This window comes from Cololabis saira, chromosome 12 (assembly GCF_033807715.1).
Source record: "Cololabis saira isolate AMF1-May2022 chromosome 12, fColSai1.1, whole genome shotgun sequence".
Lineage (NCBI taxonomy): Eukaryota > Metazoa > Chordata > Actinopteri > Beloniformes > Belonidae > Cololabis > Cololabis saira.
The window spans coordinates 21,050,690-21,194,868 of record NC_084598.1 but is presented as its reverse complement, the minus strand read 5'-3'; the positions used below and the strand labels follow the sequence as shown (position 1 = coordinate 21,194,868).

Sequence of the window (144,179 nt, the reverse complement as noted above, 5' to 3'; positions counted from 1 at the left end):
GGCATCCTAGATCCTCCCCTGTCCAACAGTCTCCCCCTAGTTGGCGCTTGCAAGTGAGGTGGCTTCAAAACCCAGAATTTGTTAAATACATAGAAGATAAGATTGATGACTACTTCTCAGATCAATACTACTCAAGCCAACGCATGCATTAGGTGGGAAGCCTTTAAGGCGTATATTAGAGGGGAAATCATTAGTTTTACAAGTACTAAAAATAAGAAACAAAAAGCAGAAATTAATAAATTGGAGAAACAAATCAAATCTTTGGAAATTGATATAAATAACAAAGATGACCTAGAAAAATGAAAACAATTAAAGCTGCAAGCAGCGATGAACGGGCCCTCGAGCGTGCAATTTTCACCAATAAAAGTCAAGGACTCAAAACTAAGTCTGATGACACCCACCCACCCACGACTCTCTATGTCAAACCATTCAAAAGTTATGGCAGAAAATAGGGACTATCAAATATTGACCAATCAGAAGAAGAGGCGGGGCTAATTTGCACCAATTATGGTCAAGGAGTCAAAACCATGTCCAATGACACCACCCACCAGTCTTTATGTCAAACCATTCAAAGGTAATTGCAGAAAATAGGAACTATCACATATCGACCAATCAGAAGAAGGGGCGGGGCTAATTCATGCCAATGAAGGTCAAGTACTCAAAACTGAGTCCGATGACACCACCCACGACTCTTTATGTCAAACCATTCAAAAATGATGGCAGAAAGTAGGAACTATCAAATATGGACCAATCAGATGAAGGGGGGGTGTGCTTTTTGGCATCTAGCGTCGCCACGGTAACACTTTTGACTGAGAAAAGTAATGCGCATCGCCGCAGGATCTAGACACACATTTTGATGTATAACACACCTGGGTGCATGTTACGGTTTGGGCGAAGAAACGGCCGAAGAAATGGAATAAATTGCGCCAAAATGACACGATTAATTCAAAATGGCCGACTTCCTGTTCAGGCCATGGCGCCAAGAGACTTTTCTTTAAGTTGCGACATGATACAGGTGTGTACTGATTTTCGTGCATGTACGTCAAACCGTATTGTGGGGCTTCAGGCACAAAGTTTTCTAGGGGGTGCTGTTGAGCCATTAGGCCACGCTCATTAATGCAAACCATTAAATGACTTTTGGGGCACGTTTAGGGGGGCAAAAAGGCCCTCACTTCGTCGAAAGAAAAACAAGAAAAACAAAAACATTTCCTACAGATACAATAGGGCCTTCGCACTGTCAGTGCTCGGGCCCTAATTATTAATCTTAAAAACAGAATACAATAAATGTAACAGCTGATATAGCAGCAAAACGTTTATTGTGGTTGAACCTGGCTTTTTATGATCAGGGAGAAAAGGCTGGTAAATTGTTAGCTTGGAGAATCAAAAAAATACAATCTGAAACAGCCATTAATGGCCTAATTACACAAACAGGAGCGATGTGGAATGACCCTCAAGATATTAATTATACATTTAAGGAATATTATCTATCATTGTACAGGTCAGAATGCTCTTCCTCTCCTGCCCATAGGGATACCTTTCTTAATAATCTCCAGTTTGAAATGCTTACAGAGGAGGTTAAAGAGGACCTGGACAGTGACATAACAGTGGAAGAGATATTGCAGGCTATTAAAAGTGTCAACTCAGGCAAAGCTCCAGGGCCAGATGGCCTGCCAATAGAGTTCTATAAAACCTTCCAGAAGCTGTTGTTGATCCCACTTTTGAATATGTTTAAGGAATCACTTAATAATGGTATCCTTCCACCAACTTTAAGACTCGCTACAATAATCCTTATCTTAAAACCCGGGAAAACACAGACTAACTGCTCCTCATACAGACCTATTAACCTTATGGGAGTTGACACCAAAATATTGTGTAAAGTTCTTGCTAAAAGGCTAGACCCATACATTCCTTCTTTGGTACACAGCAATCAGGCTGGGTTTGTAATGGGTCACCAGGGATTTCATAACATTAGGCAAGGCAACTTTATTTATATAGCACAATTCAACACAAGGTGATTCAAAGTGCTTTACATCGACATTAAAAGCAGCAAGACATAATTGTACAGTAAATAAAATTATGAGAAAAGGAGGTAAAATAATAAATAAAATGATAAGAAAAGAAGTAAAATAATAAAAAGCACAAGCTGTTAAAAATAAAAATAAGGGCAGTAGAGTACAGCAGGTAAGTATTTAATTTAAGGGTACGCTTCAGTAAACAGTAATGTTTTTAGGCCTGATTTAAAGGAGCTGACAGTTGGAGCAGACCTCAGGTCTACAGGAAGTTTGTTCCACCGGTGAGGAGCAGAATAACTGAACGCTGCCTCACCTTGCTTGGTTCTGGTTCTTGGGAACCACAACAAACCAGATCCAGATGAACCTCAGGGGTCGGGGAGCTTCATAGGGAACTAACAAATCCAGAATGCATTTTGGTCCAAGGATAAGGATACTCAATTAGTAAATTAGCAGACATTTTCAATTCAATTCAATTTTATTTATATAGCGTCTAATACAACAGAGTTGTCTCTAGACGCTTTACAGAGACCCATACCCAGAACATGACCCCCGAGCAGATATTACATAAACAATGGCAGGTAAAAAACTCCCCTAGTGGGAGAAAAACCTTAAGCCAAACAGTGGCAAGGAAAAACTCCCCTTTAGGAGGGAAGAAACCTTGAGCAGGACCAGGCTCATCAGGGGGGACCCTCCTGCCGAGGGCCAGACTGGTGGGTCAGGGACGGCAACAGCACAGCAGGCAGGTGGAAGCAGCAACGGGATGACCGGGGGTGGGGACCGCAGGCCAGCACACAGCTCCCGAAGCTCCGGCCCAATCAGCAAGTCCCAGGTTGGGGTGCAGGGTCAGGAAAAGACTTGTGCTCCGTAATGCAAGCTACAAGCCACCCATGGCCACCTGCAGGACAAAAGAGAGAAAAGGGAGGAGAAGGGGGGGGCAGCAACGGGATGACCAGGGGTGGGGACCGCAGGCCAGCACACAGCTCCCGAAGCTCCGGCCCAATCAGCAAGTCCCAGGTTGGGGTGCAGGGTCAGGGAAAGACTTGTGCTCCGTAATGCAAGCTACAAGCCACCCACGACCACCTGCAGGTTCCGGTGTCCGGCAAAGGATGCTGCAACATGGACAAAAGAGAGAAAAGGGAGGAGAAGGGGGGGCCAGCACAAGAAACTACAGGAGCGACTCTGACACACTAAAGTTTACACTACCTAGAGATTTACCAACACCAGCTAGAGGTTTACTAAACACTAACTATAGGCTTTACTAAACAGAAAGGTTTTAAGTTTAGTTTTAAAGGTGGAGGTGGAGTCAGCCTCCTTAACCCAGATTGGAAGTTGGTTCCAAAGTAATGGTGCCTGATAGCAGAACGCCCGCCCTCCAAATCTACATTTAGATACTCTAGGAACTACGAGTAAACCTGCACTCTGAGAACGGAGAGCTCTGACAGGAACATAAGGCACTATCAGGTCTTGCAAATAATGCGGAGCTAAGCCGTTTTGGGCTTTATACGCAAGTAATAAAATTTTAAATTGGATTCTGAATTTTACGGGTAACCAATGGAGCGACGCTAACACTGGAGAGACGTGGTCTCTCCTGCTAATTCCTGTCAGTACTCGTGCTGCTGCATTTTGGATCAGCTGGAGCCTATTCAGCAAATTACTTGGACATCCTGCTAACAACACATTACAGTAATCTAGTCTAGAAGATACAAACGCATGAACTAGTTTTTCTGCATCACTCTGTGAGAGGATTTTCCTAATCTTTGCAATATTACGGAGATGGAAAAAGGCTATTTTACAAACCTGATTGACATATGGTTTAAACGACAAATCCTGATCGAAAATAACACCAAGATTTCTCACAGTTGCACTGGAAGCCATTGCAACACCATCTAATCCCTTCCTAAGATGCTCTGGACCAAGAATGATAACCTCTGTTTTATCTGAATTTAGAAGCAGGAAATTTCTGGACATCCAGTCCTTGATGTCCCTAAGACATGCCTGAAGTTTAACTAACGGTTCTGTTTCATCCGGCTTCATAGACAAATAGAGCTGCGTATCATCAGCATAACAATGAAAGTGTATGCCGTGATTCTGGATTATACTTCCCAACGGCTGCATGTATAAACTGAACAAGATTGGCCCTAGCACTGAACCCTGCGGAACACCATAACAGACCCTTGACTGTTCTGAAGAAACCTCATGTACATGAACAAACTGGAACCTGTCAGATAGGTATGATTTAAACCAACATAGAGCTGTCCCTTTAATCCCAACAACATGCTCTAACCTGTGCAGTAAAATGCCATGATCTATAGTGTCAAAAGCAGCACTGAGGTCCAGTAGAACCAGTATGGACACTAATCCCTTATCTGAGGCCATAAGGAGGTCATTCGTGACTCGAACAAGTGCTGTCTCTGTGCTATGATGCATTCTGAACCCTGACTGAAAGACTTCAAACAGATCATTTCTATACAAATAGTCACATAACTGGCTTGAAACTGCCTTTTCCAGAATTTTAGACACAAATGGAAGGTTGGAAATTGGTCTATAATTAGCTAAGGTGTCTGGGTCAAGAGAAGGTTTTTTAAGTAAAGGTTTAATTACTGCGACTTTGAAAACCTGTGGTACATATCCTAAACTTAGGGATAGGTTAATTTGGTCCAGTATTGTCGTACCAATAAGAGAAAAAACATGTTTGAATAGACGAGTCGGGATGGGGTCTAACATACATGTGGTTGACTTAGCTCTATTAACGAGTGAAGTCAGCTCAGGGAGGTCTATAGGATCAAAACAGTCTAGAGACAAGTCAGAGCCTAGGGAAGTCGCTAAAGCTGAAGAAACACCTACAACCGGCTGGTTGATTTCTTCTCTAATTCTCGCGATTTTACTGTTGAAGAAGCCCATAAAGTCCTCACTACTGAGAGCTGCAGGAATGCACGGCTCAACAGAGTTGTGACTCTTTGTCAGCCTGGCTACAGTGCTGAACAGAAAACGTGGGTTACTTTTGTTATCCTCTATCAGCGTTGAATAATAAGCTGTTCTGGCTTTGCGAATGGCTTTTTTATATACTATTAGAATATCTTTCCATTCACGATGAGAGTCTACAGACCTACAAGAGTACCACTTCCTTTCCATTTTACGCACGTTTTGTTTCAACATGCGGATATCTGAATTGTACCAGGGAGTTAAGCTCCTGTGGCTAGAAACCCTCCTTTTCAAAGGAGCAACTTCATCTAAAGCTGAATGCAACAAATCAGCAGTGTTACTAGCAAGGAAATCAACATCTGCAGAGGTAGAACCCAGGTCACTGGCCTCGACTACATCACTATTTCGCACTGTCGTAAGATAAGCAATGGCCTCCCTAAATTTAACAATAACTTCATCAGACAAACATCTGCTAAAATAATACCTCCTATTTTGCACTTCAACATCAACAAAATTAAATTCAAACGTTATTAAGTAATGGTCGGATAAAAGGGAGTTTACAGGTGACACCAACAGACCATCAGTTTCAACACCGTAGGTGAGAACGAGATCGAGAGTATGATTAAAACAGTGCGTCGGTTTATCCACTTTTTGTGAGATACCCATTGATTCTAGAAGAGAATCGAAGGCTAATTTAAGATTATCGCTTTCAACATCCATATGAATGTTAAAATCACCCACTATGATGAATTTATCTGTGCTGATCAATAATCCAGAAAGGAAATCTGAAAATTCAGACAAAAACTCCAGATACGCACCAGCAGGGGGCCGGTACACTACCACTAACACAACTGGCTTCTCTGATTTCCGGCTCGGAAATTTCAGACCAAGCATGAGGCTTTCAAATGTATTATAGTTGCACTTGGGTTCAATTTTTGTTTGGAGACCGGAGTTATAAATTGCTGCGACTCCTCCGCCTCGGCCCGTGCTTCTAGGAATGTGATGATTAAAGTAGCCGGGCGGAGTTGATTCATTCAAACTAACATACTCTTCCTCCTGTAACCATGTTTCTGTTAAGCAGAAAATATCACTCCTGCTCTCTGTAATTATATCATTTACTAACAGAGACTTAGAGCTTAATGATCGTATATTTAGTAGTCCGCATCTAATTTTTCGGTCTGTAATTGGTACCAAATGTGCATTGGTTTTAATTTTTACAAGGTTATCTTGGTTAACGCCTCTATAACGCTGCACCTGGTGAACTTTTGGAGGGCGGGGAACTGCAACCACTTCTATTTTGCTAGGCACCTGGCCAGAGTCGCCAATATCATGTAATCCTACAGTTTTAGAGTCGCTAATTACATAATGCAATCCTACAGTTTTGTTGGCAGGCGTTGGTCCTTGAGAAGCAACAGATGTGTCGCTGAGCCCTTTAAGACTACCCTTCCTCCGAACCGTCACCCAGCTGCCCTGCCTGGCCGGCTGCCGGGGAGCTGCAGGGGAGCGGTTACGCTCAGCTGCTACGGGCCGGTCCGCAGAGGATTCTATCGGACTATGGTCTAGTTGGCCAAACCGGACCTCTAACTGACTAAGCCTCGCCTCCAGCCCTGTTAAACTACAGCTCTGCATCCTGGCCTGGACCCTGCATTGTCAGGGGGAGTGTCTAATAACATTGGCCAGATTTCTAGACATAAGAGCTGCACCATCCCGGGTGGGATGAATGCCGTCCCTTCTAATCAGACCGGGCTTTCCCCAGAATGTCTCCCAGTTGTCAATAAAGTCCACGTCGTTTTCTGAACACCACTGAGACAACCAGCGGCGGAGCGAGAGCATGCGACTAAACATGTCATCGCTGGTCAGATTGGGGAGGGGGCCAGAAAAACCTACGGAGTCTGACATGGTTTTGGCGAAGTTACACACCGAGACAATATTCATTCTGGTTACTTCCGACTGGCGAAGACGGGAGTCATTAGCTCCGACATTGATGATAACTTTACCATATTTACGATTACCCTTTGCCAGTAGCTTCAAATTTGCTTCTATGTCGCCCGCTCTGGCCCCCGGGATGCACCTAACTAAGGTCTCTGGAGTCGGCTTCACATGTCTGACTATGGAGTCTCCAATCACCAGGGTCGGTTTCTCAACAGATGTGTCGCTAAGTGGGGAAAATCTGTTAGACACATGAAGCGGGTGGTGGTGTTCCGTGAGCCCTTTAAGACTAGTCTTCCTCCGAACCGTCACCCAGCTGCCCTGCCTGGCCGGCTGCTCGGGAGCTGCAGGGGAGCGGTTACGCTCAGCTGCTACGGGCCGGTCCGCCGCTAGCTTAGCCTGGTTAGCTGAGGAGGCTCTCGGACTATGGTTTAGTTGGCCGAACCGGACCTCTAACTGACTGAGCCTCGCCTCCAGCCCTGCAAATAAACTACACTTTAAGCACTTACCGTCTTCACTAAAGGAGGCAGAGGAATAACTAAACATTTCACACACTGAGCAGGAAAGAGGTGAAGCGGTGGGAGCCGGAGCGGCCATGCTAAGATGCTAACGGAGGCTAACGGACAGAAAATGTATCGGTGATTGGTGACAGTGAAAGTTACGGAAGAGAAAATGAGCGAGTGTTGAAATAAAGACAGTAATGTACCAGATATAGTGCTATTTTACCAGAAAACAGTCTAAGTTTTAGATAAAAAGTCGGGAGAGATCTGAGCCTGCAACGCCGTGAAACGGCAGCAGCACAGACCGCAAACACCAGGAAGTGACGCGATGCGTGACGCAATACGTTACCCAATCAGCAAACACCAGGAACGATTTTGAATAATTGGTGTGACAAGCTATAAAAGACAGCTGTGGCAGGACGACCCGTAGGGAAAATACAAGTACCATGGCTTATCTCGCACTGTTGGATTAGGAGGACTGTGCGCTCCGCAGGGAGCGCGTTTTCAAAAAGCGTGCTGATCTGTTCAGTGAGAGCATGGAGTGGCTTCTCAGCAGGTACCGCTTCCCAAAAAATATTTTGATGGATCTATGCCACGAATTACAACCAATGTTGGAGCGAGAGACAAAACGCACCAACGCCATCCCAGTGCCACCGGAACATTTCAGAGAGAGATTGGAGACATAAGCAAAATCATGCCGGCAGTGTTGGATGCAATAATCTCTCTGGCCCCAATTTACATCCAGTTCCCATACACACATCACCAACAAGCCGAAATTAAACGAGGATTTCACGCCATCGCCGGATTCCCAAACATAATTGGAGCTATAGATTGCACCCACATCGCCATAAAAGCACCATCACACAATGAATTCAGTTACGTCAACAGGAAAGGATTTCATTCAATCAATGCACAAATAATCTGCAATGCAACTATGTCTCTGACAAACGTTGTTGTCCGGTGGCCTGGAGGAAAGCACGGCTCATTTATTCTGCAGCCAAGCTCTGTTGGTTTGAACCTCCAAGCAGGAGCTGTTGAGGATGACTGGCTTATTGGTGAGTGTTACAACATTTCGAAATTATTTTCTGGGCTTCGTATGGCTAATTATAACATCTCTATAGGTGATCGCGGATATCCACTAAAGCCATGGCTGATGACCCCCGTACCCAACCCGAGGACCCCGCAGGAGCAGCACTACAACCGGGCCCATGCACGCTCAAGAACAGTGGTTGAACGCACAATAGGCCAGCTAAAAGGCCGATGGCTGTGCCTGTCCAGCGCGGGGGGGACACTTCAGTATAAGCCTGAAAAAGTCTGCCACATCATCTTGCTTGCTCTGTGCTTCACAACTTAGCCATCAGACAAGGTGTCCCTCTGCAGGAACCCCCCAGAGCAGAGGAGCCCATGCCCAACGCAGAGCCTTTCCCACCCCCTGATGCCGCTGCCATTCAAACAAGAGAGAGGATCATACAGGGATATTAGGTAGGTTTGTATGGAGCCAAATCAAGGACAAAAGTTTTGTGATTGAAAAACTAAGATTTGAACCTGAAAATTCAAGTTTTGATCATGAACTTATTTTTTTTTTCAGTTTTTTTCAGTATCAGATCTTTTTTTCAGTTTCAGATCAAAAAGTGAAATACGGAGAAATTCCTCTTCTTCGCCCTCTTTGCCATGATTTCGGTAAGGGGGAAGGAATCCATTCACGCATTATCAAAGGGAGTGTTGCTACCATATATGGTCAATTGGAGGCGTTTCTGAATGCAAATGACCGTAACCATGCACGAGCACGGCAGTTAAGAACAGGTGGGATTTATCATCACTGATCATTTACTAGTGTGCGTACGACCGGTGTCCGCATGTTTGATAAATTCATATTTTTTTGTACTTACACACATTCTAAATTTCATTCCTACAATGGAATTTAGAACTTTTTCTACGAACGGTTGATAAATGAGGCCCCTGGTGTTTGTAAGGAGTCTGGCGGCAGCGTTCTGGATCAGCTGCACCTGCCTGATTGATTTCTTGTTCAGGCCTGTAAAGATGCCATTGCAATAATCCAACCTACTGAAAATGAATGCATGAAGAAGTTTTTCCATGTCTTGTTTAGACAGAATCCCCTTAATTCTAGCAATGTTTTTTAGGTGGTAGTAGGCAGATTTAGTGATAAACTTTAGATGGCTATTAAAGTTCAGGTCTGAGTCAATAATTACACCAAGATTTCTGGCTTGATTTGTAGCCGTCAATGACATGGAACCAAGGTGAGCGTTGATCTTTTCCCTTTCATTTTTAGGGCCAAAAATTATCACCTCTGTCTTTTCTGCATTAAGCTGGAGAATATTCCAGCACATCCACTCGTGATTTGGTGAATACAGTTACTCAATGAGATTAGGGGACTGTAGTCATGTGGTGACACTGAAATATAGAGTTGTGTGTCATCGGCATACATATGGTAGGAAATGTTGTGATGTTCCATAATCTGAGCTAGCGGTTGCATATAGATGTTGAATAGAAGCAGTCCGAGAATGGACCCTTGAGGAACCCCACATGTGATCTTGATTCTCTTAGACTCATGGTTTCCAATTGACACAAACAGGCCCTATCTTGGAAGTAAGATTTGAACCATTGAAGCACAGTGCCGGTAGGTCCCACCCACTTTTCCAATCAGCTGAGTAGAACGTTATGATCAATTGTGTCAAATGCAGCACTGAGATCCAGTAATGATCCAGTAATACCAGAACAGAGGATTTGCCTGCATTAGAAGGGTCCTCAACATAATTCATTCTCAAAATAATGCCAAGGATCCAGCGCTGCTATCTTTAGATGCTAGAGAGGCATTTGATCGAATCGAGTTGCCTTATTTGTTCAGTGTGTTACCAAGATATGGAATTGGGTGACATTTTATGAGATGGATAGAATTATTGTACACCAAACCTACAGCACGTGTTATGACGAATACTAATTTATCAAGTCCAATAATTTTAGAGAGGTCAACCTGTCAGGCCTGCCCTCTCTCCCCATTATTGTTTATTTTGGCCATTGAGCCCTTAGCAATGTCTATTAGAGCTGAAGCCAATCTGTATAACAATTGGAGGCCATGAGCACAGAATATCTTTGTACACAGACGACGTGATCCTTTTCTTGTCCAACTTATCAAAAAGTGTCCAAACGTTATTACACTTAATTACTAAATTTGGTCAGTTTTCTGGATACAGTATTAATAATGCAAAATCTTCCATACTCTTTTTGAATAAGGACGAAAGAATTAATTATATAAACACCTTTTTCCAGTGCGAGAGAGGGTTTTACCTACCTGGGAATTAGGTTTACCCCCCAAATTAATACAGTGGTCAAAGCAAATTATGACCCGCTGATGAGAGAGGTAAGAGACTCGCTCGAAAAATAGACAACAATGCCAATTTCATTAATTGGGAGGATCAATTTAATTAAAATGGCTATCTTGCTGAAATTCTTGTACTTGTTCACTTCCAATATTTTTGCCAAAATCCTTTTTTAAAGAAATTAATAGGGAATTTTGTAGGTTTATTTGGAACAACAGAAAACCTAGACTCAGACTCTTGTTATTGTATTTACCATACGATAGGGGTGGATTACAGATTCCCAATGTACAATGGTACTACTGGGCCGCTCAGCTACGCAGCATTATGTGTTATTTTGTCACACAATCTCCTCCAGCATGGGTCTATATTGAACAGGCGTCAATACCCAAGTTGCCATTAAGCATGTATTTGTATTCAGCAGATTTTAAAACCCTAAAAAAAACATCAACAAACACCTTCCTTAGAAATTCTATTGATGTATGGTTTAAATCTCACAGGCATATTGGTGATACACCCTCCGTCTCCCAATTTTCACCGATTTGGGGTAATGCGCAGTTCACTCCTGGCAGAGCAGACGTTCCAGATCTGGGCCAACAGAGGGGTGCAAAAAATTGGAGACCTATATGATGAGGGAACTTTACTAACATTTAACGAACTCTGTCTGAAATATTCAATTCCAGGGAAACAATTTTTTAAATATTTACAATTGAAGCACTTCATCTCATCAAAACATCATCAGGCCTCATATGAGCCGCCGCTGTCCTGCCTTGAGAGTGTGGTGTTAAAACATATGCATGGGAAACAGCAAATTTCCATAATGTATATGACAAGACATGGACAAGGAATCTAGTCATGATAGGAGGGCGTGGAGTTTAGACATTAACGAAGATATAGAAGAAGCTGAGTGGATGACAGCTATTAATACTCAAATGAAACTACTGCAGCACAAATGGCTGATGAGGACATACATAACCCCTGAAAAACTTAATAAATGGTCCCCTGACATTCCGGATACATGTGTGAAATGTTTGACTGAGAAAGGTAGCTACCTTAATCCATTATGTATGGGAATGCCCCAAGTTGGTAGCTTTTTGGAAAACGGTTGTCCGTATTCTAAGCAGAATCACAGGTATCCAGGTACCCTGTTCAGCAAAACTTTGTATTTTAGGGATATATCCAGACAATTTCTCTTTCAACTCTAAGCATAAGACTCTGATCAACTTTGGCCTCCTGCAGGCCAGAAGGAAGATTGCTTTTTCCTGGAGAGAGACTGAGGAATCCTCTACACAGTCCTGGATTAGAGAGATGGCAATGTGCGTTACATTAGAAAAGCTAACTTATGTAATTAGAGGTAAAGCACAAGAATTCGAAGAAGTATGGACACCTTTAATGGATTTTATCAAGCAACAATAGAATATATTTCTGTAAAACAAGTAAGAGTGACAATTTTTGTTTGTTTGTGAAGCTATTGAGTGTTTTTTTTAATTAATTAATTAATTAATTAATTAATTTATTTATTTATTTCCTTTCTTTATTTGTTCTATCTTGTTTTGTTTTTGTCTGTGTACACAGCAAAACCTGCTTGCATTTTATTGTGCAATTAATGTCTAGGCGAAGAAGGAGCAACACGTTCTCATGCGTCCCACACGTCCTGTGGCCCTTCAGGAGCTTGAGGCCACAAGCATCTATTCAACAGTTCTGTGCAAACCTTCAAAGTTTAATAGTCGTACACCTTGAGAAATAATCACACAGCCAGCAGCCAGTGTTGAAGTACCTTTGAATGCCAATCACAAGTAGGTCCGACCAAGAGCAAGGAGGGTAAACACGCAGCAGAAATCTAATAACACCTAACTGCCAAGCTAGTATAAATGGGAGTCCTGCTGAAGAGTATTCAGCTCTTTCCGTGCGGTTGTGCGAGGAGTGTGCAGAGAAAAGAGCCTTTGTGGCTGTGCAGGAACAAATACATTCCTCACAAATCTGTGCTTTGACTTGTTGTTTGACATGGTTTTTACCATAAACCTACTTGGTTATTGCAAAATAATATTTGATTAGGTTTAAGTTTGACTGCAATAGCTTTAATGTATACTGCACTCACTTACAAAACAACAGTATAGGTCACAATAGGTAAGAACATCTTTCAAAATCAAGCAGAGACAAGGTCGTGCAAAACAGATCACTTTTGGCTGGCATGAGAGATGAAATTTACTTCACAACGCCTCCTCTTCTTGTTGGCCTCCGCACTCTCGCATCAGGTGCTCTCTGCGATGACCTACTGCAGGGTCACCGTTGAAAGCTCTCTTCTCTCAGGGCCTTATCACAATATCATGACCTGACTCTCAGGGTATGACTCTGGAAAAAAAAATAAAAAATTCAATGAAATGTCCATAGCTAACCCACCTAGTCCTTTTATCTAATTTCCACCAAGATGTTATCCATAAGTCTGTATCACATATTATTGATTTCTCTTATTGCTACCACTGGTTTGATGGTGCTTTGTGCTAAGTCCTCAATTCACCTCTGCAAACACACACGCTACTGTACGTTCAGGGTTTCAGCTGTATCAACTATCAAGTCAGCACGCGCTCATCTGCTCATGAAAAAGACGTGCAAACAAGTTCACATTTGTACTTATGGCCATGTTTCAGTCAAGGATCTGTTTGTCTGCAGTTTATTGGAGGGTCAGTGCTCACAATAGGCCAAATAATTCGAACAACATGTCACTGTTGCACTCATTGCTTTTCGATGTTGCCTCCAAAGGGCATCGTTGCCTTTAGTTTGCAGAGCTATTACTGTAAGATAAGATTCAAGTTCAACCCAGTTGGCTTCATGTGCTCCAGTTCCCCGTCTGCGAGAAAATAATTTTTTGATTTGATGTTGTCAGATGCCCTCCATGCACTACAGCAGTAAGTGTCTCCAAAACACAATGGTAGGTGAATGTTGAACTAGCACCCCTCAGTCACGGCATGATCTATTTTTTCCTGCAATATGATTGCATTGCATTGTGTGTGTGTGTGTGTGTGTGTGTGTGTGTGTGTGTGTGTGTGTGTGTGTGTGTGTGTGTGTGTGTGTGTGTGTGTGTGTGTGTGTGTGTGTGTGTGTGTGTGTGCCTGTGTGCGTGTACCCTGCGTTTATGCTGAAATCCAAATCCCCAGCTTCAAATCTCCCAAAGCTCCACTGCCAATCAAACAACACAGTTTTCCTTTGGTCATCTCAGCCCCCTGACTGCAGCTAGACTCCTCCACATCCTGTGCTTTTATGCTAGTACTTACAACCAGGGCTTGTCTTTAAGAGCATTACAGACAATATTATGGCTTAACACTCCCTATACAATCCACAAAGTTCAAAACATGCCTCTAAAATGCACTTTTTTTGGTTATAACACACCAAAAAAATAAGATAATTATTATGATTTATGTATTTTTATCATTGTTCCATGCTGTTTGGATGCTGTCTTGCTTAAGGGATTTCCTGTGGGCAATTCTGTCAGTTTCTAACATTTGTTATGATGAATAACCATGACATCGGGTAAGTTGTTTACATGAGGGAGCAATTGAGCTTTCCATGGACCGATTAAAACCACAAATACACATGAATATAATAGGAGATCATGAGGATGTAAAGCTGAGAAAACAGAGTGAAATTAAAATATTATTTCCTCAGAGGGCATGGGTAATGCTGCTGAGGACACCAGAATATCAGAAATGCAGCATCCCTAGTTTCACAGAGACATTCGCAGCAGAGATGGAAGGGTAAAGTTTGATGCTGAGAAGACAGTATTAACCACCACAACCCTGTGGTACCTGTTTTTGGGTTCATAAAATAAAGTTTTTTCCTTCTTATTTCCTTATTTTCTTTTAAAGCCGCTCTATGTCACAATACACTTCTCACCACACAACCACCACAGGAAGGTTCAATAACAGGAAAACCTTCTGAGTGCCACAAAATTAAATTGCAAAACATGCAAGACTGTCTGCACTCATTCGCACCATGTTAATGTTTATTTATTTTATTTTTTTTTATTATTATGATTGTTTTGATGGCTTATTTTGTGTCTACTGTATGTTTTATGTAGTGCTTTCTTTGCCTTTCAATTGTTCCCAGGGGACAAATAAAGTATTTTTGAATCGAACTGAACTCAGTTGAACTAACTTAACTAAACAAAACTACACTAAACTGAACTGAACTGAACTAAACTGAACAAAAAGCACAGTAGTTTAGTCCCGGCTGGAGTCTTACTGTGGAGTTTGCGTGTTCTCCTCGGGTTTGCATCGATTTTGTCCTGGTACTCCAGTTTCTTCCCACAGTCCAAAAAACACATGTTAGGTTGAATGATGATTCTGAATTGCTCATAGGTTTGCCTCTGTGGTTGTTTGAAGAATTGTTATCAGCGCTGTTTCCCCTCATGTGGTCAGAAGTAGTATTGCTGCACATAGTGGCTTTAAAATTTACTGTAACATAAACTATTATTTGTGTTAATAATCCTTATGGAAGCAAATCTGTACCATCATTCAAATTAAAATGGATTAATATAAAATGTTGTTATAGCTGCATTGTTTGTCTCATAAATAAAATGATTAATAAATGATCAAAACTGCTTTTTCATTTTCTTCTTCAACACAGCTCATTCTGTGCCCTGATTAAAACGATAAAGAAAACATTACCTTTTCGTTATCATGCCCGCCCCCCAAAAAGTGTTCCATAATTCAAATGGAATTTGCAATCCCAAGCAGCGCAGGAGATTGACACTGGTGGTCCGTCTTCTTTAGGCCCCAGTCTGACCGTGTTACACATCCAATGCATTCAGTTTTTCTTTTTTAATAAATTTGCAAAAATGTCTATATTTCTGTTTTTCTCTGTCAAGATGAGGTGCTGAGTGTACATTAATGAGAAATAAGATGACCTTTTTGAATTTTAGCAAATGGCTGCACTGAAACAAAGAGGGAAGAATTTAAAGGGGTCTGAATACTTTCCGCCCTTTGACTGTCATTTTTGAAGATAATATTGTGGTGGCCCCGATGCAACAAGCACACAATATGTGTCATGTGCTGTAAGCAGTACTCGAGTTGTAAAAAGAAATCAGGGGGGTGGTGGATTTTATCATATGGGGACAGATAATTTGTGCTGATTACAAATGATATAATATATTACAAATAATAGCAGTGACCAAAACACCTTCAGAAATACTGCAGGAATGACATAGCAGCAGTTAAATGCAGCCTTCTGTAAGCTTTAAATATCCACTGGGCTTACATCAAGTACATCGAAACACAAAAATAAAAAACAGTTTTCTGAACTCATCAATATGACTCTGTCCTTCACAGGATAAGTAAAATGGATCACTGCAAAAACTCACAATCTTAACAAGAATATTTGTATTATTTCTAGTTAAAATGTCTCATTTTAGTAAAGAAATCTCATTACACTTAAAACAAGACTCATCACTGGAAAAAACAACAATTTTCACCTGTTTCAAGTAGATTTTCACTTAAAATAAGTAGAAAAATCTGCCAGTGGAACAAGATTTTTTTGCTTGTAATGAGAAAATAAATCTTGTCCTACTGGCAGATTTTTCTACTTATTTCAAGTGAAAATTTTACTTGAAACAGGTAAAAATAGTCAAATAAGTTATTTTTCTGGTGTTATTTTTCTGGTGATGACTCTAAATGTTGAAATAGCAGTAATACCACATTCATTGATGAAATGACATAAGGGATGGAAAGGGGGGATGGCAGTTTTATAGGGGGGATGATTTGGACCGTTTTTATTTCAGGGGGGGATGCCATCCCCCCTCATCCCCCCTCAACTCCAGTACTGGCTGTAAGGATGTAATTTACAATGAATTGGCCCAGCAACTGTTTGCATGTTTGCATTTTGGTCTCATTCGTTTGATTTCACACCCATGAGAACTCTGGGGGGGGGGGGGGTGAATTTTTTTTGTACCATGCCAGGAGAGTTTATATAAAGCAGTACATTTAGCCAATGGCTAGCCCTCATCAATTCGGCATCTGTAATCAGTGGCGACTGGTGTAGTTTTCTCTAGGGGGGCTATAGCAAACTGCAAAATGGACATATACCAAAAAATCAAGCAAATAATGTACTAAATTATCACATTAGTGTATTTGAATATATGCAATTGTAGCAGTGTAGCACTGATCAGCTGCTTGGTGAAGGAGAACTGGTTTTGTGCACGGCCCAAGATGGTGTGACAAACCTAAAACATGAATGCATCAATTTAATAGAATATGGAGATGGGTAGAAGCCAGCTTTACAATATATATGATCTAATTTATAAAAACAAATTATTTTATGTATTATGTTCCTTTAATTTAAGGGAAAATGCAAATCAACATATCACTTCTATAAAAGTAGACTATTATATTATACTGTCCATGTTCTATTCTAAGGTGTGTTCCCCACTTTTCTGCCCAATGCACCACTACGATTAAAAACATTGTAAAAGACCAACACCACATATTTAGCTTCTATCTCACCTCTGCAGCTCCCCTCTGAATGTCACCTGGCCAGTGTAGGTGTGTCTTCAGCTGAGATACACTGACACTGTTCTCCAGAGAAAGTAGGGAGGGAACATGTGAACAGGACCAGAAGAGAAAAGTTAAGCTTTACTTTCCAAGTAAAACAACAAAATTCAACAACAAATTCAAGCATCACAGAGAATAACACAATATCAGAAATATTAAATAACGCACATTAATTTACCTGACATTTTGTATGTTGTCTGAACTGCTGCATGATTCCTGGACAAAGACTGAGTCGATGGTCGATTGACAGCCATGTCCGGATCAAGTCCAAGCTGTTTACCGACGAGCTTCTCTCAAATGGCCTTGTTATAAGTGACCAGTGATGGGCAGTAACGCGTTAGAAGTAACGCGTTACTGTAATCCGATTAAGTAGGCTCTGCGTTGGTGCGCGGAACCATAAATCAGCCTTCAGTGGTAAACCAGAGACGACATGGAGTGCGAGAGAGAGCAGGAGCATGCGGCGTTTAACGCCTGGAATTACAGACATTATTTTGAGTTTGACTCGGTCAAAAGTGATAAAAACATTCTCGTCCACTGTAAAGTCTGTGTGGGAGGATCCTCCTCCCCCACTGCTGCAGCGCCGGCTGCCTCATCAGACTCCAGCGGGAGAACTGGTGGCCCCTCCGCTGCTAAACAGGTGAAACTAGATGTAAGACCAACGGGACTTAGTGCAGCTGAATTGAAGAAGCTTGTCGCAGGTTATATTGTAGTTCAAGTCAGAAAGAGCTGTATTTTGCCCGACGCAATGTGCATAAATTTAAGACTGAAAATAAACAAGTTTAAAAATAGACCGTTTCATTTACTTATTGTCATTTAATTTTATATGGTGGAATATGCACAAAGAATAGAATTAAACTGAAAGTTCTATTGTTTTATATTGTTCCAGTACAGTGTATTCAGGTTGTGCATCATGTTTTTGAAAAGTAACTAAGTAAAGTAACTAGTAACTAATTACTTTTGAAAATAAGTAATCAGTAAGGTAACGGGATTACTTTTTTGGTTCAGTAATCAGTAATCAGTAACTAATTACTTTTTCAAAGTAACTTGACCAACACTGTAAGTGACTTCACAAAATTTTATGTCTATTTCTCCATTTTGCTTCTTCCTACATTGTCAGTTTCCAACTCCCACTCAAATTCAAACTCACTCTGCTGCACCTTGTGACAGACGGACGTGACGTAGCGTAGCTTTGGGCGCAGCAAGACTGCGGCCCGCACATCCTCCTATCTCTTGTATTGAAGAGAAGCAACTTCGCATTTACAACCCAGATCGAGAGTCTATGGACAAAGATTCTTGCGCCCCAGGGAGGAAACATGTGACCAATCAGTAACTTTAGACAACATAGATGAACATAAAAAGCTTCACTCACTAACGATATACTATTTATCTTGCTCATCTAAAACAATTAAAAACACATATTTCGAAGTATTTTATTTTATTTTATTCTTCTGGTGAGTGGTGTGGCAACGCCCTAGCGCCCTCTATTGGCCAGCCGCCACTGTCTGTAATCTACATGCTACTGCGCTCAGCGGGGCAACCAGCTGCTTTTATGAACCCAGCACCAGCTAAACACGACAGTCATTTTTGATTTCGTTTTGCCTTCGAGTCATCTTGTTGCCGCTCTGACCGTCCAGCCCATATTCGGTGCACACTCACTCCAAAATTTACAAAACTAGGTAATTTACAAATCTTACAAATCATGTACAAACCTTACAAATCTTGCTTAGAAAGCTAAGATTCTTGTGATTCCAGCAACATGAACCATTTCAGGTTATAATCATAGCAGCTGGTACATATCGACACAACAAACAAACAAAGAAAGATTTGCGCAGATGACGCAACTTACCCTTTGAGGCTTCTGGAACAGTCCAGGCAGAATTCCCACAAAAAATCGATTCACTCATCTGCAGAGATCTGATTACAAAACAAATTTCCGTCTGAAATAAAAACCTTCTATTTCAGTGTGTTCAAACTGAGATTACTGAATAATAGTAGTAGTTACATTGATTCTGACAGTTGGGGGAAGAACTTCAGAGTGTTACCTTTCAAAAGATACCAGAACCATCCATGTACTTCAAACGGTTCAAGAACAGCTTTCAATTTACTTTGGGTATGCCTTGGATAGGCGTTTTGGGTGACTTTTACAGGAGTGGGAACGGTACATCCCGCTGCAAATGTCTGACGGCAGCTCTGCAGATATTTCGATGGGGTTCAGATGAAGGAGCTGGGAGCAAAGATAGCTTTGATTGACATGCAGTTGGCGGCTTTCTGTTGGCTTGCTGAGCAACATGTCTGTGCTCTGCCCGAAGGAAAACAGGCTTCAAAACCATTCTTCAGAAACCAGTAACTGAATGCTTCGTCCATTGTCATATACAATCTGTGGGTGGGAGTATGGTCACATCCATTTTGCCGTTCATGGGCAGCTGTGGCCTCCCACAGCAGCTCTTGCGCAGATTTCTCCAAGCTGGATTTTCCACTCTGAGAAAATGTCCCAACCTCTATGGTTCACACTTTTCTCTTGTCTTACTTTTACTCTCTTGCTCCAGCATCAAATATGCACAGCAACCCCTAATATACTGGATGTGTAGCACAGTCAGGGTGGGGACTGAAGAAGAACGACCACTGACGTCACTCTCCTGCACCGCTTGGGATAACCAATTCCATCTGAATTATGGAACACTTTTTATGGGGCAGGCATGGAAAACGAAAAAGCAATATCGTTTTCATTATCAATATAATTAAGTCACAGAATGAGCAGTCTTAAAGAAGAAAATGAAAATGCAATTTGGATGATTTTATTATTACATTTTTTTATGAGTCAAACAATGCAGTTGATTCTGAAAATGAAACAGCATTACAGCTAATGCATTTTAATTTTCAAATTTGACATTTCAAATTGAATTTTGGTAACTATTTGCCAGAGGAATTTTTGAAAACTAAATCTTAAGTCAGAAAGAGCAATGTTAAAGAAGAAAATGAAAAACCAGCTCAAATGATTTATTCATTTTATTTATGAGTCAGAAAATGCAGCTGTATTCTGAACATAAAAAAAGGATTTTTGTTAATCCATTAATTTGAATTATGTTACAGAGTTGCTCCCATAAATTATCATATAACTCAAAACAAGTTCTCATTCTCATTCTCACTCCTGGTTTGAGATGTTATTGTTTCCACTGATTTCAAGTGTGGATTTTTGAAACACTGCCATTTTCTAAATGTTTTAGAGTTCCAGCTATTATCTGCTTATAACTTAAAAAAATAAAAAATAAAATAAGTACTGACACAACTGAGACAACCTGTATAAACATGATTTGACATTATATGTGCTCTGATACAAAGACTGTGTACTGCAATCCTTTCCTTTTTTGGTACGAACAACAGATAAGCCGGTAATAAATGTGTGCTAACTCGTTTCTCCTAGAGAATTCATATCAACAATACAGATATGTAAAGCAAGTATTCTGAAGGAACACCCCAAAAGACGATAAGCAAACATCCCAACATGTCAACTTTTGATTTTAAATTGTTGAGTTGCAAGATGACAACTTCCCCACATATGTATGAGTGGGGGACATTGTCTTTTGTTAATTGTCTGCTGTGGTTTGGCTGCTATTAGGCAGTTTCTCCCACTCCTGCGTTCCCTTCAATACACAACAGAATGATTTCTCAAGACAACCAGGAAAAATAACTTTTTGGAGAAGCAAGGAAGAAAGAAACGGATGGCAAAGGGAATAAAGAACCTGCAACATCAGGCTGCTGGCTTTGTGAAGAAGAAAAGAAGAGCTGATGGAGACAGGGAAGAGTTTCAAATGTCTGAGTCAGGAGATGTTAATCAGCAAGATTCCTTCATCAGTGTTAGCGCCAACTATAAAATCCATCCCACATGCACATTCATGAATGATCTGCACTTGTGTGAAATCAGCAACCATCCGTGTGCTATTCTAAGGCATGACCTGCAGAAACCGAGATGTTTGCTGCATTCTCTCATGCATCCGTATAACATTAATTCATTCGCTAGTTGGCGGAGGATGTAGGATGATTCACCCGCTGACTTGTTCTTAATCTTTCATCTAATCTCCCACAAAAACAAAAATACCCTCTGAGTTGTAAAACAACATGACTGATTATACTCTATGCCTTCTCTCCAGACAGAGCATTTCTTTCAAGTGAAGGAAAGATGAATAAGATCACAGATAAAGATAAGTGGAGGGGAAGAGTCACAAGAACATGATCAAATGTGGTTACAGATGCGTCACTGAGGCACGGAGAACACAACCAAGCAACAAAAAAAAAACAAGACAGGCTGATGGGGGGGGTATATTTAAGTCAAATTCCTCAGGACAGCATTAATGAAAAGAATCACTTCATTAGCTGCCTTATTATATGCTTATAATCAATTTTTTTAAAGCTGTAAATGCATGCAGGCGAAATATTCAGTATAATTGACATATCCCTTCCCTCTCGGCCCACCATCACTGTGTATGTGTGATTGCATAATGAATCCCAAACAATTCAGGACCATCGTCTGCTGTTATCTGTTGTCAGTAATGTCTTCAATGGATCGACGGTGGGTTAAGACCTCCCCCTGCTGGCCGTCAGTTGGTATTACAAGTAGTAGACTGGCGCTGTTCTGGGGTTTGACTCGATCGTCTATTGAAGTCACTGCACAAACTGAACTCTGAACTGAATGTTTCCATCTCAATTCAAATGTATTCAGTCAGCTACATACGGGGTTCATATTCTGTAACAACAGGCAATTTCCTCCCGTGGAAGCCAGCAGTGTCCATAAATGGCCAATGCGCTGCCTAAAAGTTTCAACCAGTCCTCCAACCGTGAACAATCATGCGCGATCATGCTCTGGCCTGAGATATATCTCAACCCGGCAGCAGCAGTAATTACACAGCTGTCTAGGAGAATGTGACATGATTTCTTGCTCCACTTTAACACCGGCGCCGTCTCATCAATACGACTAATGAGATCCCAGAACAGGTCTCGAGGGTCTGAGAGTCTGGTGTTCCACAGGGCCCTTGCACGGGAACCCTGACTGTGGGTTGCAGGACATTTTCTCCAGCAGGACTCTGCATTAACCTTTCCTCATGAATGCTAATTACACCGAGGACTGGTGGGAGCCAGATGCATTATAATCTCCCTCTTACTCTTAATATAGTCTTGAGCTAATTAATTCAGGCATTTTATGAAATGGAAAGTGATTGGGAAGCCCACTAGATGAATGATCACTGAAAATATGTTAGTGAAACTCATGGAAAAAATGGCTTAAATGTTATATTAAGTCATATGGAAAGGACTTTATGCATTCAGGTTGGACCTTTACACAGGCAGTTCTCTTTGTTCGAGATATCAATAAACAGGAGTGTTCAGTGTCTGCATTTTATTTTATAGTCAATTTCTCCACAATCTGGCACATATTTAGGTTTGTTTATGGAAAATACACTTTGAAGATACTCTTTAAAGCCCTGTTAAGGAGAAAAGAAAACAAAACTGAATGTGTAAGATTTCAAGATGATTTATTATATATTTTTTAAGCTTGTACAAAAACCCAGAAACAACATATGTCATAAATAAATATGAATAAAAGACCCACATTCATTTGTGCCCATCTTTACAATAAATCTGTGGTGAAACTTGCACAGGGAACATTTCAAGGCTCACTTGAGACAGTGTGGAAGCAAAAGCCTCACCAGAAAGTGAAAATAAACATCCTTCCTTGGAAAATGTAAGCAATTTTCCAATTGCCGAGACATAATTGTTCTCTTGCAATTGAGCTTTTAATGTCTTGAAAGTTATTAACTTTCCCAAACACTTTTTTTAAACTCTCTAGGGGTGTAGCTGTAGCTCATTGTTCACTTGTATTCCATCTTTATAACATTTGTATGAATATTTATTTATTTTAAATAAATTAATTCACAGTCATTAAAGCATGTAAACGTGGAGGCAAAGAGACAATTAAATCTAGTTAGAAAGGTATGTAAACTTGAGGCCTATTACAAGTCCCACTAATAAAATCTCGCCTGTAGCAGCATTGTTCTTATATCCTCGTAACATGAAAATAAAACTTCAGACAGAACTTGAATGATCTTAAGCCACATAGCAATGAAACACAAATATAAAGAGAACAAGAGAAAAGGTGCTCTATTAGTGATTTACATAGAAAATGACAAGTACATTTCTCTTCTGCTTTCATTTTGAACCAAAACCGTGATAAAAGAAACAGAAAAAGTCCCAGTGTGTTAAGAAGGTCAGTGGATTACACAATATGGGATTCAGAACAAAAAGTTATATTTTCTTTCCTCATCCAGTGTCACAGTTTTCAAATCCCATCTCAATTTCACACAGACCAGCATTTGTGAGAACCCAACGCAGGCACTGAATAAGATCCTTCTGACCAAGAAGCAGCTGAAGAACGAAGACCTGCATGTTGCCGACAGTGATATGGATGCTCGGCTTCACGGAGGGACGCGTCCACAGGCCAGGACCCGTCACGTCCAGGCGCTGTTTTCATATGAGCTAAAAATGCTCACAGAAGTTCTGCTTCATCCTCGTCATCTTCGGAGCCCGACGGTCCCTGGCGAACCTCCTCGTACCACTTGTTGGTCAGAGTCTTCATCTGGATCCGGCCGTGTAGCAGGTCCTGCCAAACACATGGAACATTAGCAGGATTTTCAGGAAAATACAAAAGGTAACCTCATGAAAAAGAAGACCCAGTGAACCTTTAGAACTTAATAGAACCTTGGAAGTAACTTGCCAAGATTCCTAATACTCTTTTTTTGTAAATATTTTACAAAGGTCTCACTTAATGGAAATTATTTCTTTGCAGTCATACATTTAGAAAATGTTGGGGCGGTCAACATTATTTTGCGCTGCAGGCCTCTACGGAAGATTAAAATACATGAACAAATGAGATTATGTTGAAAAAGAAAAACATTTTACCACGCTTGAAAAGTCTCCCATTGCTAATTTGCATACTTTTACACTATGTTTGTGGCGGTACTCTGAAATCATCATTAAGGAGCTTCCAACTAAACTGTGTGATATTCTGCATCACATATGTCCAGTTCTACAAAAGAAGACAATAGAATCCTCATTTTACAGGTGAATTTTTCAGTCAACTTCCAAACAAATGTTCCGTTTTTCAAAGGACATATATATTCACGCCTGATCAGGAAAGAATGGAAAGCCGTGTTCCAACAGTGATTTAAGCAGGTGATTTACGTGGATTAAAGATGGAAATTAGACTATGCAGCTTCTCATCAAGTGTGCTTGAAGATATGCGACGGACTACTGCAAGTAAACTTAAAACGCAATACTGGATAATTTTAGTGGGATTTAAGAATAGGTAGAATAGCTACAAGAGAGGTGACAGGCCTGTCACGGTAACTACATTTGTTTCCCCTTTCATTTAATTGTCACAAAATAGTTGCCAGAAATGCCATTATTGTCATTTTACTTGCTGCAACAATGTTAATGTAATCACATAATAATGCAGGTACCCACTTGCTGGGCAACGTACCTAGATGAAGATTAAACAGCACATATGAATAAATAAATCACTTCTTTGCTTGCGAGCTTGTATTTGATTGTCTCAAGTGACTCCTGCTTCAAACACTCCAACATTACATAATCCTAGCACCATTTCCAGAGAGGAGTTTTAACAAGCTCTGAGTTAAAGTACAAACTTAGAGTTTCACATCAGGGGTTTAGAGTTGGTTCTGTCAACTCTGAGATAAATGTGTGCACTGCAGTTATAAAAAGGCATCATCAATAAAGCTTCACGATTCCCATGGTAATGGAGAGTAAACAGAAAAGATGTTCTTGCTTTTTATTGTGAGTATTAGAGCTTTTATGCAAAATAAAGTGGATTTTTTTTAAAATTAATAATATTTTATAAAATAAAGTGGATTTGAAGACATGTTTCAGTGGAAAAGTAATGAAAGCGCAGTTCAAATATTCAATGACTCTTATATGATGGCATGAATGAAAGGTGGTGGGGTGTAGGTTATTATAGTCATCCTAAGATTTATTGTTATGAAGAAATGTCATTAACAAATAAAAAAACAACCCAAAGAATTTGGTGTACAGAAAAGGAATACGCTAGCTGACATTTGTGATGCTTGGATGGATAAGATCACATAAAAAGCTATACAAGCAGACAAATGGTAACAATGTTCAACAAAATTGCCTTCACTGTGTGGCAGCTGTACTTGGACTGAGAGGAAGCCAGTATCATTTTACACACAATGAAGTGTTGGGGCTTACAAGCAACATTATGTGACACAGAGGATTTGCGTCTCAGCCTCTCTTACCTCTTGGGTGAGTCTGCGAGTGAAGAATGGGTTAAGGTACTTAGCATCAAGCCACATGAAGCCCTTCAGATCTTGTCTCTGGTAGATATGAGCCTCGTACTCCTCTTCCGTTAGCTCTGATAGATGCTCTGATTCGATGGTGTTACCCTGGATAGAAAACATGAGCAGAGGAAAAATTGAGTTAGATAAAAAGAAGAACAAAAACAGAGAGAGAGATGGGAACCAACGTGGGGCTGCGGTGAAAGAAATGCAGGAAGGGACGGGATGACGAGGCACTGGCAGCAGTGAGGGTGGGAGGTCAAGACCACACAAACCGGCTCGCGCGGCTCGATGCGGCTCCACCGGTGTGTTTTTCCACAGCCAGGGGAGAAGTGGGCAGGTTGGGGTGAAGCTGCTGTGACGTACTCGATTGCGCAGCACCTTTGTTTGTGTCGGCGCAGATGAGAAATCAGCTAGAGCCGCGAGCGGCTGAGAAAAAAACAGCCCGTCTACATCCCTTTTTTAATTTTCTCGACAGCCACCAGGTTTATGAACATCTGCACCTCAGAGTTGGATCACCAAACAGACGTTTGTGCTGTATAATAAAATCGCTGCAAGCCGCGAGTCGCCTCGCGCTGACTCCCGCTTCCTGATTCAAACGTCTGACGGCCCCGCCCCCCGACCAATCAGAGGCGCGGAGGGTGGTGACGTCGGAAATAGTCCCGGCTCAGCCCGTTTAGAACCTTGCTAGAATGGTTACAGAAAAATGTATCGGCTTGGAGCGGCTCTACCCGTCTCAGCCCCGAGTGCAAAAGGGCAAAACGGGGCCGTGGCGGGTAGAACCGAGGTAAAGCGAGACTAGTGCAAAAGGGCCAAGAGAGACAGCAAAGGGACCATAAAGAGTCAAAAGGAAAAGGGCAGGTTTGGTAGATCGAGCTGCTGGTCTCGTGCACCTCACACTTTACGTGCTACCGCGACTGCCAGTGACCCTGACGGTAAGATGCACTTCAAAAGAACGCCCCATTATCTTACATCAGAGCTAGCAGGATTAACAAAATATCAAACACAATAGCCTGTTTTTTTAGTTTTTGGCAATTTGCATCAATGCCAGCTCCTCGGAGAGTGCATCCGTGTGACGAGAAGGATCCTCTCCCTGCTGACTCAGTGTCCTTCACATAAACCACAAACAAACCTTTGATGTTTCTCTCTGAGGAGAGCAGTAAAAGCCTGATGGCAGAAGAGAGGATGTCACAGCTGGTAGCAGTGCAGACAACAAATGCTGCGTGTGTGTGTGTGTGTGTGTGTGTGTGTGTGTGTGTGTGTGTGTGTGTGTGTGTGTGTGTGTGTGTGTGTGTGTTGCACTACAGGCTTTCATCCATTACCATTTTCTGTGTCTTGCTGAGATTGATGTCTTTCTTGTTCTTACGCCGCGACTGGCTTTCTTCGATGTCCATGATGCGGATGAGCGGCATGGTCCCACCGCCGAGGAACAGGATGGTAAACAGCACAATGATGATGGTGGTGGTGCCGATCAGCTGTCGCTTCTCGATGGGCTCCAGCCCCAAATGAAGGCTCAAAGCGTAGGGGATGGCACCTCTCAAGCCTGGCAGAAAGTCACGGAAAATGGAAAAACGAAGATTTACAACCTGACGCCCTCTTTAGGAAGAAAAAATCCGTACATGTGTGTGCTTTAACTTTTGCCTGTTTTTTAAAACATGGAGCTAAACATTCATTTATTATTATACCAATCAGCAGCTGATGTCTTTTAAATATCATGAAACATTATTATGATTAGAAAGTACTATATTTCAAAACCCATTTAGAATATCTATGATAACAGACTGCTCATCATTATAACTGTAGTATGACATATATCGGTATTTATATAGAGTTGGCCAGAACCAAACACGGGCATAAACGAGTTCATATCAATGACTTAATAATAACAGTATCTCAGTAACCCAGCAATGCAGTTTGCACAGTGGTCTGGCAACGAAAACAACAACAACAGCACGCTCTCATTGCCTCCTCATTCTCACAGCAAATGAAAAACTGTCAAAAGTCACCTCACCACTAAACCACATGATGAACATCATTTTCGGTGTAATCTTGTGGTCTCTAAAAAAGTTGAGCAGGAACGATAAAGGGAAGATGTTCACTGCTCTGCCAAGAAGAACCAGCACCTGGAGAGAGAACGACAGCTGTCATCTGATCATCACAGGGATGAACATGGACACTTAAAAACTGAGGTTGATATTGATTTAGAAGAAGAAGAAAAAAAAAAGCACTCACAATGCACCAAATGACGAAAGATATTTCAAAGTTATGTGGAAAGCTGAAGATGGAGAGGCCGAGGAAGGCAAACACACATGTCTCTGTTGATAGAAGTTAAAAATAGCGGTGAAAACAAATGAAATGAAAACAAAGCAGAACGTGTGAAAGGCTCTGCAGGAGTTAATTTACCACACATGAAGGCAACTGTGCGCAGCGTCTGCTGCATCAGGATCTGGGTGACAGGAGAGAGGTTGTGATGGGTGTAGTGAGACATCACAATCCCTGAAAACAGGATGGACATTATTCCTGTGGGCAGAGAGCATCAGAAGGGAAGTGAAACTCGGTGGTTAACATTGACATAGTAAATTCTTGCTCGTTTTGTGGGACAATGTGCACCCACCAGAGAACTTGATTCCCTCTGCCAAACCGTAGGGAAGGTATGCAAAGATTATCATCATGCCAAACTCCAGGGATGGTGTCTTTCTCAGGTCGAAGTGTTTCAGAAACTAATTAGGGAGTTAGGGAATTAACGGCCCGGCCAGAAACACACATGTATATAGAGTACACAAAAATTAACTTTCAGGAAATGGATACAAGAGCTGAAATGAGTCCGGTTAGGGTCCCGAGGGCGGCTGAGCCGAAGAACATTTTAAGGAAATACCCAAGCGCTTGAATAAAAGTCTCCCAGCCTGTTACCATCGAGTTGTCAGAGCGGGAAAAAAAGCCTTCGGCTGTGCTGAAAGACAAAAAAGAAAAAACAAGAAGACAAATGGTGAGAAAACCAGCCAGAGTTGTAATACCGCTACCAGACGCTAGAGGGCAGAAGCACTCCACCGCTGACAGCACCAGCGACTGTTTGAAATATTGATCACGAAACAGAAGTGTGGCTCATACTTCCTCAGAGAGCAAAAAACAGAGATCGATAGAAATAAAAAGACATTAGATCAAATAGGTTTTTTCTAATATCTGAACCCCAGTATTGTGGATTTATAAGAAAAATGATAGATATTCCAGAAAAATCATATTTAGAACCAAAATGAAGTAAATAATAAACATTAATGTCACACTAATGGTCAAAAATGACTCACCACTGAAACAACTCCAAATATAAAACTTTAAACATCAATACCCAATAAACAAAATCCCACCTGCCTGATGCATTCATAGGACTTTTAATAAACTGAGAATTATTTATCACTTTGTTATGTCCAGGGAAATTGCACATTGGAAGCCGTTTAATTATTAACAAATAAGGATTACAGACATTTTATATCTTGTTTATCGTTACAATGATCCACACAAACAGCCACACAACACAGTACACTTATCCACTGCGACTGTAATGTTTACTTTTAAAGTTCCCACGTAAAACCATTAGCTGCTTTGCCTAATACCAACAAGGGCGAGTAGAAAAGTGACTTTCTAAGAAAAGCGTTCTTTGAGGCGCTAACAACAAATACACTGCCAGACCAGTTCAGTTTATTTATTATTCATGCTCTCGTTTACTCTACAGGAGCATGGAGACATTTGAGATGCCTTCACACATTTAACTGGCAGTGAGAGATAAGGCAGCGGCATAGTTAGCACCACGATGGAGGAAAGAATGACAGTTCTACGCAGAAACTGTGAACAACAACACCTGTGTTCCCCTGTGTTTCCTGAAGCATGCATCTACTGCATATCTACAGTCATCAAGTTACTGGAAAGTTTCTGTTGTGGCACAGATCCTCATCTGCGTCCATCGTGTTAACATTCCAGTTATCGGACTTGGACGATGTGCACAAAACTGGGGCTTTATCTGGGAACTTTACATTCACACCTATAAAGATAAAGGTGCTATTCCTGTAGTGTAATGTGTTATCCATAAAAAAGCAAACAGATCAGTCATCTGACGAGATTACAGCCGATACCTGAATACCTGAACCATGACGATTACTGTTTACAACATGAGTACTGTACTGTTAATCAGTACATATCAGTACTTCTATATTTCATAGTTAAAAGTTTAATGAGTTAACAATACATTAGTTTAGCAAACTCACGGCAGAGCTGATAGACAAGTAAGAGACAGAAGCATCACAAAATGAGACTTGCAATCAGCGTCATGACTTGACTGCCTGGCACCTGTGCTGCCACCTGAGAGGTTGAACTTTCCATCGAACGCGAGACTAGAAAAGCAACAGACTCAAAATTCAAATTCAGCAGCAAAAACCACAACCAAACTCCAAGTGAGAGAGAAGCTAGACCACTTAAAGGCAAAGTAAGCAGCTTCTGAATAACTTAACATTTGTTACTTGACAACAAAACATTACAAAACAAAAAAAACAGAGAGCTACTTCCCTCCCTCTCTCCTGTACTTCCAAAGAAAACACACCCTATCGTGGACTTCCCCAACGCAGCTACATAGAGGTTTTTGTTTATGGCACAAATGTACCGGGTGCTGCAGAGTGCTGCAGAGTGCTTCGTGTCAATGCTTTGTGAAAAAAAATACAAGTAAAACACACTGCCGCTTACGTCAGTGCTGATGACAGAGCTAACAGAAGGCTTGCAGCTTTCACAGTGATAAAAATAAACATGCATACATGTTGCAATCACATCAGCAGTTTTCTGTGTTTGTTGTAATAATTTCTGTCTGGAAAATCACTGAGGTAAACTCAGGGCGCTTTTTTCTTGGGATTTCTGTCCACATTACAGGCCTGAGAAGTGATGACAAGGACAACACCAGGAACCACCCTTCCTGGCTGGTTCAAAGCTCACCAGCTCAGTGTAAAGTCTTCAGGGGTTTGTGCTTCCTCTTTAAGCACAGCCTTGTAGCTGCATACACTCCAGTGACTCAGAACTACTACAAAAAATAGTAAATGGTGCTATGAAAAAAAAAACCTATGAACACAAAACCTGACAGTTCATTATTTACCTTCTTTCATTAAAGATTATATGGAAGTATCAATCCCGTACATGTGGACCTCAATATAGAGATCGCCATCAGAGTACCAACAACTGACATGCTCTGCAAGTAATATTTTGGCACCAGAGATTCTTTAGATCCGAGTTTTTCATCACACAAACACTCTTTTTTGCTGCTGCTGGTGAAAGCCCATGTTAACATCATGTGAGGACTAAAGGAAGTGGACGACAACTCTTACTTGGTGAGGACGATGGAGACTGCGTCGTTGAGGATGCTCTCACCAAACACCAACATGTTGAGTACCGGGTCCACATTGAGCGCATTAAATATGGCAATCGTAGCTACGGGATCCACAGCGGAGATTAGAGAGCCAAAGGCAAAGCTGCAGAGTGAGAAAAAGGTAAACATAATTTAACACTAACACCTCGAGGGCATAAACAATTAAAATATCCACACACGGGCAGGACAGGGGCAAAACAGAGACACAGCCCTCAGAAACTAGATAGCCATCAGACAACCTGGAAGAACTCAGAGCACGAAGACGGCACAAAACATTCACTTGTTGATTGAGAAGAGGTCCGATTTGTTGGAATAAAAGATCAAATATATTATGTTCCTTTAACACTGGGAAGAAAGTCTTATAAAGTTTACATTCAGTTATTTTGGCTGAAGGAGTGGCTCAAATAGTTTTGTCAAACTATAAAAATTAACAGAGATATGTGCAAGGATAAGATTTTCCTGCAAGAACCTAATCTTTTTCAACCCAGGTTTTGAAATCTACCACAAATTAAATTAAAATACATTGCGCAAGTTATGAAAAATCCCACCAAAGCATATATAGATAAGGCAGATAACATATATAGAAAAGGCAGATAAATGCTGTCGAGGTGCATGAAAGTTTAAACACATTTCACAAGCCCTTGCACAAGATAACAACCCTAATTCATTTATTTATTTCTATAGCACAACTCAACAACATGGTGATTCAATTTGCTTTACAGAGACATTGAAACATCACATTAATAAAAACATGATTTAAATTTCTACACAAAAATAAACAAAAGAAAAGAACAGCAGATTAAAATAGTTGCTAAAATAAACAGGTAAGTGTTCAACTTGGACTTAAATAACCAGAGTGTTTCAGCTGATCAGATGCTTTCTGGGAGTTTGTTTCAGACACGTGGCACATATAAACTGAATGCAGCTTCTTCATGTCTAGTTCTGACTCTTGGGACTGATAAAAAAACCCAGAGGGATCTGGAAGGTTCATACTGAGTCAGGAGGTCACGTATCTATTTTGGTCCTGGACCATTCAGAGCTTTATAGACCAGTCTATCCTCTGACGGACAGGCAGCCAGTGTAAAGACCTCAGAGCTGGACTGATGTGGGCCACTTTTTTAGTTTTCATGAGGACTTGAGCAGCAGAATACTTAAATACTCAAATTCATTCAAATACACCTGAATGAAAAGAAACAAACACATCTGGACTCATTTGTTGGTACCCGTCAATTGCAGATTATGTAACTCCCTGGATCTCTTTAACAGAAACTCTTTAGTTACAGAAAGCTCAGTTAACAGATTGTCAACGACTATGGTATATGAGTATTAGTAATGGATGGACTGGGAGACCAACACTTACCTGTCCGTCATGCTCATCTTATAGATCACATCAGCCTGAGAGAAACACAAGAAAAATCAAAAAAACATACCATGAAGAGCTGAAACTGGCGTCTTGCAATGGCAACATTCATAGGGCAATAAAAATGAGCTCTAGTGATGGAAGTACCGGTAATGCTATTAAATTAAAATCCTTTGAATTAGCGCATTGTTTCAGGAAGTCTATATAAGATATTCTATTATTTTCAGCATTTATTCTTCTCACCTGACCAAGGAAATAGATACCTCCTCCAACTATGAAGGCAGAGATAGCGGTACCAATAACGGCAAACAGGCAGATGGAGCCGATGTTCTGGAAGAAGTTACCCTGAACACACAGAGATGTTGCAGAGCACAAGGTCAAGTAGCACAGTGACATAACACATTGCCTGCAATGATTTAAAAAAAAAAAAAAAAAAAAAAAAAAAAAAAGTGCATGATTTTACTTTGAGCACCATAGAAGACAGAAAAAGACTGAGGCTGAGGCTCTCACACATTCTGCCATACCTTGTGCAGAGAGTAACCAGATTCAAAGATGATGGGCGGAAGAATCAGAAGGAAGAACATGTTGGGTCGGAACATTTCCTCCTCCTTCAAGAAAATGACAAAGACAAAATCGCATCAGACAGATGAATAACATCTATATCTTAAACACCTTCAGACTTTTTTTTTTTTAAGGATTAAATATTATTTTAAGCCTGGTTTCTTCTGCATTTCAGTCGTGAGCTGGATAAAAGATAGATGAGGCAAAGAAAGTTTAATAAATTGTAAAACAGTTCTCGCCAGAGTATCTGAACTGTAGGGCTGGGCACAGCAGTCCAAACCAGGAAGTGTGTTCAGTCAGCACACGTTAAACGTACACATTTCTGTGAGATACAGGTGTAAAATGAAGGACCAACTTTTTATTTCTTTACTTTGATTAACTGCTGAGATTAAAGGTTGTATTCAGTAACAACTATTCAAGCACATCATGAATCACCTGCAACAGCCAGATGACAGACTAACTTTGGTCAGGAGTTGCAGTCTGGTTAAAAGAAACAAATGGATGAACTATGAGGGAAAACAGCAAGCTGCACTAATGTGCAGTTTGGACAACTATGAGGCAAGCCTTCCTAGAAATCTATGGCAGGCAAACATGCAAAGTTCTGAGCCTCTCATTCATAAACCTACATTCACAGTGTTCCAATGACCCTAGTTCTGCGGCTATTTCAGCAATATAATGAAGCCATTGTTGCTTCTCAGCTAAATGGGCCAGGCCCTCAGATCAGGCACTGGCATCATGTGCCAATGCGTTCGGCTCAGACTGCGTGTGATGCACCGCGGGTTAATGCAGTGGGTGCACGAGTGTGTGTGCTCTGCACATAATTGATTTAGCAGTGTAGAACTCTATACATACTATGCATTAGCAAATGTTTATTTAGAACGTTTATTTCTGGTAGGCACTTCAGCCGCTTCAGTCAGAAAGCTCAGGGAAGGCAGAGGCGTATGTACTCAGCTCGCTCAATAAGCTTGCTCTTTGTATTATGAAAGCGTATTTTGACAGCTGGTAGAACCTGAATCTTAACCTGAAGAGCCCCGCGAGTGGCCAGGAATGGAAAGAATTACTTCTACATTTCCTAAAGAGCACCAAAACAGTTGAACAATACAAGAGGATAATGTACTTACTAGGCATAAATACAATTCAAAACAACAATGATCAACTATTTGACATGATATTTGTTGTGAAGGCAGCTCATCTAACCAAGACCAGCTTTGAAGTAGCTTATGAATTCATCAGTCATGTTTATTTGTCTACACGACTACTCCCATGTAACCACTCCCTTGTGTCGACTTGCAAGACAACACTACTGATCAAAGCCCTCCTACGTACAGACCGTTTACCGTAAAAGTCCTAATTTTACATTTTCAGTAACAACCAACAGTGTTTTGGCTAAAAGCTGTTAGAAGCAGGCCACACATGAAGGACAGCTTATAAAGGATGTATGCTGAGCTAAAAGGCTGTGCTGTAGCATACTTTGACTCATTTCAGGAAAAGCAGGCCAAGTAATGCTTCCGTGTTACTAAAGTTGTCACCACCAACTTGATATTCAGCATGAGCAGAACTCCACCTTTCAGTCCAGCTCAACATTGCAGATGCAAACAAGTTTGTCGTGCATGCACAGTAATCTGACAACAGCTGTACTCTCGACTTGCACATGCCTGCACATGTTTCCATGCCACACATTACATTGTCTGCTGAAGTGATGGAACAAACACACAAAGCAGTCTCAAACACAATCTAAGCTGATACAGGTAAATACCAGTCAGGATTCATTATTTCAGAATAAAAATAGCTTCTAGAGTAAAATCACTGAATCTTTCACTTACCTTTTACATTAACTGGATATTTGTTGTATAAATATTGGTGCGAACGTTATTTTAAAACTGTCTTTCAGTTTTAAATGTCTTTCAGTCTTTTTAGATCATTTCTAGATTCTAGATTTTAGATCATTTCTAGATTCAGATTTTCAAACTTAAAGTGACAGAATTATTATAGCAGAAGCCTTTATATGTTCAATGTTTAACCAAACGAAATAAAAAAAAATGCCTCTTTGCCACCTGCCACCTGGGTAAGTGTGTACCTGTCCGTGTTGACTTTTCGAGCAACAAAGAAGAATTGGGTTTTTGTCTTTAAAGGTTATGTGGTGCCAGATGGCACATGGATGGTAATATTTGCATATTACCCTGATACCCTTATTTTCAGTAGAGTCTATGAGCATTGCTGCGATTTGAACAACCCTAAATGATTGGTATTTTGTGATTCCTCACTCATTTCTCTTGACGTCATTTTTATCGATAGATTAAACCCATGAGACTTCGGGTCAAAACGCACTGGACTCATCTCTGGAAAAAAAAGAAGAAGAAAATGCAGACTGAACAGTGATAATGAGATTTCAGTTACACTGATATATTAATAGACAGCAGGAAAACGTGTGCTTTAAGAGGAGAAAGATGAAATGGATAAATCCAGAGAGCAGAGGATTTGTATATTCTTTAGAAGTGCTGAAACAGAGGATGAATGCCAAAGATGAAGGGAACACAGTTAAAAGAGAAGTGAGAGATAACAGAACAAAAAAAAGAAAATATGAGTGGGGCCGTTGGAGAGAACATCGTTCAGAGTGCAAGCTCCCTGGAGGCTCGGCTTTGACAGCCAGTGACATCACCACATGGGAAAAAGGCCCCTGAAACCACAATTAAAACTTTTCTCTGCTTGTCAGTCTCTCTCTCTCCCCCTCTGTGGCGTGGGAGACATCTATTAAAAAGTATGTGCTGCCCTTTGGGGCTTAAAACACACCATTACAGGCAGTGAGGGGGAAAAAAAAGAAAAAAAAAAGCTCAAATATTACAGTAAAGACCGGAGCGCTTTAACTGAGAGAACACAAAATTGTTATCTGGAGTGTAAATATATCCACCTGTTTATCTCTGTGCTTTGCCTAAGAGACACATTACTGCTAGTGTGTTACTTCCTACCAGCAAGCTATTTCTTTTTCAATCTGTGTCAGAGCACAGGGGAGAAATGGGCAGATGAGAGAAAAGCAGCAAAAAGTACCAGAAAAAGCACATAACGGAAAAGCCTCTGTTCATGTTTCGGATCGCGGGGAAAGACGAGTAAAGGAAAGGTTGATAACAGAGCCTGGGCGAGGCTTATTTTGCAATTTTCTTGCGGAAAATATTTCAAAGCCACATTTTTGTGAGTTTCTTCATGTCTATTTAACTATTTTACTATCAAATTACTCTTCAAAACTGAACCATGTTACAGGACCTTCTGTTCGACTTATTTTAAAACAAAACAAAAAAAAATACATTCATACATTTTTATTGGACAAAGCTTTCTCCCACAAATAAAATCCCTCTGAATGTCTTGCTTGCAATTTGCAGTTGGAATCTGTGCACTCCCAGCTGCACACACACCCAGCTGCATGCAAAAAGCAATGTTCAGAAAATTTAAATACAGCTCATTTTCTACCTTATGGGTTGGAAAGAGGTGTCCAAAGACCAGAGAATTTCACTCTTTTAAGAAAGGCTCCCTTGTTGTTTTTGATCAGTTCATGAAAATCTATTTTGTGCACATATGAAGAGGAAAAAAAGGAAAGTTATGTGTCATCGCAATGCAAAGCGAAGACTACCCAGCCAAAGGGCACGCTGATGAATATTCATGTGATTGTGAGTGTGAGTGTGAGTGTGAGTGTGAGTGTGAGTGTGAGTGTGAGTGTGTGTGTGTGTGTGTGTGTGTGTGTGTGTGTGTGTGTGTGTGTGTGTGTGTGTGTGTGTGTGTGTGTGTGTGTGTGTGTGTGTGTGTGTCTACTGCTATGCAGCACGAGGGAAGCCATATGTCTGAGATGATCAGCAGGTCAGTCACCGTTCATGAAGGCTCGAGTCAGTAACTGGCCCACTGACTGGAGCCATGTCAAAAGCATTTGTATGGTATTTCAGCTGATATACTACTCTTAATGAATATGTGCATACAGCACTTCATAGTCATGCTGAAAGGGGTAACTGATGTCACTGTTTACTACATTATCAGAAATGCAGTTCACAAACTGGTACTTTGTAGTCACACACTGAAGAAGTCACCTGACTTAACACTGTCCTATTGGGTCCTAAATGATAAACTAAATGATACAACATTTTTGTACAGTACATATCACAAAGATGTGAAGAAATCATAATGTATAGCTTGACTAATAAATAGGTTGGACGCTATCTGGTAGCTAAAAAGGAAAAAAAAACAGCAGATTGGTGGTGGAAAAACAGAATCCAGCAATAACAGGATGCCACTGGCTTCAGGGTTTGTACACCCTTGATGGTTTATAGGACAGACCTGAAGGCTAAATTGGCCAAGTGGCCCAGCTTCAGAAACATTCTAGTTGGACAAGATGGTGCTGGCATTAAATATACATACAAACATGGGGCTGTACATTATTTCTGGCTTATGCATAGGAAACACTGACACACACACACACTAAATAGAGTCCCACTCGATCAAGGAGAACACGGTTCAATTTGCCAAGATGGTGCCATGAAGAAAGAATATAGACATACTGAAAGAAAACGCATTAGCTGAAGAAATATAAAGATAAAATACAGACATAATGTTGATTTTGTCACTGGACAGCTTGTATGACCAAAATGTACAAACATAGACCTAGGATTTCCACAAAACAAGCAATCCATTCATCTGCTTTATGATTAGTTTTTTCCTCAAAAGTCTACATTTCATAGTGCAACTTTGAGTGTTTTTAATCAACATTCATCAATAACATGTTAATAAGCCCCTTGTTCATGCAGCATGTATGGACAGCTGAGCAGTCCTTCTTGCTGAAAGTTAAACATGGAGTCATCTAGGGATTCACAAGATGGGGCAATGTGGGAGAGAAGCCGTGGGGGCTCTTGTTACTTGTGTCGATGACTCAGCAGAGGCTGGGGCTCCGAGCTAAACAACAATGGGCCCCTGTGTGCAAAAAACATTGACACAACCTGTCTTCTTCTCCTCCCTCCCCGCTTACTTTAGAGCTCTCTATCTACCTCACTTGTTCATTCGTTCTTTCACTTACTGACAGAGAACAAGGAATGTTAATTGAAGGCTGTGAGAACCAGGAAGAAAAAAGGAAAGGCTCATCATGATACAGAAGGGGGAGATGGCGAAGAAAGATGTGTGTCACACTGAGGCGATACAGTAGAAATGTGAGATGAGACTGGTGACAAAATGATCAGCAACTGAATGATGGAGCAGGATAGATGGAAAAACTGCAGCTAAGGGAAAACAAAAGGTTATCGGGTGTAGGTGAATGGAGGGTTTCCCAGAAATAACCAGGGGGATAAACAAATAAACAGTATCGTAAAACTGGGAAAAGTAATTAGTATATTTTCACTGATTAAAAAAACTGAATTAATCAAAAAGCTTATAACAGCCAGGGGTGTAATAAACAGAAACAAATAAAAGGCCGGACCACTGGTGTATGCTTGCCGTCATGATTACCGTCAGTTTACACTTTTAACTAAAGAAATGATGAAGCAGTCAATCCGTTTAACCTTATGATGTATTTGGATTAAGCATTTGCCGGAGTAATATACGATCACCCTGCAACCCTTTAATCAAAGTTTGAAACAATTTTTTCTGGTTTAGTCTGTAGCATGCTTATCACAGAAATTCTGAATAAAAGCTCCCTTTTCAATCATGTTGTAGCAGGGCGAGTGCTACGGGCCCGACCGAAGGATGGAGAGGACACGGAGTTTCGTGCAGACCCTTTTATTTCAGCTTTTTCACCAACACCAGACACAGTGCACAAGCACAGCTTCCCTCAGCAGCTCCTCCGCACCAGCTGCAGTCTCTCAGTCCTCCTTATCAAGGCTGGCAGGGTGGAAAGGCTGATGGGACACACCTGTGTCCCGTCAGCCTGAGTGGTTGCAGCTACTCCACCCTGCCACACACCCCCAACGCCAACCTCGAGCCGGGGTCCATCCGGCCGAGCATACTCCCCGCCCCCTCGGAGCGGGAGAGGAAGCCCAGAACCCCCCGGGCCTTCCTGGTCGGGGGGTCGTCCCCGGCGTCGGCCCGCCCGCCGTGGAAGATGCGCTCGGGGCCGGGCCCATGGTGGCCTCGGGCCAAACGGTGCGCGCACGACCGCCTCCTTCACCTCCGCGACGCAGCCCTGCGCGGGCTGCTGGTCCGCCTCCAGGACCGCCTCTTCCCTCACACTCTGCTCTGGCCGCAGGTCCGGCCCGGTCTCCGCGGGACCCGCCGTCGCTGGCGGCTGCGCCTCCCCCGCCAACTCTGCTCCCGCCTCCGCCTCCGTCCAAGGAGCTGTCGCCTGGCGGCCCGCAGCTTCTGCCTCACGGCCTCCCAGCTGCGGCGCCACCAGCGCTGCCGCGGTGAACCTCAGACGGGGTGCAGGGGTGGGTCGCTCCGCAGGTCCCGCCGCCTCGGGAGTCGTCGCTTGGCGGCCCGCAGCTTCTGCCTCCCGGCCTCTCAGCTGCGGCGCTGCCAGCTCCTCCTGCGCTGCTGCGGCGACCCTCCGGCATGGCACAGGGGTGGGTCTCCCGCCGCCACTAGCGCTCCCATGGCGGCGAGCTGCCGCTTGCCCTGGTCGCAGAACACGGCCGTCAGGTCCACCATGGCCTGGGCGAGCGCCTCCAGGGCCCGCTCCGTGCCCCCCTTCTCCATCCAATCGGGCCCCACGTTGGGCGCCAGATGTAGCAGGGCGAGTGCTACGGGCCCGACCGAAGGATGAAGAGGACACGGAGTTTCGTGCAGACCCTTTTATTTCAGCTTTTTCACCAACACCAGACACAGTGCACAAGCACAGCTTCCCTCAGCAGCTCCTCCGCACCAGCTGCAGTCTCTCAGTCCTCCTTATCAAGGCTGGCAGGGTGGAGAGGCTGATGGGACACACCTGTGTCCCGTCAGCCTGAGTGGTTGCAGCTACTCCACCCTGCCACACATGTATTTACTGCTATCTTCAGAAGAGTGGAGTCAGACACCACTCCACTCAACCCATCTATTCTGTGGGGCGTGCCTCTTTTAAAATTGCAGTTAAAGATGTACTTCACTTTCAAGGAACAGCAAATGCAACAAGATGGGACATTGGGAGTGCTGAACAAATATAATCTGATATGGGTATGATATGGGTCTGTGATGTCAAAAAGCGCATTTCCAGTAATGGCAGTTCCAGGTAGATTTTTTGCAATCGCAACCACCGCGGTATAAGTTTAAAATAAAAAAGTCTTATGCATTGTTTACTTGTTACATTTTCTCTTTATTATTCTGTTGCATTCTTCTTTTAGTGTTCTCTGGCCGTTTACAAACAGCAAAAAATTTGCATTACTGCCAGCTTGTGGTTGGCTGTGCTAATTTTTCAGTCAAATATTATTGTGTGGCGCTACAGTGTAATAGAGACACACCGGTTGAAGGGGACGAAGAGACAGACGGCCCTGTTAGAGGTTCCTGTCTGGCAGATTTGCCCTGAACTCCTGCTAGTGAAAATTCGCCTATACTCTCTTGCAGATCTGTATGGCTTACTAAAATAGAAATTTTCACACACATGCCACCCACAGTGACATGGCTTTGTTATATCAGAATTTTCAAAGCTGATAGTAATTTCGCAAACCCTAAAACGTAGACTCAATTACAGAGAGGTATCATTTTTAATGGGATTGTCATTGTCACTGTCACTGTGGGCAATAACAGTGATACCTGGAGGGGTGTGATTGGGAGGAACGGCCTCCCTAATCTGAACCCGAGTGGTGCTCTGTTATTGGACTTCTGTGCCAGTCACAGTTTCTCCATAACGAACACCATGTTCAAGAATAAGGGTGTCCATCAGTGCACGTGGCACCAGGACACCCTAGACCGGAGGTCCATGATTGACTTTGTTGTTGTTTCATCTGATCTTCGGCAGTATGTCTTGGACACTCGGGGAAAAGGAGGGGCTGAGCTGTCAACTGATCACCACCTGGTGGTGAATTGGATACACTGGCGAAAGAGGACAGAACGGGCAGACCCAAATGTATTCTGGATGTCATAGGGCTGTCTTGGTTGACACACTTCTGCGACATTGCATGGAAGAAGGGGACAGTGCCGCTGGCGTGGCAAACCGGGGTGGTGGTCCATCTTCTTAAAAAGGGTAGCCGGAGAGTGTGTTCCAACTATAGGGGGATCACACTTCTCAGCCTCCCCGGGAAAGTCTACGCCAGGGTACTGGAGAGGAGAATACGGCCGATAGTCGAACCTCGGATTCAAGAAGACCAATGCGGTTTTCGTCCCGGCCGTGGAACAGTGGACCAGCTCTATACCCTCTGCAGGGTGCTTGAGGGTTCATGGGAATTTGACCAACCAGTCCACATGTGCCTTGTGGATCTGAGAAGGCATTTGACCGTGTCCCTCGTGCCATTCTGTGAGGGGCGCTCAGTGTATGGGGTTCGGGGCCCTCTGTTAATGGCTGTTCGATCTCTATATGATCGAAACAGGAGTTTGGTTCGCATTGCCGGCAGTAAGTCAGATTTGTTTCCAGTGCATGTTGGACTCCGGCAGGGCTGCCCTTTGTCACCCGTTCTGTTCATAATTTTTATGGACAAGATTTCTAGATTTCTAGAAGCCAGGGGCCAGAGGGGATCCAGTTTGGGAACCACAGATGGTAATCTCTGCTTTTTGCGGATGACGTTGTCCTGTTGGCTTCATCGGACCAGGACCTTCAGCATGTGCTGGGGCGGTTTAAAGCCGAGTGCAACGCGGCGGGGATGAGAATCAGCACAACCCGAGGCCACGGTTTTCCACCGGGAAAAGGTGGCGTGCTTTCTCCGGGTGGGTGTGGAGTTCCTGCCTCAGGTGGAGGAGTTCAAGTACCTCGGGGTCTTGTTCACGAGTGAGGGAACGATGGAGCGTGAGATTGACAGACGGATCGGTGCAGCATCCGCGGTTATACGGTCGGTGTACCGGACCGTAGTGGTGAAGAAGGAGCTGAGTAGAAAGGCGAAGCTCTCGATTTACTGGTCGGTCTACGCTACCACCCTCACCTGTGGTCATGAACTTTGGGAAATGACCGAAAGGACAAGATTGCGGATACAAGCCATAATGAGTTTCCTCCGCAGGTTGGCTGGACGCTCCCTTAGAGACATGGTGAGAAGCTCAGTCACTCCTGAGGAGCTCAGAGTCGAACCACTGCTCCTTCACATTGAAAGGAGTCAGCTGAGTTGACTTGGGCATCTGTATCGGATGCCTCCTGGACGGCCTCCCTAGCGAAGTGTTCCAGGCATGTCCCACTGGGAGGAGACCCCGGGGAAGACCCAGGACACGCTGGAGAAACTATGTCTCTCGGCTGGCCTGGGAATGTCTTGGACTCCCCTCGGAAGAGCTGGAGGAAGTGTCTAGGCCTACTGTAGGGTGAGGGAAGTCTGGGCATCTCTGTTGAGACTGCTGCCCCCGCGACCCGGTAACGGATGAGCTGAAGAAAATGGATGGATGGATGGATGGATGGATATAATTTTTTTAAATAGTATGCAGAAACAAGGCTTCTTTCCACATCTTAGCAGTTCCATATTTTATACAGGGTACGTTTCATTAGCTAAATTTAATGAGCTTCGACCATTGGTGCATCTCTATTACCAGGAACAGCCTTACAATGAGAATTTTCAGGACTTGTACAGATCAAGTGGGTGGAGATGATTTTGTTCATCTCCACCCACCCAGAGGGCATTTAGATGTGCCATCTAAATGCCCTCTATGAGTACGGACCCATTACAGTGTCTGTAAACAGAAACAGAAATGCATAACATATCTAAACTCTTTGAACGTTGATCCAGTTTGTTTTTCATCTTCCCGTTATCATACGGGGAAGCAGTGCACTACCACATTCAGGCGGTATCAGAGTGGTAGTTCGCCAAGTCAGTGGAGCCTACCAGGTCCATCAGAGGAGGTCTTCAGCCCTGTTACATTTCCAGCCTCTTTTACACCAAGCCCCAAATATTGGAAACCCATCAGTTCTATAGTAAATTATACTTGTGTTAAAACTGCAGCATTGTCTTTTATTTTATTCTTTGTCATTGGATGCAGCAAGGTCAATGACTAACATTTTTAGTTTTCCTATTCAGTTTAATGGAGTATGTACTCACAATCAATCACCGCAGCAGTAAGCGATTTTAAGAGGGTGTTTGGCCTGGTGCATAGTAAGTTTTGAGAAAGATGCAGATAAAAGGTTTATGAACCAATAATCATGAACTCTTTTACAAAGCTGTACATGACTTCAATACAGGTTAACAAAATCTGACTGTGTAAAGGTTTCACTTCAGTGTGCTCAAAACTTAGTGATCAGTTGGACTGATTTGTTAACGTGTTCACTACTTTGTTTACTCAACGTCCCTTGAAATAGCATGTTCTTGCTGCAAAATCCACCACAACAGTTTACATGTGCAATTCACTCAAAACCAATTGTGAATGGGGGGGAAAAATAGATCCAACTAATGATAATAAGAACTTAGAAAAGGCTCGACAACTTATAAAGGAATGATGACCTAACCGGTTCAATAAATAAGGGCTGCTGCCTGTTTAAAGGAAAATGCTGTATATAGACACGGGGTTCCTGGCCTCTGTACAACTGCTAAAAATGTGACACTCCATTTAATATCTTTTTTAAAAGCATAGTATGGTTAAGCTTTGTACATGTTTCAAACATGCAAACTGACAGGGTTACTGCACACAGCTATACAGTTTAAAGAATAATGTGTTGTGGCTCAGCTGCTGCTGCACCCAAGCTCTCTATGCACGGGCATAGCGAGGTCTGGATAAGGCGCCATGATTTTCCTACAAAATCTCGCTGCAAAACAAGTGTCATTGTTGTTCTTTTGTTCCTTATATTCTTTGTCTGGTGTGTGTTTTTCCATCTTAAATAGCAATTATGCGTTGAGTGCAGACAGGAAACAAGAAAGGGAGTTCTGGATCAGGTTATTTACATGAAATCAAACTATACCTTCCAGTTGGCCAGTTCCTGGAACTCAATGATCTTAATGAAGCCTCCCATTAGAATTCCTGGAAATAATTAGTAAACACAAACAAATCACATCACTAATAACATCTTTTGCTCTTTTAACACACCAGCATCAAAAATCGCATTTGACAGGATGAAATAAATGGAAGCCTAGCAAATGTCTAGTCCCATATTTAAGGGATATAATAGATACAAAGATAAAAAATTCCTACGGTCTTATTTCTAGTCCACACCCCACCACCCCTCACCCCCCTTCAACTCTTCTGCCACAGATCCCTGAACATTCATCAGCAGAGAAACACAAAGCTCTGTGAAATATAAGCAGTGAGGACAGAAAAAAAGATATTGTGAAATGGAAAGGGGCTGCAATGAAACAAGAAAGCGGAAATGATGAGGAAGGAAGACTAGAGACTTATCTCTTCACCACAGCATCTCCTGATACAAGTAGTGATACATGCTTCCTGTCATTTGCAGGATGCAGGCTGTGCAAGAGTAAAAGGCCATTGGTGTCAATCAGGATGTGTGGCAGTGTGTATACATCCACAAGGACGTAAAGTGGATGTCCTAATTTTGACTAAGATTACAATTTACATCATGGCGCTAAGATTTACTCAGCCACAAAGACGTGTGTTTAATTTATTGTGTTTATTGTGAGAAATTTGTTAGGATAATGTTCATACAAAGATTAAGAATTGTATTAAATCCCAATAACAAAAGTAGAATAGTTAGAATTACTTAGACTAGCTGTCGCTTTAACCATTTAAAACCTGACATATGAAATAACTTTTTTTTTTAAATCCAAGATTCAAGTGTTAATTATATATTGGAATCAAAACACTTGAAAAACTATTTAAATATTTTTTTTTACTTTTAATTATGAATAAATTAAGTAAATTTCTGTATTTTGTATTTCGTTTTTTAAGTATTTTTTTAAGTTTTTAAATCATTGTTTATTGTTTGTATGAAAAACTTTCTTTTTCCTTTTTTGATTAAAAAGATGCTACAAGGGTCTTAGTAATTCATGTATCAAATATGACACATCTGGCATTATAGGGTAAAGATATCCCCCAATCCCTGTATTTAGCCTCAACCCCTTTCAAACAGAACATAAGGCATGCAAAGTGTGAAGCTGTGAAACAGCCTGACATCCTTGAGAGCTTAATCCGAACACTGCATACTGCATGAAGAAACATATTCATCAAGTAAAAACTCACCAAGAGACACCACCGCCACACTCTCGGGAAGAAAATGCAGCTTGAACTTGATAAGCAGGTGCACCAATATGATGCAAATACCTGGTTAAAGTGGAGAAGACAGCTGAATTAATATTTAGGACAAATACATCCATGTTCAGCAAATCATGTCGTATCTGCTCAAATCAGTCCCAAAACACCCCTTACTATACTTTTCTGCCTTCTTTTCTTCAGATAACTAGAGACAGAACAGGGATGATGAAACTATATACAAATTTAAAAAACTGCTTGACATAAAAATTACATTTCTCAGACTACAAATTCAGAGATTAATGTCACCACTTAAAGCATTGAATCTGTTTGTATCATACATTTGTAAAATCCATGTGTATGCATTATGCACAATTAATAATACAGTCCCCAGTAAGAGTGAGACACACAGCAATTTTTACATGAGATAAAAACTTAACAAAAGAAAATTAAAAGGTGTAGCCACTGTATGCTAAAGCCAGTAAGAGCTTGCAGATAACTTCTTGATTGTTGTCAAGGGAGAGATGTTCAATTGTTGCCAAATGAAGACAGGCAAAACCATGAAAGACATGGTACATGAAGTCAATTTGAACTATAGCCTAATGTGAGGTTTCTAGACTGCACTCGACATGGTTTGTCAATTATCGATCTACAACCACTAAGAGGTTGATATGAGCATTATACAAATGACTTAGGTTTATGGACATACAGACTTGTAAAGCAAACCAAACTTAAATTTAGAGTTGGAGCAAAAAAATAATGTAATATTTCCAAAAAGACAGTATGACTTCTTAATACCATTAAGTTCTACATCTACATGCTACATCTCTGGCCTTTACTCTAACTGTGGTAAACTGAACTAGTCTACATAATGGGGCACATGTCTGAAGAATCGCTTCATTACTTTACGAAATGAAACCACATCCTTTCCTTTATCCACTTGATCATCTTTCAGTCACCATCCACAAATGGGATTCAATAAAACTGTAGAGTGACTGAGAATTTCCTCTCCATTTGTAGCGGTATGAGTTATAAGTTAGTTACTATGTGAACCACAGTGGTCATATCTCGTGTTGTGCAATCACTTACATATTGCACCCTCCTTTCTCTGAAATCAGACCAGAAAATACACATAAAAGAATATAGGCAGGATTTTCTAACCAATAACGAGAAGGCTGAAAAATATGGTCATCCCACTGGATTGTTCCTCCTCTTGGGCCTTGACCCCTGTCTGCACAGGCAGAATGGGCTTGGGGGTCGGCGGTGCCAGTGTAGTCGGCTTGGGGGGCGTTGATGTCGTGTGCAAGGTCTCATTGCTGTAACTCTCAGTGGTATCATTAGACTTGCTGTAAAAAGAGAGCCAGGAGGAAAGGCAGTTTAATCATATACTGTGTTTGACTTTCTGCCGGTTTAGTGCGGGTGAGGCAAAAGTGAACAGACATTAAATAGGAAGTCAGAAATAAATTATAACGCTTCTTATAATTATATAATTATTATAATTATAACGCTTCTTCCCTGAGGTCATCTGGATCTGGTTTGTTGTGTGTCCCAAGAACCAGAACCAAGCAAGGTGAGGCAGCGTTCAGTTATTCTGCTCCTCACCGGTGGAACAAACTTCCTGTAGACCTGAGGTCTGCTCCAACTGTCAGCTCCTTTAAATCAGGCCTAAAAACATTACTGTTTTCTCAAGCATACTCTTAAATTAAATACTTACCTGCTGTACTCTACTGCCCTTACTTTTTAACAACTTGTGCTTTTTATTATTTTACCTCTTTTCTTATCATTTTATTTCATTTATTTGGTATTTAAGCGTACTCTTAAATTAAATACTTTCTGAAAACCGCAGATGAGATATACACATGCGGTACTCTACTGCCCTTAGTTTTCAGCAACTTGTGCTTTTTATTATTTTACCTTCTTTTCTCATAATTTTATTTCATTTTATTTATTTACTGTTTAATTATGTTTTGCCGCTTTTAATGTTGATGTAAAGCACTTTGAATTACCTTGTGTTGTATTGTGCTATATAAATAAACTTGACTTGCCTTGCCCTAATTGAAGGCTGAATTCATATATTCATATTTTCATATTATATTTCCATGTGACAGTAGGCTACTGGTACATGGAAATATAATATGAAAATAATATGTACATGTGTATAATGTTGATGTAACCTTTGAATTACCTCGTGTTGAATTGTGCTATATAAATAAACTTGCCTTGCCTTGCTTTGCCTATATAATGAGATACAGTTTACATATAATCTCCAGTAAATTACATAAACAGGTGAATCTATAGTGACTTTGTTACACTTGATTTAGTCTTTTTTACTGTATAACCTTTACATTTATTAGATTGTCCATCTATATTTATTTTAACTTAAAATTATGGTTGTGTATGTGGTAACGAGAATAAAGATAAATATAAACTGAAATTATGCGATTCAATGTATTGATACCGTGTCTTCACGTAGTGATCATAAGCATATCGGTTATCTAATGACACGACAACACTGTTTCAGGATAGCTTAGGTTCTTGTGAAAGACTGAATATAATGTTTGTTAAGTTTTACCTGCCAGATTGTCCATCCTTCTGATGGTCGTTTGAGTAGGGTGCATCTTCATTATGTTTTGGCGTTTGTTTATTTTCACGTGGAATTTGACCCTGATGTTGCTGGTTATTCTCCACATTGTCCAGAAGCTGCACAGACTTCCCCCCCTCGACCCGATCCGACACACACAGGTTTACGAAAAGCAGCAAACATGAAAACGACAAAGCATTATGACGAAAGTCTGTCATCCTTAATTCACTGCGTTTTAACAAGAAAGTCATGTATTTAAACAGAAATGCGGATGTTTCATGTCAACATCACCGTGTATTCGTTGACGTCACGACTACACTTCCTGGTAAAGCTGTTGCTGGGAGTTGTAGTTTATAACTGGTTTACACGGAGGGAAATGGGAAGAAAAGAGAATTAAAAAAGGAGATTGGTACAGAATTTCCTTAGGTGAAATAGACACATATCTTGCTTCAGTAGTTGATAACTTCCCATTGAATGACATGTGAAATGTCGAAGAACACCGGTAATCTCCATTTACTCAATTTCCCATAATGCTTTGCTCGGCTCAATGCTCGGCTCTCTGCTTCGCTTGATTGCATGATGCATTTGATGACACCAGCAAATTTGGAACTTAAATGACGGAGAAATTCCAAAGAAGTCAGGCAGATTAATGAAGAAATGTTGTAAAGTAAATTTTGCATCCAAAAATAAAAATATTTAAGGAAGAAACATTACAATATAAAGATACATTTGTTAATCAAAATTATTTAAAAGAAAAAACTAAATCAGGAATGTTGATGCATCATAGTCATGTGTTACACATGACTATGATGACACATGACTTACCTAGTATCATTAGTACTTTTCTGGTCAAACTTGTTAATCATACACATGATGTGTATGATTAACAAGTTTGACCAGAAAAGTACTAATGATACTAGGTAAGTTGAAAGTCATTTACTGAAACAGAAATGGCAGTCAAGGTGACTTTAAAAATGCGTAAGAAGCACCCAACTCTACTAACACGCTGTGGAAGACAATTTCATGTCACCTACACCATGACAAAGCTTTGCTCACGATGACACAAGGTAGTTAAGAGATAAGATAAGATCATCCTTTATTTCTCCCTAAATGGGGAAACTCGCTTTGTTCAGCAGCAGTACACTTAACACACGCATGCAGGGAAGGGGTAAAAAAGTACAAAATATATATGATAATTACGAAATATAGACAATATATACAGTACATTGTAATGGAAATAAGAGTAGTACGAAAGAAAAAAACAACAGTGCAAGAAAGCAGGTAGAATATGTGTGAAGTAGACAGACAGATATTGCACATATGGTATTGCACATATGGTTCGTTCGTTCGTTCGTTCGTTCGTTCGTTCGTTCGTTTTTATTCATTTTGAACATGTATAAAAACAACAAGAAAAAAAGATAAGAGAAACAAATACAGGTGGGCATTCCACCACATAGAGAGAAACAAAATACATCAAAAAACATATTTCAGTTACATGTTCGAAAAAGGAGTGGGAGGAAGTATACATTTATTTAATCCCACCCCCTTTCCACAACTAAACATAAATGATATGCCTGTATTTACGTTTTATACAATACACTAATTTGTATAACTAAATATATATCATTTCATTTTATATCATTTTGGTTATTGCACATATTGTTATTGCCCTTGTTATTCTCCGTTAAACTACTATGAGCAGGCCTGGTTGTACAGTCTGATGGCAGCGGGGAGGAAGGAGCTGCGATGCCTCTCAGTGACGCATCGCGGGTGACGAAGCCGGTCGCTGATGGAGCTGTTATACTGCATCAGGAAAGATCGAAAAGATTGCAAAGTAGACACAGGTGTGAAAATCTGCTGTTTAAGCTCATTTGAAGCACAAAGAAAAGGGTAATGTTGCGAACTGTTGATGCAGTGGTTGGTCAGAGAAACTTAGATGAAAGACATATGATGCTTTATTTCCTTTAAAATTGAAAGATGTCTAACAGGGTTATCAGCTAGGTACATCTACCACTTGTGGAAGTCTGGATAGAAGTAGCTTTCATGGCAAAACTGCACCCAAAAATCCCTACCTCGGACCTGGAAACAAGGTCAAGCAACTATAGGAACTGGAGAACAACATATGAACTGGATTCCTCCCCAAAAAATGTACCAATTGTCGATCATCTGGACTGATGAGTCAAAATTCTAAATGTTGACATGACATTAGGAGGTAGTTTATAAAGCAAAAGGCTGGAGAAGGCTGGAGAACAGTACAATAATGAATGCCAGCAGGCAGCAGTAAAGCATGATGGATGCTTCTTGCAAGTTTGGGGCTGCTTTTTCTGAAAACATACTGGGGGATTTGATCAGGATTTACAGTGTCCTCGGTGCTGTGAAATAAAGGGTTGAGGCGATTGTTAATGAACCATGTTTGTCAAAACAACCACAAATAAATGCAAAATGAATATGAAAAAAATCCTTCTCAACCAATTGTAAGATGAACACAATGACCGGTAAGCAAACCTATAGCTGTTAGTTTGTTGTTGTCTTTGTTTTTTAAACAGATTGAGGCCTTTTTGTCAAGCCTGTGCCCATGGGTCTGATATCTCAATGTCTACTATCTTCTCAAAAGGCTTTCATCCGTAAATTTATTTTTTTCACTTTGATTTCCATGTAGGGTTGCCAACCGTCCCTTGAAAAACGGAATTGTCCCGTATTTATAAACTAAAGTACGCGTCCCGTATTGAGCTGAAAAGGGACACACTTTGTCCCGTATTACTGTGACAGTCAAAAAATAGTCATAAAATGGCAATGGAAAATGGTATTGAGCTGTTGAGTTCATAAGTTATTTTTTTCTGTTTCACTACAACTGTATCCTACATCATGGCCTTTGAGGCACAAATATGTTTACAAGTTTTCTACAGACTTTCTGTTTGCACTTTTGTTATTGCACTAAAAATGTGCACTATTACCCAATGGATGTTCTGCTTTCTTTCTATTATTTTATATTAATTCATACAATTTTAAGTTAAGCAGGACAGGTTTCTGTTCAAGAAAGATACTTATTTTATTCAGTTAATTTTGTTATTTTGTATTAAAGTGAATTGCTGGATAATAATTTGTTTCCCATGTGTTCACAGCAATTCAAAAATATGCATCTAATTCAATTCAGGTTTGAGTCAAATAGTTAAAAAATCGTTTCACTCACAGAAAAGGGGCTAAAAAAATTCACCATGCCAGGAAAGGTGAAGGCAATCGTGTTGGCCGGCCCTGCCGATGAGGTGTCCATTATTTATTTTTCAGGGAGTTGGAAACCCTATTAGTCTATGATGGGCCAGACCAGATATCACTACTACCCAAGGTGACAAAACTTGCTTGTAATTTTTTTAAATATCTATGTCTATAGATGATATTTTGGTATGATAACCCTTCCTGAGTGGCAGCTGGATCATAGTTATCAGCTCATGAAGTTACCCATCCCCTTCAGAAAATTACATTTTAGATGCTGGTGCATATCCTGGTTTAGACTCATGTACAAGAAATCTGTCAATGTTTCACAATATTTTCTTTTGTATCATTTTAAAGAGGACGTTTTAAGCATTCATTCAAGCTAAGATGTGAATCTTTCTGACCAATGTAGAGGTCACTGCAGCTCTTTAAACTCTAAACAATACAATTTTTGCCTAAATGGTATACTATCTTTTATCCCTGTGTCATCTAGGAACAACAGACACACAAAATACAAAAACTGGAATACTCACAGGACCATAAGGATTCAGGAAATGTATCACATCTTTAGCTTGAATGAATGCTTCAAAGGTCCCCTTTAAAATGGTACCAAAGACAATATTGTGAAACATTGACAGATATGCTGTACATGAGTCTAAACCAGGATATGCACCAGCATCTAAAATTTAATTTTCTGAAGGGGGTGGGTAACTTCATGAGCTGATAACTATGATCCAGCTGCCACTCAGGAAGGGTTATCATACCAAAATATCACCTATAGACGTGGATCTTTTCAAAAATCATAAGTAAGTTTTGTCACCTTGAGTGGTACTGACAAGTGAAATGTTGGGCTCTGGCCCATGGACTATATTTACATGTGACGGTAAATGTATTTTGTAAAAAAAAAAAAAAAAATGCGTCCAGTAGCAACACTAATGTGGGCATTTTTGTTACTTGAGAGTTGATTCTTTATGCCCTTGGCATATGGTCTTGGACCAAAATACATGCTTGATCTGTTAGTTCCCTATGAAGCTCCCAGACCCCTGAGGTTCATCTGGATCTGGTTTGTTGTGTGTCCCGAGAACCAGAACCAAGCAAGGTGAGGCAGCGTTCAGTTATTCTGCTCCTCACCGGTGGAACAAACTTCCTGTAGACCTGAGATCTGCTCCAACTGTCAGCTCCTTTAAATCAGGCCTAAAAACATTACTGTTTACTGAAGCGCACTCTTAAATTAAAGGGAACCTATTATGAAAAAACACGTTTTCTCTTGCTTTAACATATACTGTATAAAGTGGTCTCCCCTCAGCCTGCCAACTCAGAGAACGAGGAAAGCAACCAAATTCTGCAGTGTCTGTACAGCCGCCTGGATGATCCATCCAGTGTGATGTGGCTTCGACGAGCCGTTCAGATTCTGTGCCCGTCGTTACGTAACAAAAATGCGATTTACGTAGGTTGGCCTCCGATGCGTGAAACCACACCCACCACAACTAACCACAGCCGGCCGGAGCTTCCGACATTTTTTCGTAGCGGTGTATCGCGTCATTCGCCTCATCGCGTAATCGCGTCAGGCAGCCAATCAGCACAGTGCCTCATTATCATAGCCTCCCCGTCCACTCAGAATCCCTCATAGAGAATGAGGTTAAAGAATGGGATGCTGGTGGCTGAATTTCTAATTTATTTGGCAAAAACAATCAAAAGCTTGTTTTTAAGACATTCAAGGCCTGTTTAAAATAGGTATTAGATGCCATAATATGTCCCCTTTAAATACTTACCTGCTGGACTCTACTGCCCTTACTTTTAACAACTTGTGCTTTTTATTATTTTACCTCTTTTCCTATCATTTTATTTCATTTATTTGGTATTTAAGCATACTCTTAAATTAAATACTTTCTGAAAACCGCGAATGAGATGTGTACCTGCGGTACTCTACTGTCCTTAGTTTTCAGCAACTTGTGCTTTTTATTATTTTACCTTCTTTGCTCATAATTTTATTTCATTGTATTTGTTATTTACTGTCTAATTATGTCTTGCCGCTTTTAATGTTGATGTAAAGCACTTTGAATTACCTTGTGTTGTATTGTGCTATATAAATAAACTTGACTTGCCTTGCCCTAATTGAAGGCTGAATTCATATATTCATATTTTCATATTATATTTCCATGTGACAGTACTGTTACATGGAAATATAATATGAAAATAATATGTAGCCTACATGTGTATTTTGTAAAAAAAAAAAAAAAAAAATTCCAGTAGCAACGCTAATGTGGACATTTTTGTTACATGAGAGTTGATTCTTTATGCCCTTATTGAAGGCTGAATTCATATTTGACTCACAATACAGGAAACGGGTTTTTCCAGAACGCATTCCCAATAATAATGAAATTAAAAATTAAATGTACAAGAAGGACACCATCTATCACGGGAATATTGTTAAGGTAAATTTAGCTGAATGCCTCGTGCCATTAATAATCACGGTGTCATGGCAACGCAGGGACATTACTTTGTTCCAATGCTCGGCCGCGCGGCTCGACGTCGAGCACGTAGGTTTTTTTTTTTTTGTTGAGTGGGAGCTCCCGTTAACGCCCACTCGAGGTATTGCTCTTTTTTTTTCCTCCTTTCTTTTTTTTTTGGCGAAGGATCAGCTCCATTCATAGGGCTGGGCGGGCAGAGCAGAGCAGGAAAACCATCAGAGACGTAGTGAAGGAGGAGGATGGTCTCCGTCTGAGAACGACGGGCCACTTTAAACACGTCTGTCAAGCCGTATCTCTTCAAAAAGGACACATTTGTAAAACTAAAACCGAAACCTCTTTCCTCAGGAATGGGATTCGGGTGTCTGAAGACTTATTGGGGAACCTGCTGAAGGAAACAGCCTGACTTCCTCCTGCCGCAGACTCACCACTCCTCCTCCTCTCGGCTCATTTACCCGGATTTCAGGTTCTGGCATCTGGGCAACATCGTGACTGACTGACTAGCTGCTCTGTCGTCTTTGTAGATAAGAAAAGAAAAGACAAAAACGTGCCTGCCTGCTGTGCTTTTCGCTGCCTGTATAATGCCGACACATTTGCGGATCCGGAGAAGGTCATTCCTTGGGCTTTTATTCCTTTTTTCATTGTCCACATCGATACTGTATTTCATCTACTCCGCCCCCGGAATCGGTAAGTGCTGCTGAAATGTGCGGGTTTCCGTGTTTCACATGTATAGATTGAGTGCTTCGTTTGGGTCATGTGTGACAGCAGGGCCACGCGCTTCTGCTGAGCCTTCATATCAGCCAGTTCACGATGAAGCCCAAATTATGCTGAACCTACGCCGTACCCTACGGCGTAGACTACGGCGTAGACTACGGCGTAGGGGACGCGGCGACGCGCACCGTACATTGCGCGTCGCCGCGTACCTTACGCCGTAGGCTCTGCGTTGGTGTAACGCGGAACCATAAATCAGCCTTGAGACTCAACTGGATGCTGATCCTGTGCTATCCATGTACCTGGCTGTAATAATAATAAAGGCGCGAGTGATGAGAATGGCGGTTCTAACCCTCTCTGATGTTACAAGAAAGGCCTCGTGACTGCAATTATGATGCTTACAGTAGCAACATCTGGAAGCACCAGATAAAATGTACTTTTGGCCTTGAATTTTTGGGGACATTTTTTCGTATCCATGGGATAATTAAAGTTGACTCATATCTTACAGCCTTCACTAGTCACAGGCAGACTAAAGGCCATATAATGAGTAAAGGATTAATGGGGGCTAAATAATGTTTAAACCTGGCCATAGATCATTTGCAAGCAAGTCATTCTTTAAATCATAAGCTGCCCTTTAGTCACATGCAGTTGTGTTATATCACATGTCCTGAATAGCCTTATCATTTATTCATTATCTTGCCTGATCATCCCCTCCCTTCTTTTGTTGTCACTTTTTAGTCTCTGTACATGTGTGGACATATGTTGCCTCAATCTTGAGTAACTCACCCATTTACGTATTTATTTATGTTTGGTATACGTCTGGCTTCTACTTTCCATAACAGCCTAGATGCATGAGAGCCAACCATGTTTGATATTTCCGCCATTCGCACTAATTATTGTAGCTTGAGCATAGCCTCAAGCCTGGCACTTGCAAAAATGCTTGCTCTTGTGTCAATCAAATCCTCTTTTGAATTTCCTCTCACTGGTTTTTGGAACACCCACGAATCTGCTTGGAAGCTGCAGCAACATGGGTATGCTATTTTAGGAATGGGGAGAAGAAAGTTGACAAGGAAATTACTTTCGGGGAAACACCACATGCAGATTTAAGTTTGCTACTGAAATCATTTTCCTATCTATTGGTTAAGCTGCCTTTGAATAGATATTCTGTTATGCTGGTTGAATTTTCTTGATTAGGATGTTTTGTTTTTTTACATGTTGTTTGGTAGTATCCACTTATAAACCAACACACACCAAAACGATCTCAGCCAAAATACAATCAAGTTATGTGAAAAACAAATATCAAAGACAAAACGATACCCCGGTATTGCCAGTGTAGTCAGCGGCTGTGTAAGTGACATACTGTTCATGTCATATCAAAGAGAAAGCTGGTCCTTCATACTCATCAAAATGGATATTGATCCATTCAGGCTTTTTACCAGCTGAGGACAACTTTGTCAATAATTGAATCAATTCTCATATGCTGTAAGTCCTAGCAACTGAGAGAAATTATTCATTTAAATGTGTAATAATTAAACAAGTAAATCATTTATTAACTGGGTTAAATATAATCCTTTATTTAGTTGCTCACTAATTTTCTAGCTGGAGCATTGATGGTGACGGACTGACTGAAGGCTCCACTTGGCCATATTCATCCTCTAGGGTGTTGACTATTGTAGTTGCTTTAATGGACTCGTGGCTTACTGGGGGTTAGTCTAGGAGCGGAACAAGGACCAGCAGCACCAGTCCATTAATAATAGATGGTAACCAGGAGCAAGACAGCTTTTGTTGCTGTTACTAATTGCTGCAGTTTAAGTCTTTTACAGGAGGCCTTAACCTAAGGAATCATGCAAGGGTTTGGAGATGATTCTTGGCAGAACTTGGTCGAATAATTTACAAATAATTAGTGATGCTGATTTGATTCATTTTTGGAGTTTCAGAATATCTAGTGGGAATTGCAGCTGAGCTTGTCAAACGAGACAAATGACAGAAAAGGTGGGCGTTTAAGAAACAGAAACATCTTTAGATGTCGATGTAACCATTTTCGAGGTTTGAGTGTGAGCCACTATCAGTTAGTATCCCAATGGACGTTTTGTCTGTTACAAATAATCATTAAAAAACATGCAAAGATTGTTACTGGAAGTGATCATATCAAAGATTTATCAATCCTGGGATCAATAAAGTACATCTTATCATGTAGGAGGAGGGGACTGCAAACAATTAGATGAATCATTTCAAGTACAGATGAAAAAAAGGTTGAAGGGCAATAGGGGGAGAAGAGAGAGAGATTAAAAAGATGAGTCGGCCTGCTGATTTTCACATCGGGGAACCCATCCAGAACACCTGAACAGGGCTTCCTATGATACCCAGGTGGCTTCAGTGGAGAATGCCCCAATTTTACTACTTAGACCGCCTCTCTCTTCCTCTACCATCTGCCCATGTCTCTCTCTCTTTCTGTCTTAGTTTTCATGTCGCCATGTATTTGTATGCACCAACACCCCCAGCCTCTACAGTGTATTGTGGCCTCTGAGCATGGATGCTGACGGATGCAGGCTGGGGATGCAGGGCACAGCTGGGCCTCATTGCAGTAGTTTATTTAATTAAAACATGAGAGGATCCCGCCGGAGCGAGAGCTAGGGAAGACGCTTCCTCTATTTATAGGTTTTGAACGCAGATACACACAGACACACGCGCCACATACAAGGAGTGCAAGGAAGACAGAGATCAGGTGCTTCTCTTTGTCGCCAGAGACCAGCTTCATCCTACTGTCTAATTGCTGTGTGTGGATTTATCTCTCACTGTGATACTGCGTCTATCTTAATTCCTAGGTGTGGTTTGCTAACATTCCAAAGTCGTGACAGTGGTTGTAAAGTCACCTCTGTGACGCAATGATTTTGTCTACCTGGCAAGTGCTCTACATAAACCTTAATTTTTTTTAAGTGTCTCAAAAATTCTTGTCTGGTTTGTTTAACAGTGCTAACATGAGTCAACAATTGGACAAAGTTGTCACCTTCCCTCAACACGTAGGAGTGTTCTTTATCAAAACTAGCGTAAAACAACTTAGTGGTGGTTCTTTTGGCTTTTAAGTGACCTTATCTGAACACACCTACTGTAATTATGTCTGCTTATTCTTACTTAAGAACTGTGGTGATATGGAGACAGCCATAAGTATATGTCTCAAAAGCGAGCCACAAAATGATACACACCTTTACAATTTCTTATTTGCCTGCCTGTCCATCTTTTAAGCAACTCCTATTACTCAAAGCACAATAGTTTCAACATGCTATTTCTTATGGTAGTTTTAACTGTAGCTTTTATTTATTATTTATTGCAGTGTGGAATATGTATGAGTACATTTATGGAGGTGTTCTTCTTTTTTTATCATCAGGCAGCACTTTACTAGAGTCCCTCCAAATGTTATCATGTGTTGTTTTTTTTTGTTTTAAAGGAACATTTCAGAGTTAAAACAACATTAGGTTTACGATTAGACTGTAAAGAGTGTAAACTTACATTAGGGTTCAAAATGATGTGAACTGTATTAGTTTAAAGGTAGAGCAGAATATGTGTTTGCAGCAAAATGGCAATTACTGATTGTACTCGGGGACATTGACCTATGGCAAAATAAATTGCTGTTTTATGGCTCAGATAAGACGTCACTCCACCTAACTGATGATGTGGACTCAGTCCCTACAGACAAACCAAAGTATTTCCAACTGTTTAAGTGTTTAGTAGATTCATGAAAAGGATTGTTTGTACAGGCATCTGGTCACCAGCATCTTGCTTAAGTCTGTACAAGTCCTCTGCCAAATGTTCCACAAACTACTGTCAATGGATGCAAAAGGAGGAGAACAACATTTGTACATTTATATATGACATAATAGGTACAGTATGTTTTAGAAGTAAAGGCTATGGACTTTTCTCATAGTGCATCTATTGACTGCAGATTGTGTGATATTTTGCACTGAACTTGTACAAACTAGACCAGAAGGAGGCCTGCGCACACAGTTCTTTATTATTCTACAAATAAAATAAAATTATACTTTGGTTTGTATATTGAGGTACTAAATGGAATGGCATTTTTGAGTCTTGTCAGAGCTTAAAATATCAATAATTTTTATTTTCTAATGTAAGTATATTGCTCCAAATTCTAAGATTAGTTGCCATTTTTCTGCAGACACATTCTTTTCTCACTCAAAACTGCTTCATTTACTCTTCTCACCATTTTATAATAGACCTAGAGTTGTTGTAACACAAGGGTGAGGGTACACTGACGGTAAAGGCTTTCTTTCTCGGTTACAGATTTATTTTTAGACTTTTAAAACAATGCTTATATAGAATCAATTCTTATTATTTAATAATATGTGTAAAACATGAATTCTATTTCAATTTTCAACAGTATCTACAACTTGTTTATTACCATATACGTTGACAAGCATAAGAAAATAATTAGTCTCATATTCTTCTTAAGCTACTGTATGAGACAAATCATGTAGTATATTTGGGAATGTGTTAGGATGTGTTGCGATGTGTCATCAATACTGGCAGTTGATCCTCTTGCGATAATGAGGCTTAGGTCTGGCCTTCATGTGCTTAAGCATTATTTTTAAAACCTGTTCTGATTGCTGGCAATGCAACAGTTAGTGACTGAACATTTAAATTATGTTCATTAAAGGGATAATTGAAGGTTATTGTCTAGATACACAATGTATTTCACTGTATTATCTTTTATTTTCTTGAAGTGTATATGTCATGCATGTATGCTGCAGACATAGCACTGTCATGAGTAGTGTTGCTAATCTTAATACAGTAGTTTTCTACTCAAATTGAATTTAATACAATAGTTTGATGAAAGCCTACTGTTCTCTCACGCCTCCCACCCCTGTCTTGAGGACTTAATTTGCAGGCAAACAGGAGATTTGTGCTCAGCCTTCTGCCCTGACATCACTTTACAAACAGATAACTCAGGCCAGCTGTGTACTGTTATCCATCCTAAAAGAAATAATATTTTCTAGCAGTTTTTGCATTTATCGTGGTAACACCCTGTTATATTTACCATGTACACATACATGCATCTCCACTGTACTTCTGCATTTGGTTGTCTGCGCAAACTGCCTGCAAAGTAAACTTTGCAATGTGACAATGAATGGTTGCCCTTCCTCACGAGAATTTGAATCTTAATTTGGGTAAAAAAACAAAAGGTAAAAAAACAAAAAAGATGTTTGAGGTGTAGATAGATAGAAGAAGATAGAGGCCTGTGAAGATTAGACAGATTACTGTTCATGTGGCTGTGCAGTTTTATACTTGTATAGGGAAATGAAAAGGTACATACAAGGCCTGCTGTGCCTTGACACAACAAGGCATTGACACAGATATCTTCCTCTGACATGCTATGTGGGGGTAGGTTGTTGATTTTGTTAATGAGAAACAATGGTATTTAATTGCAGTTGCTTGATGTACAGTATTAGTCAAATCTGCATTGTTTGATTAATTGTTCTCTGTACACCACTTTTGGGACTCAAATTCCAAAACAGTGTGAGCTTTGGTTAAACTGCCTGTCTTAAGCCTTTTAAAGTCAGTGTTCCTTACGACTTTGAAGGAATTAAAATTTATAGCATTTTTTTGTGGTAACCACAGAGCTCAGCAGAAGTCCAACACAGACCCACATGTTTGTGGTGTTAGTAGAGCTTGTCTTTGTGCACTACATTAGTTAATGAGGATACTTGTGTTTATCATAGACTGAATATAACATTTAACAATCAAATGTGTCATGGAATGGGATGTCTTGGAGTGCTCAAATTATGCCTCAAATATATATTTTACAGATAGCCTTTGTCTCTGTACAGTAGGTACAAGTGTTCAATTTTATGATAACTTTGGTTTTAAGTAATTGTGTGATCTTATTTAAAGATGTGAAAGCAGTAACATGATAGAGACCTGTGATTAACAGCCACGTTTGAAGAACATACTGTAGCTTTAGCTCCCACAGCTGAGCTGGAATATGAAGGGGATATGAAGCATAAGCTCAATTAGCGCAAACGCAAATATTTTCTATGGTATGGTAAACTTTATTATCCCACAATGGCAATTTGTGGACAATCAGCAATTCCGTATTTAAAACTGACAAAATATGTTGTTCTGTTATAAATTGTACTTAATTGAAGGAACACTGCAGTATTTTTAATTTGTTAATTTTGTGTTGCGAGCTAATTGGTATATCAGTGTAATTTTGATAGCTACCTAAAACAAGTGTTTGAAAGTTGGAGTTATTATGCTGTGTAGTGCATTAAATAAAGAGTAGAGGGGGATTGCAGACATAGTTATAACTTTTACTGAGCCATACATATTCTGTTACGTGACCATGCTGTGAGTGTTGAAACAGTGTGGTGGTGACAACCTTTGGTCACTGAAGCTTCTTTTTGTGTAGCGTTTACATTTCACGTTTCTTTGTTCAGTGTCATCTTCAGGAAAGCCTAAATTTGTCCATATGAGAGACCACATCTTTCTTTAATAAAAGCTGTAAGAGTTTCTCAGTTATCTCTGGGTTTTCGACTTTTGCTTCCATGTCATCGTGGACTGGATGATGCAGCATCCTGTGACTACACCTGCAGTAGTCTGGTTTTTAAGGGAACACTACTTGAACACACACAGTAGGGAAAGCAAAAACTAAATTAAAGAAGAAAAAAATTGAATGACTGACATGGGCAAGATTACATGGGTTATAGGTCCTGAATGTTGGTTTTGATTAGCCTTTGATTTGCCCAGCTCACACGGTCATCCTTAATGCGTGAAGGTGAAGTGGATTTTATAACACTGTCTGATATTTCATCTTGCTTTCGCTTGTTGGATACTCTCTACTTTCCTGTTCCAAGCAGTACAGTACAGTTCAGTATAGTATGGTACACAATAATTTGCATTTCCATGTTCCTTCTTTTTTGTCTTACTGTAAAAACATTCCTTAATGTTCCTTCGGAAGAACGATCAGGCTGGAAGCTACTGTAGCTGGAACGTGCCAACCTCTTCTCAGTTACTACAAGTTAGCGATGTTAGCTTGACTGTTTTATCCTCTGCTAGTTTATGTTATGTTACATTCAATCTGATCAACTATTTCTAGACATCCTCATTGCAGATGATGCTACTAAAACGACTTCTGAAATGAGTGGGGCTTGATCTGAATCAAGGACGAGTCCAGTATGTTCAGTCGCCAAGGAATAGCCAACAGCCGGTTGTGCTCCGCTGTGCTGCACCATATTGGCCGAAAGTGTGCTGTACAAGTGAGTGGTGGAAATGTGTGGAAACCTTAGCTGCCTCTGCTATGATTGTAATTGAACTTCATGTGAGTTAGCTTCATGCTGACCATTTTTGTTGATGTATAACATGCTACCATAAAGATGCAGTTGTCAAGAGAGGATGGGGGACCATGAGAGCTAAATTATGTTTCTTAAAAACAATGAAATATTTCAAATGAAAATGAACATAAAAATATTTTAACATGAAGGGGAAAAAATCCTTAATGTCACTTTTACTTTCTGTGAATACATGAAAGATTACGAAAGTATATGAATATTTTATATCTCAAAATTTGCCAGGCTCTGCGATACTTATGAGCAAAGATTTCATTTACAGTTGAAAATAAATTAGCTAAGAATGGACCATACTGGCTAAGGAGAATGGTTTGGACGTAAACCATGTTATTGTAGCTCTTTTTAATGGTGGAACATGATTTACAATATTTGCAATGCAGCACATTCAAATATTAAACCTTTTAAGTTGGATTATGTGGTTGTATGTTGTCAATATTTGTTTAAGGTGGTGTGACTGCAGTAAAGTCAGCCATGTCTTGGTAGAGCTTCAGCCTAATTAGTCTAACCTGCAATGACTGCTGTCTAGGCATTATGATGGTGTCTCTAGGTGGGGGCGGGGGGGGTGGCTTCATTTTTGCACTGTGGAAGGAAGTGGAAGCTCCATCATCCATCATTATTATAGAATATCTGGTATTAATGTTCAAGAAAGAAGAGAAATGGGCCTTTTGAAAGTCTTTGGTGATATTTCAGCTCACTTATGCTTGTTAGGCATGCTTCTTCCCTGCCAGTGTCTCCCTTGTGTTAATGCTTGAGCTGACACTCTTAAAGCCATCCATCTCTGGCCCTGAACCCCCAGTATAGACCTGCCATCACCCCACCTTCCACTCTGCCAACTCTGTTTAATTGATCAATCCATTCAACTCAATCCAGCCAGCTTCCTCTGGCTAATTTCCAAAGGCTAAGGATAGGTAGGTTGAGCTAGTAAATTTTGGCCAAAGTGGTACAGAGTCCATAGATCAGATTTAATTTGACAATATTTATTTTGAATAATGCAAGGAAAATGGTCTAAAATAAGAACAAAAGTAAAAGAAATAAACATGGACATCAAACAGTTCGGTCACTGTGGCTTGAGTGCTTAAGATCTGCTGTTTGACATTTTCACTGCAGTTGCCATGGCTCCCCGAGGACCTGTTCCCTCTGAGGACTGACTTTTTTTTCTTTTTTTTTTAATTGCCAGTGTAACCACAGAAACATGCCATTCCTATTCCCATGATGAGCTCAGTAGATGGCCAATACCCAGGGATATAATCATCTGGGACGGTGGCATTTCTCGTTATTTTGGTCACCTGTATACCTAAGATTCTTGAACTTCTTTATTTAACTAAACATGTCAAAACAGTTCTTCTTCCGTCTTGACCTTTTCTACAAGTTAAACTTGTTTGGTTAAACATCAATAGAGTGGAAGTAAACTGAAGCTTCTGATTAAGTGAGAGACATGAGTAGCCCTCTTAAAGCCTTTTTATTGGCCTTATGATTGTCTACTTGGTTACTTACATTAGTCACTACACTGGTACACATTCAAGGCAATATTCAGGCATGTACAGTCTTTCTGTGTTCTTATTTTGTCTATGCACACCTGGAAAAAAACACTATTATTTTTGACACAGCATTTGTCGATATTCATAATTTAATAGAATATGTTGAAAATTATGACTAAATGATAGGGATAGTTTCTTTGATGACCTTTTTTTTATTCATTTTTTTTACTATGAAAAACATTTTGGGTCTGCCATTAAACACAGTATTATCATTAAAAATGTTTATATTGATAATTAGAAAAAAAAATGCCGCAAACTTTGATGATAATCCTCAGTCTTGCACTGTTAGTGCACTTCCCATTAAGCACTCTTCTCTTGCTTAAAAAGTGGTTTTAATTAACACAATTCTTTCCGGTTGCCTTCCTTGCAGGAAATGGTCAAATCAGAGCAGAGTTACTTCATAAGAGTTCCCTTTTTTCTTTCTACTTTCTACTCCCAAAATCGCTGTTGTCAGGCTAAATATTAAGATAAACATAAATGTACAGTTGAATTTTACACAACTATATTTCAAATAAATTATATTAAGATTAAAATAATATATAAAATCAGATCAGCCAAAAGGTGGTACAGTACAACAGAAACAACTTTTAAATCTAAATTCAATTTCAAATGAATGACATGGGTAATGCAGAGTCGCTCAGGCTGGCAGACTTGGAAAAACTGTGCTTGGGCACGGTATGGTTGCATTTGTTGGTGGAGGAGCTGTGTTGGCAATGTATATACATGATGTATAAATGCAACAGTTCCTCGTGACAATCACGTATTGGGGCATAATGCAGAAAGCTGTATCTCACTAGAAAATCTTAGAAAAGCCACAAAGTCAGTGGCGACGCCATCATGTTTCATGTGGTAATCTCTACTGTCCTGATTCTTTAGACTGTACATCCTTTAAGTAATGTGCCCTCAGTGAAATGACATGATGTAGGTACAGTATGAACAAGTTGCAGTCATGCTGAGACTTGAGTGAAGAGGAATAATCAGGGGGGACGGTCTAGCGACTACAACTTGGTTTTTAAAAACCCGAATATGACCCCTGGGTTACTCCTTTTTAAACCCAAATATTCGGTCATGTAAACGCCAAACGGAATATCCCGATCAAACGGAACATGATTTTGTTTTCTGCGCATGCTCTGTTCGCAAGGAATCCTGGTCTTTTGAGTCCAGGAAGTACAGTACTTCTAAACACGGTGAAACGCAAGACCACGCCACACTTTTGGAGTGAGGGGGAGACTAATCACTTCATAAATGTAATGAAGGATATGAACATTTTGGCATTTATAGACGGTAGAAAGTACGGGGATTTAAAAGAAGGTGAGCGAAGAGTTGCGCGAAGCAGCATTTGTTTTGAATTTGGATACAGGAAGAAGTAGCGGAGATGACGGGGATTGCGTCCAGATGTTCTCCGTGCGTCGCTGGTTTGATCGAGATATCCCGAATGATTAATTACCATGTAAACGGAATATTCCGAATGTTTCAGTAACCGGAATATTAGCAATAACCCGAATTTTGACTGCATGTAAACGTAGTCATAGATTTACTCAGTCCATGCATCCACTCCCAGGTGGGGTCAGCCCTGTCCCCACACATGCTTCAGTTCAAAAAGAAACATCCTTCCATTTACTCTGTCGCCATGGTACTTAACTTGCAGTGACATATCTGAATGGTTTAGGATGGTAACTAATAACAGCAGAGTGAAGGGGAGGCTAAAGAAGCCGCTCACAGAACACAGAACAAGTATAGGATTGAACAGACCCAGAGTTTTTTTTTTTTTTTTTTTTTTCAGAATCAGTATCAGAACTGCATAATTTGATACCTTCAAGCTGTCCAACAATGGCTATAGTGAATCTTTAGTTTGTATTTGTATGGGCAAATAATGTTTAATCTCCAAAGCAATAGAATGGAAATGTTATATTTACAAAGAATCTGGATAGAGAAACTTGCCAACATAATTGACACAACTGCAGATCAGCTATTTTAATGCCTGTACACTCTTAAAGTTGTGATCAGCAGATTTCTTTAGAACAAAACTTTAAAGATGGTTGTAAGAAGCACTTAAAAGCGCGATTCGAGACCACTGTAAAAGCCAGACTGAATAATAATTAATACATTTTTGTTCTTACAAAGAACAATTGTGCATTTACCTATCCTTTACCTTGTTCCCTCTTCATACACCAAGCAGCAGTTGCTTCAAACTGATTTCATATTACTTCCTCAATTCTTAAACTGTATACCATAATTATAACCTCTGCTTCCCACACACTTCCTGTTTTATAGAAAACATGTTTTTACAGACACATCACCAGAACAATAATTAATACAAGCAAATACAAAATATATATGAATAAAAATAAAGAAATTAATACAAATAAAACAGGAAAACAGTCATACTCCTATGTCTTGAACTCTTGCATGTAAGATGACACCTGTCCAGCTTCTGCAGTCTGGGTATTTGACCACAGGCAGATGGTGGAGCTGAGTGCAGAAGAGCTGAGGGGGTGGAGGTGATACAGTGCTTAAATGGAGAACTGTAAGTCAATTCAAAGGCAGACTGAGGGTCTTGTGTGGAGAGATACCAATCACTTTTGTAACCTGATCACCATGAGGAGATTCCCAGCCTTTGTTGACCTTATCTAAGCTTCATTTTGTTATTTTGACGGTTACTGTGGTTACTTTGGTCAGGTGTTCGAGGGCGGGCTGCACCTGCACCTTGTGATGAACTGGTGTACGGTGGAAAGGCTGCTAATGAGGCCCAGTCCAAGAAAATATGCAGGGGTTATCATCTTTGTTGTGGTTTTAAACTTAAAACTTTAATATTTTAAATCCAGTAGGTGCTCAATAAGTGTTAATTGAACACTCTTGAATGCCTTTTTCTGAAAATTTGTGTTTAAAAAAAAGAAATTGTACTTTCACACATAGCCTATACCCATCTCTCTCTGTATTCATATCTCTCTATGCTTCCCCTGTATAGATCATAATGGGAAATTCTCTAAAAGTAATTTTAGTATAAGTGATGGGGAACAAGTATCCATACTTCATACAAAAACAATTTCTAAACTTCTCTGATATGAAGCACAAGCAATGTGCCCTGAAAAAAGAAATATCCTCTAAAGATATTTTCTTTTAAATGTGGAATTCCATCTTTGTCAACATTTTTTTTCCCCCCTTAATCATAGTTGAGTAGCATAAAGTGAGCAGTCATGCTTTCACTGTGGGTATCTCAGTAGCACTGAAAAAAATGTGAATTCATTCTTCAAGGTTATAGTTGGCGTTTCACCAGCATAACGAGACTCAAATACTTGTTTGAGAGCCAAGGTACCATACAGTGTCCTCCATCTAAAAATATGAACTTCCGTCTATTACCTTAAAAACACTCTGAGTTATGTTCATGAATTATTCAGTTTGCAGCAGCATACGTTCATATGCATGTTGTGTTTTCATGTAGCGTTAATCTCCACTGTAGGTTGATATGTTTTGATGCAGTCTTCTTTAGCAGGTACCTGATACTGACTGATGCATAAAAATAACATGTTCAATCAGAAGCTTGGTTCAAGTTCTTCCTTCCCCAGGACGGCAAAGCATAATAGTAAGGACTGTTGATTTGAGGCCACTGTGGCATATAATACAGCAAATGCAGCAAGCGATAATTACCTGCTGCTTGGCTTTTTACTATGATTTTGCAAGCAGCAAAAACGGTGAGGAACTCAGATGAAACCTTTGGCCACAGTTGATGCAAAAAGAAAAAAATCTGTAAAGTGTAAATGTTTGATTGTTGTTCAAGTTTTCCTGATTTCAAATACTGTCATTCTGCTTTGAGTGTTCCTCAGTTGCATTGTTCTTCAACTAGTTAATTATTTAACAGTGCTTAGAAACTCTCAATCAGCCTTTCTTCTCAATGCATGTTTATCTATGGGCTTTTCAGATGTTGATTCAGGGTTTCATGTAGTTGGAAATGAACTGTCTTGGTGATCCATGTGATCCAATCAGTTTACTACCACTTTGAATTTTTTATTTAACCCTCAATTTATTAAAAAAAGAAGCAAAATCATGTATCTCATAAAATATTAAATGTATAAACTTCATCTTTTAAATGTATTTGTCCTTTTTAATTAGTGCATACCGCATATGCAGTGTAGTGCAATGCAATAAAATACTTTACACATTTAATTTAGTTGACAAATTAGTTTTAATTTAGCATTGATGTGATAAGCCGGTTTATCTATAACCCCAAATCCAATAAAGTTGTGTCAAGAATACAATGCAATGTCTTTCAAATCTCATAAACCTTTTTTTTTTTATTAACAACACAAGATGGAAAACATATCAAATGAAAACGAGGTATTTTAAAATTTCATGAAGAATATCAGCTAATTTTAAATAATAATGGCAGTAACACATCTCAAAAAAGTTAGGTTCATCTGGAAAAACATCTTGCAACTAATTGGGTTCATTTTGCAACCAATTAGATCAGTGACATGATAGAAAGAGACTGCAAATAGAAAATAACATCTTTTCAGAGGCAGTCTCCCAGAAGTAAAAATAGAAAACATTGACCAATTTGCAAAACATGTACAAGTTGTAAAACAGTTCCAGAATAAGGTTCCTTAGCATAAAATTGAAATTTGAAAATTCTTTTGGAAATATAAATGCTACTTCCTGCAGATTTAAGACCACAGGGTTCATCTGGTACGCTGTCTGTACAACAATGCTGAAAAGCTGTGGCAAGACAAAAAGCAAAAAAAAAGAATGTATTTAGGGAGGCTGAACTGAATGTTGGAATTCAATCAATGACCTGCATTTTAATAGTATTTAGCAGGTTCTGCTCGAACTTGGTAAAGCAGTTTATGACCTTTTCCACGTGCTGCGCTGGTAGAAAATGTAATTAACTATGCATGGACAGCACCAGAGAGCAGGGAAAACAGAGAAAGGAGGGATTGGAAATGCATAAATAAACAAAGTTCTAAATATTCTATCTTCAGTAAAAGCACAAATGGTCTGAATTATAATTCAGTCACTAAAATTGAAATCCAATTCAGATATCGAATCAGAAGGATTTCAGTTGGGGAATTTACATCCCAGAATGCACATGCCTGCCTTTTATGTGAAATTTGAATGTTAAAAATGTTAACATGTATTTGAATATACTTTCTTGCTGGGCTTGGGGATATAGCAAGAACTCCAATGCTATTACCTTTAGGTATTAACTGTTTAACAATGATTTTACTTACTCGCTACTAAGTCAAATTTCCTTTTTGCTAAGTCCGGTTGTCAAAGTCTTCAGTATCAACTAAGTCCTGATTGTACGCTACACATGTTCAGTTTGGTTTGAGGGGTTATTTTCTTCTCCTGTACATAGTGTCTTTAGACCGTGAAAGCAATGACCAAAATATGACCAGTGTCGGCCAATCAGATAAGCAGTGGATTGAAATCTCCTGCAAAGTAGAGCGGAACAACATTCACATTATTACACTGATTTTACACACACACACACACACACACACACACACACACACACACACACACACACACACACACACACACACACACACACACACAGAGGCTAAAAAAATGTTGAAATTAATAAATGCATAAAAAATTATAAAAAAAGAAGAATTCAGCAGTTTATCAGGATTTTTAAATCTTGGTAGTTCATTGGTGATCACCTGCTAACACCTTTTTTATTTACGCCTTTTTAACTTGGAATTATTCTTTTCTCCGTCTAGCTCTCACTTTTGACAGTTTTTGTTCTACTTTGGCTCCATAAAACCATGCAACCCACAATAATAGCCATTTTATATCCAGATGAAAGCTCGTACCCATTATAAGTATTTCCATGAATGAGCTGACAAATTTAAAAATAACCTGTATGCATCATTGTATTTAATTAGTGGAATAGTAAAAAGAAACCTCTTTCAGGGAAGTCTTCAACTCTCATCTCCGAGAGAACTTCTCACAGATTTCGAGGGAGGTTGGGGACATTGAGTCTGAGTGGACCATGTTCTCTGCCTCCATTGTCGATGCGGTGGTTCAAAGTTGTAGACGCAAAGTCTCTGGGGCCTGTCGTGGCGGCAATCCCAGAACCCGGTGGTGGACACCGGAAGAAAAGGATGCCGTCAGACTGAAGAAGGAGTCCTACCAGGCCCTGTTAGCCTGTGAGACTCCTGACGCAGTAGTTAGGTACCGGCAGGCGAAGCAAACCGCAGCTCGGGCAGTCCTAGAGGCAAAAACTCAGGTCTGGGAGGAGTTCGGTGAGTCTATGGAAGAAGACTTTTGGTCGGCCCCGAGGATATTCTTGCGAACCGTTCAGCACCTCAGAAAGGGGAAGCAGTAATCTGCCAACACCGTTTACGGTGCAGGTGGGGAGCTGTTGACCTCGGCTGGGGACATCGTCGGACGGTGGAAGGAATACTTTGAGGATCTCCTCAATCCGACTGACATGCCTTCCATTGAGGAAGCAGAGAATGTGGACTCTGGGATGTACTCGTCCATCACCCAAGCCGAGGTCACTGAGGTGGTTCGTAAGCTCCTCAGTGGCAGGGCACCGGGGGTGGATGAGATTCGCCCTGAGTACCTCAAGTCTCTGGATGTCGTATGGCTGTCTTGGTTGACACGCCTCTGCGACATTGCATGGAGGAAGGGGACAGTACCCCTGCAGTGGCAAACCGGGGTGGTGGTCCCTTTTTTTTAAAAAGGGGGGCCGGAGAGTGTGTTCCAACTATAGGGGGATCACACTTCGGGGCCGGGGAAGTCTACGCCAGGGTACTGAAGAGGAGAATAGGGCCGATAGTCGAACCTCGGATTCAGGAGGAACAATGCGGTTTTTGTCCTGGTCGTGGAACACTGGACCAGCTCTATACCCTCTGCAGGGTGCTTGAGGGTTCATGGGAATTTGCCCAACCAGTCTACATGTGCTTTGTGGATCTGGAGAAGGCATTTGACCGTGTCCCTCGTGCCATTCTGTGGGGGGCGCTCAGTGAGTATGGGGTCCTGGGTCCTCTGTTAAGGGCTGTTCGGTCTCTATATGCAGGAGTTTGGTTCGCATTGCCGGCAGTAAGTCAGACTTGTTCCCAGTGCAGGTTGGACTTCGGCAGGGCTCCCCTTTGTCACAGGATCTGTTCATAATTTTTATGGACAGGATTTCTAGGCCTAGCCAGGGGCCGGAGGGGATCCGGTTTGGGAACCACAGGATGTCATCTCTGCTTTTTGTGGATGACGTTGTCCTGTTGGCTTCATCGAACCAGGACCTTCAGGATGTGCTGGGGCGGTTTGAAGCTGAGTGCAACGTGGCAGGGATGAGAATCAGCATCTCCAAAACCGAGGCCATGGTTCTCCACCGGGAAAGGGTGGCGTGCCTTCTCCAGGTGGGTGGAGAAGTCTGGCCTCAGGTGGAGGAGTTCAAGTATCTCGGGGTCTTGTTCACGAGTGAGGGAAAGATGGAGCGTGAGATTGACAGACAGATCGGTGCAGCATCCGCAGTTATGCGGTCTCTGAGTCGAAAGGCGAAGCTCTCGATTTATCGGTCAATCTACGCTCCCACCCTCACCTATGGTCATGAACTTTGGGAAATGACCGTAAGGATAAGATTGCGGATACAAGTGGCGAGATGAATTTTCTCTGCAGGGTGGCTGGACGCTCCCTTAGAGATAAGGTGAGGAGTTTGGTCACTCGGGAGGAGCTCGGAGTCGAGCCGCTGCTCTTCACATTGAGAGGAGTCAGCTGAGGTGGCTTGGGCATCTCTATCGGATGCCTCCTGGACACCTCCCTAGAGAGGTGTTCCCGGCATGTCCCACTGGGAGGAGACCCCGGGGGAGACCCAGGACACATTGGAGAGACTATGGGTGCTTTCACACCTGTCCCGTTTGGAGCAGTTGTTCCGGAACAGGGAGCGTTTCCCCCTAAAGATCGGATCGTTTGGTATATCTGAACACAGCAATCACGCTCGGATTTGGCACAAAACAAGCAAGCCCGAGATCGCCTAGGTCAGGGGTGTCCAAAGTCGGTCCTCGAGGGCCCCAGTCCTGTTTTAGTTGTTTCCCTGCATCAACACACCTGATTCTAATTAACGGTCGTCACCACCTTGTAATCAAAGTCTGGATAGTTCTGTTGATGACCAAGCTCCTTGTATCACGGTTTGATAAAAAAAATAGACACATCTAAAAACATGCAGGACACCGGTCCTCGAGGACCGACTATGGACACCCCTGGCCTAGATGGGCTCGATTCCATTTGAGACCTGGAACGGTTCGTTTTTTTTATTTGGAGTGAGAACATAATCGACAAAGCAACCGACACAACTCCATTCATGTTCATGTGCGACCGCACCGCAAGGAGAAGAGTCGGCGCAGAGCCTCCACCCTCTTCTCTCCGTGCCGAGATGTTGTCACAGCGCGGCACGGTGAAATTAAAAAAATGTCAATTCGAAATTCAAATTCAAAACTCTGAAGCATAGTAGCTAATAGCTATAATCAATAAAACCAAGTAAGATAAATAAAAATAAAATGGTCTTGGTTATGTAACTTAATTAAAAATACAGCCAAGCAGAGTCTCTGTGTGTAACTGTTATAATAACAGTGCAGGAGTGGGGTGGGTGTTCAAAGTCTATTGCATTACATTGTCTGAGCCAAGTCTGATGGCCTATATGATTTCCTGTGGTGCTCTTTCCTGTATTTAGGTACAATCAGTCTCTCTGTGAATCTGCTCCTGACCAGGATGTCATGAATGGGATGGTAGGCATTGTTCAAGATGACTCAGAGCTTTGATAGCATCCCTGTTTCTCCCACGGCTGTCTCTGCTGCCGTTTTCTGCTCCACCTTCAACATGTCCCGTCAGAAAATATTAAGTTGAAAATACAAACATTTTTATACAGGGATTCAGTGTTTTCAGCTACTGTCCATGTAAACACCCAGGTACTTATAAATCCCCACAATGTCTATGAGAGATTGGAGATGAGTATTTGAAGCCTTGGTCTTTGTACATGGTGAGAAAAGAAACAGCTCAGGGTGACCCACCAGTGTCCCGTACTCCTCATCACCACTGGTGAATGATGCATCCAGTTATGCCAAAGTCATCCAAGAACCTCTGCAGATTGCATGACTCTGTGGAGTCATTGTGGTTGGTGGTGTAGAGACTGAAAAAAGGGGAGACAGGACCATCCCCTTGGGACCTTGTTGTTGCTGAACACTTTTTCTGACACAGCTTCTTAGCGACACAAATTATGTTTTGACACTCAGATAATCAATAATCCAGTACGCAAGGGGAAAACTTTCCTGCATCACAGTCAGTTTCACACTCAGTAGAGGTGGACAGATGGTGTTGCACTGGAGAAGGAAAAAACTAAAAATCATGACCCTTACTCCCTTGTTCAGGAGATTGCAGGTAGATGATGGCATCCTCAACTCCCAGTCAGGGCTTGTAGGTGAACTGGAAGGGATCTTGGAATAATCTCACTAACAGCCAGAGCTGCTCAAGAACAGTTGTGACTAGGATCTTGATGATGTGGGAGGTCGGTACCACTGCTTGTAGTCTACCATACCACTTGTTGGTGTTGCATGTTCTACACAGGAATGATCCAAGAGCTATTCCACTGGAACGTTCTGTAAACTCAAGCTCCTTAGTCATAGTATTTTAAAAGCCTGATTTCTGCGCCCATAAATGTCCTCATGGTTACAAAGCGACTGTCAGTATGCACTTGGACACCACCCTAAAAATGATTGATATGCCTCCTCACCCTGGTTTCATTGCAGAGGGTGCAGCGCACCGGTTATGGGCCGTTTTGCACAATAGGGGAAGGTTGAAGAGTATGCGTGCTTGATATTAACATACAGCAGGTCCAGAATCTTTTTTTCCTCTGGTAGAACAGCTCATATCAGGGTGAAGCTGACACTATTTTTGATTGTGTTTACATAATTCAAGTCAAGTGATGGCAGCAAAAGCTCAGAGTGTTGAGTTATACATTAACAGTGTGTTACATGCTGATATCAGGTTGGGTTAGGGTGGGGATGGATACAATGGTCACAATAATGATTTGTGAAAACTCTCTGGGTAAATGATATGGTTTCAGTCCAACGACCAAAGGTTAATTATCTCTGGTGCATTTATATTCCTTAATGGTGATGTGACTAGGGTAACATTATCTGTTAACTAGGAAAGCAAGGCCCTTCCTTTGCTCTATCACTCAGTTTCAACCCTGTCAGCCAGATAGTCAGCAAGCTCTCGATGGAAATGTTGTGGCTAAGTATACCCTGACGCAGCCATGTTACGGTGGAGAACATAACACTGGATTCCCTGAACTCGCACTGGATTCTGATAAGCACGGTTAGATCATCCATCTTGTTTGCCAGTAATCTCACGTTACCTGTTATAAGATAGGCCAGGCATGGATTGTAGCGCATCTCCTTCACACTCCTCCATGTGCTCCATGACCCAGCATTCTTCCTCTGTGTAGCCCCATTGCCCCTGCATCCTTTGTCCATTCATTTTCAGATGTCTTTGGCACAACAATCATGGCTTCAGCACAGCTTGCTCATCACTCATGTAAAAATGTGGTGAAATGGGTAAGATCACACGTGAAAACACACAACACACTCTTTACTACCCTGATTAAAGACAACACAGCTTATAAAGTACCAATACAATTGAAACACACCAAATCGAAAGACACAGGATTTAAGATGAAAAAGTAGAAAAACTGTCTGGAGCAACCGCAACAAGCTGCATGCCCTTTAGTGCATATTACGTACTTATGTTGGGATTCTCTTTATTGGAGATTGATTGATTGGCATCTATATGTCTGGAAAAGAAAGCATTTTTAATTCTAATAAGCTGAGACATACACCAAGCACACACATATGCATTAACAAACTGTGTGTCCTTCATCCTTCATATTCCTCCCCTCAGATCTGTTTTCAAGTATTTGCTTGCAGCAGAGTGAAAACGGGGTTTTTGGCATCACTGTACCATTTATGTAAGTCTCCTCTCAGTGTCTGGTCCCTCTTTTTCTTTCTGCCATGCAGTGGCTCAGCAGACAACAGGGACTCAGGGGAGCATCACAAATGCACACAAACAGCCTGATATGGCACCCACACTAACACACACACACACACATTTGGGACAGCAGAGCAGATGGTTGGGCAGAGGGACTAGTGCAAGACCAATAATGAACTCATACCAGACCCCATGTTGTTCCTGCTGACATGTGTTAATTTATACTGTGTCAGAGTGTTATACTATTTTTGGAGAGAAGCCTTTTTTTTTTTTTTAAATCCTCTACAATACATTTTCCATGACACATATTTCCCAGTTACATAACACATGCAGCAGATTGTAGAATTTTTTATTTTCCCCTGTCTTTGGTACAGCGGGTTATGCGAAAAGTTCAATATTTCTTACAAGCTGTTAAAATGCAGTTTTGCATTCTTGAGTTCAGATGGCAACACAGTTCTTTTTACATTTATATTTATCTATTTTATTTATTAATGATTGATTCTTGCTGCCCAGTAAATATAATAACTGGTAATATTTTAAACCTAATGGATAATATGTTTGTAATATTTTCAAATACATTTACCTCACCATTTTCAAATGCATTTTTATACTCCTGATATAAAGATCTTACACAAGTCTTCTTGGCAAGGAACATTTGTCGATGTTATGAACCTAAGCAAAAACCCAAACTTCTCTGTAATACCTGAATACTTATACCACCTTCAATAGTAAGAATGTAAGTTTTGTAGTTTTGTAATCGCTATTGTGTTTGCAGGCTCACCTTTTTTCTTTGGTTGACACCAGAGAAAAATGTACTTGAGCAATATGACTGTTTGTTTTTGGGTGTAAGCATTTTTGGGTGTGAACATAACTGTAAGGGTGCATTGCTTAATTTTCTGAATTGTGTATTTCAGGGGCACTGTTGAGCAACAGCTTGCAGTGTGTTATTTTTTTTTTTTAAAGGTTTTTGTGGCACTAGTGGCCTTTATTTAGAAAGTAGGTAGACAGGAAACAGGTAGAGAGAGGGGGAGAGACATTGCAGTATAGAGCGACAGGCTGGAACTCGAACTTGCGCTGCCCACACGAGGACTATAGCCTCTACAAATGGCGCCCGCTCAACCCACTGAGCTATCCAGGGCCTCAAGTGTGTTACTGACCTCACTAGCACTTTAGTGAAAAGTGAGTTAGTTACTCTGCTTGGAAAGCATGTTAGCACATACTTGAAAATATTGCAGTAGTTTTTCAGTGTTACTTTTTATGGCTTGACATTTTTATTTTCTTTTTTGTTAAGACACTGACGTTTCTGTAAGGCCAATTTGTGAATGCTGATGGTTTCACTTGCAATATTGAACTCTCGAGCCATTGTTGAGGTTGAGGGATTTTATCATTATCACTTACAGTGCGCAAAATATGATACCTTTTATTTACTATTACATTTGAATATTGATTTAAAAAATCTGATCAGAAACTCAAGATGAGATTTCCGTGACGACCCTCACATTTTGAGAATAAAAATGGCGTATTGGCCTGTGTTTTAAGTTGCCACAGCAATATGATTTAAAAGTAAACATAACAGAAGCTTTCGTTGAAGACCTAAAGGTTTACAGCTGTCGTTGAGGCTTTGAGCTTGATTCTCAAATCCCAAGTAGGCACATACACTATCAGGCGTCAGCATCAGGGCTGCTGAAACTCTGTTGCTTTAAAGCAGCACTATGTAACTTTTCCACCTTAATATAATATTTCCAGAGTCATTGTGATGGTACATCAACTTGCAACAGGTTTAATGACACCTCTGTCATGGTCTGAGGGGTCTGTATCGCCTTCACTGACACTATGTAACTTTGAGGAGCATGGTAGGAACCCTTCCACACTAAAAAACTACACATTTTTACGGCTTTGACTGCTTTACGGCATACGTAACTTCCCCCTCCTTCCCGATTCGTAGTCGAGACGAAAGCTAGGCGGGGCGTGGAGCGCAGAGCTCAGGAAAACTGGTGGTGAGCTAAACGCGGAGTTGTTATCATGGCCGAAGCAGCGAAAAAAACGAAGAAAATAAGGGGGATTCGTCTTCGTCTTGGGTTCTAGTATTTTTCCTGAGAACTGTAAAATTGTGCAGGGCTGATCTGCAAAATATAAGGAATGGGCATTCAGTTATTCACAGGTTATAAAGTATTTTTTTATTTTGTCAGTAAGTATGTTGGACTACTAATTTATGACGAAGTCCCTCTAAAAAACGTGATAGGAAAAAGGTGCAGTAGAACAAAACCAGAGCGTTTGTAGTTTGGGGCGCATTATCTCGCTGAAACAGGACAGGGGGGCGGGGGTGACTTCACTAATAAAACCAAGTTGAACTTAGTGATTTTCAACATTGTCATATTATATTGTTTAGCCAAAAATAGATACATTACCTCTTCGCTATCCATCCTGCAAACGACCGCTGAAAACAGAAAAGTAGTTTTGAAAGTCTGTCCCGTTCTTTCAGTATCAAAACAAATGCACCCGACGGGGACAGGATCTTTCCGGCAGTACACGCTGGTGCTCATGGGAAATGTAGTGTTCTTTCTGGTAAAGCATTACCGCTTTTGTCCAAAGGAGCCGCCAAACTCAACAAAAGCTGAAAGTTACATTGTGCATTAGGTACATTAAGTCAAGGTTGAAAACTTTTTTATTTACTGCTGCATTTCAGTAATCCACCATAATACACTACAGCCTTTAGTTCTTGCATCTCATTTGTTCAATTATTTTTAACTTATATCTGTCTGTCTTTAATTTTTGCTTTTAAACACTTTTTATAAGTTTCTCAACAAAAAATATCAGATTATTACACTGGAGCTGGATACAGGTTGAAATTGTAATATAACATCACACTATGAACCACAACTGCTACAGTTATGACAGAAGAAGCAGAAAAGACGACGAGTGGAATTTTTTTTTTTTTTTTTTTTTTTTTTTTTGAAAATTCAGTTCTGCATATCACCATATTACTGACGTGCATTTGAATAGGATTAAAATGATCTTGCGTCCTCTGTGTTTGCTGAATTAGGGCAGGTAATCTGCGGTGGAAGTTTTACTTTACAAATCATAGACATTGTGCATTCGGATAGGATTAAAATCATAAACATCCTTTGTGATTATTACAAATTATCGCAGGTCCCCAGATAATTTTACCGAGGAATTTACCAATTCATTCAGTAAAAATCCTACAATGTGATTTCCTGCATTCTTTCCCCCCATTCTGTGTCTCATAGTTGAAGTGTACCTATGATGAAAATTACAGGCCTCTCTCATCTTTTTAAGTGGGAGAACTTGCACAATTCGTGGCTGACTATACTTCTTTGCCCCACTGTACGTCATGCTGGTTTTTGAGTCCTGTTTTTGTTTCCTTTCTTTTTTCGTTTTACAAAGCTGAAGAAACATTTTAAACCCAAAATGTAAATGAAGGCACCAAATTCAGAATTAAATGAAGAGTGCTCCGCTTGTCAAAACATATAGATCTGACAACCTTGTCTTTTCTGTACCCTGCCTTCATTTTTATTATTTCCTTTTAAAAAGCCATAAACTCTCTCATTGTGTTCCGTCTTTCAGCCAGTTTGTCAGATTGTTTTCTTGCCCTCTCTGAATAATTGAACTGCGTAAGTTTCAGTGGTTTTCCTGTCATGATAGTTCCACTCACTGTTGGGAAAATGTACACTTACAGTACAGCTAATTTAGATATTATCTACTGTATAAGGACATGTGTGTGTTTGGCTGGTGTGCAGAGCAGCTGTGCGTTTGAAAGAGGCCTCGTGTCCCCTTATGACTGTCATGTGACCATTACTTCCAATAGTGTGATGTCCTCACTATGAGCTGCAGCTGCTTGTGCTCATGTTCATTCATTTCAGGAAATCAACCAAAATATCTGATAAGCACATATGGTCCTTATCATAACTGTCAAAAATTCTGACAGTTTACTCATCCAGTGGTAATGTCCCCACTAATCCAGTGTTACAGTAAGAAAGCATTACATATATATCTAAAGACTAAGTATTACACCCTCCTTCTAATACTGGAAGCATTGCTAATAGAGGATCTATAAATCTACCATTACTGTATTTTCCGCAATAAAATGAACACTTAAAATCCTTAATTTTTCTCAAAAATTGTCAGTGCGCCCTATAATCAAGTGCGCCTTATGCATGACTGTTGTTGTGGTTACTGACCTCGAACCAATTTTTTCTGGTACACTGCGCAGAATCTGTCAAAATGTTTTAGCACAACTTGTCTCACTTACTTGGCAAGTGATGAAGCTGCTCCACTTGATGACTGTCAGACGATTCAGCTGACCCAGGGATGTTGTATTAAAGTCAGTCCTTGGTTGAATACATTGCAACATCAGACAACCTTAGATAACTAATTATGTAGTGCTGGAAAGCAACCATCATCCAACATTTAGTCAATGTTACCTTACTATGATTAGACGTCAAGCCATTTTAAGATTTTTAGAGTAAACCCAATTTTCAAATCTATATCATAATCCAATTATAATCAAATGTTGGAATACAACGTTGTTCCAACCTCACACTAACTTCAGGTGTCCGGTATCGCTGACATCGATGAACCAATCAGAGGACAGGACGTAGTACTACACTTACCTCCGTCACTTTTTATTTGTGGATTTGTGGAAGACGAATTATTTAAAATGTGAGTGTATTTTTCTGTATTAGAATACAGTAGTTCTGTATTATTTACAACTGAACAATATTCTGAGTTATTGTGAAAGAGTTGAATAAAGTTCGATTTACCAGACTGTTTTGTTTAACTTTATATGTTTTATCATGCGCCTTAAAATCTGTATGAAAATAGACTTGTTCATTGATGTTGCGTCTTAATGGTGCCTAATGGTCCTAATGGCGCCTAATGGTCAGCAAAGTACGATAGTTTTCAACATTGTTCTTGTAACATTATTATTTTGGCTAAATAATTGACATAAGAACTGATACATTTTATTTTTGAAACTATTTGAAAAATTTCAATATTTTTTCCATTTTTCTTTACAAAGTAAGCTCACGTTGCCTTTACGCATTGCTACTGTTGAGGAAGTAGTCAGATGATGAAGGCAGCGGATGATCATTCAAATGATTATTCAAAGACAAAGCCCTCATGTAATACAGTAATGCATACTGATTAACTAGTATTGTTGCACAAATACATTGTATTAAGGAGTACAAAAACAGCTGGGAATTATATTTTAATGCCTTTAGATTGACCAACTCCATGACATCTAGTGGTATGGGAGACGGACAAATGCACAAAAAGCATTTCCATTACACTTTTGCAAAAATCAGATTATTGAAACCAAAAAAAAAAACCACCTTGTGAAAACGTGAAAAGATTTTTGTGATATTTGGAATTTTGGGGAATTAGAGCCATTTCCATTACAGGTTGTTCTTTTTTTTATATTTGGGTTTTGCAGAAATCTAGGGGTAATGTTTAGTGAGATGTCGTACTTTTTTGATTACGAAGTGATGCCACATTTGCCACTGCCATGTTTTTGCTATTCTTGCACTCAGGTGTTTAAAAGTAGACTAAACAGCTGTACAGCTACAGTTTAACAAATACAGTAATCATCGATAACATATCATCTTTTCCAAAAAACTGTATGCCTTCGAAACCACTCTGACCCACACAAACTCTAGTCTGCAGCAGTGTTAAGGTGGATGGCGTTGCATGTAGGTAACAACCATGATTATCAGGACCTTAACTGCTCCATCAGAGCAATGGGACTGTAGACGCAATGGTCAAATCTTAGTGTTTTACTGGTGTAACTGATTGATGTTTGTGTCTCTCAAAGAGTCCAGAATGGTCCCTTGGGAAAAATGTGCACGCTGCTGCTTGCTTATGTAACCTGAGGTTACCTCTAACAGCAGGAACACCAGTGTTAACAAAGGTATTGTACAAATAATGTTTAATCAGCAAGTCAAACATTTATAAATACCAGAGCAGTTCAGAGATGCCGGCACAATTAAAGGAATCTACTAGCAGAAGTGAAGCCTCTCAGGCACAAAGCTTTTCCTCAAAATATGAGTGAGTTCCTATTCTGCAAGAGAAAAAGGTTTATTTCATGTTTGAACAGTGCATGTCCTGATGGTGTGGCTAAGGTCCTAACTTTTTGTACTTCTTCAAAGTACCTAAACGACTCATTCAATTCTCTAATGTTCAATAAATGCTTCTGAAAAGAAAGTGTTTCTCACAAATGCATGGTGAGATGTCACTGTACAAAAGAACAGAATTGGTTTTGAGTCATTGATCATGACAAAGAATGACAAGAATGCTAGTTTAGTTGCGTGCGTGCGTGCGTGCGTGCGTGCGTGCGTGCGTGCGTGCGTGCGTGCGTGCGTGCGTGCGTGCGTGCGTGCGTGCGTGCGTGCGTGTGTATGCCCATTTTCACACAGAGATTGTGGTATAAAAATCCCCTCTTCACTCCACCTTCACTCTCCATCTGCTTTGTGGTCTACAGTCAGCAACAGGTCCCTAATGTGTCTGCTGCTTCACTGCTTTATATAGTCAATATTGAATGAACACAAATAAAAATTGTGGTTTTTATTTGGTTGTTTTCATCTGACACTCACGCTGCTGATGTGCTACCATAGCTGTAGAAGGGAGATGCCAACCAGCTTGAGCAGGAGGAGGATGATGGCCTGGCTTCAGCTGGTGGAGGCTCTTCCTGGTTGCTAAGCGCGGCAGCAGGGTTTGACTACAAGCTTGTGCTCCACGGCGAGTGACAAAGGTCATAATGAGGCCAGTCCAGTTTCACCTTTCCTGTGATGGAGTGATTTCAATGTTGAGTTTGCTGCCATTGTCACGCTACTGTTATGCCTTTCCGCAATGCTACTTAAAATGTTACCTGCCAAGGCAGTACGGAGGGACAACAGTCACAGAACAAAATGCTACACTATTCTTTCTCTGCCATTCACCCAGCAAAGCAGCATGGTGCTGCAGAGGGAAGAAAGAACTAGCAATTTGAATAGGGCTTTAGACTTTTTTTTTCTTAAAAAAGTTGTAAAAAATGTAAGGATATGATTAGTGTGTGTGTTGCATTGACTGAAAAGCTGCTGCGTGTGAGAATCAATCTAACCTTGTGATTTCTCAGCTGAACTGACAGAGGGTCAAAAGAGGTGATAACATGCTTGATCCGACAGCTGAGAGCCAATAATTATTGAAAACACGTTTTATTTTGTTTATTTATTTATTTATTTTTTAATTAAGTGAGATTACATGGATACTGTATACAAATCCCAACATTGTCAATAGATCAATATTCTCAAATTACAGTGGCTGTTCCAGTTAATTGTGTTAACGCTCAGAGTAAAAGCCTGTTCACTTTCCTGTAAGGTATTGAAATGGATCTGTTAAGTCATGTGTAGGCAATTTAATGTGTTACATTACTGATGGTGTGTTTAATTCAGCTGTCATCTACACCAACATGATGCACAGTCCCTGTTCACAGAGATATAATTCATGTGCGCCCACGGAGCCCTGCTTCACCAAGTATCTTTATGAATGTGTGGATCTGTGGGTGTCACTGATAGGCGGTGTCATTAAACTGACCCTTTCTCAGAGTGACAGCTTTAAACCCTGAAGGCTTTGAGAGTAAGTGCTGGGAGTTTTTCTCTCTCTCTCCCTCCCTCCCTAAAAACAGCCTTTTAGCTCTTATCAGAGAGCCAGCAGAACAGAATCGACCACCTCCCACTGCTGAGCTATCAGTGCAGTTAATTGCCTTGCAGAGGAAATGCTGGGGAGTATTGTGTGCATGTTTCTGCTTATTTTGGATTCTTTCTTTTTCTATAAACGTCCATGAAATACAATATTGGACAGGGTCTGTGTCTGGAGTGAGTCTGCGATCCATTCATTGAGATTATTTACTTAAACGATCGTAAAAAATGGATTTGACAGAAAGTGGCACCAAGCACACTAAACAGAGACGTAAGCACAGAAAGAGGAAGAGGAGGATAGGGGGGAAGGACAGTTAAGTCAAAAGAGAGTGCAGTGAAGGAAGAGATGCACGGAGTGGTGGGTTGGGCTTGGCATGTGGACAGCATGTTCTGGGAGAGCTGGGAAAGACAAGGTTGTTCAAGGTCTGATGTCACGCTTGATGGGTTGCAGTTGAGGGATGTGGGAAGTGATAAAATGAAACACAAAGCGAATAGCAGGGGGAGCATTCTTATCTATAGGTCTATCCTGTTGTTGCTGGTTATGATGCGTCAGTGCTTTATGTATATGCATCTGTGTGTATGTGAATCCCTTATTTCACTCATTGTCCATCAAAATTTAGATTTTTTGTGTCTCATTGCATCTGTCAAAGTTTATTGGCTTGAATACTTTAGCATTACTCCAGAGTCCAGGGATCATTTTTAATGTGACAGAAATTGTATGCCTACTGGCCTGTATACTGTAGATCAAATGCAGACTCTGTCACTGTACGTCCCCTCATAGGTGGGATTTCCTGACATTCTCCCACTTCAAAATACCAATACTGGCATTTTGGAATGTGAAAAGAAAATGTGTCAGGATGTTTTACTGCAAATAGGAAAGAGTAAGGAATTGAGATTCTGATCTGATTTGATTTATACTGCAAACCTTAAGATAAGGTATTACACTTAAATGCATTGTATCTATATGAGGCAATGTAAATGTGTCCATATGTTCTGGAAGCATGAAAAAGTGACCTGTAAGAAAATTCTCCAGAAGCCTCTTAGCATTTGTCCATCATATGGCGTCTCAGAGGGGCATCAGTGAGTCTGCACTTGTTAGCTTTTGTGCACGATTGTGTGTATGTTGGACTGAACATGGTCTACCCTGTGGGTGCCTTATTTATTATGATCATCATATTTTTCTGATTTGTTTCAGCAGCAGAGGTGAAATGAGAACATTGATTTCAGTTACCACTTAGCCACTACTCTCTAGTCCTGCAAGCTTGGCAGTTTTCTAGAAAACATGATGAATGTGATGGAAACTGTAATACAATTACTAATGGCAAATCACATCCGTGGATTTCTAGCTCAGCAGTACTGCTCTTACAGACACATCTTTTGTAACTAAGAGTGTAGGTCATATTGGGACTGCTTTCAGATAAATCCTGATCAAATTTGTGGCCAGTGATTTTGCAGTTGGATACAGATCCACAAAGACAGGGATCCATCAGTGTGACTGTAATTAAAAACAAAACAATAATAATAAAAAAAAAAACAGGAATGGTACCTCTCAATGATCTTGAAAGTTATTTCAGGACTTGAGTGTGTGCGTGTTTTGTTATTTGCTCTTTGTTCACACAGCTTTTTCCTGTGCATACATGCAAAGTGGAAGTGCTCGTTGGAATGTAGGTGTTTATGGTTGGCCAATGTTTCCAGCCACTCTTGTCACTTGCATTTAGACCGCATACCCCTGATTGTTCCACTGCATTGCTTCTCTGTGGCGGGTTAACCTTTCCCGGGGTATTATCGAGGTCAGCACACACTGAGCAGAAGTTTCACCTACGTAAATGCAAAAAGCAGTGTTTTAACGTCTCTTCTTTGTGGTTTTTCATTTTTTCTTTTCGTTTGTACTCTCATCCTGTTTGCGCTCTTTCATTTTTGTATCAAACAAAAATGCATAAATGGATGAATGCACAGAAGACAGAAACCAGTTTGTCAGTTATTTCAAATTCATCTTCTCATTCTCTTACTCTTTCTTCATCTCTTCTCTTGTCAAAGATTAACATTCCAGTAATTCCATTCTCTAGACTGAAAGCTCTACGATGTTTGGCTGGGAAATCCCTGTCACTAACTCACTAATACACATAATCAGTTTGTGCCTGCGAAGGGAAGAAAGTGTGCCTACTCTAGAGTGGACAACGTGATGCCTTTCCTTCTTTTTTTTTTTTTTCCTTTTTGCTTTGAAGACATCACATCTGTTTTAAGTGCAATGGCTCAACTTGGTTTATTCTGTTCTCTGTTTGCAGTGAATGAATATGTGTTCATGGTCCAAGCCAGAGGCCTCCAGATCAAAGAGAACGTGAAAAACATTGGTGCTCAGGTTCTGGAGCAAGTAGTGAGAGGGGCTTACAGCATCAATGGCACAGGTAAAAATACACATGTTCATGCAAAGAAGCTTCTGCTGGAAATGCTTCGTAGACTAACCAACATTTGTGCTGATGTAATCGCACAACTGTCAGTACCAGTTCTTGTTAGATGAATGAAAATGAAAGGAAAACAGTTAAGTTGAGGCTGTCCCAAACTTACTATCGGTGATTTATAAATGTTATTCCAGACTATTCCTATGACTTTAACTTCAGTGAGAGTGATGCTCCTCCCACCACATACCTCCCAGAAGGCTTCACCTACCTCCCATCCCAGGTTTGCCCTGAGAAACTGCCCTTTATGAGTAAGTTTAAGGTTTTGGTTTAATCTATAGTTTTCACATTTTTTTTCTTGTAATTATGAGTGTAATGGCTCAGCGCATGTTTCAATTCAGCTTTGATTGAAGATGCATGTAAATATGCTCAGAACAGCAAACTTCTTAAGTGTTACATGTTTTTTTAAATTGTGTTCCATCATTTCTGTCTTCACTTGTTAGTGTTTTCTAACTATGTGACACATGATGACTCTTTTTCCTCGTTCTTGTTGTGTTTTTCTGTCTCATGTAATCTCTGACCCCTCGTTCTCCCACTCGCTTTTTATTCCACACTCAGATGGCAGATTGCGGGTGAACATGAGTGAAGTATTGCTGGAAGAGGTGGAAAGATCCTTGCTGGAACGGGAACCCAGCATGGCCCCAGGGGGCTACTGGAAGCCCGAAGACTGTTTACCTCGCTGGAAGGTAAATGTGGATGAGACGCTGTCAAGGGTCCATCTCACCGACAACCATAAACAGACGCATTGGTTTAGTAACAAATGCATTATTACGCTATATGTTGCACAGAGGGTAACAGAAGTCCTCTGGAAGATTTTGTTGCGGCATTTTAGATAAAATTGAGTGATGTTTATCTCTCCTGTGAATTCAATGTGGTGGGGCTTTGCTTTCCGCTTTGAGGGTTATAATGTCCACTGCGTTAAAGGGGGGTTGACTCAACTACGTTGTGATCGGTTTGGACACAGCAGTTTGTAGTGCTGTTAAACTGCATCAGAACAAACTAACAGGTTTTTCCTGGTCTTTCTCTGAGATACTAAATTACAAAAACACATCTCTGAGCTATGGCATGTGAGCTATCCCTTTATCATCACACGAGAGAGGTCGATATTCGATGTAGGTTTTTACGACCTTTCCTGCCTGTGTGTGGGTATGGGTTGTGTGCATTGTTTTGTATGGTCGACATAACAGCCACATCATTCCTCAGCACATCATAAAGTACAGGAAGCAAGCCAAGCAGTCTAGCAATTTTCAGTGCTTTACAATGCTGTACACTTTTTTTTCTATCCAGCAGACAATATTGCCTTCAGTCATGTCCATCTTAAATTCATTTGTTATCCATTAGATTATGTTGTGTTGATTAATTAGCATCCGTTATGGAAATATTTATGCTTTATTTTTCTTTGTCATTTGCCAGAGGTCATGTTTGTCATCTATTACACCCAACTCTCTCTTCCTCCCAGCTATTCTTCCTTGTTGTTGTTTTTTTGCCTCTATTATAGTAACCTTTACATGGGTAAAAATAAATAGCTCCCACCAACAGTTAGTTTGCTTGCTTGATTGATGCATGTCAAATTTCCTTCCTTTACCCCTCTTTTTTTCTGTTTAACTTGCTCTGAATTCTCAACTTTCAGAAATAATACACAATGGGAACAAATCATAAACTAAGTTGTAAATATCACACAACTCTGAGAGTTTGCGTGTAACCTTTATATGTGCAGTCTGTCTCATAATGTCAACATTTCTTTTTTACGGCTGTTGTATTTTTTTCCATTTCATGTTCTTAGGTGGCAATCCTAGTTCCATTCAGGAACCGACATGAACACCTGCCCATCCTCCTGAGACACCTGGTGCCCGTGCTGCAAAAGCAGAGACTCCAGTTTGCCTTTTATGTCGTAGAACAGGTATGCTGCTCACATGTACAATCAGCTGTTCACAGGGATCCAGAGTTGCCCTATAAATCCAGAATCTTGCAGAAGTATAACCTGGGGGGTGGGGCTGTTTTTATTTGTACATTATCAAAACTCATCTGGTTTATAACTTGGTAGATGGACAACAGCACAATAACATTTACACTAAGCCAAAACAACTAGATTACCTTCAATTGTGACCATCTCTGTAAGAGCAGAAGTTTGGCAGTGTGCCTGCCTGGAGCTTTCAAATATATGTTAACAAGATGCCAAGAAGGGAAGACATCAGCAATGAGCTTAGAGGAGCAATTCTTGTTGCACGTTGATCCAGAAAGAGTTAAAAAGCCATTTTTAAATAATTTGAATTAATCAATCTACGGTGAGAAAAATTATTCACATCTGGAAACCATTAACAAAAATGGGCACACATTCAGAAGATCAGAGAGAAATATAAAAAAAGAAACTCTATGAGCTACAAGCCTCAGTTAGCACGTAAACCCTTTGTAGAGCAGTCAATAAAATCTTTGCAATTTTACATTTTCAACTCCAGAGGGTCATTAGAGAATATTGAGACTTTATTTTAATAAACTTTGTAACTTTTAGGGGGGAATTTTCATAGTACGTTTTTTTATTGAAGTTACCAAATATGGTTGTTTAACTGGTAAAGGCCCATTTATCAAAGTTCATGACAACCCATTTAGAAAAAGACTAAACATCCATGGCTTCTTTGGAAGGGTCCCATGAGAAAGTTTTCTTCTAAAAAGAACATGGCAGTACAGCTTCGGTTTTGTGTCAGCTAATCATTCCCGAGAACACACCAACAAATCTACAACAAAATGGTCTGGGACTTTAAAAGTGCTGTGAACAAATGAATGACCACAAACCTCAATGAACCGAAGCAACTTTGTAAACAAGAGTTCTTCCCCAGTGACGTGAGGGACTGATAATGTCATATAGAAAGCTATAACTTCAATTTATTACTGCAAAAGATGGTTCTATAACTTGAAATGAAATCATTGACGAACTATCATGTATTTAGTTTTCTTCACACTGCTTTTGCAGTTTATTTCTTTACAACTTAATTCATTATATAATCAAGGACCAGATGTTTCATTTAGTTTTTTTTTTTTTTAACTGTGTCCTGATGAAGAAAATATTCAAGAGCGTGAACTTTTTCTCCTGATTGTATCATCAGTTTTAACCTAGATCATGGGCTGAGAGTTTGAAATAAGATGAACAACCTACAAAAATAGCACAAACAAAATGCCTTTTTTCTTTTGTCTTTTTAAGGTGGGCACAGAACCATTTAATCGGGCCATGTTGTTTAACGTGGGCTACAAGGAGGCTATGAAAGACCTGGACTGGGACTGTTTGGTCTTCCATGATGTGGACCACCTCATGGAGAACGACAGGAACTACTACGGCTGTACAGACATGCCCCGACATTTTGCTGTCAAACTTGACAAGTACTCCTACATGTGAGTCCTTATTCTGTCCATGGAGATATGTAGTGAACATAGTTTTATTGAAAATGACTCTGATGTATGAAATTGTCCCTCCAAGGCTTCCGTATAATGAGTTCTTTGGTGGTGTCAGTGGCCTGGCGGTGGAGCAGTTCAAAAAGATTAATGGATTTCCTAATGCATTCTGGGGCTGGGGAGGAGAGGACGATGACCTCTGGAACAGGTGAGAGGAGCACACACACACACACACACACACACACACACACACACTGGCCTGTGTGACAGAGCTTCAACGTGAGGCTGTAGTGTTGACTTTATGATGTACCCATGAGATGAGAGAGGCCAGTTGGCACATAGCAGGCTTTTGTTTCCCCTCATTTGCCTTCATCTCACCGTGTTTTCCTCATCTACACAGCTGAACACATACAGACCTTATAGTATGCTCTCTGACTCAATGATTGATTTATAGATTTGTTTCCATCCCTAGTACCGAAACCCTTTCGTATGCAGTTACTGTGATTGTATGTGCAAATATTTTCTTGGCAGTTTGTTATAGAATCGTGCAGCTTTCTATGGAAATCACACAATAAGAGTCATCGATGCAATTGCTCTTTTGTGTAAACTGTGGATTAAAACGCATTAAACATGTTTGTACAGGGTGCAGTTTGCTAATTACACAGTGAGTAGACCGCACGGAGAGCAGGGACGCTACATGTCCATTCCACACCACCATCGTGGGGAAGTCCAGTTCCTGGGAAGGTTAGTGTTCTTGTATGCGCAGCTCATTCTCAAAGACAAAACACACCCACAAAGCTTGTGGTTAAAAGAGAGAGCTGATAATTGCAACGTGGCTTAAGCTCATGTGATGTAAGCCAGTCACATGAAAAGCCAGAGTTGTGACTTTAAAAGAATTTTGACTCTTTTAAAGACTTTGCATGTGATGTGCTTCAGGACCAGATTCTTATGTGGTTAAAACAACTCAAGGACTTTATGTTTCTTTGATTAAATGTAAAAAGAATGTAATTTTCTACCCATCACATACTAAAGGGTTTCTGCAAATTGACTGAAAATTTCTTATTTACACTTGTCATAATTTATTGTGGTAAGGAGGAATAAAATATAGCAGGTGAGCTCCTGCTGTCTCAGCCATGGACAGCAGCACCAAGTCTTTTGGCCTTTAGGGTGATAAAACTTACTACTCATATTGTCTCATTTTTTCTCAATGCCGTTTCTCATTTCTCTTCTCTTCTCACTGTTTGTATTTCCAGGTATAGTCTATTACGCCACTCAAAGGAGAGACAAAAACTGGATGGTCTTAACAACCTAAACTATTCCCCCCTAATCTCCAGGAGGCCTCTCTACACCAACATCACAGTCAGCTTGAGCAAAAATCTTGCGCCCATAGCTGACTACTGACGTAGGCAGCGCTGGACTGCAAAACACCTGGGAATCAAAGTCCTTTGGGACATGAGCCATATCTCACCAGTTGCAGCACTGCTTAGGACTTTTTAGTTGACTTTTTTTTTGCTTTGTTTTGTTGTTTTTTCTTTTTTTATGTTTGTATGCAAAAAAAAAAAAATGGAGACTCAAATTACTGTTTGATACATCATATACGTATATGTGTATATGAATATATATATATATATATATATATATATATATATATATATATATATATATATATATATATATATATATATATATATATATATATATATATATATATATATGTGTGTGTGTGTGTGTATATGAATATATATGTATGTATGTATATATATATATATATGTATGTATGTATATATATATATATATATATATATATATATGTGTGTGTGTGTGTGTGTATATGTATGAAAATAGGGATAAATGCTGCACTTGTTTGTGCCACAGTCCATTACTCCTCTCATCTGAGCTTATCGACACTTAATGTCCACATGCCTTTTGCACCATTTTGGCCTTCAAGATCAGTTCATCGAGTTGTTTCCTTATTCTGTCTGTGATAAGCGCCGCCCTGCACTGTTGTGTTTGATTACTAAAATAGTCTATGACAAACATGTACATTCAAGTGCACACACACACCACGTCACACATGCACGCACACAAGAGTATGACTTCCACTTGACCCCGAGGCTTTGATTTACAGTTTTCTCTTGCGCTCCTTATTTTTTTCATGAATGCAGTAAACTTGTGAAAACCTTTGCATGCACACACACAACACCACACAGAAACTTCAACCGAGTGGACTTTTGCAGCAGGTTCTGCACAATGAGGTATGCCAAATCTACAAGTGAAGATGGTAAGAAAAAAAAAGATATATTGTATGTGAAATAGTTTATTCTAAGTCAAGAGAATATTAATCCGTTACTCATCTCTTTGTATGTGTTTTGTCTTTTGGACATACCATTTAAAGACTGTGACGTTTGTGTTTGCATCAGTGCGTTGAATGTTCTGGCTCTCTGTAAATGGCTGTATATCGGAGTGCAATGCTCATCCTGTTAGCAATAAGCTGTAATATAAGACAGCAGAAATTAGCCCTAACTTCCTTACTGTACAGATGCAATAGCACGGGTGCTAGCATACCCTTATTGGATTACAGAGGAGTGACTGCGTATGCAAACTTCACATTCAGCCCAACTTTGCCTAAGCAAACATGCCGCCCTTTTCAGGACTTGTGTGTCTGTGTGCGTGTCTGTGTGCAAGTGAGGATGAGCTATGCAAATAGCCTGCATGTATCTCGTCGTCAGCTCAAGGTTATCGGGGTGACCTGTAGGAGACTTGCTCTCTGAAACTCTGACCGTCTGACTTCAGACCTCACTTTGTGTGCAGCGTGTAAATTCAGGCCAGGGAGAGGAAAAAATTAAAAGTCGCAGGTCTATTTTTAGATTCCACATCCTTAAAGTTTACTCACCTTCATTTTTACTGAAGATTATTTGAGGTAGAGTACACTTGATTGCTACCACTGTCGCTGGAGTTTACAGAATCTTCTGCTTTATTTTTCAGATTAGTGTTTGTAATACTGTCAGCTAGCCCACATCCACGTGTGTTCTATTTTTTACTGTTTTATTTTTCTTTTAATTGGTACTTCTTTACAGATAAAAGCGGATCTGACGTTGGGTATTAACCACTGATTAGCTGTGTGAACTCGTTGCCAGGCTTTGGCTTCGAACTTTCCCTTTGTAAATCACACTTAAGGTGTTGATCAAAATAGTTTTATTTTCAGGAGCTGCATGCATTCACAGAGACTCTGGTCGTATACAGAAGCTCTACACTCAGCTGTGCATTTGAAAGTGTTGATTTTGGTTGGAATATCCCAAAACTGTAACTAGTAATTTTTTATTTAATTTTTTTTTAATATTGTGGCCAAACTCTCCTCACTGTCTGTCCTCTAGTCATGCAGCTGGTTCATTTCACACAAATCGCCTTGTATGCGTTTATTGAGATGTATCTTTTAAGAGACGTGTGGGTGGTTAGAAAACTACTGTGTTCCCACAAAGAAACAAACCCTAAAGAGGCTGGTCCTCGCTCTATTTATTTGATGGGTTCATTTTCTTAACTGTTCCGTTTTTTTTTAACAAAATGTTCTCGCGGTCGATGTGATGACTTAAGAAGTGACATGGCAGACTGTGTTAGATGCACTGAAACATAGTTGTGTGTATTTGTGTGGGCCTGTGAGGTTTGTTTAAACGGCGCGCTTCCATTTCATTCAAATGCAGGTTTCCTCTCTAGAAGTGACGAGAATAGCCAGCGGAAATGAAATGGAATGAGACTCATGCCGTTTCCTGGTGTTATTAATCTTCCGTGCAGGCGCTTTGAAGGAGGCCATTTTGTGTGACAACCACAAGGAAAAGCAAAACTCCCAGTTAGAAAAATGCTGGTCGTTACTGTCGTTCACTGATCACCTCCATTCTACTAACTGATAATCACTGGTGCTGACCCTCAAGGGCTTCTTTTGTTTTTGAGGGATGTGCTGTACATGCTTACAGGAGCTGATTTATATTAGGGTTATTGAGACAGATATCTGCTGGCAAAACATCCTCCAGCTTTTTAAAGCTCTTTCATTTTGTGTCATATAACAAGTAGGTTAAGTGTGACATCAAACCTGCTGCCTTTTCACCTCAGCCTAGCCTAGCTAGCTATCCATTAGTCTGGTTTCTCTGGGTTTAGCATTTATTTTTCAGGGATCAGTCCCAACAGACGAAGAAGAAAACTGTCTCTGAACGCCACTGAACAGGCATACAGTCAGAGAAACTAAGCATGTGACGTAGGCAGAGTGATAAACAAGCTTATGTAGAATCAACGAAAGACATCCAAGATGGCTTGCAGTGAATCCTGCAGTAAAAACATGGTTGATCTAAGCTTGTGTTAGGAATTCTGCATCCATCTTGGTTGTTTTGAATACTGTCTCGTAGATGCTCCTGTATGGGTCATCCTATACAGCCTGCCCTCTCCCAGTTCTGATCGGTTTGGTACGTTCTATACCGGTGAATGGGAGGGGTACATGACCCTTTCTTCCATGCCAGATTCAACTAATCTCTGTATATGGAACTTGTTAACAAGTTTATTTTCTAACCAGCCACTCTGGAGGTGCTCAGTGAAAGTTAAGGACGGTAGCAGCAGTTCTTTTCATTTTCCATGTGTGTTTGATAGAAATGGCTAAACCTCTCAAAGGCCTAACAGTCCAGCAACTAAATTTCAAAGTTTTTGTATTTTGCTGAGCAGCACGGATAAGAACACGATTTACATGTCTGTGAACAACTGGCAGGTTCTCTATCTACTTCCTCATAATACATGATATACTGCATAATACCTTAACAATTTGCTTTAAATTAAATGCTAAATGAAGTCATAGTAACAGCCAAACTGTTTTAGTTTTAGTGAGTGTTCAGGTGAATTCAGACTGTACCCTCAGAGCCGGCATTAGGCTCGACAGTATATTCAACAATATATAATGAGCAGCCTCATCGGCCCACACCACATTTAATAAGATGCTCTTTTTCAAATAGACGGTTTTAGTCACTAAATGACTAAATGGAAAATCTGTCTGTGCACTCACTTTTGTTTTAAATGATAAATTATTTGATAACGGTCACTGAAAGGAGTATAGTGGCTAAGTCTTGCTCCTGTCATAAATATTTATAAATGAGAATATATATATATATATATATATATATATATATATATATATATATATATATATATATATATATATATATAAATAAATAAATAAAATATGTAATGTGCATGGTCATAATCCGGATAAAGACTGCTGCTCACAAAAAAAAAGCTTCATCTTTTCAAAATCTCACCTGTTGTGATTCATTCTCCGCCAGTTTAAATGAAGGGGCCATTTTCCAGGTGTCTGACAAGACTGGCAGCCTTAAAGCTTCTTATTATATTCCAGTGTTGTTGTTTATTTTTTCTTGATTGATTTTTTTTTTTTTTTCATTCGAGTTTTTATTTTTTTATAAGCAAAAATATTTAAATTGAAAAAAAATTGCATATCAAGGTAACTATCATTGTAAATATTATTGTGTGTAGTGTCTTAGAAATTCTTTAAGGTCTTAAATCACTACAGATGCTAGATTAAAGAACAAGGCTTCAGGAGGGGGTTCGGCTCGGGGTTTGTACGGTGCCATTTAAGTGCTCGCGGAGCTTACACAGTGACATCAATGTTTTTACATCACTGCTTCCAAGCACAAGTCTTTCTTTTTTTTATATATCTCAAAAAGAAGAAAAAAAAGAATTCTTACCCCATAAAGATTGAGATTCTCATCATCTCTGAGCTGCATTTCTGCCGGCCTCCCCCTGACTCTGCCGTGGCAGCAGGAGAGACGTATCATGGAAGAAACAGTTTTGAAATAGTTTTTCCATCTGAAAATTATTGAAAAACTATTTCAGTGTGCTTGCTTCCGCCTGTGGTGTCACTTCTGAGGGTGGAGGCCACAGGAAAGTTTTGCAGGATATCTATTTTCCAGCCAAAACTAATCTTATGCCCTGCACTAATATTACACAGGCACCCAAACCAATGACGCCACCCACTCCAAAATCCACAGATTATTTTTTTGTATGAAAGCTACGTAACTTGGGGGAAAAAAAGAGAGAGAGAGAAAGGAAGAGAAAAGTAAACAGATAAATTTAAATGATTATCTTGTCTGATGTTAAGGAGAAAAATTCTCCTTGAATTGAAGCCATTTGAAGCCACTTATCAAATCTTGATGTCAGCCTTATGTGGATCTGTTTGTGTACTGGCATATTATCTTTTGATTATTGAAATTTTTATGATGGACATTTTCTTTTATACCATCATTGTTATTGTCAGAGTACACCAATAAAATGAAACTTGTAAAGATGGATGTCTTGTTGCACATGGTTTGTCTGTGTTGCATACATGTTCTCTAACACTGCCTTTCACTGTGTGGTCAGTCAACCTGTTTTAAATTCTGCAAATGATCATGTGGTTGGATTCTATGCTACCACTGCGGCTCACAGTGTGAATAGAGCACGCACATGCTGTGCTGCTTCCTGTTAGGAGATATTTAGTTTACACTTCATTACTCCGACAAAATGCAGAGCGTAGACGTTTGCAATTTAACATGTACTGTAAGCCGTCAGAGACGGCTCCCTAACCCTTAACCCTAGATGAAAGGGGAAACTTGAGTCCATTTTAAGACTGTTTTTGAGTCTTTAAAAATATCAGTTCTTGGGCTCTTAAATGGAAAAGGGCTTTACCAGGGATATAAACAGCATCACGTCTCTTCTTAAAAATTCTTACAAACAGAGGTTTATTGAACATGTTTTTGGCTCAAACATCGGCCTTGTGGCTCTTGTGATCCACACCAACTAATTAAATTGCTGCATTGTACCACATTCCTCTGATTTTTTAGTAAACTTTCAGTAGTCACATTCCCCACTCATCACTTACTGTGTGCCTCATGCACATCTGGACTCCAAAACAAAGATGATGCTTGTTCTGCTTGTGAAGCCCTGTCACTCTGTGAAGGGGAAAAAAAAGGAAAGATGCTTTGACGAGGACTTCACTTAAGAGTCATTGAATCAGTCTGGCTCCAGCCCTGTGGCATTTAACACATTAGATGCACATCTCCGCTGGACAGAAGTGACAGCTCATGATTTAATTACGCTCTTGGAAAAGGAAATGCTGAGTGGCAGGGATGGGACAGATTGTGTAAAGGGCTTGAAAATGTTTTGTATGGAATTCGTGCATGATTTCCCATACTGGATGAAATCAACAAAATATCAAAGACGTGATGAATATTTAAATGTGGCTGAGGTGAAGGAAAAGCCATCTTCCAGTTGGAATATTTCTGGTTTGATCACCAGCTCCACCACTTGAAGGGATGTCCTTGGGCAAGGAATTAATAAAAATAAAAAATATAAAACCCAGCTCCATATGCATGAGCACAATCCAAGGCCTGTATGAATGGTTAAATGACAAGCCGAATAAAGCACTTCATAGAACCTGGATAATGTTGAAAAGTCTGGCCTTCCCGCTGTGTGACAGTGGCTGTTGTGTGTCTGAGAGGGTTGGCAGAGACACGGGGGCCCAGCTGGTGCCGCCACATCTCAATGAAGTCTGGGAAACACAAGGCTTTGGTTCACTCAGGCCAGTGTCACTTAGCTGCCGGATGCAAACAGAGGGCTGCTCTTAACATCTCAAGAGTGCCCTTGGCTGTAGGTGTATCACACACGCCAGCGCACACGTGCATGCATGTCTGCTCTGAAGCATTCACACGGATCTCTTTAGTGTTCCAGGAAGGCACTGATGTCACCTGTGGTGCACTACTTTCTGCATGACTTCTTAAATTGGAATCTGCATAAGGAAGAGGCTACAAAACAGAATGTCAAGAATTCCCCTTTGCCCTCACCTTTCATGTATGAGCCCTCTTAATAAATAACACAATCTTTCACACAACACTGGTGCACACACATTTGTGAAACATTTAGAATAATTTAAAAGTAACTTTTGTGTTAAATCACATGTTTGAGTGCACGGTCCAGCAGTGCCTCATGGGAGCATGGTTGCGTGTACAAGGGTGTGCTTGTGCAAAAACAAAAAGTGGGGTTGTCACAACAACTTAGCCAATATGCAGAAGTCATATGAATCAGTGACAAACTTTGGTTAGCTGTAACCATTTATCAAATTCACAGGAAGCACCATTGCCCAGAATTCACGCAGCCTCCGGCTCTTTGACGCACTTTCCTCTCAGAGACTGCCCTCCCCCCTCTCTGCTGCATCTTCTCCAGGTCACCAACAGGACAGTCCTTTGTGTCCCACTATACTTCTCAATGGATGGCAGACAATCCAGCTGCCGGGCTCTGAACATACACTCCTGTTTTGGTCTCCTTTAGCCCACTTACTTGTGTACCTTTTAGCAAGAATGTATTTTCTCAGGCTCCTACTGTGGCCAGCCTGTCGGGACGCAAGGTAAACAGCTGAAGATTGAGGAGCCAAACACATGTAGTGCCACCTCCCACGTTATTTATCCTCCCTGACACTGTTGTGCTTTCCGTCTCGGTGTCCGTGTTTTGCGGCCCTTTCTGCTCCTTCTTGTCTCATCCGTGTCTATCAGCTCGAGTAGCCCTCTTCTGCAGCCGTGGTTCCTTCCCTCAGTTCGCCTCTTCGTCAACTGACTGTCACAACTCTGCCTTTTTCAACTCTGTTCACAGCACCCTTCTGACTGTTTATCTCTGTACTACTTCTGGGAAATATTTCCTGTCCCAATCTTACGTTCATCTCACTATCATTCCTTCCATTTCCCTTCTCAGCCCTCCATGTCCTCTAAAAGGATATTCATATTTCATTTGCCTGTGACCTCTGCTTTGTCCCTCCACTCAGTGTTTTCCTTATAGCACTTTTATTTTATTTTATCGAAACGTCTAGCTTTCATTGAAACTGTTTCATCACGTTCTGCTTTCTGTGAGATTTTCTTTTTGCATATGTGTTGATACTCAGAAGACCTGCTGACAGAGCTTCCGGCACACAAGTTCAACCACATTTTGCAGCTCATTTCCCTCAGCGTCATTCTCTGTCATTAGTCTCAAATAATGTCTGATTCTGCAAATACTTTAATATATAACACACTTTCACTTAATGACCTTATTCAGCCAACTGCTTCATGTGACCATCCTCTTGTGAGCTGGTGACTTTTAGCCAAATGCTCTCCAGCTGTTTTCAGGAACATTTAATCAGGTGATCACAGCACTCTTGTGCTTCATTTTGGTTAAGTCCGAGTCAGCTGTGCTCATTTTCCTGTAGCTCATATGACAAGCGGAATATATTAAAGATATTATACATTTCTGGTCCCTCTTATATGCTGACAGGCAGGTCTATAATAAAAGATGCTGCCGTTTTAAACTGAATCCCGATGTTACGTAAACCTCCAGACAATGCAGTCGAACACCGTCTGTGTCAAAATGTAAAGGTTGTTGAGCTGTGGTAACACACGCACACGCACGCACACACACACATACAGTATATATAGAGTGTGTGTGTGTGTGTGTGTGTGTGTGTGTGTGTGTGTGTGTGTGTGTATATATATATTAGGGCTGTGCGATTAATCGATTTTAAATCTAAATCGGATTTATTAATCACAATCGATGTTAAAAAAAGGAAAATCGATTTTCCTTTTTTGCAGCTGGCTGCATTACAGACGTAGCCCGTCTAGTCATCTTTGTTTGGTCAAGAAAATTGTAAATGTTGTCACTTTACTAAACTCAAGGAGAATTTACAGTATCTTTCAATTGCACTTCATTCCCAATAGGGAAATTTGTTTGCCATTTTTCTTTAAAAATTAAGATAAAATATTTGAAACAATTTATTCCATTGTCTTTTGTAGTTTTACCAAAAAAAATCGAAATCGAAATCGAAAATCGCGTTTTCAGAGAAAAAAAATCGGGATTTTCTCAGTAGACGGGATGGCAGCGGTTGGAAGTTGGAATTGCCATGGGCTGCTCCATATCACCAATCCTCTTTGTGGCTGCATTTGAGCTTCTACTCATTGGAGCAAGGCAAATGGCAGGGGCCTGAAAACACCATCAGGAGGAAGACTCCCCTCTCTGAGAGGGTTCATGGATGATGTGACAAGCATCCTACAAACCGCCCCATGCACAGTACGGCTCCTCAAGCGTTTTGACGTACTGACCGTCTGGGCGAGGATGAAGATAAAGCCCACTAAGTCCAGTAGCCTGTCAATGAGGAAGGGTGTGAGGGACAACAGGACAGTCATCACGGCAGGAGGAGAGATTATTCCGCTCCTAGCAGGGCAGCCCATTCGAAGCCTCGGAAGGGAGTATACGTCAGAGCTCTCGGACAGGCAGATGGGGAGGGTGGTCTAGAAACAACTGAAAAAGGGGCTTGCAAGAATCGACGGCAGAAACGGGGAGCATGGACTCGCTGGGAAGATACCATCGAAAGAGTCAATACCTGGGCCGACATCTGGCGAACTCCTCAATCCCGGCTCAGCTTCCTCGTAAGGGCAGCGTATGACAGCCTGCCATGCCCGTGAAACCTCGCCCAATGGTTCAGAAGCGAAGGCAAGTGCTCCCTGTGCAGCAAAAATAATGCAGGACTCAAGCAAATCCTATCCAGTCAGGGTGCAATCTTGCGCTGAAGCAGGGGCGGTTCCGGTGGCAACACAATCAGGTTCTGAGGAAGTTAGCAGAGGTGTTGGAGAGATGCAGAGTCGAGGCAAACAACTCCACGGATCACCATCAGTCAAACATTGCATTTGTCAAACCAGGAGAGGTAGGACAGAAGACAGAGGCGGGAAAATCGCCGCTGCTTACCCCTGGTAAGGGATGGGAGATGCGTGTGGACCTGGACAAGCACCTGATCTTCCCAACCGAGGTAACACAGACCACACTAAGAACAGATGTTGTGATGGGGTCCTCAGCTGCCAGGAAAGTCCTCATCATTGAACTAACTGTGCCCTGGGAGGAGGGAATACCAGTAAAACACGAGTTCAAGCGGTCAAAGTACAGCGACCTGGCAGAGGACTGCAAGGGGGGAGGCTGGTGTGCATCCATTTACCCCGGTTGGATGCAGGGGCTTCGTGGGAGGGTCGGCGACCCGGCTCCTCCGTGCCGCAGGAATGACCGGTTCTGGTCTGAGGAGGGCCATCAAAGAGTGGGCAGAGAAGGCTAATGGATGTGGCTAAAGAGGAGGTACACCACTTGGGGCTCAACACCCCAGTGAGGTCAGTTGCAGGGAGTGGTGTGTGTGTGTGTGTGTGTGTGTGTGTGTGTGTGTGTGTGTGTGTGTGTGTGTGTGTGTGTGTGTGTGTGTGTGTGTGTGTGTGTGTGTGTGTGTGTGTGTGTGTGTGTGTGTGTGTGTGTGACCCTCCTCACACACTTACTCAGAGCTAATCAGTGAAGTGTATGTGTATGTATGTATGTATGTGTATATATATATATATATATATATATATATATACACATATATGTAAATATATATGTATATGTATGTATGTATATATATATATATATATATATGTATGTATATATATGTATGTATATATGTATGTATATATATATATATATATATATATGTATGTGTATATATATATGTATGTGTATATATATATGTATGTGTATATGTATATATATATGTGTATATATATGTATATATATATGTATATATATATATATATGTATATATGTGTATATATGTATATGTATATGTATATATATACACACAATCACCCATGTACATACTGTAACTCAAATCTGTTGTAAATCATATAATCACACCTCATCTGTTTATATATATATATATATATATAATATATATCATCACTCATTCACTCATTCATGTTTGACCTGCACCTTGTAACAACAGTATTTATTAATCTGCACTGTGTACATACTGTACATACTTATATATATATGTGTGTATATGCTGTACATTGTGTTTATTTCACTGCACAAGCACTTTCAGTTAGATGCTAACTGCATTCTGTTGCCCTGTGCCATATACAGCGGGGAAAATAAGTATTGAACACGTCAACATTTCTCTCAAAAAACATATTTCTAATCGAGTTATTGACATGACATTTTCACCAGATGTCAGCATCAACCCAAGTAATGCACACATACAAAGAAATCCAAACATTTATGTCCATAAATTAAGTTATGTGTAATAAAGTGAAATGGCACAGGGAATAAGTACACATGAAGAAAAGGAGGGGTAAAAAAGTCTGGAAAGCCAAGAAAACAGCTGGAGTTTGTCAGTATTTAGAAAGTTAACCTGTCCCCTATTAGTGCAAAGTAATATCAGCTGGTTTAGTCCTGATTGATGCCTTTTAAAAAGATTTCTCACCAGCAAGGTGTTAGACAAGAAGCATTGCATGATGGGTAAAAGAGCTGTCCAAAGACCTACGCAAAGACCTACGCAACCTTATTAGGGGCGGCAGTAGCTCAGGTGGTAGAGCGGGTCGTCCAATGATCCGAAGGTCGGCGGTTCGAATCCCGCTCTGTCCCAGTTTGCTGTCGTAGTGTCCTTGGGCAAGACACCTTACCCACCTTGCCCTGTGTGAATGTGTATGAATGTGTATGAATGTTGGTGGTGGTCGGAGGGGCCGTTTGGCGCGATATGGCAGCCACGCTTCCGTCAGTCTGCCCCAGGGCAGCTGTGGCTACAAACGTAGCTTACCACCACCAGAGAGAATGTGTATGAATGAATAATGATCTCTGTAAAGCGCTCTGGGTGCCTAGAAGGGCGCTATATAAATCCAAGTCATTATTATTATTGTTGCAAAACACACTGAAGGCATTGGTTACAGGCGCATTTCTAAACCTCTGAAAGTTCCAGTGAGTACCATTGGGGCCATCGTCCGGAAGTGGAAAGAACACGGCATTATCATAAACCAGCCACGGCCAGGTGCTCCTCGCAAGATTTCAGACAGAGGAGTCAAAACAATCATCGTTAGGGTTCTCCAACAGCCCAGGACCACTCGTGGAGAGCTGCAGAAAGACCTGGAATCAGCAGGTACCGTTGTTTCAAAGAAAACAATAAGTAATGCACTCAACCGCCATGGCCTCCATGCACGCACACCACGCAAGACTCCATTTTTGAAGAAGAAGCATGTTGAAGCTCGTTTGTAGTTTGCGACACAACATTTGGATAAACCCATGACATTCTTGGAGAACATACTCTGGTCAGATGAGACCAAAATTGAACTCTTCGGATGTCATAAGAGACAACATGTTTGGAGGAAAAATGGCACCGCACATCACCCCAAAAACACCGTACCAACAGTCCAGTTTGGAGGTGGGAGCATCATGGCGTGGGGCTGTTTTTCAGCATGTGGTACTGGTAGACTTCATATCATTGAAGGAATAATGACTGGAGAAAAGTATCGAGACATTCTTGATCAGAATCTGCTGTCATCTGCCAGGCTGCTGAAGATGAAAAGAGGGTGGATCTTTCAGCAAGACAACGATCCCAAGCAAACACACAGCCAAGGTAACACTCAACTGGTTGAAGAAAAAGAAAATAAAGCTGCTAGAATGGCCCAGTCAATCCCCAGACTTGAATCCAATTGAAAATCTTTGGAAAGAATTGAAGATCCGGGTTCACAGAAGAGACCCCCGGAACCTTGAAGATTTGAAGGCAGTTTGTGTGGATGAATGGGCCAAAATCACACCTGAGCAATGTATTCGACTGGTTTCTCCATACATGAGGCGTCTTGAGACTGTAATCACCAACAAAGGTTTTTGCACTAAGTATTAAATACGTTTCAGTAAGCGTGTTCAATACTTATTCCCTGTGCCATTTCACTTTATTACACATAACTTAATTTATGGACATAAATGTTTGGATTTCTTTGTATGTGTGCATTAATTGGGTTGATGCCGACATCTGGTGAAAATGTCATGTCAATAGCTCGATTAGAAATATGTTTTTTGAGAGAAATGTTGACGTGTTCAATACTTATTTTCCCCGCTGTGTGTGTGTGTGTGTGTGTGTGTGTGTATATATATATATATATATATATATATATATATATATATAAATATATATATAAATATATATATATATATGTGTGTGTGTGTGTGTATATGTATATATAATGTGTCCGTATGTATGCATATCCATGTCAATCAAAACCAAATATGGGGGTAAAGACTGTTGCACTTGTGGAATTATCTTGTGGAATAATTTACTGATAAAAGCCAAAAACTGAGACCTTGTTAAATAGTTTAACATTAACAGATTTAACACATTAACATTGTAGTGTTAAAACAACCCAAGGTGTATTCTTAGATGGTAAAGACTGTAAACTTTCATCAGGGACCAAAACAGCCTGAACCAAAGTGGTTTTGAGTTAGAAAAGGATGTGTTTGCAGTAAAATGGCTGATGTTAGTGTGAGCCCAATGCAGCTACTTAATCATTATTTTTTCATAATTCATTTCCATTCAGGGATTAAAAAAAGTAAAATATATACCGTATTTTCTGGACTATAAGCATATAAACCTCATCCGCTCTTTTTAAAAAAAAAAAAAGATATGCAAGCCGCAGATATTTATGTTGTTAGATCAGATATTTACTACATGTACAGAACGATTTTGAACTGTAAATGATGTACATGTTTGTACCTAAATAGATCCTTTCCTAACAGTGTCTTTTAACACGGCAGCAACTTTGCTGATTAAAACGGGACAGAACCAAGAGAAAATAACCAGTATTTATGTATCTATTTATCTGTTTGAAATCTGCTTCTACCTACTTCTATCTCCTAAAGAAGAAGTAGCGTATTCTTCTTTGCATTTATTTTGTCTTAGTTTTGATTTTAATTCCGGTTAGAGCGCCCCGAGTGGTGGAAGAAAATTCTACAGAATAGTGGATGTATAAGCTGCATGGTTCAAAACCTATGAAGAAAGTAGCAGCTTATAGTCCAGAAAATACGGTATATTTTAAGTCTCTAACAAGACAACAGATTTTAACTTTGTAGGTGTGTAAAAAGTGTGTGGTACAGGTACCTCCTTCCTGTAGCTGCATGTAGATTACTGTTCCAACAGTCCCTTTTGTACACTGTTGTGTAAAAACACTATGTATGTGTACAAAATGTGAGCCCACCTTTCTGCATCGGCCCCTACAACCCTCCCTGAATCACTGACGGTGTTTTTCTTCTCTTTTTGGGTGTATCATATTCCATCAGCATTTCTAGCAGAAAACTCTTTTATCGCAGTGTTCAATCAGATGGTTAAAAGTTTTTGTGTTAAAGCCACAGTCCTCATGCCCAAATACACCCCACTCACTGAAGGCAGCTTAATTATTTGCATCTTTTGACATATTTCTGGAAATTCACATTTCCCATGAATATATTATTGCAGTTACAGACTGTGCCAACTTGTCTCTTTTTTCTCTTGTATTTGGTCCTTTGACATACAAACAATTGAAGTAGTATGAGTGAGTATTCTGAATTAATAAACACTATTACTGTATGTAAAGTGTCACTAACTGACCATAATAGCATCAAAAAACCCTACTGGTTAACTCTACAGACACGATGGTATGAATACTTCCTCTTTCTGGGACAAATAAACTGGAGTTCAACTGAACAAATTGCCTTTCAGACTGTATTCGGATAAAGTGTCAATTAATTAATCCCATATGTTTTGTTGCCCTCAAAGGGTTTGTAGTAAAGAACCTCTGTCAGAGGAGCGCATCAGAAGCACTATGTGCCCACAGGGTAGCGTTCTTGCTCCGATGCTCTTTTAGCTGTTTACTAATGAGTTTGCACTCAATAATGAGAATTTTAAATTAATTAAATATGCGGATGATATGGCTCTAGTTGGTCTTTTGATGAAGATGGACTCTCTTGGTGAGGCCTCTTATATTGCCCACACAAAGGCCCTTGAAACATGGTGTTTTGATAGCATTTTAGACATAAATGTAACCAAAACGAAGGAGCTTTGCATCAACACTGAACAGGAAATGAAGATGGAGCCAGTTTCTCTCGATGGCCAGCTTGCTGAATCTGTAGAAAGCTTTAAATATCTTGGTACTGTTCTAAATAGCCATTTGAGCTTCTCTGAAAACACACATTTTATCTTTAAAAAATGTCAGCAGCAACTTGCATACTGAATGCAACAAAGTAAACAATCCACAACCTTCAACTGAACTGCTTTGCCCTTGTTTTATCTTACTTTTAAAAATGTCTTTTTTCCATGCTTTGGAGTTAAACTTCTGATTTTAGAGCTGCTTGTCTTATATGTTGGTGAGCCGGAGACAGTTTTCCACTCTGGTGGGCAATAAAGAATTATTCTATTCTATTCTATTCTATTACATAAGAGGCACAAAGTTGTAATCATACTAGTCTTTAGTATTTCAAATTTTATTTCTGCCATAAATCGTGCCCTGTAATGTTTCATCACTACCCCCCAGTGGTCAAGGATGAAGATCCTCTACAATTTGGGGAGGGGGGAATACAAACAACTGGTGAAGCGGAAATAATAGAAGCCATTCTTTAAACATATGTTAAAAAAAGATGTTTTCAGAAGTGTAAATAGCACCAAGTGGACATACAGTATTTGTTAAAAAGGCCAGACGAGACTCAAGAGATGATGTCACACAGATGATGTCGAGCATACTTCTCAGCAGAAACCCGTAGCAGCATTTTGTTTGTTTTGTTTTTCAAACAAATTTACAATCATTATAATACAGTCACTTCTTATAAGTTAAAAAAAGATAAATTGATCAAACAATCATAATAAAAAAAAACCTTTAAAATAAATCTCATGGGAACTATTGCTGGGTTATAACTATAAGTGGGTCTTTGTATCCTATTGTATCCTAGCTCTCCTCACACCACTAAACTAAGTAAATACCCGGCATATCTAGAGGCACTGGGGCAAGTAGCATATTGGAGATGACTTTCGAGAGTCGGGTTAATTTGCCTCTGTGCAAATGGGATTTGAAATGATAAACGGAGGATAGAGGCAGGGGAAGACACAAGCTTAATAACATACACATCAAGTCTCTCTTTGAAAACTGTAACTCAAGTGCTACTGGTCTCATTTTTGGTTGGCAGAATCCTTGGCAACACAATCTTTAACCTCCTCTTTCAGCTCGGCTAGCTGTTCTGTATGACTGGTCAGGGTGCCGTTCACCTGAGCCAGGTAAGAGTCAGAGTATCTCTCCAGCTCAGCCCTGATCCGCTCCAGGTGCTCCGCCAGCTCCTCCATGTTGCTGCATTGCCCTGCCACCCGGTTCACCCTGCTGTCAACGCTCTTCACCTCCTTCTGGACTTCCAGTGCTGTGCTGTGGCAGTCCTGCAGGCCCCCAGTCAGCCGCCTCTTCAAAGATGCCAGTTCTCCTTTCAGCTGAGCCAGTCGCCTCTCACTGGCTCCGAGGAGAGAGGCCTGGTGGCCCATGAGTCTGGTGATTCCTTGCACTTGGTTGACTAGCTGATGCTCCCTCTGTTCCTGTGATGAGGTGGCCTGGTCCACTTCTGTTGAAATAAAACCTATGGAGTCCTTAAGATCCTTCAAGGTGCGGTTCACGGTGTTGATTTTGACATTTATCAGTGTGATCTCTCCCTGGACGGAGCCTTCAGTCTCCTTCTTTTCACTCCGGAGGAGCAGGGTGTTCAGGGTGTGGTTAAGGTAGCCCAGCTGGTTCGAGTGCAAGTCCAAGCGGTCCGTTACCTTCTTCTCTACTTCTGCACAGTCCTCTTCTCCTTTTGTATCAATAATACTGCCGGCTGGTGGGATGGATGGCGCACAAGAAGAGGTACAGAGAAGCTCCAGGTCTATTAATTGTTTCTGAATCCCACTCAAGTCTCCCTCCATCTTCCGAACAGACTCAGGCTTGTGTTCAGGTACAGCCTGACCCTCCAGAAGGGCTGGAATGGTGACGTTGCTCAGTTGTTCTACAGCCATAGACACTCTCTCCTGAATGAGGGTCTCTATACGGGTGCTTTTTTCACTTAGGTCTGTCTGGAGATGACTCTGAGATTCTGTCAGTTTTTTTACGGACTCTTCCAGCCGCAGCATCCGCTGAGACAGGCTGTTCGCCTGCAAGTATCAATACAGAAATCAAACATAAATATATGTATATAATGTATTTTTTGGTAACTGAAATTATACAGCTTGTGTCATACCTGTCCACAGCAGTTTTCCGTCTGAGTTAGAGCTTGAATCTGAACCTGCAAAGAGCCCATCTCGTTTCTGAACTTGGTTTCCATGCCATCCAGAGACTCCTGCATGTTTTCCTGGGTATCCACATGCTCCTTGTGGCACTGCTTCTGCATTTTCCCCGACATGTCATTGCAGTGGTTCCTCACATTAGTCAGATTGTGATCAAAGCCATCAATGATCTCAGTCCTCAACCCCGTGAGCTTGGCACTCAAGATCTTATCCAGGTGAGAGCTGGAGTCAGGTGCTGGGATGGGTCTGCCTGTGGCTTCCCCCAACAGCCTCTTAAGCTGACCATCGTGGTCAATGACCATATCCTGAGGACACAGAGTGGAAAAGAAGATGAAAGTAATATTTGATAAACAAGGGAACAAGAGGACTGTAGCTTGAATTGTGATAATTGGAAAAGTGATATTTGCACAAGGATGAACCCGCAGTACCTTAACCTCCTCCAGATTGTGAGATGTGGTTTCCAAATGAATGCACACATCTGTCATGGTGGAGCAGGATACAGGCACGGCTTTGGGCAGCAGCGATTCCACAAATTTATTCATCCCTTCTTGGAGGGATGTCCGAAGACGTTCTTCAAGGGTGGCTACAACCCCATTGAGGGTGTCCAGACCCTGGGTGAGGCGACGCATGTTTTCCTCCATACGGTCCAAGCGTTCCCCAGTAACTCCTGAAATGCCGTATTTGTCTCCTGGATATAAAAACCAAAAAAAAACACAAAAAAAAACAGAGGATGCTTTAAAACAATAGCCTTAAAAGTAGGTTGCATATGGATTAATCAGTTTACGATCATGCCTCATGCCTTGACGGTAACCTAGATGGAATCTGTTCTCACCGTAGTTGGGTTTTTCACTCCCACCAGGTACTTGGCCTGTGGCTACACCGGGGAAGGGTTTGCCTGCTTCTATCTGTCCCCCTCCAGGCTTTGGGTCCGTTGATGGTCTAGGCCCATGGGGGAAGCCCGTCACACCCGGGCCATGAGGCAAACTTCCGTCAGGCTGCAATGGGGATCCGTCATGGCAAGCTTCTCCAGAGTAGCCTGGGCAACATCTCCACTCGAGCTCGGTCACTGTTTTAAAGCCCACCTTGTAGGTCGGTTTATAGACGGTCCTGTACCTGAAGGGAATAAGATAAAAAGGCTTGAAATGTCAGCCGTCTGAATGCCTTTTGTCTTGTACTTATTCCTCTAGGAGCACAGAGGCAAGATAGGAAGATGGTGCAGAGCAGAGAAAAGGGGATGAAGTTGTTTTCAGTGGGATTAAAGAAGGATTAGTGGAAGATTAGGAGATTAAGATAAAGTGTGGCATAAATGGTGAGACATCAAAGATTTGGACTTAGGTCAGCAACCCAACTTCTGTATTAGCTCTTGAAATCAAATTTCCTCTCTCTGTCTTACTCTCTCCACGCATGCACACACGCACACACGCACGCACGCACGCACGCACGCACGCATGCACGCACGCACGCACGCACAAAACATCTTTTAGCTTCCTCCTGTGTGAAGGAAGCTAAAAGAATGCTCCGTTAAATCAAGTATTTAATAGAACTCCATCTGTTTGTACGTGGTTACACTGAACTATTATGACTTCAATTTGTAAAAGTGTAGACTGACATAAACTGTGGTGAGCTGAATGTTCTGAATGTTAATACATAAATAACAATAGTGGGGAAGCAAGCAGGACCTCATTGAAACTGGAAAAGAGTTAAATAAAGAGATGGTGTTTTAGCATTTGTGATGCAGAAAAGGTAAGCCCAGTAAGCAGGAAGTCCTTCTTGTAAACTCCAAGGACAACCGAGGACCTACAAAATAAAATCAGGAAATTCTCAGGCCACTAGAGGGCAGCACTCACTTAAAGTATTCTTGCCGATGTCTCCAGGCTGTAGTTTGCTGAATGTAAAGTCATCATTACTATTCACATCTTCACAGTTAAACTCACAGGACTTGTATTTGCTTTTTTTTTTTTTTTTTTTTTTGTTATGTTCCACTGACTTACATGACAACAGGACATTTCTGACCCCAGATGCACTTGGTAGTATACTCGGCCTTCACGTAAGTTTCCACGCCGTCCTGCATGGTGCATGTGACATTCTTCTGGACCATGTAGGCACAATGGTTTCTGTTGGCAAGAAAGAATGAGTAATCATACAGCTGAACCCATTGATACACATTCTGAAATCTGAACATGTGCCGTCACTGTGTGTGTGTGTGTGTGTGTGTGTGTGTGTGTGAGAGCCTCTATCTTTCACCAACTGGCAACTGGGATAGACTCCAGCAGACCCCCATGACCCTTAATAGGATTGAAGGGGATATAGCTATGGATGGATGGATGGATGGATGTCACAAAGATGACACTCTGCTTCTCAAATCTGCCTACAGCTAAGGTAACACACGCTGAATAAATAACCTGCTCACGAGGAGGTTATTTTCAGAGCTGGGGATTTAAATTGACTCCAAAAAGTACCGCCCTCAACCTCACCCTTTCCCAAATTATATTACAGAGAGTAAAATTAGAATGGAACAATATTTAAGTGTTGTCAAACACAAGTATTTAGTCCAAATGCTTTCCTGAAATGGAAAGCACTTGAGCACATCTCAAGCAATGATTGCTGATGTTAGATTTCATCCATGAACAGAGACTAAATATTTGTTCAATTACTTTATCAAAAGTATTTCAGTATTGGCATTCAGTCATCAAATCCAACTACACATATTGGCCATTTAACAATTTAAAAGTGTGTGGAAGAATCATCCGCAGCCACAACAGCCTGGCACCTCCTACTCATGCTGGTCACACACTGCTGTGGGATGTCAGCCAGCGTGGTTGTGTTGGTCACTCTTGCACAAACAGCACACCCAAGGTGATCCCACAAGTGTTCAATGGGGTTTAGGTCAGGACTGCTGGCAGGCCATCCCATCCTCTCCACTCCCAAATTCTGAAGGTACTTAGTCTCTGATGAACCCTGCTATGTGGGGGCGAGCTTTGTCATCCTGGAGGCCAGAGTTTGGTCCCAGACTGTGGAGATATGGGACTGCCACTGGCTGCAGAGTCTCATATAATTTTGTCTTGATGACGAGCTTCCTTTGTCCAGTGAGGGAGATGCCTCCCCACAACATCAGACTGCCTCACCCAAAAGATGTCACTCTATTGTGCAGCAGTCAGCATACCGTTCTCCCCTTTTTTTCCACACTTTAACTCTATGATCCAACTGCTGTGGGCGGAATCTGGGATTATAATGTTCCTCCAAACATACAGGTTCCAGTGCACGTGTTGCTGCCACCGTTGCAAACGGGCCTGATGGTGAAGGGCAGTCACGACAGGCCTCCTGGCAGCCCCATGAGACCAGAGATTGCCCAGACAATCTGTTCCAGATTGTCCGGGCAATCGGCCATATCATCCTGCAAACCTTGACTGCAAATCTTTAGAAGACAGCCTAAGTGCTGACAAGACGAGGAAACATTCTTCTTGAGATGCCCACTTTTTGCCTGTCACTGACATTCCCCGTTATATGGAACTTGGCCTTGAGTTTGGAGATGGTACTAGGGCTCACTCCAAACAATGCCACAACTTGGTTCTGAGGAACAGCTAGAAGCTGCCCTATGACACGGGCCCTATCCAGATCAGTCAAATGTGGCATGCCGATTCTTGGAGCAGACACCTACTGACCCTGCAGCAGGGCCTATGCTCATAGGTGCTGCCAATCAGGTGCCTCATTGGCCGAGAAGCATTGTTACAACAAAGAAATTATCCATCAAAAACAAATATTTTGTGTTAAGTTTATATGTACAACTAAAATAATGTGTTATTACACTGAAAGAAGTGCTCCAGTTGTTGTAAACTGATTGCATTGCAGAAGCAAACTACAAATATTCAGCTGCTAATGCAGTTAATGCAACAAACACACACACATACACACACACACCAACACAGAGCTAATCTGTCAGCTTAGTTTTGTTTCATTACATAATATTTCCTTATTGAGTTGTACGTTTTGTCAAGTAATCTCGCACACAGGAATTTGGACTCCTGAGGATGATTTCATCTTTAACAAATTTCCGTCTCTCTGAAAGAGGACGTGGATTCTCCAAGCCTCATTCACTTTCCGGAAGATGTTCCCGTGAAGCTTCATTTGCAGCCACAGCTGAGTGATGAGATTATCTCTTCCTGGCAAATATGCAGGACGAATATAAAGAGTTTCCTGGGTTTTTCCTGTGTTCGTCTCCATGTTTACTGTTGTCTTATCTTGTCCGTCATTGTTTGGATTGCACCTTTGTTAATGTTTTCTATCGTGCTTTATGCTATGTGAGTTCTTCTCTCTCTCTTCCAGAAAGTCATGCTTTTGAGTCTTCAGAGATGTAGCAGATGACAGAGGCCTTAAGAGGCTTATCAAAAAGGATCTAATTACATTATGTAATGACTTGAGGTTTGACCAAAACCACACACTTAGGAAACAATTACTTTAAGTCATATTCAACACTATGAAATGTCAGGTTTTTTAAACTAAAAAATATTCATGTGTGCCCCGAATCCAACACATAATAACTTCAATATAACTACTTGTTACATCATGCTGAATTTGTTACTTCTCTCTTCCTCTCTTCACTTTCATGTTGGCCGTAGCGACTCCCCAAATATTCCACTGGACTCTGCAGCACAGGAAATGATGATCTGAGCTCTTTAAGCTTCCATTTGAAACATTTCTAACTTTCAAAGGGGAGCGTTTAGCACCACATGCGATACTCAGCATTGCTCCGCAGCTGTTTCACAGGACAAATAGTAGTGTTGGATGCAGCAGGGAGGGACATGTGGCTGAGGAGGGTCAAGTTAACAGGTTTGGAGTGCTAACGGGGAGGACAGCCAGTTGGAGTTTGTGAGAAAACAAATCGCTGACTGTGTTGACAGAGTTTGTGTGTTTGCCACCACTCAGCGCGTGTTGACATATGTTAAACTGCAGTGGGAGGAAGAGGGCAGGAGTCAGAATCACAGAGCTCCTTTCATACCAACCTGACAACCCTCTGCCAAGTCATGGGTCGTCAGGCAGGCAGCAGTTATGACCTGAACTGACACGGTATGATCGAAGCGCTTTGAAAAAAACATCACATGTGTAATTGCAGCTGGTAGATGTAGATGGCTTTCTTACTAGAAACAAAAAGTGGAACCTCCTGGAAGGACATATGAGACGGGGCTTACTGTATAAAATGAAAAATGCAAGCTTAACGTGACAGCTCTCCCAGCCTTCCTTTATTTGCCACATTTTTCCCCTCATGAAATCCTCTAACAAATAGGATGACATGTGTAATGTTAGAAAGCAGGTAATAATGTCCCTTCATGCTGCTTTATTTTATCTTTTTTCCTCTGGAATCCAGGTGCAGGTTCTTTTCTTTACTATCCCAGAGAGAGTTTAACAATTATCACTCCCTGAGCTGTCATCTGGTGCTCAGTGTAGAGAATACACAGAACCAGAGCCTTTTCTTTTCTTTTTCTTTTTTTCCTGTTGTTGTTGTCATGCAAAGACATTTTTGCAGTGAGTGTAGTGAGTATAATCTAAATCAGATCGAAAGCAATGGTTTCCTCCTTTCATGATTACAGATTCATCAGAAGGATTGAAGAGCTCAACAACTTGTTTTTTTGAGAGTTTAGAAGGGTTGAAGCCCTTCAAGGCACACAAGTACTTCCAGCAGCGTGTGTGTGTGTGTGTGTGTGTGTGTGTGTGTGTGTGTGTGTGTGTGTGTGTGTGTGTGTGTGTGTGTGTGTGTGTGTGTGTGTGTGTGTGTGTGTGTGTGTGTGTGTGTGTGTGTGTGTGTGTGTGTGTGTGTGTGACCCTCCTCACACACTTACTCAGAGCTAATCAGTGAAGCAAAAAGCAATCATGTCCACCGATTTGTTTGTCAGGTGCACATCTGGGGGGCAGCTCGAGACCTTGAGACTTACAAAGGCTAAAAAAAAGTGCAGGAATCCAGATGTACATGAAAAGACGGAAAAGAAAAACGTTGTCCGTTCATGGGTTTCTGTTTCTGTCTCTCACACTCTCTCCCAGCTCTGCCTGTTTTTACAGATCTCTGTGTCATTTCTGTCCATGAGTGATATTTAATCCTCGGGGTCCCTCACAGACAAGGTCGAGTGCCGGCTTAAGCCCTCTCCAACCGTGGCGGTTTAGGCAACAGCAGTTCAACTCATTAGCTGTGTAAGAACAGATTTCATGTTTACCTTCCAGTTGAAATGAAATCTGTTTAAAGTTGTACAAACTACATAACTCAAGCCAAAAACTATGATTCCCGGATGTGACAGCTGACATGTGAGTACTATATTTGGCTTTTGATATTGTCACAGACATTTCCAACGGCCGCAGGGTGGGTGAGAACTCGCTTTCTGGATCTTGAGCTGCAAGACGGCTGCGCTAATCTAAGCTCTCTGAGAAAAACGACTGAGAAAAGTCCTGAGCCATGTGATCTGAGATCAGAGGAATATGGAGAGGAAGGAGGACAGGGGGGACCTGAGACCTCACCGCCATGTCACAAGAGAATGGTGTTGAAAAATATACAGTAAGTAAATGTCGAAGCACCTCTGCATGACAGGTATGAAGGGTCAGCCACAGAGGACAACAAGCTAATAAAAGTCACCAAGGTCAGGTCTATTTTATGTATGGTGCACAGATTAAAAGCGTTAGCAATGACAGTTAAAGCAGACCACTGCAGTGGATGATCATGTATGAAAGCCAGAAAGATTGTTTTGGGGGGTTCAATCACCCCTTCAGCACCACTGGCCTGTCCAGGGTGGAGCTCCAGCAGACTCCTTCACCCTGAACAGGAAGAAGCAAGAGTAGATAAGGAATGGATGTTACACTGATACATCTGTTGTGTTGATGTTGGAGGCAAAAGGCACTGCTTCCTCTTCCTCAAACTCCACCATGAACTGCCACATTTCCACAATCAAACAGAACAGATCAACCAAACATGGACTTTAGAGCAGTACTTATGTGTTTTTGCCCCTCCCCCCTTTTTTTTCTTCTCATCCGCTGTTGTGGTCATAGCCTGGCCAGTCATTCCCACTAACTTCACAAAAGTTATCTCTCTGGTACAACTCCCATTCACGACCATTTCCAGAGATACCGAATGTGCCAAACCAATCACAGCTGCGCAGGGGCGGGCTCTACACGATGACTCGTGAAAGAATGTCTAAGAGCTACTATTCAAAATCAGAGCAACAGTTTCTTCTGCGTCTGTTGGCGCTGAGCGCTGGAAATATAGGTGAATCCAGAGGAACCAGATTAACTCTTTGTATTGAAGAGGGAAAGATGCAAGGTGGTTGTCCATGTTATGGCGAGAAGGCAGCAGGTTTGCAATATAGCAATATAATTTTAAGCACTAAACTTGACCATAGTTCAGAAAAAAAAGAAGAAGGAAATTCTGTTGTTTGGCTCAAAGTAAACACCCTTTAAATACCTTGAAGAATGTTGCTGAAGGACATTCTGGGGTTCCTGACCGAGAGTTTGTATGTGACTTACAGTATAACACAATGAAACAGGGCTCTGGATGTAACAATTGAGATTCTGTGCTCTTCCCTTCCTTTTCTTAGCTCTAAGAGGATTTGACCATCGACTATGAAGGCAAGGCTTCTCTGCTGTACAGTCAACGCACGCCAATTGTCACCTTTAACCCCAGTGTACTTGTCTAAAACGGTGGTCTTGTCTGAAAGCTTACTCGGTTTTTTGCGGATTATTGTCTTCGAACAATAATAAACAATTCATGGAAACGTCAGTAGTTTTAGACAAAAAAGAAAAATTATCCACAAATTGATTTTTTTGTTATTTCTGATGCTATTGCACCTTGTAATCTTGAGCACTTCTTAGTGGAGTGCTATAAGAAGCTCTATGTGCCCTGCTGAAAACTGAACAGAACGACCTAAAACAAAACAAAAAAAAGTTGTCTGTAGTTGCTCCACACGCTCAGTGGACCACCCACACCCAAATCTTTAACCTCTTCTGCAGGATAGGTTTGCTTTAATGATTTTAATGTGGAAAGGTATTTGATCTAAAATGACACCTCCACCCACTTCTGGGTCCAATACCTACCTTTCAGTCATAAACTCCCCCACCATTTTCTTTCTCTTGTACGTTCAGATGTGAAAACTGCAGGTAATCTCTGTTTAATTATCTAAACATGCCAGTCGTGCTTTCACCTCTATTTCAAATAATGCGATTTGCCTTCCACTCTTCATGTTTCTCGAAGCCTCTCTGTGTTGCTTTCTCACTGTCCCTTCCCTCGACCCCCTCGCTTGTTTTGACACCATGACATTAAATGGCTCTCCCTCCTCACTACCAACCACACTCTCACCTGCAGGGGTCCCTGACTGTTTGAACCCAGGCCACCACCGTCAGCTCTGGCAGATTTATGCCTGGTGTGGGCCACATAGAAAACCACAAAATCCTTTATAAGACCTTTAACAGCCATATCTATAGGCTAACAAATACTCTCCAGGGCCCATCTCTTTCCATATATGCCTTTAATGAAGTCTATTTCCAGCCAGCTGGCATATGTTAGGGCTCCAAGGACCGGTTGACAAAAGGCTGCTCTTGGCTGTGGACTGGGGTTAAAGATACTCCCAGCTGTAACACAAGGGGATAACTCTGTCATTTGAGTGAAAAGGTCAGCCAAGCCACCTCTCATTATTGTAGCTCAAAAAGTCTGTAACTTATATGCGAGTATTCATTATTTTGGTTCAAATCTGTGTATGGAGAAGTTACTATTTTTTGTAATAGAAAAAAATATATATTAGTAATTATAACTTCAAAACAAATTCATGAGCGCTTGTGGCACTCTTTGTTTGGTTGTTTATTCATGTTAAATGGCAGGAGACTAAAATACCTGCAGCAAAATAATAAAACCTCACTTATCCTTCGGCATTTCCCGAGCACATAATCTGCTTTGCTCTCTACGCTTTTGAAATGTAAGAGTTTTCAAACAGTATTATTAGATTAGTTGGACTCACTGCTGCTACTGTGTACCGTGGAAATAATCAGAGGAACTGAACAGCAATGGCTGCGTTACTTTTAGTTAGGCATAAAGACAGTGCTGGGCACTATGGTTTAAAATGTCATTCTGCTTGTAAAGCAGATGTGGATAACCTGAAAAATGTCTTCAAACCTCTCCAAAATGGCGTGAACAAGCGCCAACAATTCAACTGCCATGTTGAAGCCAACCTACTTGCAACAAAAACTGTATTTAATTGACTGACCACTGGGGTCTACCTCCAAAAGTTTGTCAATCTCCACACTGTAAGCTTAACCAGCAACGAGCCTTCATCGCTTCCTCGTCAATGACAGGAAAAAGAGACGTCAAAACTATTCTTCAGAAAAACCTACAGATAATGTCACGCAGACTGTGCAGTAATTTTACAGTATTCGGATGTAAATAGCAGTAAACTCAATTTTTTTTATATCAAGTAGCTCTTCATGGGTAAAACATAAAATAAATTCATCGATATTGCTTGGTATTCTAGCTAATTAGAAGAGTGCTAAGCAGCTAGTTAGCACTGCTCAGCTAATCCAAATAACCTGGTTATCAAAATAGCTGAAACCCATTAAGAGTACAAAGATTGAAAACGGAAGGTGCAGCAATCCTAACTTAGTCACTCATTAAAGACATGACCAATTTAGTTTTTGTCCATTTCAGATAGAAGCTCACTCAGCCGCCACATCTCTGGTCAATACTTTCTTTCTTTCACTCTGACTATTCATTAAAGTCAAAATGCAAAAAAAAAAAAAAATCAAATCTTCTGTGCCAAGCTAATCAACTACTTCTACAGAAATAATTCTCACGCATATATACTCAGCTTTTCATATATATTGCAATGCAAAGAGACCATAGCAATGACCATAAATGGGCTGTAAGTTGGTATGAATACATAAGTACAGGGTTTGTTTTTAAAGCCATGTGACAGACTGCTGAATCAGGAACCGGATCAATAAAGGTGTGGTACATATTACCAGTCATGCATACGTTGTATACATGCACTTATCCACATACAAGAGCCACCGTACTGTCTGCAAGAACACCTCTTCCGACCATGCCAGAGACAAGGAACCATGCTGGGCTTGAACATGAAACCAAGCGCCAGTGGTGGACAGTAACGGAGTAAATTTACTTGAGTACTGTACTTAAGTACATATCCAGAGGATTTGTACTTTACTTGAGTATTAGATTTCTTTGGTACTTATTACTTTTACTTGAATACATTTCCAAGACAAATATTTTTACTTTTACTCGAGTAAATTTCTAGGAAGGCTGAAAAGTACTCGTTACTTTCAGGTCTGCTCTTTTTTCTTCTTCCCTAAAATCCTATTGGACACAAGCTGTTTTTGTCAAAGGAGGAGACCTATCACAGTGCACGCTTTCCACTGGGACGTACGTAAAGCGGAAATACGTCAAGCCTCCTCAAAACGATACCGCCAAAGTAGCCTGCGTTTGTCAAGACAGAGCCGCAACAAGTCAAGACAGAGCCGCAACAATGGCTACGCCTGCGTCAGGAGAAGAAAGACAATCCGCTGAGTCGTCTGAGTCTGATAATGAGCCGGACTTGCAGCAGGGACTTTCACAAAATCCTTGGCCGTATCTTAACTCAATGTTTGAGTTCGACCGAGTAAAAAACGAGGGCACAGTTTTTTGTAAAGCAGTGGTCTTTGAGGGGGATCCAGACTTAGTTGGATGGTGCAGGTTCATTTGGTTTCAGTTCATGATTGTTAATAAACTCTGCATCATCTGCTGTCCTCTTATGATCCCATTCATTTGATTTGTTTTTGGTGTTTCTGCAGGTTTTATATAACATTGTGGTTCTAAAAGCAGCACATCAGTGCAGCTGGTTTCAAAGAGTTAATTCTCAAAAACAAGAGTTAAAAGATCCTTAAATTAATTTAGAAAAAATATAGTAATTTACTGATGTGGAAAATAAGAAATTTACTCTTACTCTTACTCTTACTTTTACTTAAAGTAAATTTAAAAGCATTTACTTTTGGATACTTAAGTACCTTTAAAAGCAAGTACTTTTCTACTCTTACTCGAGTAATATTTTGACTGAGCTACTTTTACTTGTAACGGAGTAAATTTTGACCAGTAGTTTTTGTACTCTTACTCAAGTACTGGGGTCGAGTACTCTGTCCACCTCTGCCAAGCGCTGATGCTAGCCAAACAAACCAGGTTTAGAGGTCAGTCGTGCATCTGTACAGTCCAGATTGATCATTTCAAAAAACTCTTTTAATGGGTTTGGTGAAAATAATTCCAGATAATAAATGATTACGTGTAATGAAATGACTGTGGAGCAGCATTGGTGGTGGTTTGGTGGTTAGAACCTCTGCCTCACAACAAAAAAGTTGCTACTTTGAATCCTGACTGGGGCCTTTCTGTGTTGGGTTTACATGTTCTCTCTGTGCTTAGTTGTTTTTTTTTTTCGGGTACTCTGGCTTCCTCCCATCGTATAAAAAAACACGTACACCTAATTGGTGATTTTAAGTTGTCCATGAAAGTGGGTGCGTGGAACTGTTTGTCTATATGTAGCTCGTGATGGACTGGTAAACAATCTGCCTTTTGCTCGAAGAGACCTGGGATAGGCTCGAGCAGATCCCTGTTTCCGTGAATAAGAAGAAGCTGTTATAAATAATGGATGGATGGAGATTAATATGAAGTGTATGCCATCTGTGGATGCAGGGGCATTGTAAAAACCATGCCCAATTATTTTGCTCAGGCCAGGGGAAAAGAGTCTCGCCCTTCTCCGCCAGTGAACCTGACATTCTGCCTGTGTCTGGGGTCGTTAAGTGCACTCATCTAAGGCATAATCTGTGTGTGTGTCAGATGTTGTAGGAAAGCGGGTAGAGGTAGGGCTGCCATTAGTTGTTAGTGACACCAGCAAGTTGCATTTGCATAGCGAAAGAAATCGGTGTGGGTCAAAAAAGAAAGTGTATTTGACACAACTGCAGCCAAAGGGGCAGCAGTGGCTCAGGTGGTAAAGCAGGTCGTCCAATGATCGGCTGCCACATTTCTGTCAGTCCGCCCCTGGGCAGCTATGGCAACATATGTAGTTTACCATCACCCAGTATGAATGGAGTGAATAATATGTGACCTTGGGTTCCATGAAAGGCTATATAAATGCAAGTTATTATCATTATTAAAGAAGAAATTAAACAAGAGTTTATAAGATTTGACATTTCCTTAATGGTGACAGTTGAGAGAACAGAAGTTACAAAAGAATGATGCCATAATGGCTGTTTTTCTGTTAGACAGGTAATCATCCCTTTATCTTTTCATGTTATACATGCACTTCAGGTTGTTTGCTGCCTGTCACTTGGATTAAGCACGAGCAAAAAACTCTTAATTCTGGCTTTCAGTTGCCTGCCTACATAAGCACCTTTGAGTGCTTATGTAGACTAGATTGTAGCCCACAGCAGTTATCTAGCAGCCGCTTTGTACATTTACATATTTACTTACTCAGGTATACAATGATCTGAGAAAAGCACCTTAGATTTTTATTGGTTTTAAAATATGTCACATTCTTGCAAATGTACTCAACAGCAGCTCATCCTCCTTTTAAGTAAGCGTTGTATTTGCTGCATTTGTGCAGGACGTTCTCCAAAGATCTGTAAAGGTGTTAGGCATAGGTCTACAGATTCTGGAACTAAAAGGCACACAGGTAGTCTTCTGTCTTCTGAATGCATGTCTTATGTTAAAACAATCTTCAATGCTTGCCTCAAGTATTGATTACGCAGTACTGAGTGACTTCAAGCATTGCTGAACTGAATTGTGGGTCCTTTGCGTGGCGGTTGAAACATTGTTCGCATCAGAAGTTAAACTTTTCAGGCGTTGCCGAAAGCATCGGCCAATCAAACTGCAGCTACATGGGGGTGGGACTGTTTCAAAGCACCCAGTGAGTGTTTTTTTTTTTTTAATGATTTTATGATGAAAGTATTGCTGCAACACTCCTGTGTGAACACTCTATTAACTTTCTCCTCACTGGCGATTCTCAACTCAAGTTCATAAATCTGCTTTGCAGACATAGTTAATGTATTTAGATTGATAGATAACTTTGTTACAGGAAGTTTGGGAGTTTACTTTTGAGTCTTTGTAACTCTTAGCAGGAGTCTGGCTCTATTCCTGTCCTCCACTGGACAGTCATCGCAAACTTACAAGAGCAACCCATAACCTCTAACCTCTATCAACTTGCTGACCTTTCCCCCTTGAACTCTGTCCCATACATCACAGAGAAGCCTTCAGATACATTTCTAATCTGATCATTGGTGACATGTGTCATCCACTGGAATCCTTGATGATTTAAACAAAACCTACTTCCCAATTAGGAGCGTGTAGCTACTAGATTCAGCTTTATATCTCTTTTATGTTTTGCACAATAGTATATTTAAGCGAGATAAGCTTCTAGATGCAACAAATACTTACTTATACTATTATATTATTATACTATTATTATTATTCTTTTATTATTACTTAAACTTTTCTGTTTGGCATGTGTTGACGCAAGTGGAACTTTTACATGCAAATTTCTTTTGATTATTTTTGCCTGTCTGCCAAAGTTCACTTTAGAAAGTCTGAAGCCCCTAAAGCACAGTTTGACTCAAAACGCGTATAAAGTTCTATGTAATAAAACTTTGGCAGGTACAGCATTGCAACTGTCGAAGATGTCACAGTCTGGAGGGTAATATATTTTTTGCAGCACCAAATTGAGGGAATTAAATTACAGTGAAATCGAATTGATTTGCAGCCAAAGCTTAGATGATTATGGAATATAACAACAAAATGTCTGTGGTGCATCAGCAACTGAGAATTTTAAATATCTCAACAAAAAACAGCATGTTTGGTCCATTTGAATGTGGTCAGCAAGGTAAAGAGTTTCACTTGAGCGAAATTCTCCATAAAACCTATAAACCAACCCGTATGCACACTCTGGGACACACTCGTTCGTACACGGAGCATAGCACGTGTTATTTTTAATACCCCTGTTTCCACTGACCAGTCAGACTGACAACAACTGAGCTCATATAACTGTAGTGGTGGTCTGGCAATCGTGCATCCCCAGGGCCTGTTGAGTTCAAGACAGAACAGCAGACTCATATGCACATGTGCAGGAATACTATCAATAAACAACACGAAATTATTGTCTGTCTGTCTGTCATTATTCGGGTTGTTTTGAACAAAACTAACTGTAATGTCTTGGTGATCTACAGGTTCAGGGGTGGAAATATACCTAACATGGTGTTACAGCCCCTGACTTTTTGTCATTGCGTAATGGTGTACATGGATTTGCTCCTATGACCAAAGATAAGTTTAGATCTTCTGTTAGAAAATGAATACAAGTCCTAACCAGAAGATATTGGGACTGTATTGATAACAGCCCAGGGGCCTCATTTATAAAGCTTGCTTGCGCACAAAACAGTGCTTGAATGATGCGCACGCCACCTTCTACGCAAAGGTTGGGATTTAGAAAAAAAAACTAACCGAAAAATGTGTGTATCTCTACGCCAACCCTAACTGTCGCGCACGAACATTTTGAAGATATGGGGAACTGGCGACGCAGGCGGGACTCAGATTTTTTTTATATATATAATGAGTTTTACCGACACGTGAAACCTTTACGCGCGCGCGTAAAACCTAAGTTATGGTTCTGCGTTAAATCGACGCGCACCTACGCCGTAGGCTCTGCGTTGGTGTATCGCAGAACCATAAATCAGCCTTAAAGGTTTCACGCGCGTACGTAAAACTCATTATATACATATTAAAAAAATCCGTGTCCCTTTAGGGCAGGGTTGCCCAATCCTGGTCCTCGAGAGCCCCTATCCAGCATGTTTTAGATGTTTCCCTGCTTCAGCACACCGTGATAAAAGTAGCTGTTTCAACAACAGAACTGTCCAGACCTTTATGACAAGCTAATGATGACGAGTAATTAGAATCAGGTGTGAGGAAGCAGGGAAACATCTAAAACATGCTGGATAGGGGTTCTCGAGGACCAGGATTGGCCACCCCTGCTTTAGGGGCTCCTTACCTCTTGGCCTCCACCTTCAAATCACACCACTTCTTTTTTTTCTGCAACAGATCTGTCCGTGGCACTCACGGCGTTTAGCGCAGCAACAACGTGCTGCCACTCACTCGCTTTATTTTATACTATTTATATACTATTTATACTTTTACTGTGACCACCAAATAATGTGGTGTTCCTGGTCTCCACCTCATCCACAACATCTCGATCTCAGTCTCCGTGAAATTTAGTGGCACGGTGGCTCGACACGTCTCATTCATCCTGACGCACAGCAGAAACAGGCTGCAGGAGGCCGCTGCGCATGCTCAGCAGGCTCATTTATATGCAAATACAATACAAATACTACATAATGTAGTTTGCATTGACCATTTATGGTAGAAAGTGGGCGTGTAGAGGGCGTGGTATGAGGCAAATTCATGTGCGCAACCTTCCAGCTGTACTGTGATTTATAAAGCGAACATTGCATGCAGATGTGCGTGCAAACGGTTTTATAAATCCAGGACGTGCACTTTTAGTATGGATCCTACACACTCTTTTATAAATGAGGCCCCAGGTGATTATTTTGGTCCATCTCTTCCAGAAATGATCTGGATTGACCTGAGCCATTTGCCATGACGTACCCCAGATGCCTCCAAGCACAGAGATGATGATGCTGTCTCTGGATAAGGTTGACATAATGCCCCGAGATTTTCCCCCCAAAAAATTCTTGCTCATATATCAACTCTAGACGAATGATCGTTTTTGATGCAGTGGAGTCTGACAGACCGGAGAATAAGCTTGTGTTCTTGGCTTTAAAGCACTGCAATATTTTTCATATTCATTGGATTGTTTAATTTTGAAATGTTACCAGCTTTTCTGATCTGGTAACCTACTGTACATGCCACAAAGTGTTTGCCACCAGCAGGGTTTATGTGCAGTAATGTTCGAAAGCACGTAGCTCCCACCGTGTGGCAATTAAACCAAAGAAAGACAAAGTAAAGTAACTCTGGAAGGCAAACTTCATCTTGGGTCATTAAGACCCCACAATAAAAACAACAAAACAATCCAATGTTGGTGATGTCAGAATTTCAAATCAGTGAGTTTTAAACTGTTTTTCTCTACACTGTGTTGATGTTGACATTGAAGGTTTCCCTTACAGGGAATTTTGGTCACCTGGTGATACAACCTTTGGTCGGGCAAATATTATCATTACAGGTCATGCATGGGTCACTACAGCACTGGAAGCCAGCTGTGTATGATCTGATGAAAAGTAAGATGTAGTCAGGAGAATTAAGTCCTGGGAGTCCTCACTTCATTCAGTACTGAGTGATGATGGGGATTGCACCGTGGAACATAACAATTTCAATAATTGGATGATTGTTTCCACACCTAGTAACATTCAGAAGGTTTGCAAAGACACACATATATATATATATGTGTGTATATGTGTATGTATGTATGTGTATATATATATGTATATGTATGTATATATATATGAATGTGTGTGTGTGTGTGTGTTGCTGTAAAAATAATGCACCTTTGATAGAGATATGCTCTCAAAATAAAGTCACTTGTTTAATTTTTCAACGAGTAATATTCAGTTTGTAAGTAACTGTTCTTAACATAGAGTGAGTGCAGCAGTATGAAGTGTTTTAACATAGGGTGTAAAAAAAAAAAACGTGAGAAAATTAAATCACATTTCAATATGAGCAATATGAAAAGACGAATTTGGGTTGCTGAGCGTACATTGTTGAGTGAGCGGGCTGGGCAATCAGAGGTCTCCTGTGGGAGTTTGAGCAGAGCAGCAGGTAGCTGGGGAGCTGTCCAAAGACATAACAGCTCTCATGGGAAGCCAAGCAAAAGAGAAGGGGAGAAGAAAAAGGGAAGAAAAATTGAAAGAGCCCTGCGGGCCACGCTGCCATCTTCATCCAGGAAAAATACATCCTCATGGCTATGTTTAATCTCACAGCTTTATGTCTTTTGATATCATGCACACAGCTGATAGTACTGGAACTGATAGTGGTTTGACTACTTTGTTTTTTCTATACATCACATCTGACTGATTGAAAACATATTGCCTCCCTGTGTTGTTACAGGGAAAGTTAGGTAGGGAAAAAAACAATTTCAATACTGCAGAATAGTTTTTATTTGTTTTTTTTTTCATTGATTGGATGTGTGTTGTGCCACTCCCTTCGGCCAGCGGGTGTCCAGCTGGACTGTCAGTCTTCCATCTACATGGACCACCACTCCTACCAAATTTACGATGACTGTGAGAGGACCAATACCCTTGTCATTAACCTTGCTGCACCATAAATATCAGTGGCGTTGTTTTAGTATTTCAGCATGCTGTTATTGCTCAATCGTGTTTATCCGCAGCCACAGATGGTTTTAGGTGTGAACCGCATGAACAGGGCTGATTTGGAGCGAAAGAGAAACAGGGCGTCAATTCAAGGATCTGTTACCAAATGTATTCCCAAAGTAAAACCACATTTCTGCGACTCACTGGTCATATGGGTTTCCCTGGGGAGCTTACAGTATGAGCTGGCTTCTGGTTGCCCTCAAGTCCCTAATGTTTAGAAATCTTGGCAAGGGAGAGAAATGGCGCATTTGTGTCAGTGATAATGCCCAAGACACTTACTTGTGACGGGTCATAGGCTTGTTTGGTGGGTTGAGTCCAGCCCTGTAGAGGTGGTATCTGTTTCCATAGAAAGGGTTGACATGGCCTCCATACAAAGTTCCTTTACTGTCCACTGCTGGGAGCAGTACTCCCAGGAGAAAGAACTGTGCAGCAAGCTGGCACAACCTGGTCTTCATTTTTTCTTTTCTTTTTGTTTCTGTCCCTTTTGAAAAAGGTTGACTAATTCCAGTCTCCAAAATGCAAGTGCCCGCTGATAAAAAAGTGTTAGAATAAAAAGTTTTAGGTTCCTCTGTTCTCCGTCACACTTGAGGTCTTGAAGGTTTCTTCAGTGGACCCTGGAGGAGACATGTAGCGTGGACATCTGTGGCACCATCAGCATCTTGTTCTCTTCACTTCCAGTTTTCACACTCACCCAAAAATCTGAATGCACAGGACAGAGTAGAGGGAGAGCTAGTGAGGGTGCGGAGGGAGGAGAAAGAATGAGGGTAAGAAAAACAACACAAAGGTGTGCTGGAGGAGGGGAGAGGAGAAAGAGGAGAGCAGGACAGAGGAGAGAATGAGGGAAGACTGTGAGCGTGTCTAAAGTTTCAGCTCCATATGCACACGTGCAAGCGCGTATGAGACCCAGCCGACGAGGCTCTACCCTCCAAGCAATCTCATCTCTGCATGACTGAGGGTGTGTGTGTGAGTGTGTGTGCAAGAAGCAGCGTGCTGCTCTGCTGCCTCTGAAGGGGCAGGCGGACAGAAAGGCTGCATTTGCATGTCCCACCCCAACTTAAGCCTAAGTGCTGTGCATGAGGAGGGGAACGGTTAGAAATATTATTACACGACTCTCTTTTTCTTCTGCATGTGATGCACACGTGTGAAAACCTACCATTAAATCATAATGAAACAGTTTAGTTATGCTTTAACTCTGCTCTTCACTGCCTTTCCTGCTCTTTGCTCTTGTAACAAGTGTTTTTTCTCATTTTTTTCGTCTCTTAAAGTCTTTTTTGCTGCCATCTGCTCCATAACAGCTTTACATCAAAGCAATGACCCAGTTTGCAATTCCAAGTGCAAGTCGCTCCAGAGCTGGACACAATGGACCTCCTCCTTGCTTCAAGCGGTCAGTCATTAAACATCCCAACAACAGCTTCAGTTAATATCAACGCCCCGACCCCCCACTTCTGTCTTACTGCTCTTCCATTTGATTCTTGAATTCATGCATAACTGCCTCCTGTGCCTGTCAGTGGGATTTCCACGGGAATGACTCAATTCAATTCAGTTTCCATAATAAGTGAGCATCAGTTTTTGATCAGTGAATGAATGAGGGTTTGTTAAGCCACATGTTATCATTAAGCAGCTTGTTGACAGAATAAAATGACAGAACATTTGTATCCACAAAGTGTGAGAACGTCTCCATGTACCACATGTTGACTCTTTGAAAGGAAATGATCATGAAAAGTTCAATTTAATGTGAAAAATGAATCCTTTCCTAATCCTGACGCCAAGGTTTTGATGCTGAAATCCAACTTTGAGAATAAAAATAACGTTTTTCAACAGACTAGAGCTGTGGTGGTCAAAGTAAAACCAACCAAACAAACAAACAAAAAACTTGCTAAAATGTGTAAAATGTGTAAATGTGATACAGGAACTTCCTACTCTCCAGACTGGGTTATGTAAAAATGTTCCCTAAGTCCTTCCTCTTGGAAATCCTTTGCACTTTGCATATGGCAGGCATCTGCTTTTCCTTTTTGTTTGGACTGTTGGTTTACAGCATCCCTCTCACCTGTGTGTGTGGACTACGCATCATTTACCCTCAAAATACTCATCACACACGTGGAAGAGTTCCTACATGCATGGCAAACACAACAGCAATCAAACAGTCCTAACGGTGATGGATCCGGAAATCTGGGCTGGATCACTGATAAGGGGTTCAAGAAAACCCTTGAAAAGCAGTTTTGAGTTATGTTTCTGTAAATCCCTTCATCTAATTCCAAGGTATGTGCTGCAGTGTGAAATTGTGCTGAACTGTTGCAGTCATCTGTTTATGCTGCAGACATTCAGAGAACTACAGCTTGTACAGCTCAAATGTTATGCTTAGTGCAGAGAATCTGTCTGGTCAATGCAGAGACTGTCACCTCACGAATGCCGTGAGACAGAGAAAAGGAGACTATTGGAAACCTGTCTGCGCCGGCAGAGAGTGATGCAGTAAAATGCCATTTTTCAAAGAAATGTCTGGCACAGTTTTGAACAGATGTCTGTTCAAACACATTGTCCAGATGTGTGGAGAAAAGAGAGCAATATCAGTGAATCCAACATACGTTACCAGGTTCATTGTATCTTTAGAAAATCAAATAGTGTTTACTTGGCATTTTATATAAAAGTTGTCTACATAAATGGTCATTCTGCCAATCTTGGATCCATGTCTTTCTCAGGCTAACAGAGTGTCATTGTTCCACAGGACAGCATGGGTCCAGCTTTTTCCTTAGCCTCTACTTTCTCATTGGAGAAATCAGTACACTGCGCAAAGTCTTTGCGCAAAGTCTTTGCACATTGTCCTGCAGTGATGAGAGACAAAGTTAATGAATCCACTTTACCGAAACAGGACACCACTCAATTAGTTTCATTCCCCTGACCCTTCCATGAACCATACCCATTGTTTGGTGTCATTCCTCTCCAGGATTTCTACATGCAAAGTTTTTAAAAGGTTTAGACACATGGGCACGGATATACTGTAATTATGAAAATGTAAAGAAATTGGATGGAATCCAGTTTAATTACAGCATCCGTTTAGCAATGACTAAAACTATCTTTTCTTACAGTGGTGACTTGATAAGTAAACCTATAAGTAAATAAGTAAATAAGATAAGTAAATCTTCATCAATGAATAAAGACCAGGAGATGGTCATTTATTTGCCAAACTGGGAGACAAACTGCTCACCAGTCGACCACCTTATTTCATTCATTAGTGCAGATAAGTAAAATTAAGCTGCATTTCAAACCACCCAAAGCCACATGGTGTGATAATTCCTTGACTGCGTGACCTTCCATCACTTTCACCATAAAATGTGCTCGTTAACATGTGACACCGGCAATAAAACCAGGCCTCCATCTACAACACTTTGCGATGGACAGTGATAAATTACCCACTTTCTCCACTCCGCAGGCATTTAAGACCCACTAGTGGTTTTTGACCAAAAGAGAGGGGAAGGGAAGTATTCTGTATTGCTTTGGGTGTAGTAAGACCCTGCTGCACCAAAAGTGATCTTGACAACAGCTGCACTAATGCACTGCAAGAGTTCCATAAAACAAAATAAAATCTAATTAGGGCCCGAGCACCTTCAGTGCGAAGGCCCTATTGTATCTGTAGGAATTTTTTTTCTTTCTTTTTTCTTCTGACGAAAGGAGGGCCTTTTTGCCCCCCTAAACGTGCCCAAAAAGTCACCAAATTTGGCATGCAAGCCAGGCCTGGCGATAAATTTGATATTTCATGGTTTGCATGAATGGGCGTGGCAAAATGGCTCAACGGCGCCCCCCGGAAAACTTTGTGCCTCAAGCCCCACAATACGGTTTGATGTACATGCACGAAAATTGGTACACACCTGTATCATGGCGCAACTTAAAGAAACGTCTCTTGGCGCCATGGCCGAAACCGAACAGGATGTCGGCCATTTTGAATTAATTGTGTAATTTTGGCGCAATTTATGCCATTCCTTCAGCAATTAATACTGCCCAAATCGTAACGTGCACCCAGGTGTGTTATACATCAAAATGCATGAATGGGCGTGGCCTAACGGCTCAACAGCGCCCCCTAGAATACTTTTCTCTGCCATAACTTTTGAATGGTTTGACATAAAGAGTCGTGGGTGGTGTCATGGCACTCGGTATTGAGTCCTTGACCATAATTAGTGAAAATTAGCCCCGCCCCTTCTTTTGATTGGTTGTCCCTATTTCCTGCTATAACTTTTGAATGGTTTGACATAAAGAGTTGTGGGTGGTGTCATCAGACTCTGTATGGAGTCCTTGACCTTCATTGGCTTGAATTAGCCCCGCCCCTTCTTCTGATTGGTTGTCCCTTTTTACTGCTATAACTTTTGAATGGTTTGACATAGGAAGTCGTGGGTGGTGTCATGTCTGATATGCTTATGGGGGGCGGTGGCCGTGAGTGCGAGGGCCCGTTCATCGCTGCTTGCAGCTTTAATTGATTTTGCAATCTTATGTATATGTATTCAGTAAAATATGCAGTTTCACCATTGGTATTGGCCAGTGTTATTGTGCAGCTGAGTTTCTGTGTTAGATCTTCTCAATTGCTAATGCTAAGTCCTTGTTTTTTTTGTTTTTAAAAAAAGGAGTAAACTCATTGAACTAATATGACTCTAACATGACATGGCCCTATCACCTAATTTGGGGCACCCTGAATTTGAAATGAGGTTAGCCAATAAGTGGTTTAGATTTGTAGGGTACTGTGACATCACAGACCCACTTCTGCATTGAATGATGCATCATCTCCATCTTTTCTTTCACCCATCTCCACCTACTGCTTTAATTGTTCTTTTTAAGTGGGTAATACTAAACTCTAACGGGGCGAATATACTTGCTGTTCAGAACACCTACGCATCATGGCCGACACGCGTATCCTGCATTCGTTTGACGCGTCGACAGGCAGGTTCTCCAAAAGACACTGAACACGTACGCAACCTGCAGTTCTCACTCTGCCCGCGAGTGGTGCTGGTCCCGGTCCGAGCACCAGCTGACCTCGAGTGACTTGACGCGGAGGTTGGAAACTTGCGGACTGTTTTGAAGAGAGGCTGAGCAACTGTTATCCTCACGTTATTATGTGACATTGCCGCTGCACAGTGACAAACATGCGTGTCAAAACAGTGGGTGGCAGATCAACACAGTCTTGGGTGCAGATAGAGTCGTGCTCGTGTCCGTGCTCGTCAGAAGATGCAGCGGTGATGGTGCTGGTGGGCTGTTTATCCACCGATCATCAAACGTCTGAGCTGGATACAGAGGCTCTTCAGTCATCGCTCCAACGAAATGGAGGAAATGCAGAAATATTGCCGCTGTTTCTCATCATCAGTTGCTTTGGTTGAACGGCCCGACAAACCATCTCCGATCGCCGATCTCCGTTTTCTTCACCAAGATCACAAGAAACGCAGTGCAGTGATCTCCTCTTCATCCCGTGTTGCTGTTTTGTTTATTCATCCATTAGTCCACCAGCTGGTTTATTATACTACTACCAAATATTTTATTACTTTTCTAGCTCTGGCTCTGCATACTGCCCCCAATCGGTTACCCCAGTACGACATGCTCTCCTCGCGTACTACGCGAGCGACGTTGCAGTTGATTGTGAACAGACGTGAATGAAGGCTCAAACAGCAAGTATATCCGCCCCTTAACACCAATTTCAAAGGAGGAACACTCTGTAAAAGCAGTGGGTTGAGTCAAGTTGAGGGAGTGACTCTACCCCTTAAAACTAACTGCTATGAACAGAGCTGTGAAAATATTTGTGGTATTGCACTCTAGTCGACTACACTGTCTATAGTTGAGATAGTTCAGTGTTAGATGGAGTGACCAACAGTCACCCACAAATGTTCAGATGAGGGACAAAGTTATAATTTTCATATAAAAAACCATAAGCTTCATTTTCTTCATGGGCCAGTACATTGTGGACTAAGCCATTTGAGATCCTCAAATAAGGGGTCAAGCTCACTGTTTTCATAAGGTCAAAGGGCCTTCCTGTGATTGAAACAGCTATTTTTTCCACAATAGGACCTGGAGGATATGAAGCCATAAAGATGAAGTTATGGGAATGGAGTGGCATTTTCAAATCCCACCGCACTTCTTAATAAAGCTGTTTCTCCATGTTAGGTATGTGACGGTGTTAACTGTGAGTCCAGGTATTTAAATAAGAGCAAAATGGACTGAATGTGGCACCAACAGAAAGACCATGTGTATTTGAATCAAAGTGGTACCTCAGTTAGACTCTTAAATCAGCGGCAGCATCTTGTGTCGGGTGAGCAGGAGCTGACCCATACATGTCCCAAAGGTCTCATCAGTGAGAGACAAAAGAGTTTGTTTTTGTCTGCATCTCTTTACGCGATTCAGTGCACAACAAAACACATGCACTGCACACGTGTGCAAAACACGACCAATTAACATCCTTCAGTTATCAAATGATCCACATAGAGGTCATTGTTAAAAGGTAGAAGCCGTCTGAAACCTCCCTTTCATTCTGATTGAATAATGACAGCAGACTGATTGTTACAAAAGAAAGCCAGTCAAGAAGCCATTGTTTGCTCATATTACAGATTGTTACCTCTAAAGAAGTGTGTGCAACCACCTTTGTCTTGTCAGGTTAAAAATAGAGTGAAGAAAGGTGCATGACATGTAAGAGCGTTCAGGAAGTGCCAGCACCGTTTCCTTTTGAGGATTCATCTAATCATGTTGCTGCCAGTTTAGAGCTTGCTCAACAAAGGCAGCTGGTGGGTGTGAATGCATCTGCAAAGCAAAGAGTTTTGGAAAATGGCCTAGTGACATCAAGAAGGACAGCACAAAGGTCAATTCTCTCCAAGTAAAAACACCCAGGACTAATTGTTTTGTTTTGTTTTGTTTTTTTAATTCTTCAGAATTTCAGGACAGATTGAAATTCTGCAGAAAATACAACAGTTGGGAACCACAGTTCTGATGAACAGTTATGAAGTCACCTTCCAGATGTTTGGGAAAGCTAACAAATCAATTGCTCACAGAAGTAAAGATGAACGTTACCATGGTCCCTGTTATCATGGCTGCAATGAAACAAATCCCTATGTTTGGAGTTGCTTCTCATCCAGGAGATTGAGTTCACTTGGCTTTTTTATCCTTGGCAGTGTTTTTAGGTAAAATTGAAAGTGCCATGAAGAAAGACTGGTATTAAATGTTCTGCAAGATCAACCTCTCCTGAGAACCTAAGAGAAATTTGATGATCTACCTTTTTTTAATAGGGCACCATATTGCAAGGCAAAAGTGATGAGAAAGTGGCTCAGAGTTCATGTCATTGAAATTTTGGACCTGTGGTCAGTAAACTCCTCACATCTAATCCCTTCGAGAACCCCGAACAGTTCGGAAATGTGGGAGACAAGGAGAAACTTACAAAATGTGATTGGCTCAGGGCACTAATACTGCAAGCATGGATCTCGATGAGCCAGAATTTGACAGAGATAATGATATCTAGCCTGCCTGAGAAAGTTAGTGTTTGTGTTACACATAAAAGTGCAGGAAGGACAAAACTGTCATATACAGAAAACTCACTGGACAACTCACTTTTTTTTGTTTTCTTTTTCCTCAAACACTAGTCATGTTAGAAAGGCAACCAGAGAGAGTAATGAAGCATATTGAGTTGATTAAGCTTGACATATCTGTCTTCATGCCAGCTAATTATGAGTACACAAATATAAAAAATTATAACTGGGCTTGAGGCTTTTTCCACTCACTGATGTCTTTATCCTAAATAGTGGTTGGCACTGCTGAAAAAGAAATAATCCCACTGATACACTGCAAAATTAGAAATAGTTGTGCAGGAACTCATTCAAATTAAAACACAATTACAGATTCAGATTATTTTTTTAACTTTTCAAGGAGCCATATTTTAACCTTTTTTCCACAATCATTTCCTGGGTTGGTCCCCAGATAGCACAATGCGAGTGACTCAACGTCTAAATATGGTTAGGCAGAAATATTGAAGCCACGTTGAAGCCTGGCTGGCGACAAACAGCATACATTGATTCAACATTGATTACGCGTTGGCATTCAAATTGGACCACAAAATAACATTGATTCAATGACTTCTTTTCAACACTGGTTGATTGGCTAGAACTGGATGATTGTTTGATGGTTGATCCACCATCAATCGTCGACCTTAATCAAAAATCTAACTTTTTGACCATAATTCAACATTGAATTAACATCTTTTGCATTTCTATTCTATCGTGGATCTTGGTCAATATAACTATTCCATAATTTTTTTTCTTTCACCCAGAAGCACAGTTTTCTTTTCAACCATAATTTTTGGCCGTCTTTTCATAACACCAAGTTTCAGACGTTGGAGAAAACTACCCAAATCCATCCCCTTCTACAGAAGGTTCTGCATTATCTGAGATCTGCTCTGCAGGTTTGGTCTACCATGTGGAAAATGTTTGACACAAACTACATTGATGTGCATGGATTTTATGCATCCCTAGTCTTGTTGTTTTTTAAAAGTTCAAATGGCCGTCAATATTTAATCTTTATTCTTAGTTATACGAACAGAAAATGCAGTGACATTTTTAGAGGTAGACCTGTTAGTCAGTCAAGTTATTGTTGGCTATGTTTAACAATTACTATCAGATTTAGAAAAAGTCCTTGTCGGTCAACTTTCAGATAATATGTACACCCAACAAAACCCAACAAAAGTCTGTATTATGTGAAACTAATTTCTAAGGTGACTTGCTGTTGACTAAGCCCAGATGTAACACTTTGAAGAGATTGTCCTATACATATGTTTTAATTATGTTAATTAGGCTACTGTTGATTTAGGATTAACAGAGCCAGGGTTCTGCAATTTTATTTTTGTATCTTAAAGGCACTGGAAAATAAATATGGATGTAATTAAAACTCTGATAAAACAAGAGTATAAGTGGCAGTCTTTTACATCAGTGATCCTTGTAGAACATGTAAGAGAACATTCATTACTCAGCGTGAGTGCTCACAAAGACACACCAAATGGATTGAGAACTTTATTGGTAATTTTATGGCACATTCTATTTTTTACTCAAAAGTCCTAAATTCCAGGTTTGTAGTTGAAATTTGCAAAAATGAAGGGAAGGTACTCAGAATCCAACATGGTTGCTATTCACATCAACAAAGTGAAAACTCAGTTAATTTTACAGTCTATTATAATTATGTCTTTTTTTCACATTAAGTCAGACATACAGGTGTTGGTGATATAATTAGAATATCATGAAAAACTTGATTTATTTCAGTAATTCCATTCCAAAAGTGAAATATTATATTCATTCATTACACGCAGACAGATATATTTCAAGTGTTTATTTCTTTTAATTTTGATAATTATAACTGACAACAAGTGAAAACTCAAATTCCATATCTCAGAAAATCTATTGAAGACACCTGCTCCCACTCTCTAATCAGCTGATTAGGTAGGTAGGCTACACAATCATGGGGAAGACTGCTGACTTGATAGTTGTCCAAAAGACAATCATTGACACCTTGCACAAGGAGGGCAAGATGCAAAAGGTCATTGCCAAAGAGGCTGGCTGTTCACAGAGCTCTGTGCCACAGCACATTAATAGAGAGGCGAAGGGAAGGAAAAGATGTGATAGAAAAAAGTGTACAAGCAATAGGGATAATCACACCATGGAGAGAATTTTGAAACAAAAATCTTTCAAAAATGTGAGGGAGATTCACAAAGAGTGGACTGCAGCTGGAGTCACTGCTTCAATAACCACCACACACAGACATATGTAAGACATGGGTTTCAGCTGTCGCATTCCTAGTGTCAAGCCATTCTTGAACAAGAGACAGCGTCAGAAGCACCTCGTCTTGGCTAAAGACAAAAGGGACTGGACTGCTGCTGAGTGGTTCAAAGCTATGTTCTCTGATCAAAGTAAATTTTGTATTTCCATTGGAAATCAAGGTCCCAGAGTCTGGAGGAGGAGAGGAGAGGCAGTAGCCCATTTTACATTGGTGAATAAATCTTGCTGATGTAGGGACAATACGTCATTCTACACGCCCACACAGGTTATGTTATGTTACGCCGATAACGCCTCCCAACTCCCTTCCCTTCAACTCCTGAGGTGACAAATAATACTCTTTGCGTTTACATTACCAAGGTGCATTAAACACGCGTTAATCATCCAGCCAAATTAGCAGGATCCAATCTAAAACACCTAGTATAAAATCTCCACAGTCAGTGATGGTTCACGGTGCCATGTCTTCTGTTGGTGTTGGTCCACTGTGTTTTCTGAGGTCCAAGGTCAACGTACCTGCCTACCAGTAAGTAAAGCACTTCATGCTTCCTGCTGCTGACCAATTTTACCCAGATTTAATTTTCCAACAGCACTTGCAGTACCTGCACACTACTACTACTACTATTGTCATTTAGCAGACACTTATCCACATCCTCACACCCCACCGTGTGACTATAAATAGTAGTTCTTAGAATACATCTAGTGATGCAACCTGAACACATCAGCAGTAATGTATCCTGGGTTTATATTGTTTCGGGTCTTACAACATTAAACACCCTCGCCCAGGCGACCCAGCCGTGGTTGATCAATCTGCGGCTTGTGTTCAGGTGGCACTCACTTGTCCCCATGGTTCTCCTCGCCGGAGCCAGAGCCAATCGCGAGGCTTTCTCAGCTGCCTCGGTGGTGTTGTTGATGGCTCTGCTCCTTGTTGTTCCCGTAATGCCCGACGCACTCAGGGTTTCGTGGAATGAGTGCCCCACAAATCCCCTGCTGCCAACTTCAATGGGCATACATCGTGCCTTCCAGCCCTGTTGACAACATTCAATGACCGGATGTGCGTACTTGGTCCTCTTCCTTTCATGGGCCTCCCCCAAGCTGTCCTCCCATGGCACCGTCAGCTCCATGATTACGATGTTCTTGGTGCTCTCTGAGACCAGGAGGATGTCTGGCCTCAGGATGGTGCTGACGATGTGCTGTGGGAACCGTAGCTGCTTCTCCAGATCTACCGAGAACTGCCAGTCTTGGGTAGTTGCCAGGATCCCTGCTGGTGCCTTCTTGCCACCTGCCTTTGGCTGAACTCCTGCTTTGATAAAAGCGATGGTGTTGGTGGTGTTGCGCACCTGGCTGCCGCTGCTCTGGCCGAGTGCCCTGGCCGAGTGCTGTTGGGCAGGAGCTCAGGACGTGTTCCAGCGTTCCTCTTCCTGAGCACAGCAAACAGTTTTGGGTCTCCACCTTCCCCCAGGTGAAGAGGTTTGCTGGACTTGGGAGGACATCATATGAATCTTTCTCTTTGGGGATCCAGACTCCTTCAGCAAATCTTCACTGCTGAGCAACATTTCTCCTCTTACATATGACTTTGAGGATCTTCCAAAGTCTCTTCAGTAGCAATGGACAGTTCTTGTAGACCTTGTAGGGCACTCCACTAGGTCCTGGGGCTGAGCTAGCCCTTGCCTTCTTCACGACTTCCTGAACCTCTTTCAAAAGTGGCTTCCTGGTGTCAAACTCCTTGGTAGGAGGTGGTGGGTCTACAAGGAACTCACACTGAAGTGGCGAAGTTGGGGGAACAGGTACTGCCACTTGGAGGCTCTGGGCTCTGTGGGGTTGTTTCTGGCCCGGCTCCTCCCGCCTCCTCCCACCAGATGTGGTATCTGTGGGTGGTCACACATCCTCCTCCACCAAACACTTTATCCTGCTCTGGTGAATCTTGAGGCCTCGGGCTGTTTTTACAGATTCTCCCTCATATGCATACTGCGGTCGTCGTCATTTGTCCGTCGCCATTGGTCGGTAATCCGTCAGATTGGGGTTCTCATCCTCCCCCCCTCTCGAGCTCCCCTAGGGGTATTAATATACTGTCGAGAGGAGCTAGTGATGAAGGGGTGAGCCATATGCATAATTGTTTGGTAACCCAAAAGCAGAGCTTTGAACTTGATGTGCGCTGCAACTGGAAGCCAGTGCAGAGAGATTAGCAGCGGAGTGACCTGAGCTCTTTTGGGCTGGTTGGAGACCAGATGTCCTACTGCATTCTGGATGATCTGCAGAGGTTTAACTGAGCATGCAGGGAGACCGACCAACAAGGAATTACAGTAGTCAATGTGTGAATGACCAGAGCTTGAACAGAGCCTGAAGAGCTGTGCCGTATGTTCTGTCAGCTAGGGTCTGATTTTCCTCATGTTGTAAAGAACAAATTGACAAGACCGGGAAACAGAGGCAACATGGTCCTTAAAGGTCAGCTGACTGTATAACATGACACCAAGATTCCTAGCAGAAGACGTGAGCACAAGTGTGATGGAATCCAACTGCACACTTGTCTGAGGAGGTAAGGAATGACTGGCTGGGCAGACAATAAGCTCAGTATGAACAGATTTAGCCATAGCCATGGAAAGAGGGGGTGCTGGATCGACCCCTGCTGGATTAGTGTCATAGCACCGCCGCCAGTTGACAAAAAAACTAAATAAATGCAATAATAAACATCTTAAAATTTTTTTCAAAAATGTTGAATTTGGATATATACACAATGTAGATGGTTTAATACAGTTTTCAAAACGTGTTTGGTTACGCTGTGCATTGTGGTTATCAGACATACAAAGTAGCCACACATGTTTAAGCCCCACCTGCTAGTCAGAATCCTTGAGATAACAGCGGCAGAGTCGCGAATTTCACTCAAAGTTAACTAATACAGTTGTGTCTGACTGCCAACATCAGCGGCCTCATCGGAGCACTTGTTGTCCAGTCTGAGGAGATTAAAAACATGGTTACGGTCCACTATGACACAGATGAGACATAACTTTAATTGATGAATGTCCACAAGGACATCCTGCAGCTATAAACAAGAACACTTTCATGAAAGACCTAAGAGTCACCCGTGTTTGGAGTTCTGTAGGAGGCTGAATGTAACTGCATCTCCTCGGTAAGTGCTCGGTTTATTATCAGCTGAGCCAAGCAGTGCTGTTAGGTCCACGCTTGTGTTTCTTTCTACAAATACGAGCTGTTGTTTATGTCATCAGTTGAGATAAGTAGGTTGACCCCCCCCCAAAAAAAAAAAATAAAAACAAAAAAACAAACCCACGCAGAAACACAGAACAGAGAAAGTTTGGTCTTTAAAGGTATCATACCTTTAAAAGATGTCTTTAAAGGTATGATAGTTATTTGTATGTGTATGAAGTTTTCTTATTTTCAGGCATGTTGTTTTGCCTTCTACTGTTTATATTGTTTTAGTTACTATGTGTGGAGTTGCTAACGACGAAAATAAACCAGAGGAAAAGACAACGGTTGTGTGTTGGAGCTGAGGGTGACACTGTTACGCCGGTCAAGCACACCCCGTGCGGTGGGATTTATTAGTCTAACAACGTTAGGCTGGTAAAGATCGTACAGTATGCTAACATTGTTTTATATTTCTCAAAGGTTCTAGACCAAGCAAACGCTTTAATGCTATGAATGTTCTTGTTTGTTGTGGTAAATTCATAAATGAATGTGTTTGAAGCAGAATTTTCAAGTGCGTTATTTTAAGGTGTGATGTACCTGACCACAATATCTTGTTTACATTAGCCTACATACATTTGGGTGTTTAAACATTGTGGGTGTATATCACTGTCTTTTACTGGGAAACCTCTCTTCAGCACCCCCAACCCAAATAATCTTCCCACAGCCTTGGATTTAGCTGAAGATGGCGGTCCTTCATCCATGCAGGGATATCAGAAAGACAGGCTGATAATATCATTGAGACGGCAGTTTCTTCAGGTGGGAAGGAAAAACTGGGTGTCATCAGCATAGAAGTGGTAGGAGAAGCCATGAGAGCTGATGATTTCACCTTGTGAGATGGTGTATAGTGAAAAGAGAAGAGGGCCAAGCATCAATCCCTGTGGCACCCCTGTTGCCAGCTCATGCGATCTGGATACTCTGAAGGACCTTCCTTCCGACAGTGCCAAAGCTACCAATACCTGGTTTAAGGCACTGGTAGCAAGGCATTGGCCAGCAAACTCGCCTGACCTTACCCCATAGAAAAATTATGGGGTATTGTGAAGGGGAAGATGTGATACACCAGACCCAGTGTTGTGCAAGTTCATACTTTTCATGAACTAGTTCAAAGTTCAGTTCACATAGTTTAAAAATGAACTATGTGAACTAAACTGTTGTAGTGGTCTTCAACCCTGGTCCTCAGGATCCCTGTCCTGCATGTTTTAGATATTTCCCTGCTTCAGCACCTTGATAAAAATGACTGTCATTAACAGACTTTTGCAGACCTGGATGACAAGCTGATGATGACCATTAATTAGAATCAGGTGTGATGATGCAAGGAAACATCTAAAACAGGCAGGACAGGGGGTCCCGAGGACCAGGGTTGAAGACCACTACTGTATACAATCATGTATTGTCCGTCAGTCAGGCTGTAAATCTCCAACAATGTAGTCCATTAACAATGTTTCTACCTGTTGCTGGGAAATCAAACCCCTGAAGGCTGCAGGTGGGACTGGGGTCGTTTGGGGCTGTTGGGTCTTCTTGGTCTTTCCTGATGACTTTTTTTTTGATTGTCAAGGATATGCAGATATTTTCTCACACTGGACGGATGCTTTAGCTCCACATGACGTTTCGAATTTAGTAGGCCGACGGATGAGGCAGACGCTCGGAGTTGTTTTCTCAGCGCAGGTGGACATAATTTGCATAGAAAGGTTAGATTTTTACCGTCGGACTCTTTGTTAGACAATGTGTAAAATTCCCGCAAATAATCATAAGCAGAGGGATCATCTGACGCTGCGTCCGCATCGTCTCTCTCTTCACTGGTCATGTAAAGACTGCACCGGGCTCGGGCCACCGTTGCCATGGAGCTGGTGCCCGTTGTTATGCTAGTGTGTGCACTGCATTGTGGGTAATGTAGTGTGAAGTCGTCGTCTCGTCGAGTATTTTAAATGTGCGCGCCGCCCGCTGGTGAAATGAGAACGATTATTCCGTAATAATTGGACCTAAACACTGAAGCTGAAACTCACATAATCTGAACAGTAAAATTCCAGTTTGTGATTTGCAGAAGTTCACATTCTAGTTCCTTATTTGCAAATAAGTTGCGTTCAGTTCAACGTTCTCAAAGAAATGAACGTGTTCATTTGAACGCGTACATGCACAACACTGACCAGACCTAACAATGCAGAAGAGCTGAAAGCCACTATCAGAAAAACCTGGGTTCTCATAACACCTGAGCAGTGCCACAGACTGACCGGCTTCATGCCACATTGCATTGCTGCAGTAATCTAGGCAAAAGGAGCCCCAACTAAGAATTGACTGCTGTACTTGCTCATACTTTTCATGTTCATATTTTTCAGTTGGCCAACATTTGTAAAAATCCTTTTTTTCTTTTGGTCTTAAGTAATATTCAAATCTTCTGAGATACTGAATTTGGGATTTTCATTAGTTGTCAGTTATAATCATCAACATTAAAATAAATAAACACCTGAAATATATAATTCTGTGTGTAATGAATGAATATAACACGTTTCACTTTTGGAATGGAATTACTCAAATAAATCAACTTTTTCATGATGTTCTAATCATATGACCGACACCTGTATATGCTTTGCTTTTTATCAGTGCACGTTTTGCTACACTGTATGCGCCAAATGCAGCATACAAAGTAGTAAACAGTGAAGCAGTTATGCTAACTGCACTAGCAGCGACACTGGCTTGTCCAATGTTCTGACTGAATGTGCTCTGATCAGCTGCGACATCCTTCCAACTTCTGAATTCTGACTTCTGAGGAAAATACAAGGCACCAATATTCCCAAACATTTAGATTTTGCTTGTGTGTAGCTTGGCCACGGCCAGATATTGGACCTTCTTTAGGTGTGTTTCCACTAGCCGCTAGCGGGAGTTCCGGGAACCCTAACAGGGCTGACCGTCTCTTCGGCCCCTTCAGCTGCCGGGTTTCCATTACACTGTAGCCACACAAGAACCTTTGATGGAAAAAAATTGTGCCGCCAACCACCAGGTGGCAGTAATGCAGATTTTTTGCAGTTTGCAACGTCCAGCAAAAAAATTAAAAGAAGAATAAACACGTAAACAACGGCTGCTACTTGCTGATCTTTTTAAACATACACCGCGGTCTTAGCGATTGAGATTAAAAGAACCCCCCCCCAACGGACCTCTATATTGGTGTATTATGACAGCAAGACCTGAACCAACTCAACGGTCCATCCATCGCTTTTTTCATGTAATCTCCAACTTCATCAAATGTAGGCCTATTCGTAGAAAAATGTCTCTGGTCAAAATGCTTAAATGATTTGTGGTCATATGATTTAAGTTCATGTGAGAGTTCTGGTGATCAGCCAATCAGAAAATAGAATTTTTTTGTTGCTATGTAAGGTCTGAGTTACAGCTTCAAGTGTTCAATGAATGGTTAGCAGAGGTAACCTAAGTTTCAACACACATCACTCTTAAACAAACATAGACACACACGCACACACACTGGGACAGGATAACCACCACTGTTCAAGGGGCCCATTTGGGGCTAAATGTGGACCCGACATTTAATTTAATATTTTGGTTTGTTTGTTAAGAGCATATGAGACCAACTTTTTGTTATTATTATACAACACTAAGACAATGGCCACTACAGTGTTTCCCTTTGTTATAGAATAAATAAAACAGTGTATTGGATATAGTCTAATTTGTTCCTTCTGAAGAAGTCGGGTCAATGTGACACTGGGAGGGAGATACCCCACCACCACCACCACCACCAAAAAAGAAAGAAAATCTCACTGCAAGCAAAACTTGAGAGCCCTGTCATTGCAAGTCATGCATTGAACTTGTCCAGGTTTGGAAACACTCCAGTCAGCAGAGTTCAGTCAGCAAGAACTGATATAACCTGTACTGTTATTCACCACCGCTCCTTCATCTGATACTGGAAAGCTGGTATACTATCTGAAAGCACATTTTGCAGCATCATTATACCTGGTGTGTTTGGTCCAGTGTGGATGAGAAAAGGTAAGTCTAGGAAGGATGATGAGGGACCTTTACAGCAACATTAAAGCTCAATGCCACACACCTAAAAGCAAAACAGGGTTTCCAGAGAGAAAAACATAGAGCTGAATGAGGTGAGTCAGAACTCCAGATGAGTTTTAATTTCCACTGTGTCCCTGGTAGTAGCCGAGGTCAGTTTTTTCTTCTGGACGTTGTTTGACAGGTGCTTCAAAAAACATTATAATCAGGGCTGCACATAAGTGGGCCGCCAGAGCGCATGCGCCGTCAAAATCCACAGTGTGCTGTCAATCTTGTGCTGCGAAGCGCTTTTGCGTACCAACAGCTGGGGCTCATATTATTGGTTGTGGCCAGACCAGAATACTAATATTAAAAAATCTATTGCGAGAGCTTTTCCCCAGAATTGCCACAAGTTGGTACTGGCCAATCACAGCGTGTCCTTACTCCCCCTCCATGCTCGTTGCGGTGGTGGGTTGTTGGGCAGGAAGAGATGGAAGGATCTATCATCACAAACAGCTTTACTGAACAAACCCCGACACGTCTCGTCAATATGTCCAAGAAGCAAGCGCCATTAAGTAATTATTTTGGCGTTCCACCACCACCAACTACAAAGAGACGCCAAACTGAACCACTACCCGAATCGAACAGAAAACGTGTGTTCGCCGAGAAGTGGCTGCATGATGTTACGCGGCGACGCGTACCGTACGTTCGCGTTCCCGCGTATCCTACCCCGTAAGCTCTGCGTTGGTGCAACGCGGAACCATAAATCAGCCAGTGTCCGTCACTGCATGCAGCAGTTTCCTGCACCAGCAAGACGCTGCTCTCTGATTATGGCTCAAAGTCAAAAATGATCAAAATTATCAAAAAATCAAAATTATAACAAATAAAGGTTCAACATATCTTGCTTTGCATGTAATAAGACTAGGTCATTTAAGTTGAATTATTGAAATAGATTAACTTTTACACCATATTCTAGTTGAATTATTGAAATAAATTAACTTTTACACAATATTCTAGTTGAATTATTGAAATAAGTTAACTTTTACACCAAATTCTACTTGAATTATTGAAATAAGTTAACTTTTACACCATATTCTAGTTGAATTATTGAAATAAGTTAACTTTTACACCATATTCTAGTTGAATTATTGAAATAAGTTAACTTTTACACCATATTCTTCACCTGAAGCAATATTCTACACCTTGGCTGATGTGGACATACATAGCATAGGAGGCTATTTCAGCTGCTATATGGTTGGCTGTCTGTACAGTCATGCAAGTTCAATGCTATTAAAGAACACGTTTTTTCATATAAAATAAACACATTTTTATGCAGTTTAGAAGTTTTGGGGCTTTTTTTTGGCTCCTGCGCTGCTGAAATGGAGGCGTCCTTTATTTCTATTTCTGAAAGGTGGCAACCCTAGGTGCAAAATATGCCGTGAGCATCCCAATCTGGCCGATAAAAACTGTAACTTTTATACTGACTCTACAGACTAACACGCACCAAAATTTGTTAATTCATCTTTATAAGTGAATAAATATCATTTGCCTATAACTTATTCCTGCATCCCTCTTTTATCGATCCGGCGAGACGGGTCACCGCGTTTTCGGAGCCCCAAGTCACATATCCAGGGGCTCCTCTGAGCACCAGACCAAAATAATTCAACACAGTCTCACTCATAATACTTCCACGCTGCTTATTTCTGAAGTATTGAAATGTGAGTGACAATATTTATGTTTACAGGCTAAATTGAAATTGCCATACAAAGCTGTTGAAGGAGTTTTGAGTTGTTGGCTTTGATACACATTTATGACGTGCTATATGTTGATAAATTGCAATGTAAACTTAACTTTAGAACACAGCAAGTCACATAAATATTTCTCTGTGTTATCATGTTAAGGAAAAGCACACAAAGAGACATTCTTGTTGTTATGTATATATATATATATATATATATATATATATATATATATATTTTTTTTTTTTTTTTTTTTTTTTTTTTTTTTTGAGGAATGGCCATTTATTCTAGTATGACAAACTCAAGGCGATTCAAGCACCAAACAGAACCTGACTGCCACTTTGTTTTACGGCAGCCTTGTCCTTACACCAGCTAAAAACACTTGATCATTTGAAAGAGGCTCTTTCAACTATGTTTCCTGAAAGGCTCACTAAAATAAATTTGAAAGAAGTGGCACCAGGACTGCAGCAAACACAGTATATATTGTACACACCGATGTCTGTTGCGTCAAACACAGATGAAGCCAGTGTTCCTCGTCCAGTAGATAGGATTATTACATTTCCCCAAGCCATAAAAATGAACTCTAGCTTCATTCCTTTCAGCCTTTCTATGAAATTACATTTAGTGAGACATTTGTTAGGGGGTCTTTCTGAGAAAAAGGGTTAACATATAACGTTCGATTTTTCCAGGTTTTAACAAAATCATCATAATTTCACATAGTTTGTTGACCGCAGTTTTTAAATCCAGTAAGTAATGGTAAGTATCGCTGCAGCAGTGGTTGCATGACGTCCGTGTGATTTATGGGTCACTCACATGAAGCATGAGCTCATTTCAGTCAGCACAGCATCCGCAATCTGCCAAATGTGGTTGGTGAAAAGCAAAATTACATTGGATTTGTAATCAGCGCTGGCGCTCTCCATGAACCAAATATATACATTTGCACACAGGGTTCATTCTCCCTCCAGTGGGTACGAAAGTCTGCATCCCAGTCCACATCTGGTTTACATCATATTCAGACCACCACCGCCACCCAACCCAGATCCATCATGCAAGGCACACACACACACACATACACACACACACACACGCACCCACACACACACGCACGCACACGCGCACGCACACTTCTATATTACTCATGTTTAATAAGCACATCATACAGAGCTTTCAGACTGAATCACAGAGGCACAATATTGAACATGCTCCAACAAGCAAACCGACCTCACTTTAATCCCTGGTGTTTAAAAGCGATAACATACATCATCTTGGCCTACTGTTGGAATAAATCAGCATATGGAAGGGCAGACACACATGTTAAGTGTCTGCATGTGAGTGTGCATGCAAACACTTTAATTGCCGGCTTTGTGTTTTATTGTAAATGCTTGTGGGGGTCAGTGGTCTGTAGAAAATATGAGGTGTGTTGAGATGAACATGCACTCACAATGAGCCCCTTGTTTCCTCTGCAATGTGTTCTCAGTTGCAGAGCAATTAAAGGAGTAGTTTACTGGCAAGGGGCTGCTCTTTTCTCCGCATATGTGACGCAATCCTCCAGGTTTGCCCAGCTGAAAACTGAGTGATGGACATGCACACACGTGTAATCACGCTCGTATACGTGTACATACGGTCCACATGCACGCATCATTTCAGCTTTGCCAAACTTGGCAGGAGGAAAACGCTCCACAACACTGCAGCACAAGGCCTGCCCTGTATGGGGCTCGTACATTAACAACCTTCCAATGGCGATTAATTCAGATGTGTGACAGGAATTTTACAAGAAGTCATTAACAGGACGCAGGTTTTTAAACCTTTAATGACACAGCGAACGTTATAATACGAGAGTGGAGTAGTTTTCTGGTGATGTCAGCTTTCACCTTTTCTTTTATGAGAAGTTACATTTAAATTAAAACAATAGTTTGAAGCCGTAAGTATGAATGTAAATCGAACAAAAACATTAACATTACTGTAACCAATAAACACAATTTGTTTTTGAAAATAATCCCCTCATTTCGTGTTCAAATTTGATTTGGCCAATTGGCTTAAAGAGGACTGTAAAAGAAGAAAATCGTCAATATGTTTGAAAAAGTTTAAACAGGGGTCAAGGAAGACTTTAAAAACTATGTAATATTTCAAAAAGAAGTGGTGACCAACTGTTTGGGAGAATTTTTGGATTTAGAAGAAATTGCAAAAAAGTTGCTGCAGTTGCTCCCTCTAGCTGTGTATATTCTTTTTTTAACTCCTTTTTCCATTTAACTTTTGACTTCCATTTGACTTTTGTTGCCTCACAGCAAGAAGGTTCCTAGTTCAACTCCCTGGCCCGGCGGGGGTCTTTCTGTAGAGTTTGCATGTTCTTCCCATGCTTGCGTGGGTTCCCTCCGGATACTCCGGCTTCCTCCCACATGCGTAGTAGGTTAATTGATGTTTCGAAATTGCCCGTAGGTGTGAATGTGAGTATACCTAGTATAGAAAATGGATG

At 41.0% G+C, this 144,179-nt stretch overlaps 3 protein-coding genes across 3 annotated transcripts; 1 reads left to right on the top strand and 2 right to left on the bottom strand.

Annotated features, from left to right (window-relative positions):
- Positions 1 to 22,758: 22,758 nt before the first annotated feature.
- On the bottom strand, positions 22,759 to 47,998 carry slc9a8 (solute carrier family 9 member 8). The gene is made up of 16 exons (XM_061735978.1): positions 47,690 to 47,998; positions 46,279 to 46,463; positions 45,109 to 45,189; positions 43,877 to 43,935; positions 32,883 to 32,966; positions 32,602 to 32,703; positions 32,359 to 32,393; positions 30,958 to 31,101; positions 28,409 to 28,550; positions 28,215 to 28,320; positions 28,004 to 28,120; positions 27,833 to 27,915; positions 27,612 to 27,723; positions 26,923 to 27,143; positions 25,562 to 25,708; positions 22,759 to 23,889 (listed from the first exon to the last, which is right to left on the bottom strand). Exons 1-16 carry the CDS (start codon positions 47,947 to 47,949, stop codon positions 23,776 to 23,778), a joined length of 1,992 nt encoding a protein of 663 aa, XP_061591962.1. The 5' UTR covers positions 47,950 to 47,998; the 3' UTR covers positions 22,759 to 23,775.
- A 5,531-nt stretch (positions 47,999 to 53,529) lies between these two features.
- On the top strand, positions 53,530 to 89,077 carry b4galt5 (UDP-Gal:betaGlcNAc beta 1,4- galactosyltransferase, polypeptide 5). The gene is made up of 9 exons (XM_061734840.1): positions 53,530 to 54,063; positions 83,940 to 84,059; positions 84,248 to 84,361; positions 84,669 to 84,796; positions 85,894 to 86,010; positions 87,307 to 87,494; positions 87,580 to 87,702; positions 88,137 to 88,238; positions 88,748 to 89,077. Exons 1-9 carry the CDS (start codon positions 53,958 to 53,960, stop codon positions 88,893 to 88,895), a joined length of 1,146 nt encoding a protein of 381 aa, XP_061590824.1. The 5' UTR covers positions 53,530 to 53,957; the 3' UTR covers positions 88,896 to 89,077.
- A 14,755-nt stretch (positions 89,078 to 103,832) lies between these two features.
- LOC133456358 (EMILIN-3) lies at positions 103,833 to 123,969 on the bottom strand. Its single transcript, XM_061734838.1, has 6 exons — positions 123,295 to 123,969; positions 107,640 to 107,762; positions 106,481 to 106,761; positions 106,077 to 106,336; positions 105,603 to 105,953; positions 103,833 to 105,516 (listed from the first exon to the last, which is right to left on the bottom strand). The coding sequence occupies exons 1-6, from the start codon at positions 123,468 to 123,470 to the stop codon at positions 104,515 to 104,517; spliced, it is 2,193 nt and encodes a 730-aa protein (XP_061590822.1). The 5' UTR covers positions 123,471 to 123,969; the 3' UTR covers positions 103,833 to 104,514.
- Between the last annotated feature and the right edge of the window lie 20,210 nt (positions 123,970 to 144,179).

Excerpts from the sequence above, each read along its gene's own strand:
- slc9a8 (XM_061735978.1), bottom strand. The coding sequence starts at position 47,949 with ATGACTTTCTTGTTAAAACGCAGTGAATTAAGGATGACAGACTTTCGT. Across the intron at positions 31,102-32,358 it reads AAGATGAGCATGACGGACAG|CTTTGCCTTTGGCTCTCTAA; the intron begins GTAAGTGTTGGT and ends CTCACTCTGCAG. Across the intron at positions 23,890-25,561 it reads CTCGCAGACTCACCCAAGAG|GACCTGCTACACGGCCGGAT; the intron begins GTAAGAGAGGCT and ends TGTGTTTGGCAG.
- b4galt5 (XM_061734840.1), top strand. The coding sequence starts at position 53,958 with ATGCCGACACATTTGCGGATCCGGAGAAGGTCATTCCTTGGGCTTTTA. Across the intron at positions 84,362-84,668 it reads TGAGAAACTGCCCTTTATGA|ATGGCAGATTGCGGGTGAAC; the intron begins GTAAGTTTAAGG and ends TTCCACACTCAG. Across the intron at positions 87,703-88,136 it reads GACGATGACCTCTGGAACAG|GGTGCAGTTTGCTAATTACA; the intron begins GTGAGAGGAGCA and ends ATGTTTGTACAG.
- LOC133456358 (XM_061734838.1), bottom strand. The coding sequence starts at position 123,470 with ATGAAGACCAGGTTGTGCCAGCTTGCTGCACAGTTCTTTCTCCTGGGA. Across the intron at positions 107,763-123,294 it reads AAGCCTATGACCCGTCACAA|AAACCATTGTGCCTACATGG; the intron begins GTAAGTGTCTTG and ends TCTTGCCAACAG. Across the intron at positions 106,337-106,480 it reads GAGTGAAAAACCCAACTACG|GAGACAAATACGGCATTTCA; the intron begins GTGAGAACAGAT and ends TTTTATATCCAG.